General features: G+C 47.2%; 8 protein-coding genes across 15 annotated transcripts in view; 2 read left to right on the plus strand and 6 right to left on the minus strand.

Moving 5' to 3' along the window:
- TFAP2C (transcription factor AP-2 gamma) overlaps positions 1 to 2,594 on the minus strand; it is a 9,758-nt gene extending 7,164 nt beyond the window's left edge. Inside the window, exons 1-3 of the mRNA XM_021553552.2 lie at positions 2,361 to 2,594; positions 774 to 1,250; positions 506 to 557 (exon numbers count right to left, since the gene is read on the minus strand). Coding sequence (XP_021409227.1) covers positions 506 to 557; positions 774 to 1,250; positions 2,361 to 2,408 — 577 coding nt within the window. The 5' untranslated portion in view covers positions 2,409 to 2,594. The remainder of the gene's footprint in view (positions 1 to 505; positions 558 to 773; positions 1,251 to 2,360) is intronic.
- Positions 2,595 to 27,312: 24,718 nt separating this feature from the next.
- Positions 27,313 to 53,482, minus strand: RTF2 (replication termination factor 2). The gene is made up of 9 exons (XM_021553525.4): positions 53,391 to 53,482; positions 52,435 to 52,529; positions 51,874 to 51,967; positions 50,307 to 50,446; positions 49,118 to 49,196; positions 33,279 to 33,392; positions 30,062 to 30,116; positions 29,877 to 29,969; positions 27,313 to 28,502 (listed from the first exon to the last, which is right to left on the minus strand). Exons 1-9 carry the CDS (start codon positions 53,457 to 53,459, stop codon positions 28,318 to 28,320), a joined length of 924 nt encoding a protein of 307 aa, XP_021409200.1. The 5' UTR covers positions 53,460 to 53,482; the 3' UTR covers positions 27,313 to 28,317.
- LOC110483547 (putative beta-1,3-galactosyl-O-glycosyl-glycoprotein beta-1,6-N-acetylglucosaminyltransferase 7) lies at positions 36,884 to 44,062 on the plus strand. Of its 4 annotated transcripts, none has more exons than XM_021553522.4 (6): positions 36,884 to 37,108; positions 39,690 to 39,992; positions 40,484 to 40,585; positions 41,278 to 42,308; positions 42,718 to 42,813; positions 43,510 to 44,062. In XM_021553522.4, exons 4-6 carry the CDS (start codon positions 41,333 to 41,335, stop codon positions 43,734 to 43,736), a joined length of 1,299 nt encoding a protein of 432 aa, XP_021409197.1. In that variant the 5' UTR covers positions 36,884 to 37,108; positions 39,690 to 39,992; positions 40,484 to 40,585; positions 41,278 to 41,332; the 3' UTR covers positions 43,737 to 44,062. The 4 variants fall into 4 exon arrangements, with proteins under 4 accessions (XP_021409197.1, XP_021409198.1, XP_085414421.1 ...); XM_021553523.4 differs by having other exon boundaries at positions 36,896 to 37,108; positions 39,755 to 39,992; XM_085558295.1 differs by lacking the exon at positions 39,690 to 39,992 and having other exon boundaries at positions 36,974 to 37,108; positions 43,510 to 43,872.
- A 1,105-nt stretch (positions 53,483 to 54,587) lies between the features above and the next one.
- CASS4 (Cas scaffold protein family member 4) lies at positions 54,588 to 75,068 on the minus strand. 2 transcript variants are annotated; one of them, XM_085558290.1, is made up of 6 exons: positions 74,734 to 75,068; positions 64,239 to 64,640; positions 60,976 to 61,080; positions 59,844 to 59,990; positions 58,019 to 59,359; positions 54,588 to 56,595 (listed from the first exon to the last, which is right to left on the minus strand). In XM_085558290.1, exons 1-6 carry the CDS (start codon positions 74,776 to 74,778, stop codon positions 56,182 to 56,184), a joined length of 2,454 nt encoding a protein of 817 aa, XP_085414416.1. In that variant the 5' UTR covers positions 74,779 to 75,068; the 3' UTR covers positions 54,588 to 56,181. The 2 variants fall into 2 exon arrangements, with proteins under 2 accessions (XP_085414416.1, XP_085414417.1); XM_085558291.1 differs by lacking the exon at positions 74,734 to 75,068 and adding an exon at positions 71,043 to 71,189.
- Positions 75,069 to 76,186: 1,118 nt separating this feature from the next.
- Positions 76,187 to 85,266, minus strand: CSTF1 (cleavage stimulation factor subunit 1). Its single transcript, XM_021534043.4, has 7 exons — positions 84,783 to 85,266; positions 83,725 to 83,886; positions 82,701 to 82,896; positions 81,183 to 81,460; positions 79,915 to 80,112; positions 78,925 to 79,315; positions 76,187 to 77,654 (listed from the first exon to the last, which is right to left on the minus strand). Exons 1-7 carry the CDS (start codon positions 84,900 to 84,902, stop codon positions 77,395 to 77,397), a joined length of 1,605 nt encoding a protein of 534 aa, XP_021389718.1. The 5' UTR covers positions 84,903 to 85,266; the 3' UTR covers positions 76,187 to 77,394.
- Positions 85,267 to 85,799: 533 nt separating this feature from the next.
- On the plus strand, positions 85,800 to 90,958 carry AURKA (aurora kinase A). 4 transcript variants are annotated; one of them, XM_085558294.1, is made up of 9 exons: positions 85,800 to 86,053; positions 86,675 to 86,954; positions 87,490 to 87,565; positions 88,182 to 88,373; positions 88,605 to 88,743; positions 89,080 to 89,228; positions 89,795 to 89,969; positions 90,140 to 90,182; positions 90,265 to 90,958. In XM_085558294.1, the coding sequence occupies exons 1-9, from the start codon at positions 86,000 to 86,002 to the stop codon at positions 90,423 to 90,425; spliced, it is 1,269 nt and encodes a 422-aa protein (XP_085414420.1). In that variant the 5' UTR covers positions 85,800 to 85,999; the 3' UTR covers positions 90,426 to 90,958. The 4 variants fall into 4 exon arrangements, with proteins under 4 accessions (XP_085414420.1, XP_077643105.1, XP_085414418.1 ...); XM_085558292.1 differs by lacking the exon at positions 85,800 to 86,053 and adding an exon at positions 86,056 to 86,188; XM_077786979.2 differs by lacking the exon at positions 90,140 to 90,182.
- Positions 90,959 to 91,358: 400 nt separating this feature from the next.
- On the minus strand, positions 91,359 to 96,554 carry MIMS2 (mitochondrial inner membrane scaffold 2). The gene is made up of 3 exons (XM_021534042.4): positions 96,389 to 96,554; positions 94,450 to 94,622; positions 91,359 to 93,413 (listed from the first exon to the last, which is right to left on the minus strand). Exons 1-3 carry the CDS (start codon positions 96,530 to 96,532, stop codon positions 93,197 to 93,199), a joined length of 534 nt encoding a protein of 177 aa, XP_021389717.1. The 5' UTR covers positions 96,533 to 96,554; the 3' UTR covers positions 91,359 to 93,196.
- A 33,439-nt stretch (positions 96,555 to 129,993) lies between these two features.
- MC3R (melanocortin 3 receptor) lies at positions 129,994 to 133,609 on the minus strand. The gene has a single exon (XM_085558298.1). It carries the CDS (start codon positions 133,206 to 133,208, stop codon positions 132,231 to 132,233), a length of 978 nt encoding a protein of 325 aa, XP_085414424.1. The 5' UTR covers positions 133,209 to 133,609; the 3' UTR covers positions 129,994 to 132,230.
- Positions 133,610 to 135,091: the final 1,482 nt, after the last annotated feature.

The following is a 135,091-nucleotide window of genomic DNA, read 5'->3' on the forward strand; positions in this document are numbered from 1 at the left end:
TCAGCTACAAACCAATTTCGATTAAGATAGAGCCAAACAGTCTTCTGCAGAGAACTCAGTCTTTTCTCAAGTCTTGTAAAGAGGTTAAAAAAATTGGAAAAAATAAAGGAAAAAAAAAATATTTTCGAGTGCTAGCAGCAACAAAAAAAAACCCAAACAAAAGAAAAGTCCCGTGTCAATTTACACACACGTATTTCAGGAAAGATTAAAATCGGTTCAAGGTCCTGGTTCCGATTAAGGCCATAACACAAGAGCACAGGAGGAGGGAACAAGTTGTGTCCCCGGAGGAGTCTCACACCCCAGGGCAGAGTTTGTCCCCGCCGCCACCTTCCCTCGGACAGCATTAGAAAAATCCAGCGACAAAGAGTGGAACAAAAACTCCTCCGCCCTCCCGATCCCAAAGGATCGGTCTCGATAAAAATAATAGGGCGTCACTTCACCGGTGCGTCACGAAACTTTTAACTATTGACAAGGGAAAGTAAAACTGCGGTGCCACCTTACTGACCTTTTCTAATGACTGTCTGGTCATGCATTAGTAAGTGTTGATCTTCCACATTCTGGAAAGAGAAAGGGGGAGAAAGTTTCGCACCTGGAAGAGCCGAGAGGGGAAAAACCGGCGGCTTTTGGGAAACCCACCCCCCTTCCCCGCGCCGCCGCATCCTGAGGGGCGAAGGGGAGAAAATGAGGATTTCTCTGCACGGACGGGGATGGGATGCTTAGAAGGGGACGGGGCCTGTCCCGCCTGGCCGAGGGGGGGTCCGGGCGCTCCTTACCTGCACCTCCTCCATCTGATGGGCCATGTCGTGCAGGCCCAGGTTATCGGCCAGCGCCGAGGCGTCCAGCCCGTGCCCGTGGGGCAGCAGCAGCTCGGAGCGCCGGAAAGTCTCCCGGCGGCTGCCGGCGGAGCCGCTCTCCAGCGCCGAGAGGTGCGGCACCAGCCCGGGGCGGCCGTGCGGGGCCAGCCCCGCCGGCTCCTGGCTCTGCCGGCTCGGCCAAGCGCTCTGCTGCTGGCTGGGCGGCGGCGGCGGCGGCTGGTGCAGCGGGTTGATGGAGAAGGGGTCCCCGAGGTGCGAGTAGGGGTCGCTGGACTGGGAGTAAGGCAGCGGCTGGTACGGGGGAGGGAAGTAGGGCGGCTGGAAGTCGGAGGCGCCCGAGTGCGAGAGCGGCGGGGCCGGGCTGTACAGGTGCTGGCTGACGGCGGAGAGGTGCGGCAGCCGCGGGTTCCCGTTGCTGCTGCCATCGTGCCGGTCCTGGAAAGCACACAGGGGTGGGGAACAGCGGGGTGGCCGTCAGAGGGGTGGGGGGACACGGCTGGTGGGAGAGGAGAGCGAGAGCCGCCCCGCTCCTGCCCAGGGGGTTTGGCGTTTTTAAGGCGCTTCGCCGAAGAAGTCAGCCCCACTCCCAGGGAAGAGGTTACAAAGCGGTTCTCGCTGCTCTCCTCATCCAGCCCTTCTCCCGCTTGTGCAGAGGAATCATTAAAATCAGAAAAAATTCAAATCAGAGGCGCAGCCGCGTTTGCGCCGCGCTGCCTCGGCCGGGCGGGAGGCGGCGGGGCCGGGGGCTGGATGGAGCGATGGGGACCCCCGGCACTCCATCCTTCCCACCCCGAGGGGCGACGGGGAAGGGACCGCGCTGCTGCCTCCAGCCGTGCCATCGCTGCCTCTGTCCCGACTTCCAGTCTCAGCACTCAGAGCTGAAACGTCTACATTGAGCTGATCCAGGGATTTAGCAGCTTCTGGCTTCACGGTCATTAAAATAACAGGGCTAGTTAATAAGAGGTGAATGGGGTCCCAATGGAGCGTGAAGCGGGGACTGCAGCTAATCTGTAGGAGCCGAGCAGGCGGACCAGCGGAGCCGGGGGGGCACGGGGCACACAGACGAGTTCGGAGAGATCAAAACCCGGGAGCACCTCGCGGCGGGTGGGAGCTGCTCCCGGGGAGGAAAAACGTGGGAAGGAAGAGTTCGCCCTGCCCGGCTCACCCCGCCGCAGATGCTACCTGCCGGCCCCTCCGCATCCCGCCCGGTGCGGTGCGGTGCGCTCCGGGGTCCCCCCGCTCCCGCACGGCGCTGCTCCATGCGGGATGCGAGCCCGGTTCTCGCAGCTGGGGCCCGTTTCATTCGAGAGTTCAAAAGACTCGGTAAAGAAAAATAGAAAAATAGAAAAATACGAAAATAAAAATCCGCACCTCCAAAAGAAAAATTAAAAAAAAAAAAAAAAAAAAAGCCAAGCTCTTCGGGCAGGGCCCGCCGGCGCTCCCGGCCGGGCTGGCAGCGAGCGGGGCGCGCAGCGCGGCCCGGGGCCGGCGGAGCCCCGCGCACACCCCGAACCCCGGCGGCCAGCCCTCCCCGCCGCCTCTCACCTCGCAGTCCTCTTCGTACTTGACATTATCTGCTAGTTTCCACAACATGGCGTCCAGCGTCCGGACCAGGTGCGCGGTGCCGCGAACAGAACAGCTCGGCCCCCGCCACGGGCGGTAAATCCACGTCGGACCCGGGGAAGAGCGGCGGCCCCCGGACGGAGCTCAGTTGGCAGGCATGAAGGCAGCTGACGGACTAACCCTCCGCGCTTGTGGTCACTCGGGGTTTTTTTCCCTGCCCAGACGCCCTTAATGGCAATAGGATTATCCTAACTCCTCCCCAGGGATGGCTCGGGCGCCGCGGCCGCCAGCCACTCAGGAGGGAGCGCGCAGCCCCAAGCCACTCCTTCCGCGGCCGCGGAGGGCGGGCGGGCAGCGCGGAGCCGGAGCCCCCCTCGGCCGCCCCCTCGGGCCGCGGGGGTCGGCGCTGCCCCGCGGGGAAGGGGTCACGCGTGGGCATCCCCCGCTGCAGCCGGCCTTGCCGCAGCTCCGCCGCGCTCTGCGCGGTTTTTGGGCGGCGGTGCTCCCCGCTCCTCCGCGCCTGGAAGGGTTTTGCTGAACCCCACGGTGCCCCCCCTCCCCTGCGCCCGGCAGTTTTTGGGCGAAATAAACTCGGAAAAAGTCCTCGTAGCGAAAGCGAGAAAGTCCGAGCGCAGCCGGGGTTTCATTTGCATAATTGTCAAGAGTTTGAATTACTGATTACAACTTGTAAGCTACCAATGTTTAAGGTATAATTTACTTAATGATCCGACAAGATTATTGCAGTGGTGTCGAACCCCCCGTAGGTAAAGCAGCCCTGATTCACCGTCCCCGATCCGGGGCTCCGTGAATTGTGCGACCGGTTCCTCGCATCGCTTTCTTTTTATTTTAATTTTTTTCCTTTTTTAAAAACGAAAATCCCGTCTGTCTAATATTTTCGCGCAAACCCGGGGCTGGGGAAGCAGGTGGGAGGTGAGACAGGCATTTTCGGACGCCGTGAGCACACTTTCATCTAAGCTTAGAAAGTACTTCCCTGCCAAATTGCTACCTTTCTGCAGGCATTTGATCTATGCAGTTATGCGTGTCAGACAAAATGAACATCGTTTTCAAAAGCAACGACTTCTCCCAGTGTTTTAAGGTGCATCCGGATAGCTGCTCATTTACATGAGAGGAGCAAGTGTTTGTTTATTGTGGCAGAGACAAAAGCTGACCCTGGACAGTGCTGGCTGCGGAGATCTCGGCTATCAGTGCCCGGACGAGCCGCCTGAGAGCTGCTATTAAAGGCCCGAGATAGACCCACGTCTCCAGATTTAACAGATTTAACCAGCTCACACTTCACTCACTGTCCCCCCACTAAAGATCAGGGAAGAAAAATAACAAGAACGCTAATTAAAACTTAAAAAAATCCAAACACCGTAAACCCCTCCATCAGACTAAATTAATGATCTAAAAATAAACCCGAGGAGGACGGGGGTGCTGGAAGTAACTGTTGGAGGTGTTATCTGCCTTATCTACCATGCAGGTGCTGATTTGCAGCAGTTGCATTAAGCCCATCATCATCAGCGACTCCACATTATCATTTTTGGTGGAGTCTCTATTTTTTTTTTTTTTTTTTTTTAACGACGGTGTTTTTCTTCCAGGGATGTTTCTTTGAAATGCAGTTCGCGACGATTATTAGCGAGTGTGCTTGCGCTGCTCCTGGCGTCATTAAGACTAGGAATCTAAATAATAAAATACAGGGGGAGCTTGAAGTTCATTTGTGTTAAAGGGACAAGATGGATTTAGAAATAAACGAGGAAGGGAACCGTCGAGCCTCCCTGGTTTGGGATCAGCTCTTCTTCCTTCCAGAGGAGAATTGTAACAACGTTGGTTATTTTTATTACAACCTCAGAAGCCAGATTTTGTTTCTGCTCAGAAATGTCACACTGAGAAACGAACACGATTTTATCATTCTTTGGGATTGTCATTGCCTGAACACCTCCCTCTTGGTGGTCAAAATCACCAAGATGAATTAGCGTTCTTATTATTTATTGTATCTAGAAATAATATTCATAAATAGAAGCGTGGAAGAGGATGAAGGATGCGGAGGAAATTACCTAAACAAGGCGACAGAAATAAGCACTTGGCTTCCTAAAGAGCAAGCCAGGAGAGCAGAGACGAGGCTGAACGCGACCGAGTCTGAGACAAACTTTCCCGTACATCCACTTGCTCCCCGCTCTGTGCTCGCTGCCAGGGACCGGCGCGGGGCCCGGGGAGCACAGAGCGAGGAGGAGAAGCGAAGGGAAGGCAGGGAGCGAGGGGCAGGCAGGGCAGGGCGGGCACTGCCCATCCCCTCCGCGGGTGCCCGCAGGGAGGGATGCGGGCCCTGCTGCCCGGGGATGCTGCGCTGCGGCCGGGCACACTCAGCGCCTCTCCGCGGGCTCCGGGAGGGCACGGCGCTCCTTGGGCCGCCGCCTCTCCGCACCGCGGCGTTCCGCACCGCGAGAGGCGGCGGCGGGCGGGCCGCGGAGCCCCGCGGAGCCCCGCGGAGCCGGACGAGCGCTCCGCTTCCCGGGCACGCCGGGGATGCGCAGGCACCGGGGCTGCTGCAGGGACACCGAACCGCCCGGACACGCCTTTGAGACATGGGGCACAGCAGGGTCCCATCGCCTGCCGGGGAGGGACGCGGCTCCTGACAGGTGGCGGGTTTTATTTACTCATTAAAAAATAATAATAAATAAATATATTAAAATTGGTGCTTCGAGGATATCCCCTGATTCCAAGCAGAAGAGGTGCCTTGCTCCGTGGGGGCTGAGCTCCCTTTTTGACGAGGCTGCAGTTTCTCGTGGGGAGCACGAAGCACCCCCAGGCGTGAACACGCTTCGGGAGGGGAGCCAGAGCCCACTGCTGCGCCTCTGTCACACGCAGTAGTTTTCCTATTTGGCAGCAATTAAAAGAGAGCGTGGGGATGCTAATTAGTTACATCCTCCTTCCTCTAAAAAAAAAAAAAAAATATTTAAACACACACATATCTGTATTGTTAATGAGGCTGCAGCAACCTGTCCGGATTGTCGCCTCGGCTCCTGCGGAGCTCCACAAAGGCAGCTGCTGCCCCGCGGCCCCGGAGACTCCGCGGAGCGTCCCCAGCGCGGCCGCGGGGAGGGGCGGAGAGCGGAGGGGCAGGACCCCCGCCCGCAGCCCGGAGCCGGGGGGCAGAGCCGCGGGGCTCCCGGGGGGCTCCGGGGGTCCCCGGGACCGGTGCCGGGGCAGCCGCCCCTCGGCAGGGCGCGGAGGGGCGCGGAGGGGCGCGGAGCATCCCCAGCGCATCCCCTCCCCCTGTCCTCCCCCTCCCCAAGCCCGGCAGCGAGGCCCGGCCCGGCCCGGGCACAGCCGCCACCGTTTAAATCTTTTTATTTTCCCGCTGCTCCGCCGTTTCTCCTCCCTCCACGGCGGCCCGGGGGATGCGGGGGGCGGTGCGTGCCTGTGCGGGTTTCCCCGCGGCTGCCGGCACCGGGAGCATCCCTGGAGCCCCTGGCTGACCGGAGCCTTTCCCTGTGCCCCCCCGGCAGGGCAGCGGCCGCTCGGGAGCCGCGGGCTGAGCCGCGGAGCCCCGGGCAGGCAGCGGCTCCCCCGGGGCTCCGCAGCCCGGGGCTGGCAGCGGGGAACGCCGGGCACCCGCCCCGCTGCTCCGGGTGCCCAAGGCCAGGCTGGACCCGGCTCGGAGCGATCTGGGCTAGCGGGAGGTGTCCCTGCCCAGGGCAGGGGGGTGGAACTGGATCCTCTTTAAGGTCCCTCCCAGCCCAAACCATTCTGTGGTTCTACACCGGTACGGGAGGTGCAGTCTGTGGGCTGGGCCCCCAAAAGTGAGGGTGACGGGGAGTGCAGAGGGGTTACACTGACCAGATTCCAGTCCTCACCTCTGCAGGAAGTGAGAAGTGCCCACACTTTCTTCATTTTCCCCCAGCCTATTAATTTGCTTAATAAACACTTCCCCATCTATGTTTTCTTCCTGCTCCTTCCCTCCGGAGCTGGAGGAGCAGAGTCCCCTGGCCATGGTGTGCCGTGAGCCTGCAGCACAGAGGAAGTTTAGCAATTCCTGGGCAGAAGTGACAGGCTTTGGCACCAGGTACTTTTGGGCCCTGGGTCAGATGCTCCATGGCATGTGGCAGAGGTTCAGCAGCGGTGTGCAGCTGCCTGGGGCTCCTGCAGAGGAGTTTCTCTGGCTTCTGTACACGAGAAGTCCTGTCAGGCTGGATGGTTTGTGGCAGGAGATGGATACCTGGGAGAGAGAGAGTTCACAGGAGCCTGCCCGCAGCCACAGCATGGCACAGGGCACAGGAACACCCAGATTCCCAGCCCATCCCTGTCCTTGAGGCAGGGGATGGCCACAAATGTGACAGCAGCTGCATTTACCCTGGTCTGCTCATTCATAAAACGAGGATAATAATCCCAGCAGTGGCCAGAGCTGGATTCATTTCTGGTGGAAGCAGGAGAGAAGTGGGTGCTGTGGTCCCTGATCCCATCTCTGCCCAATGACCCCAAGGTGCCTCCTCAGGGCTCTGACATTTTGCCTGCGGTGGAACAATCCTTCCATTCTGGAAAGATGCCCTGATTTTTTAAAATTCCCTCCTTTTTATGTCCATCAGGAGCTGTTAGGCAGTGTTGCTGCAAAAGCTGCCATTGCTGGACTGTGTGCAATCAAATCCAGCTCCCTTTTGCAGGGAACAGGCTCAAAATGAAAGACCAAAACCCCCAAATAGTCAAAACACCACAATGCTAAAAGTGAATTCAGGATTCATATATTTAGTTAGGCTATTTCCTGTAAGTAAAAAGATAAACAGGCTCTTGGCTCAACAGACATAATTAATATTATAAAAAATAAAGGTTAGTGATGTTTTATAGAAACGACTGTTGGGGCACAATGCTGATGTTTGGGGAAGGTTCCTCTGTGGACAGGGATGGGCACCAGGTACAAAAGGTCTTTTCTATCCCTACCTTTGAGGGGTCCTGCAGCCCTCAAACCCCTTCAGTCAGACTATCAATCAAGTGTGTAAAATATCTTTTTTAAAACACTCACTTCTCCATGTACATCCACAGATACACACAGACATGAGAGGAAGATTGCCCAAACACCTTCCAAGATGGTTTTGGGCACAGTATAAAGCAGAGATGCAGACAGAGCCTGTGCAGGAGGGAAGGAATTTCCAAAGCAGCAGTCAGCTGCCTTATTTCTAGTTACCTTTCACTCTTCAGGGGTGATGAAATAAGTAAACTGACCTTGATGTCAGGACAATGGGTCATGTGAGTTGAAGCTGAGGATTTTCGCTGTAGGCACTTTAAGTAAGTAAAGAAAACATATTCAGTTACTCTCTTACTTCCATGGTCCAGTTTCTTGAAAACTCCTAATCCCTCTAAATAGCCAGTTATTCCTCGAGCTCTCCATCAAGCTGGGTGAAGTCCAAACTGCATCACAAATGGGGGAAAAGCTCTCTCAAGGATTTGATTTTGGTTTCTCTAGCAAACACACGCAGGGGCCGAGTGGTTTTTTAACAGATTTATTTCTTCCACGTAAAATTCTTTGTGACAATTCCTGTAGCACTCCGAGGTGAAAGAAATCACTCTGGTTTGAAGCCTCTTATCCACGTTCAGGCGATTTCCTGCAGGTGGGGTTGCAGAGGAACACAGGTTTGGGATGTCCAGGTGATTTTTCTTCTAATAAAACCCCACAAAACAGAGGCAGTATGACTCAGGGTGCTTCAGTTCAAATGTAAATTCAGGCAGCATTTCAGGCATCTGCATTTCTGGGCTTCCTGGGATTTAGGAGCCACAGTCCAGACACCACCAGGCAACATAGCGCAAGCAGCTTTAAATGTCTTCCTCCTCCTACAAAAATCCAGCACTGGAAAGCACTAAGTCAGTATAAATTCACTCTACCAATGCAAATGTATTGAAAATGAAGCTGGCATTAACTTGCAGCAGTTTTATGCTGTGTAAGATGTCTTTTGCCCACACCATTGCAGCCTGACCTGGTCCATCATCCTGTCCCCAAAACCAATCCACAGAAGCTCCAAAGCTGACCCTAACCCCGTGCTTTGAGTGCAGAAAGGCAGCCCTGGCTTCACCCCAATCCAAATTTGGCCTGTTAGGTGACCTGGCTGTCCAGAGAGCTGGGATTGACAATGCTGGGAGCGTGGCCTGGACAGCAGCTGAGGGAAGGAAGCCCTGGGGGATGTGAGAAGAGCTGCTCCCCTCTAGGACAGCAGGAGCTCTGCTTTGGAGACCTGTGGGACAAGGGTCTCTTGAGGAATGAATTTGGAGGGCAGGGAAGGCAGTTCTTACAGTGAGAATCACACTGGTGCAACATGGATGGTGCCTTCGAGAGCCAGCCCTGATGCTGAGGACAGGAACCAGGTCACCACTTCCTTGTGCCGGGCTGCATTAGGATGGAAAACAATCACAAAACCAGCTCAGCTCAACAGATGCAAATCCAGTGGCAGACACGGGCTCCAAGCAGGTCAGGAAAACCACAGCGATGGCTTCGCCCCGAGCACGGCCAGGTGGCCCGGGAGGCTCCGAGTGGGTGGGCACCGAGTGAGCCGAGCCCAGCCCGGGGTCCAGGGCACTGCTGGCCAGGGGAGCCTGGCACTGCTGGCCAGGAGAGCCTGGCACTGCTGGACAGGGGAGCCTGGCACTGCTGGACAGGAGAGCCTGGCACTGCTGGACAGGAGAGCCTGGCACTGCTGGCCAGGGAGAGCCTGGCACTGCTGGCCTGGGGAGCCTGGCACTGCTGGCCTGGGGAGCCTGGCACTGCTGGCCAGGGGAGCCTGGCACTGCTGGACAGGAGAGCCTGGCACTGCTGGACAGGAGAGCCTGGCACTGCTGGCCAGGGGAGCCTGGCACTGCTGGACAGGAGAGCCTGGCACTGCTGACCCCGGGGAGCCTGGCACTGCTGGACAGGAGAGCCTGGCACTGCTGGCCCGGGGAGCCTGGCACTGCTGGACAGGAGAGCCTGGCACTGCTGGACTGGGGAGCCTGGCACTGCTGGCCAGGGAGAGCCTGGCACTGCTGGCCAGGGGAGCCTGGCACTGCTGGCCAGGGAGAGCCTGGCACTGCTGGACTGGGGAGCCTGGCACTGCTGGCCAGGAGAGCCTGGCACTGCTGGCCTGGGGAGCCTGGCACTGCTGGCCAGGAGAGCCTGGCACTGCTGGCCAGGGGAGCCTGGCACTGCTGGCCAGGGAGAGCCTGGCACTGCTGGACTGGGGAGCCTGGCACTGCTGGCCTGGGGAGCCTGGCACTGCTGGACTGGGAGAGCCTGGCACTGCTGGACTGGGGAGCCTGGCACTGCTGGCCAGGGAGAGCCTGGCACTGCTGGACAGGGGAGCCTGGCACTGCTGGACAGGGGAGCCTGGCACTGCTGGACTGGGGAGCCTGGCACTGCTGGCCTGGGGAGCCTGCCACGCCGTCCCCAGCGCTCCGAGCTCGGGTTGGGCTGGATGCTGGACTGGATGCTGGGCTGGGTGCTGGGCTGGATGCTGGGCTGGATGATGGGCTGGATGCTGGGCTGGATGCTGGGCTGGATGCTGGGCTGGATGATGGGCTGGGTGCTGGGCTGGATGATGGGCTGGATGCTGGGCTGGATGCTGGGCTGGATGCTGGGCTGGATGCTGGGCTGGGTGCTGGGCTGGGTGCTGGGCTGGATGATGGGCTGGGTGCTGAGCTGGATGATGGGCTGGGTGCTGGTCTGGGTGCTGGTCTGGGTGCTGGGCTGGATGATGGGCTGGATGATGGGCTGGATGCTGAGCTGGCTGCTGGGCTGGGTGCTGGGCTGGCTGCTGGGCTGGGTGCTGGGCTGGGTGCTGGGCTGGGTGCTGGGCTGGATGCGTTTCCCGGTTTCCCCCAGCCCGTGCCCAGGCGGCCGCAGAGCCGGAGTAGCCCGAGGGGAGCTTTGGCAGCAGAGGCAGAGCGATGAAGCGCTGCTCTTGTGTAAACACGGAGCACAGCAGCTAAAGTGCTCTTCTGTCAGCGTAGCTTATCCCGGCAGCCTCCTGCCAAAGGGATCCTCGCTCCTTTCCGCCGGGCTGTGAGTCTGCCCCGCTGCGGCTGGGAGATGCTCACAGCGGCACCGAGCTGGGCACGGGGGCTGCTCCCCGTTCCCAAACCTCTGAGATGTTCCCTGGTGGGATCAGGTTCCAGGGGCTGCTCCCCGTTCCCAAACCTCTGAGATGTTCCCTGGTGGGGACAGGCTCCAGGGGCTGCTCCCTGCTCCCAAACCTCTGAGATGTTCCCTGGTGGGGACAGGGACCAGGGGCTGCTCCCCGTTCCCAAACCTCTGAGATGTTCCCTGGTGGGGACAGGGACCAGGAGCTGCTCCCCGTTCCCAAATCACTGCGGTGTTCCCTGGTGGAATCAGGTTCCAGGGGCTGCTCCCAGTTCCCAAACCTCTGCGGTGTTCTGCTGCAGACACGAACCAGGTGCTGTTCCCTGTTCCCAAATTTCTGCAGGGCTCCCTGCTGAGTACAGGGATCACCTGCTCTGCCCCAGACATCACCAAAGCCACCACAGTGGCCAGGGACATAGGGCCAGGATTGCCCAGGCTCCTTGTCCATGCCCAGGGCAGCGGCTGCCCCTGTGCCCGTGGCTCGTTCCAGCACAGCCAGCCGAGCCTCTCCGAGCCCTCAGTGCCTTCTGCAGCCCAAAGCTGGCCCTGCTTAATAACAGAGGGGTGTGGGTGGTCACAGGGAGGTTTCCCAGTGCATGGAGGGAGGGATGAGTTCACTCCTCTGCTGCCACAGCCTTTGCCCAGTGCTGGTTTGCTGGGACGCTGAGTAGAAGAGCCCCACGCTGTCGATTGTCTGTATAAAACTGCACTAACTGGGAGGGGAAGAGTTTGAGCACTCTCCTTCTTAAATCCTGAGCCCTCCCTCCCTAAAAAGCTCCCTCAGGTTCTCAGGAGACTGTGAGACTCAGGAGACTCAGGAGCTGTGCCCGTGGTGTGTGGTGAGGATCCTGTTTGCACACAAGCAGGGGAGGAGAATTTACATCCCCAGTAGCCCCAGACTGAAAACCTGCCAGGCCCTGCTTGCCTTCAGCAGCCCTGCACTCCCCACACGTCAGCAGCACCCTGTCCTCCTGCCCCAAAAGCTCTGGGCTGGGGTGTTTCCTTGTTTAGAGCAGGGCAGCAGGAAGCAGGGACATGTAAAGCATATCTACGAGCTACAAAACCTCCAGCTCACCCTGCCCCTGCCCCAAGCTGCCCAGAGGTGACCTGGGAGCTCCGGGAGCCCTCTCCATGCCTGGGACACCAATTGCCTCTGGAGCAGACATGGAGCAGTGGCTGGAGGCTTCCCAAACCCGTGAGACATCCAGGGACAGCCCTGCTCCCTGCAGATGTGCCCAAAGCACCTTGCCCAGCATGGGATGGCACCGAGGCAAGGCTGATTCTGTCCCTGGGACACCAATTGCCTCTGGAACAGACATGGAGCAGTGGCTGGAGGCTTCCCAAACCCGTGAGACATCCAGGGACAGCCCTGCTCCCTGCAGATGTGGCCAGAGCACCTTGCCCAGCGTGGGATGGCACCGAGGCAAGGCTGACTCTGAGCCTGGCCTCATCCCATCCCTGGGACATGGAAAAGCCCTGGGTGCAGGCTGTGCCCTGTGTGGGCTGAGCAGGAGGCTCTGGGCAGGCTCCCCACGCACGCCTCGAGGCTGCAGCCTCAGCACAGTCTCCACCTGCACCATGCAATTGCTGCTCCTTGTAATTTTCCCCCAGCTGGTGCCATTGCAAATGCCATCCTTATCTGCCTAAGTACAGCTCCTCTCCCCAGTCCTTTGCAGTGTCATACAGCAATTTGTTACATAAGCTCATTACGTTTTTTTTTTTTTTAATGTATCTATGTTAATAGGCGCATAAATATGGAAATCTTAATTTCAGACCTGTCTCTGAAAAGCATGAGCTGGGAAACTGGTCTGGGAAAAAGCAAACACGGCCCAGGAGTGCCCAGGGATTTATGCAGGGTTTGGTGATGGATGGAGCAGGAGTTGTGCTCCTCACTGATCATCACCTGTGACCCTTTAAAAGCTCCTTCTCAACTGAGAACCTTCAGTTGCTTTGCCCTGTTCTTCCCACCCTCAGCAATGCTGCTATTTTTATCTCTATTATTTTTCTCTCTTATCACAGGTGGACTATTAGCACAAATAAAAGGACTCTGGTTCTCCAAAGTAAACAGAGACGTTGGCTGCAGCCCAAGGATCTCCAGTGAACAACCTGCAAAGTGCATTTAAAATGGCCCAGCAGAATTCCATGCACATTCATTTTCTGCATCATTTATAACAGTAAATACTATTGCAGGTGTGTTCTTGTTTGGCTCCACACCTTTAATTTGGTGATTTAACACAGGACAACATTTCCACACCTCGTGACCCTTCCCTGCAAGGATCCTGAGAGGAAAGGAGCTCTCAGGCCAGGCTCCTCTGCTCCTTCCCTCCAGGACAGCTTCCCCAGGAGCAGCTCTGCACCCACTCCACAGGCACTGGGGCAGCTCTGTGCCCCACCAGACACTCAGGGCCTGCAGATGAAGCTCACTTTGATTAGTGCCATGGATTTGGCTGCCCCTGTGCTGCCAGGAGATGCCAAATCCTGTCTGGAGGCGTGCAGGGGCCAGATGAGCCCACACTGGAGCAAAGTGGCTCAGTGTCACGATGGTTTACAAGGGCTCAGCTGGCTGGGGTGGTGCTGGGGGTGTGCTAGAGCAGGGCAGAGCCCTGTGCTGGTGTCACAGCCTGTCCCCAGATCAGCAGGGATAAATCCCTGTGTCCCTGCACTCCCGGGGGGCTGGATGGGGCAGCAGTGCCCGGATCCACTGGCACTGCACGTGGCCTCAGGCTGCCCTTTCGTGGAGCACCAACAGCCCAGCCCTGCCAAAAAGGGACTGGGAGGCTTCTTCCCATCCTCCTTTCTTTGAGCTCTCTCAGCAGCAGCACTGTCAGAGCCCAGCACATCCCTGGGCTGCCCTGGCTGTCCCAGACCCTGCAGGGGCTCAGAGACCCTGGCACCGAGTCACAAACACCTGTGGATTCCATTTTAGCCCGTGGAAAAAACTGCCAACTTTGTATGAGGAATTATAAACCACAAGGGTTTGAGTAGTGTGGTAGTTGAATTAATATAGGGTGAAAAAGTAGAATTTTGGGGCTTTTTTAGACTAGGATTCAGGGGGTACAAGATGGAGGGATTTGGGTGTGTCCTGACCTTCTCCTTGTCCTCCATGTCTTGCTGTGATGGTGGCACTTTTCTGTTGTTTAAGGTACAGACACACTGTCCAACATGAATGATAGATATTGGCACGCTATTGTAAATGTACTACAGGTAGTTTTGGTATAAAATATAAACACTGTCCAAGAGGGCAGACAGAATGCCATGGAGGACTTGCTAGGCAGAGCTCAGCAGGTCAGAGAAAGAATGGTATAGATAAGGAAAATAAACCACCTTGAGAAGCTGATCCTGCACGTTCAGACTCTTTCTTTGGCTGCAGGGCTGGGAAATGAGGAGTTTCACACCCTTGGGGTCATCCCAACACCAAAGACCCCGAGACAGGACCCAGCTCCTGGTCACTCCATGCATTGCTTCTGCTGTGTGAATCTTCTGCTGGATCAGGGAATTAAAGTGGCCTCAGAGGACTCCCATGGGCACCAGCAGGGAGCTGAGCCTTCCAAGCCCCCTTGGCACTTTCAGCTTTGCTTTTCCAGGACATTAAAATACACTTCCCTCTGCCACCACTCTCCCTGCCAGGTAGAGGCCATTCCTGGGCACCGTGTTTGGGAAAAGCCTTCCTCCTCCTGGCACAGCTGGCACTGGAGGCTCCTCTCCTGGGCCATGTCCTCAGCTCTGCATTTCCCAGGAAAATGCTGCCAATGCTCCTCAGCCCCCACCCCTGCACAGGCGCCTGGTGCCATTGTCATGGTTGTGAAATATTGCAAGTTGCTAATTAGGCAATAATGACCAATGGGAAGGGCATGTCCCGCCTGTTAACTGGAGACTCCTGAGCTGGAAGGTCGCTATCAGCCACCCAGGAATTCCTAAAGGATGGAGGAGGAGACAAGCAGACCAAAAAGAGCAAACCCCTCACTTTTTAAAGCAGGGAGGGAGGGCAGGCACCCCAGCCCCAGCCCAGGGCTGCTCTGTTTCCTGCCCCTCTCTTCCAGTTACTCCCATTTCCCAATTCATCTCTGTGCCCATGAAGAAACAGGACATTAAATATTCAAGGATTAGCTCATATTTTTTAATATCTAGCTAAAAGGTGAAGCTGCAATTAGCAATAATGGGCTGCTGCTGGGCCTGTGTGTACTGATCCCTCCCCATTTCTAAGGGGAAGGTTTACACCTACTCCTCTGGCTTCAAACTGGGACATTTCTCCCATCTCACACCGGGTGCTGGCTCTGCTCTCCCTGCCAGGTGACTGCATTTCAGCGCAGTGGCTCCACAGGTTAATTAAACTGCTGTGAATTCCTGCCTTTCCTCAGGGCTGACCCTACAAAAGCCCGTGGTTGTGTTTCTGCAGAGGAGCACCCCTGCTTCGAGACACACACAGCTCCTGGAGCTCTCCAGCCTGGCCCCAGGGGCCAGAGCTCACAGGCCACCTCTGAGGGATGAGCAGCAACAAAAATTAACATCACTGTGCCCTAATTCCCCTCTCAGAACCTGGCAAGTGCTCCCTGCTCCAAATACCAGCAAAGGAGAGCCAGAAGCAGCAAAGGACCTCTCAAACACACATGGGATGGGATCCCCCCGTTTCCCTGGCAGGGAGGATGCTGGTGCTTGGATTTTCACCAAAATCCAATTTTTACCTGAGTCCCTAGCTCAGACAACAGCAAAGGGCCAGAAGGCTGACACTGAGGGGACCCTCCCTCAGTCTTCTAAATCATGGAATCACAGAAGGTTTGGTTGGAAGGGACTTAAAACTCATTTCATTCCACCTCTGCCATGGGCAGGGACACCTTCCACCAGAGCAGGCTGGCCTTGGACACTTCCAGGGATATCTATTATCTGTCTGTCTATCTATCTATCTATCTATCTATCTATCTATCTATCTATCTATTATATATCTAATTATATATTATCGATCTATCATCTATCTATATCTATCTATATATTATCTATTATCGATCTATCATCTATCTATATCTATCTATATATTATCTATTATCTGTATCTATCTATTTATCTATCAATCTATGTATCTATATTTATCTAATTATCTAATTATCTATTATCAATCTAATTATCTATTATCAATCTATCTATCTATCATGTATCTAATTATCTGTTATCTATCCATTATTTATCCATCTATTATTATGTATATATATATCTAACTAATTATCTATAATCTATCTATCTATTATCTATCCATCTATTATGTATCTGTATCTATCTATCTAATTATCTATTATCTATCTATCTAACCATCCATCCATCCATCCCTCTATCCATCCTTTCAATTCCTCATGGTTGTACCTTGGTAAAAACAGTAAAAATAAGAGAAATCAGAAAAGTAGAAGAGAAGGTGCAGAATTGTCAAAGGCAGATTTTGCTCACTAAGGAGGTGTCCAGAAATATTCACCAGTCCCTGAAGACCTCGAGGGTCACAGCTCTGAGGTGTCTCCAGGTGAGCAGGAGATCACACAGAAGAAGCAGATTTCATGTTCAAGATTAGCTTTAGGCTGAAGAAAAAGTGATAAAATTATAGAGGAAATGTCAGTGGCAAAGCTTTGAACATTCAGACTTTTTTTTTTTTTTAAACAAAAATTAGCTAAAAGCTCAGCCCACAGTTTGCAGGCTGTTCTTGTTGCCCTGTCCTTGGCAAACCTGCAGGCAGGAAGGATTGCTGCACCTTGCTGGCAGCTACAGGTAGAGCTGGGCAGCACAGGAATTCCACCCTCAGCAGCTCTGGGGAGATGACAGCAGCCAAAAGGAATATGGAAGAATGAACCATTCAAGCAAACAGATTTCTTTTTAATGTATTATTTCCTATTCCTTTGGCCCAAGGGATGCTCTGAACATCCCTGCCTAATCCTCAGTGTATCCAAATGGTGCCAGCTCACCTCACCTGGATGCAGGCACGGGGCAGGGTGTTCCTCTCCTTCCCTGTCCAGCTTCTTCTCCCATCCCACAGAGAGCAGGAAAGTCCTGTTATCCTGTCTGGTGAACCCTGATTATTTCCTGTGAACGTTCAAGCCAATCATGATACGTTGGGCCCACAAGTACCAGAACATGAGAGGCTTTTCTGGAACACTTCTTGGGGCTCAAACCCTGCTCACTTTTTTGCCCCAGGTGATATCCTTCCCTTGGTTGGGGTGTTAAACCAGCAGCACCAGTGGCAGAATGAAAGGACCTGTTATTCTCCAGTGCAAGGAGGTTTTCCCATTCTTCACAAGCAGCAGAAAGCCCTCAAAACTTATCAGGAATCACACAAAGCAGGATTTATATGCAGTCTAGATTGATGAGCCATGTTATGCTACCTTTTAAAAAATCCCAAAGCTGTCCACACCCAGCACAAATCAGGGGAATAAAGGCTTTTAACAGACAGTCCCTGAATTCTTTAAAAAATATTCCATCCTGCCTCTACAAAAGGTTGGTGAGGAATTTACAAACGTCCTAATCCCCCCCTAATCCTTTAAAACGCCGAGCTGTGATCACAGATGCTGCTTGGTGATTATGTGTCTTCAAGGGCTTGTTTGGATACTTATTTGAGAGACACCAACTCACTTTTGTCATAGAAATTCAGCGTGGCTCTGATATGTTTTTGTTGCACATTCTTCTGAAAAGAAACCCCTGGGAAAGGTGAGCCAGCCTCACCCCGTGCCACTGCCACAGATTTTGGGGACAACCAGAGCTCCTCTCCATGCGTGAGCTCAGGTAGCTCAAGGCCAGGGAGGCTGCAAGGGGAGGATGCTCCTCTCCTTCCTCCCACCCTCAGCTGCTTCTTCTTTGCAAGTGGGGAGAGCAATGGCTCATCTCATTCTAAAAAACATTTCAAGTTCTACCCAGAGGAAGCTGCAGAGAAGGCACAGTGTGTTATTACCCTGGTGGTGCCTTCAGCAAGCTCTTAATGGAGACTTTGGCTGTTTTGTGTGTGATATTTCTGCGTGCACAGATATCCAGGGCAGAGCCGACTTTTAACTCCTCATATGTGTTTAATTAGAGTTGCATTTTTAATCCTTTTAATTTGTATCTCTTTCTTAATAACCTCAGCTTGGCAAGGGTTGAAAAGGAAGAAGTGTCATTTGAATATTGGGTAAAACTTGGTAACAGCTGAGCAGATTGTTTAGCAAAAAGGTTTCAGAATGTTCTTTAAAGACTGTGGGTAGCAGTTGTAGCTAAGCCGAGGTTTGCATCCTTTGGGAATAATTTCAGAACAGCTTAATAAAAATACTCAGGAGCTCAATATATCATCTCAGGTATGGGGTGTTTAGCAAGTGTTATTTGCCTGTAATCTCCAGACAGGTAAGATCACAGCAACTTCGATTTTTGCAGCACAGTTCTGAAATCTCAGTGCAATCACATCATAAATTCATATTTAACTTTTGCACCAAAGGAGAAAAAGTCATTGCAGACTACTGCAATCCCTGCTGAGGAAAGGAAACATGCTCAGAGGTTAAAAATCCTATGGGAATGCTCCAAGGTGAATGAGTGAAAACAGCTTCAATAATCTTTAAGTCTTGAACCCAGCTCTGATGGGGAGGAATGAACCCATTTCACAAGGACTTGCTCCTTTGCTTCAGATAAATCTGAAATTTTATCTCAGAAAAAAAACCAAAACCAAAACAAACCTCTCATTAAATACAGGAGAACGTGAAAAGATGAACAGATAAAATCAGCAAATACAGTTGCAAATGCCACCACAAATTTTACCCAACACTGTGGATGGATCTCAAACCTCTGAGCCAGCCCAGACTCCTCAGGCAGGTGATTTCTGCTTTAGAAGAAACAAGACAAAGAGATCATGCAAAAAAATCAGATAAAACCCCCGTGACTTTCAGAGTGACACTTGGGTGTCTTACATGGCATAATCTCCTCTCGGCAGTTTTGCTGCACCATCAAAATCCAACATTCTGGTGTTAAAAATGAGCACTCTGGGCAGTGCCTGTGCCCTTCAAATGCAGGTTTGCTGTTTCTGACCAGCTGCTAATAGAGGCCAGCTCTCAGTGTGCTCCACTCTGGTGATTCCTCAGCCTCTTCCCAGTTTATTTTTCTTTGCTGTCCTGCACAGGCTGTTTGGAAAAGGCCCATGAAGCCCTGAGCTGCTCTAGCTGGCTGCAAAGTGGAGATTTCAAAAAAGGCCAAGTGTTAAAGCAAGAGCTTAATTTGTGCTCTGGCAAAACACAGCATCCTTATCCTCAGGACAACTCTCAGCCAGGCAGCAGCAGCACCAGCTCACCAACCACCTGATTTTCCATTTCTGAAGATGTCAGGAAATAGCCCAGCTCACAGCCAATCCCCAGCCTGTGGCAAGCACATTTCTCTCCCTCTCAGGATTTTTCATAGAGGTGCACAGAGAGAAATGAAAGAAAAAACAATTTCTATTTCTACTCCTTGTGTTTCCTATGTGGAATGTGTTTGGAGAATTGTTTCCCTAGGGTGAGTGCTGGGTTGGATTCTGGTGAGGATTGTTTGAGCCTGGTGGCCAACCCAACCCACCTGGGGCTGGACTCTCAGAGAGGGTCACGAGTTGTGGGAGTTAAAGCAGTATGTAGTTTTAGTATTCTCCTTTTATATAGTATATGAATGTATTTTAGCATAGTTATAATAAAGAAATCATTCAGCCTTCTGAACTGAGTCAGACATTGCCATTTCTTCCCATTGGGTTCGCCTGCATTTACAATACCAACCCAAGCTGCTGCCCCAGCCGTGCTCACCTCTCCCTCAGGAGCTCCAATTCAGCAGGAATTCTGCTGGCTGCAGCTGCAGCAGGCTCCCTGCTCCTTTCAGCAGCATTCCTTCCCTGCAGGAGCCCGTGCCCACACTCCAATTCAATGGAAAGGCAAGTCCCTGCACGAAACTCGGTGCAGCTGTTGCATATCTGCATGAAGTGATCTCCAGCAGTTGTGTGAGCAGCAGGTCTGCCCTGCTCTGCTCTGCTCTGCTCTGCCTGCTCCCATTCTGCCCCGGATTGTTGTGGCCATGCAGCTCTGGGATGTTTTGAAATCAAGAATGGTTTTGCTCTGGTCAAGCCTCTTGCTCAACGCCGCTCCGTGCCTGTGCTGTCCGTGGGGATGGCTCCTGCTGGGGGTGATGTGGTGCTTCCCAGAAGGCACCAGAGTTCTCAGACAAAATTTTCATCATTCCTTTTGTCCATGCCATCGCTCGGTTGTTTTCACACGGATCATTTTCTGACTGGGAAGCAGGAATAATCCCCGTGATGGTGAATTCACCTCAGCAGCGAGGGCTGAGTGGAAGCAGAGTTTTCTTCCACCCTGCCAGGAAAAACTCACTAATGTGACCCTGGGAATCCAGCTGTCGAGGAGAACCTCTGCTCAAAGAGGTGGATTTTCACATTTATTTGCACATTTTCACACCAGCCTGCTCCTGGGCTGGTGGATATCCTCCCTTGGGAGGTGGCGTGGTGCCATCTGATGCCCTTGTTGGGCATCGCCTCGTTGGGGTGCAAAGTAAAGCCTGACAGACACAAAATGCCCCCTTGGCACGTGCAGGGGGCTCAGAGGGGTGTCCTGCCTTTCTGTGGCTGGGTGGGGAGGGTTTGTTTGGTCCTGCTGGGGTGGAACAGCAGAGGATTCCATCTCTGTGGCTCTTTGGAGGGCAGCAGTTATCCCCAGGGCTATTCCCAAGGGAAGCATCCAGAGCAAGGGAAAACAGAGTGCAAGGATGCCCTGCAGCACCCTGGAGTCAGGACCTGTCCTTTCTGCTCCTCACCTTTCCCACTGCACCTCCAAAATGCTGCAGCTACCCACCCCTGTTGGCACACAAATTCTGGGAATGCCCACCTGCCTTGAACTCCTTTCCTCTCAATCCTTTTTGGAGTGATGGTGAAGCCAAGAGCATCAGCTGCCCCTCAGTGAGGTGTGGTGGCACCTGTGAGGGAGGAATCAGGAGGGGATGGCATTGATTAGCTCACCCAGCCAGCAGTGCCCAAACCCTGCCTTTTCTTAATGTTTCAGTAATTTTTTAAAACAAGGATGGTGCCACCTCTGTTTGCCCAGACCTCAAACACCAAGGGAAGGCTGAAGGAAAATTCAGCAGCCTGTACCAAGCCCAGTGGGCAACGCAAGGAACGTGACAAGAGCAGAGCAAATGCCACCCAAATTCATGGGCTGAGATTCTCCTCCAGTGCCAGCAGCTCCCCTGGGTGCCAGCCCCACAGCAGCCAGATCATTGTGCCATCTTCTCCCAAAATCCTGCCCTGCCTTTGATATGGTAATCCTGCATAAGGCAAATTCTCCCATTAGAATAAAGTCCATTCTGGTCTCCCTGCAATCTGCATGATCCAGTTCAAAGTTAAATTAAAAATCCCAACCTGTGTGAATGTTGCAATGGCATGATGAAATCTGTAAATCTATTTTTAATGTCTTAATGCTGCTCTAGTTGAACGAGGCAAGGTGACTGCTGCATGGCATTTGCTTTACACTTTTTTGGATTCTCATGCACTCATTAAATATTCACTCTGCAGCCTTTGCATTTCCAGTACTGCAGGACCCTAAAATAGAATACAAGTTTTTCTTTCCCTCTTTTGTTTCTGAAATTCCAACTTGACTCTGGGATCTCCCCAAATCAAATGTGAAGCACTAAACACTGCAAGGAGAAAATGTTTCAAATTAATAGAGATGCCAGGAAATAGGATTTAAATCCTAAACATGCAGCCATTTGCACTGTTTTTAGGAGGTGACAGAGCAAAATGTTTGATTTCATTTCAAATTAAAACATATGCAATGTTAATTCTCTGAGTAGCATGTTTTTATTAAGAAAATATTTGAACATCGCTGGAACAACTCTCCCAAATCATCATCTCACAGAACATTTCTTGAGGGAGTAGTTTGTGCTTTTCATTCTGATCTGGGATGGAAACAAGCTCTGAAAGACTGGAATTTTCTGTGTAACAAACTTTATTTTCTGACCCACTCGCTTTGAAAAATCAGTGTACGAAGCAGTGACATAAATCCTGCTGTTGTCACTTGGGTGTTGTGCCACGGAAAGCCGGGCTCTGCCTCTCCCTGCTTTAGCACATTAAAACTCCTCGGTGTGTCTGCAAACATCGATGATGGAGAGAGCAGGGAAGGGAGGCAGCGCCGAGGATTTCTCCCGAAAAACCCGATTTTCCCAGCAGAGGACACAGAGCGGCTCCTGGTGCCACATCACCGGCGCCGCGGGGAGGTGGCACAGGGGAGGTGGCACAGGGGAGGTGGCACAGGGGAGGTGGCACAGGGGAGGTGGCACAGAGGTGGCACAGAGGTGGCACAGGGGAGGTGGCACAGGGGAGGTGGCACAGAGGTGGCACAGAGGTGGCACAGGGGAGGTGGCACAGAGGTGGCACAGAGGTGGCACAGGGGAGGTGGCACAGGGGAGGTGGCACAGAGGTGGCACAGAGGTGGCACAGGGGAGGTGGCACAGGGGAGGTGGCACAGAGGTGGCACAGGGGAGGTGGCACAGAGGTGGCACAGGGGAGGTGGCACAGGGGAGGTGGCACAGAGGTGGCACAAGGGAGGTGGCACTGCCCAAGGTGTTCCCTTCCACAGCCCGGCCAGGCTGGAGCACTGCAGGCAGCCAAGGTTCCTTTGGAAGGGCTGGGCTTCGGAGGGGCCCGCTGGGGTGTGCTGGCTCTGTCCCCTCCCTGTTCCCCCCGTCCCCTCTGTCCCCCCAGCTCCTCCTGTCCCTCCTGTCCCCCCTCTATCCCCTCTCTGTCCCCCTGTCCCTTTCTGTCCCTGTTCCTCCATCCCCTCTCTGTCCCCCTGTCCCTCTCTGTCCCTCTGTCTCTCTGTCCCTCTATCCCTCTCTGTCCCTCTGTCCCTCTCTATCCCCTCTCTGTCCCCCGGTCCCTCTGTCAGTCCCTGTCCCCCTGTCCATCCCTGTCCCTCTGTCCCCCTGTCCCTCTGTCCATCCCTGTCCCTCTGTCCGTCCCTGTCCATCCCTGTCCCTCTGTCTCCCTCTCTGTCCGTCCCTGTCCCTCTGTCTCCCTCTCTGTCCGTCCCTGTCCATCCCTGTCCGTCCCTGTCCCCCTGTCCATCCCTGTCCGTCCCTGTCCCCCTGTCTCCCTGTCCCTCTGTCCGTCCCTGTCCCCCTGTCCGTCCCTGTCCCTTTGTCCGTCCCTGTCCATCCCTGTCCGTCCCTGTTCCCCTGTCCATCCCTGTCCCTCTGTCCGTCCCTGTCCCTCTGTCTCCCTCTCTGTCCGTCCCTGTCCATCCCTGTCCGTCCCTGTCCCCCTGTCTCCCTGTCCCTCTGTCCGTCCCTGTCCATCCCTGTCCGTCCCTGTCCCTCTCTGTCCCTCTGTCTCCCTCTCTGTCCCCCTGTCCGTCCCTGTCCCTCTGTCCGTCCCGGTCCCACCGCGGGGCGCTCCCGGCGCTGCCGTGCCCGCGCCGCTGCCGCCCCCTCGTGGCCGCCGGTGGAAGCGCAGCCCGGCCTCATCCCGCGCGCCGATTTTGGCTCCAAATTCTTTAAATAAAACAAAACAAAACCAACAACAACAAAAAAATCTACAAGATGCTCAATCCAGCCCCGCGGCCCGCGCCCCGGAGGCCCCGGCCCAGCCATTCCCTTCGGGATGGATGCATCCCGCTGCGGATCCCGCATTCCCCGGGATGCATCCCCAGCGGAATCCCGGGAACCTCCCTCATTCGCAGGTGCTCGTTCGCAGGAGCTGGGGGACAAGGCGTGTGCGGCACTGAAACTTGGTTTATTCAGTGAAATTCCAGCTTTTTTTTCGGATTTTGACCACTGGAGCGCCGGCTGGCAGTGTCCACGGAGCCTCCCCGCTGCATCCAGCGGGATGGAGCGCTGGGAAGGGTTTAATGATTCCTTAAGGAACGGGAACATGCAAACCAAATGAGCTGGGGGAGCTGAAATCTCAGCGGGGGAGGAAACGGCTGCAGCTGAAGAGATCCAAGCTGCTGACAGCAATTCAAATGCGAGATTGGGTGGCACGGAATTAAACAACAGCGCTTGTTCAAATATTAGGAAAGACAAGGAGGGAAAAAAAAGCTCTTGGGGAAACAAATCCTGCTGTGCTGGATGAACTCCACGGGCTGACTAATCCGGGGTTCTGTCCTAGGAGTCACCAGCACCAAATCCCTGAGATGTGGACACCTCACCTCCCCCAGGACACTGGCGTGGGAATGGTTAAGGGAACACGATAAATGTGTAAGAACTGGGTAGTCTGAAGCGAAAGATCAGAGCTCAACTTCCTCCAACTGAATAGAAAATGCAGTTTTAATGGGCGACTTCTCAATTTTGTTAGTATAATTTATTGGTCCCAGTCAGATCCCAGCAGTGCAGAGGAGCTGAGATGCAAAGTTCAGCTCTGGGCTCACTAAAAATCCAATTACTGCCATTGGGAATGCCGAGTTCAGACAGGGAGGGAGCAGGGAGGTGGCACACGGGGTGAGAGGAATATTTGCAGGTATTGTGGTTGGCCTGGCCAGAGCTAATAATCATTGCCATTCATAAGCATGAAAGAGTCAAGTATTCCCACCCCCCTGCTGCCATTTGAAAAGTATCTGACCTAATTATTACTATCCCTGTTGTGTAAATTCAGCACTTTGTCAGTCTGAATAAATGTACATTAGCCTTAACATGAGTGAAACAAGTTTAAACAATGAAGGCAGCTTTGTAAGGCTCCCTCGCTTTTTAACTTATTTGACACCACACTAAAGAGCCCATTTAGACTAAAGAGTTCAGCACATTTTGGGACCCATTAAATGCCCAGGTTGAGACTAGATATTCTCCTTATTCTTTTTTTAATTTGTCCTCCCTAGTTGCTAAAGTCAGCAGAATTAAGCAATAAGCTGCTTTGCATTTCTTTAGCTTTGTAGGCAAGTTGCAGAGAGCTACACCCACCCCTGCCAAGGCAGGGCAAACCTCACTTATCACCGAGACCAAGGCATTCCTTGGAATTAGTTTTAATTTTAAAAAATTACTCTTAATTAAAAAAAAAAAAAGGAAACTCATAGCACAAAAATGTGATATTCATGACTGTCAGGAAAACTTACACTGTCAAATTGTTTCTATTTTAGGCTAACAGCATAGAATTTAGAGTCAGGTCAGCCTTTCATAGAATTATGGAATGGGAAAGAGCTTCAGGATCATCCAGTCCTGTGACTGATCCCCACCTTGTTCTCAGCCCAGAGCTCTGAGTGCCACCTCCAGGAATTCCTGGGACACCTCCAGGGATGGGATCCAAACCTTCCCGGGCAGCTCCTGGGTCTGACCTCCCTTTCCAGGACAAAATTCCTGCTGATGGAGGAGTGACAAACTCCAGGTGTATCCTGACTCCAGCTGCTGTCACATTTAGGACATGACCTGGAAGGAGGAGAACATTTACCCTGGCCTGGCTGCAGGACAAATGCAGATCAGCTCCAAAAGAGCAAAAAGGGCTGAAAAACCAGAGCATCATCACCCTCACCATCCCCTGTTCCCAGCCCTCCTCCATCACTGAGGAAATTTCTGAAGGCAGCAGAAAGAAAGAGTCAAATGGGAGAAAATACGGGAAAAACTGGATGGAAAAGCAGCAGTGCAGCCAGAGCTGAACACTTCTGCAAGGGGAAGGGGGTGTTCTCCACCAGTGAGCCCCTGGCTTTTGAGCAAACCTCTGAGATCCCACACAAAGGTTGGGTTCTGCTGGATGTGTCACAAAGAGCTGGCAGGGAAACATTTTCCAAGGAGAAATTCGTTTTACTCAAAGCCATAACCAAACCAGTTCTTTCCCAAATGAGATCTGTGGTCAGTCTGTAAATTGAATTCTGTCACTGACCTGCAAGAGATCTTTGAATCCACAAGAAGTTCAGTGTTGGACAAAGCCACAGCTCTGACGTTGGCAGCAGCACCTCCCCAGGATCTGGGCTCTTGGATGAGTATTTAGATTAAAATCCTGCTTTATGGGCAGAGCTGCAGATGCATTTGGATTCCATCCCTCTTACTCATTTTGAAGCTTGGTTAAGCTTGAAGCACAGCAAAAAAACCCAACTCAATTATAATTTCTAGCTGTCAGGAAGGAATTCTATCAGCTCCATCCTCCAGAAGGAAATCCACACTGTCTAGCAGTAATCAGTTCCATTTGTGACCCTCCCAACAAAACCCTTTTTGTCTGTGATTTGTATTCAGCTTAGGACACGCTGATTTCAGACCCTCTGTGGATTGTAATGTCTAAACAGCCTTTTTATTTTTAAATGCAACCAAGAAACTATTTGGCAGGGTCTGAATCTGAAGCAAAATCTCCCAACTGCACTGGACACTCACAGACAACTCTGTTTGTTCAGCTCAGCTAAGAATAGGACATTAGTAAGAAATATTTTAATCTAACAGGCATCATGTTTTGAAGGGAATTTTCAGCTTTTTTGGCCAATTTGAGTGGCATGTGGTGATCTCATGGTGTGGCAGCTGGAGAACAAATGAAGCTGCAGCTCTGACCCCTGAGGATGGGCTGGGTGTGAATTCCCTCAGGTTTTGGGATTCAGAGGCACCAGTGTGGAAAGGACTGTCCTTTCCAGCCAGTCACTCCAGGATGGTGATTCAGGACACAGAACCTTCCACCACCAGTGTGGGAAGGAATTCGCTGCACTTCAATCCAATCCCCAAATTCCACACCAAAAAACAGCCCCCAATTATACAACTGGCACTAACTGGATCCTTTTCTGAGCTTTTCAGAAGAGAGGCCAAGGCTTGAGCAGCATGGGAACAAAACTGTCCTGTGAATTCCCCAGAAGAGCCCCATGGATGCAGCGCTGCCAGAGACTCGTGTGGCATCTCAAAAACCAGATTTCAGATTCTAAAGCTTCTGCAGCTTTCAACTTTCACCAGCATTCAAATTCACCTACATTAAAAGAAAATTAAATTGCCCTCTCCAACAAAAAGCAAACCACAACAAAGCAAACATCCTCTAGCAAACTATTCCCTTGAATCCATTAAAAACTGCCAAGTCAACGTTCCAGCGCCCACTGCCCATCCCGGGCTGCCAGCAGCACAAGTGGCACTTTGGGCTCCTGTGTGCCACCAGCTGTGGCAAGAACAGGCCAGAAATATTTCATATTCCAACCATATTTCATATTCCAGCCTTATTTCATATTCCAGCCATATTTCACATGCCAACAATACATCCCATTGCTTCCCAGGTGGAGTTCTGCAAAGGGAAGGAAAAGCCCCCACTGCAAACACTTCCATAAACCAAAAATGTTTGAAGAGCTCTGTCCCCCAGGTGGGGATGGTGGAATTTGGGACACAACCCTGGCAGAGAAGCAGAGCTGATGAACCCTGGGGTACAGGGAGATCAGGCAAGAATTTGTTTTAATAGATGAGCAGATCTGAATTAAAAAGGATTTAGGGCCCAATGGGCAGGAAAACCTGGGACCAACAGCTTGGACTCTGCCTGATTTATCACTAACAAAGAGAAGTAAATTGAATGTTGTGTTTCTCTGTGTATTTTTAGTAAAGTATTAACTAAATCAAAAGCATTAAATTAATTCCCTTTGGATTTATAACTGCTGGAAGTGGAAGAAAAGTGCAGTCTCATAAAACACCAATAGGATTTTATGATGCATTGTCAAACAGAATTAAACTGCAAATAAAAGCCCTAATATGGGACTCCTTTAGTACAGAAACTTCATTTTCTGTAAGCAACAAATAATAATGGATCATTATGAAAAGAATACAGAACAAGGAGAAGAAAGCTGATTTCTAGCCATGCATACAAAATGTGCCTGGATGCTTCCTGGAAGCTCCAGCAAACCTCAAACTGTTTGATGTGCTCCCATCTCTGGAAAACAAAAAATTCTTACCACCATATAAATTCTACAGCAAACCAATTTTTAATTACACCTATCAAAAGAATAATAAAATCCCAGCAGTTTCATTCAAGCTGTTCGAATCATGGAGACCACCTATGCAAATATCAACACAGCATTTGAATCTGCAGGTAAACTACTGCCAATTATAAATGGGGACACTTTTAATATTATATTACAAGGATAATAAATCATTTTCACACACAAAGGTAACAAGAAAACATCATGCAGTGGTTTTAAAAGCCTCCTACTTTCTGCATTTCTATTCTGGTTCATTTGTGTTAAGATTAGAAAAGCAGATTTCAATTTTAAAAGAGGGAGAGAGGAAAGTGAAAAACTTCCAGCCTTCCCTCTGGTCATTCCATGTGGATTTAAACATTAACAAGGGAATATTCTGCTGTTAGAAACAGGCTGCAACAATATGGACAGGGATGTTGCACAAACATTTTCATGGCTGTGCTCTCATCTACTCTGTCAAAAAGTAAATTATTTGAAAATACCTGCAGAACCTTTTAGAAATACACAGTGCTACTGAGGGCCCAGTTAGCTGGACAAAAAAAAAAAAAAGGCATTATTTCTATTTTTGCTCTCAGAAAGGGTTTACAGAGGGTTTGAATTCCGTAGTAATACACTGAAAACTGTAATTACACAATTATTTTGTGGCCCAAATCAACAGAGGAGGAGAGCAGGAACTTCTCCTCTCCTCCTTCTCCAGAGGACTTTGTGACTGAGGATGACAACATCCAACTGGGAGGAAAAAAAGAGAATTTTTGTGCAAAAATTCCAACATTTCAGAATGAAATCTGCTGCTACAACACTGATTCTGCTGGTCTGCTTCTTATTTAACAGAAGCTGCAGCTGACACAGGTTCTCCAGCTATCAACAGGTTTATAACCAACTTACAGAGGAATTCCAGGCAGGAGCAGATCAGCACAAAAGTTCTGCAGCAGAGCTGGACAGAGGGAGCCACAGGGGAGGAAAGGAGCCAGGGATGCTCCTGATAGTTTCAGAAATAGTAAGCTGTGTGAGTAACCCAGTTGGAACACTCCTCCTTGGAACGTTTGGCTGAGCTGTGAGTTGTAAAAATAGATTTGTAAGCCTCAGACTTGTCCTCGCTGTCTGCAATGGATCTCTTGGTGGTGCTGGAAGGAGCTTTATTGACTTTTCCTGGGACTGATGGGTTTCCATTCTCTGAGGGGAAAAAGGAAGAGAATGAAGCTTACAATGGACAAAGGTAGTTAAATAAAGATGAAAAACAGTGTTGGAAAATTAAAATATATGCATTTTTCTCATATATATATCCCATATGGATGCAACAACTTTTAGAAATCACACTCAAAATACATTTAGAAATCTTGAGAGAGGAATTCTGCAAATCTCTTGCACTGCAACTCAGCACTGACAACATTTACTCCTCCAAGTGAAAAATGGCTGAGCCCTGGTCTTTAGCAACATGAAAGTCCCCAGCAGCCTGCAGTTTTGTTTGGAAATCAGCTCCCAAATCCCAAAAACTGAACTTGTGCCACCACACCCTTCCCCAGGGAATCCCTCTGTCCCCTTTTTTCTTTGCAAAGTTATGACCAACAACGATGGTCTGCATCATTTTATCTCTGTAGTGGGGAAATGCCCATCCTCTGTTTCTGGTATCATTTTTCTCAGTGTATTTTATCCACTGCTACATAAAATTCCCTTTTCTTTTTTACTATTTAATCTCCCAAGTTGCAGGATGGTGTTTGAAAAAGCCAAGTCTCTGGTGAGAGAAATGGATGGAGAAACTCAACATCCTGAGTCAAGCTCAGGCACAGGGGTTCACAAAAATTGTGTGTGCAACCCCAACAGAAACAGTTTCAAAAGGCTTTTTTTTTCCTTTTACTCCCTCAGAAAATATAAAATTTATTAATATTATTTGAATTACGAGGTTGCTCAACATGCAGGAGCAATTCTCATCATCTGAGATTAAATATTTTTAAAAGTCTCTCCTGTATAAAAGCAGACAGCAGAGGGCAGGTCAGGCACTGCTGATGGAATTTCAGCTGCTCCCAGTTTATCTACAGATCATCATTTTCAGATTCTTCAAATTATTCTGATTTTTTAAGGTACAGGGTTTAATTCTTCCCACAGAAACCTCAGACTGACCTTAAAATGTACCATTCTGTTTGAAAATATCAGTCTGAGGACATTAAATAGCAGAATAAATATTAAATAAATAGAAGGCACCATTCTTTGGATTTAAGGGCTGCCAAGTTTACTCAAAGCTCAAGGCTGCTGTAGATTCATCAGCTCATCCTAAAGTTCTATTCCAGTGTTCCCAAGGACATACAGCAAATCAGCAGGTAAAACAGAGGATTAAAAGTTAAATTATCATGGTTTTTTAACAAAATTCATCCAAATAAAATGCCATAACATAGTTTTTGATCAACTGTACATCAACAGACACACCAAACCAAGGAGTGTGTAAATAAGAATCTCTAATCTCATTAAGTCAGGTTCCCAACTTAAAGCAATATTAGAATGACATAAACAAGCACATCTGGTCCCATTTTCACATCAGGATCAACCACCAACCTGAACTTTTGGTGAAGATAATCTGCCTGTTTTCCCCAGAGCTGGAATTGACACAATCCTTTCCACCCTTAGCTTTTGAAGGACCTGGAGAATCTAAATAAATAAATAAATTTTATAAAACAGAAAAACGAAATCCTGACAGCTTCAAGGCTCAGAAGGTGACCCAGAATTTGGAGCTGTGTTACCTGCAGAGGGCTCTTGCTGAGAAGCTGCTGCTGCTGTCTTGCCTTTCTTTGATTTCTGAAACAACACAAGCAGAAACCTGTAACTGACTGAAAGGAGATAAAACTCTCAACTTGTATTTGATAGACACACAGCTGAATTCAGTACCTTTTTAATTCTTACCCATTAGAACTCTTGCTTCCACATTTTTTGTATTATTTCTACATGGAAAAAATAATAATCTTGAGAACCCTGCAGTTACATTAAAGAAAAGTGTGCAGGACAAAATTGGATTTGTCTGGATTTAATATTTTGGTTTGCATGCTTTGAAAGTGGGGGTGTAATTCTCATTAACTGATAATCTGAACTCACTCAGCAGGACAGTAAAATGCACAACATTAATAAGATACAATTAATTGCAATAAGTAAAGATGTTTTTCAATAAAAATGTCAGAAGAATATGGAATCTTGTATCCACTAAATTTTGTTTAGTCCATAAAAAAAATCCCTCCTGGCTACCTGTCAATAACTGAACCCTCTGCTGCAGGATTGCTTGGGAAGAAAATATGCAAAGAGTTAATCTAACTTCTTAAAAAGCATCTGTGCAGCAGATTTTCCAAATTAATTTATGCTTGTACAGATTAAGAAACAGAAAAAAACAAGACTCCCATTTCTGGCTTTGATTACATAAAAAGAAAGATGTATTAGAACAGTCATTAGCATTATTCTCACCAGATACATTCTGAATTGTGAACATGTTCTAAGACAGCTGCACAAAGTTAAAGAAAATAAATATATTTAATTCTGTTCTAAAGCTCAGGAGAACCCCTGCTGTGAAGCAAAGGGAACAAAACCACAGCAAATGTTGCTGCAAAGCTGACCCAGGAGGGGGTGGCAGAGGATCAGGGCTCTGCTGGAGCCACATCCATGGAATGGTTTGGGGGGAAGGACCTTAAAGCTCATCCCATCCAAGGCACACCTTCCACAGACCAGGTCCTGTCCTTTCTGCCCTTCAGGCACCTGCAAAACCCCAGTGCAGGGCACTCCCACCTTTTGCTGCAGGTGGATTCCCAAAGAAAAGTCATTTCCCAGATGTTTGTGACTCTATGGATGCATAAATTCCCTGTGCAGAATATAGATTGGAAAGAGATTTCAGGATGGGCACAGGGACACCTGAGATTGAATAATTTTCTATCCTGGTCCCAGCTGCATCTTCCTGATGAAGGGAAGGGAAGGGAAGGGAAGGGAAGGGAAGGGAAGGGAAGGGAAGGGAAGGGAAGGGAAGGGAAGGGAAGGGAAGGGAAGGGAAGGGAAGGGAAGGGAAGGGAAGGGAAGGGAAGGGAAGGGAAGGGAAGGGAAGGGGAGGGAAGGGAAGGGAAGGGAAGGGAAGGGAAGGGAAGGGAAGGGAAGGGAAGGGAAGGGAAGGGAAGGGAAGGGAAGGGAAGGGAAGGGAAGGGAAGGGAAGGGAAGGGAAGGAAAGGAAAGGAAAGGAAAGGAAAGGAAAGGAAAGGAAAGGAAAGGAAAGGAAAGGAAAGGAAAGGAAAGGAAAGGAAAGGAAAGGAAAGGAAAGGAAAGGAAAGGAAAGGAAAGGAAAGGAAAGGAAAGGAAAGGAAAGGAAAGGAAAGGAAAGGAAAGGAAAGGAAAGGAAAGGAAAGGAAAGGAAAGGAAAGGAAAGGAAAGGAAAGGAAAGGAAAGGAAAGGAAAGGAAAGGAAAGGAAAGGAAAGGAAAGGAAAGGAAAGGAAAGGAAAGGAAAGGAAAGGAAAGGAAAGGAAAGGAAAGGAAAGGAAAGGCTGGTTCCAGCTGCAGGGACCAGCTGGGGCACCAAGGTCACCACTGGAGGCTGAGAGATTTGCAAATCCTGTCCTGTCATTCTCCACTAACCAAACAAATCCCATTTGCATCTTCCCCCAGGGCACACAGAGCCCCAGGAGCAGGGCACTGGTGTCCTTTTGTGCTGTCACCCAAAAAACCACAACAGCCCTGCAAACTCAGGTACTTTGCTGTACAGAAATTGTGGGCAGCATCACCTTCCAGATTATTCAAAATTATTTGCTCCAAAGCTACAGGTGTTTTGTTAGGGCCCTGTTTCTAAACAAAACCAATGCAACCAACCACTCACTCATCTGCTGAGATCTGCAACAGTCTAGTAACAAATTATGAATTTATTTTTTCCCCAAACTTCTAACTACCAAGTACTGAGGGGAAAAAAAAGAAAAAAACATCTGAACACACACCATGAGATTATCACTCTTGTGCCAGAAGCCATCAGATATGAGATGCAGAGACTATGAAAAACAGGAAACAGAACAGCAGGATTTTTATGGAAAAGCATTCTTTTGATGTATTGCCCATGCCCAGTGATGCTGCACTGGCACAGATGAATAAAGCCCCTGTGATGAGAAGGAATCATATTCTGCCCAGCAAGTAAACAAGCATTTGTTTTAAAACAAACCAGGGAAATATTTGCATGGCAAAATCAAGGGATGAAAGCTCCATCCCAAGTCTCAGAGGCTGAAAGCATCAGATTTATGATTTATGTTTCTGTGATCCAGCTAAGTCTGAGCACCCTGACCTGAGTCAACACTAAAGGTTTGCTTGTTTGGCATCCTCCAGGGAGTTCAGGGCAAAACAGCAAATGGAAAAGTGTCATTTGACAGCTCAGCAGCACAGAACAACTCCCAGCTCACAGGGCAGAGCTGCAAGGATTTCATTTCCACTGCATTGCACCTGGGCAGATATAAAAATGCAAAGGCCTCAACAGCATGGTGGGATGTAGGGGAGCAGTGATTGCTGAGGACTGTGAGAACCACAAAACATGATGAACTTCCACACTCCTACAGCAACAGCCCAGGAATGCACAAATCCCAACATCCTGTTTGTGACAGAGGCCAATAAAAGATCTTATTTTGTAAGATATGTTTTGATCTTATTTAGTAAGATCAAAAAAACTGATGCTATCATCAGGAAGTGCCACAAGAAATACAGGGATGATGTAGCTTGTTACTAGAACGAATTAATTTCAAGAAAACCCTGAAATATTGCTGCAAGAGTCTATTTTGAGTGCACACGGTCAGGAGAAAGTTTAGAATGTAAAACTTCACAATGTTATTGGCCAAATACACACAAAACCCCAATGCTTTCCAAAGTTCATCCATCTTTATAAAGATCAGCAAATCTAAGAGCAGATTCACTGCAGACAAGAATTCTTCCAGTTTTATAATAATGTATAAAAATCCTACCTTTTCTAATTTACTTTTAAGTCTTCTTTCCTCCATCCTTTTCTTCAGAATTTCCACATCTTCTTTATTACCATTAAGGACAATCACATCTTCCTCTTGAAAGGGAACACCACACTTCATGAAAGAAAAGAAAGGACAAAATTGCACTTTTATTTTGCTGTTTCCTATAAACAACACTCTGACTAATTCTTTTTTTTCATTTGTGCATTTTCTGTTCATGGGCTCCTTGTTTTACAAGGCACAAATGTACTTATAAGTATTCCTAATAAGAATCTACTCAATTTACTGAACCCCACAGCTAAAACCCAAAATAACTTTCTGATTTTTAGTTAGGAGTACATCTAATTAATACTTTTATGCCATTCTGCTCTAGAATTTGTCTTTCACCTTAGTGAGGTAAGAAACAATTGATGGGAGCAAAGGTGTTATTCCTCTACATGTGGAATAGACAGCAAATTTTTCTCTTCAGCTGGTAGACAGGAAAACATGAAGGGGTTTCTGGAGGCTCTTTTGGGTAGGTGTTTTTTTTTAATTTTTTTTTATTTTACTGTGGGAATAAAAAGGAGTCATGAAAGCAGAATAATTCATTACCCTTGCCTCGCTGCCTCACTGGATTGTATCACAGAGACCATACCCTTATCTGATTTATCAAACACTCCCAAGTTTCCAACTACTTTCATAAATTAATCTGGATAATGGCTGTAATGTGCTCTGTGTACCTCCACATTTGTTTCATGGTTGAAGGCACAGATGTTTTCCTGTGCACATTTGCAATCATTTGATGTACCAGCCCATTGACCATGATGTTTTCTTGTCTAAGATCTCAATTTGCTTTTTTGTTTTGTTTTGTTGTTTTTAGGGGGTTGTTTGTTTTTGTTTTGGGTTTTTGTTGGTTGGTTTCGGGAGTTTTTCAGGTTATTTTGTTAAATGCAGAAGCTTTCTATTAATCTGCAAGATTAATTTATAATCCTGCCTCTGCCATTACTCTTCTTTTTCTAAACGAAGGTCTAGAAAGGTTACTCCTGTATTTGCAGTAGGAATTAAACAAATGAAAGGACATATGGGCAGGACTCTGCTCAAGTGCTGAGCACAGCCTCAAAAATGAGCCTGAGATTGAGAGGAGAAACAGGGCTTAGAGAGAGGCACAGGACATCAGGCAGGAAGAGGAAAAGTCACACACAAGAAATGGGGGAGTGGCCCACATTTTTCCATTTCTACTCAATGACAAAGCCCAGCCTGGTGTGATCTCACACCTGGGAGTGAGAAGGCTCCAAAATGAAGAATTTCAGTCTTCATTCTGGGGCAGGAGCTGGCAGCTGACTTGATCCTAAATAAGCCCCACAAATTCATTTCTAAAAGCCCCACAATTTCTTTTCTAGGTGTGTTCCTAATGCAGCATTTTTCAAACATATTTTTTCAGCAGACTCTACTTAAACGCTGCATTTTAAAAGAGCAAGCGATTCCAGGTTCCCATCTGGAAAACAAAGGCAAAATTGTTCAAAACTGAAAAGTATTTACAAGAAACAAGGAAATGAAGATAGTGTTCTTTCCATTCCCTGAAAAAAATTTTTTGCCATGACAATATTGGATTATGTCAGAGACCATACCCTTCCAAACATCTTAATGAGATAAAAAGCAGAAAGAAGTTTCAGTTCTGCAAATTCAGATGTTTCTTCCTTCAGATTAATTAAGGTCTTGGGGCAGATGTTTGGTTTATGATATCACAGGGTCTCCTCTGCTGTTCCTTGTTTATCTTGGGCCTTTAAATACAGATGAAGGTACTTGCTGCAGTTTTTAGCACCTTGAATAGAGGACATTTCTAAATGACAGTTCTTATAATTCCTAAACTATAAAATACAGGATTTTTAAAGTAGTAATGAACTCTTAATTTAAGATGACTTCCAAATTGTAGAGCTTACAGTTTCAGCTGCCTAAGACAAGAGTTGTACATTATTTCTACATTGACACATTTATTTTTATAGCATCTAAAATGTAGTTCCATGCATGACTACTCTAGTCTTAATGTAATACAAATAAACAACAGACAAATATGTTTTCATGTCTAAATATTTAAACCAGTGTTACAGTCTGATGTCTTCAGAGAAACCTAAAGCTCTTTCTCACATTTTAACAGTGAATTTCTGCAGTTCTGAACATCACCATTGCTGGGAAATGCACAATTCCCACCAGGATATGGGACATGGATGGCCATAACCTGAATGTCCCTCTTTAAAAGGGACATTTAGGAGGAAGATTGATCATTCATGGAGCATCTCACTGTTCATCTCCTGGTCATACAAGCTCATGTATTAAAGATTATTCTTGCTTGCCACAGTTAACTAAAACTTGTTTTAAGAGAGAGAATTTTCCAGAGGTTTAGCCATTAAAAGTCCAGGAGTGTAAGATTTGCTGAACATGTTTCTTTTTTTTTACATTGTCACCCAACACAGACATGCAATAGGTCAGAGAGTAAAGGACAACTTGGGAGCAGTGGAAATTTCCCACCTAGTGATTCACAAAAATGTGAACTTCACTCAGAAGCCACAGCATCTACTTCAAAACAAGTTCAAGAAAAAGCCTCAGTTTACAGAGTTTCTCTTAAAATCAGTGATATTTTTGTACCTGTCATACCTGCAGCTATGCCTTAACTTACTTGAGGTTTTCTCTCCCTTTATTTCTGACCAACATGGTATTTTAATCAGGATCTTTCCTCCCAATCCCAGCACATTTAAGCTCAACTTTCCACTTCTTAAAGAACCTTTAAAAGGCTGTAACAGCAAACACTGGGTGTGTGCAGGAGGAGCCAAAGCAATGTGCTGCACAGCAGGTACACCTTTCTGGCACCAGAGAACACCTCCTTGTGCATTGCTGCCTGTGGTTCATTTCACACAGGCTTTTATAATTTTACAATTCTGGCATCTGCCCTTGTTTGTTTGCTTATCTAAAAGTTAGAGTTCTAAGGGCTGGGGTCTTATAGAACTTGTGGTTTCTTTATCTCAGGGTTACACACATGGCACGTGGTTCTACCAGACATCTTCATCACACACCTCACTTTACTGCTACATTACATTCTGCTTATAGCTGTGATTTATAATTATGATCTCCTTCTGTCTCTTATCCATTACCAATCTGTTTTTCTGGCCTTTTGCATCAGCTCTTTTTATTTTCCTGGTCCTTTGCTTACAGAAGTGTTCAGACATAGCAGTCACATTTAAACCTCTTCTTTATCTCCTTACCCACCAGGGCCAGACCCTATTTTTGCAGAAGTGCCAGCAGTTATATCCCAACCCTTCCTTTCTTATCTCCTCGGCTCACTCAGGGCTCCATCCTTGTTTTACAGAGGTGATTACATTTATAAGAGTCGCTCACATTTCATTCTTTCACTTTACACCTTCGTTCTTTCTAACTAAAACTAAGCTACAAGCTGCTTATCCCAAGCGAGGGCTGGGATAAGAGGGTTTCAAGACATTTTATTTATTGTGTTTTTAGCTCCCAGCCACTGGAAACACCCAACAGCAGCAATTCCCTGCTGGATAAAATTCTCAGCCGCCAGCTGGAAAGTTTCGGCAGGCGAACAGTTAAGGGCAGGGGGAGGAGGAGGAGGAGGAGGAGGAGGAGGAAGAAGAGGAGGAGGAGGCAGGCTGCTCGCAGTGCTCCAGCCCCAGCTCGGGGGCTCAGCTCTCCTGCAGCTCGGTGACATTGCGGGGACATGCCAGCATTCCCGGTTAATGGTTAATGTCGCGACAGGCGACACCGCCTCCCGCCGAAGGACAATGAGCCCCCGCATGCATCCTTACTATGCTGCCGTCTCCCGGCCGCCTCTGGACCAGGTAAGGCTGCATCACTCCCATCGCAACATGCAGTTCCTTGCTTTTTTTCCTTACGTAAAATGCTGATTTTACTTAGGAAACACGCAATTCTGCAGTTAGGTTAATATTTTTTTTTTCCCCCCTTCTCTACATTGTGACCCATGCACAGAAGGATGGAGGGCGTTACTACTAATTGTATTATAAAAATCACAGTATTTATGCAATTTGCAATTTTATTTTTTTTTTTTTAGCTCTGCAACTTAAGGGTTTTAATAGTTTTCACTGTATTTGTTTTAAATTACGACAAGGTCAAATATACAAGGAAAAACAAGTAACAGGACGAGGAAAAATAGCAAAGAATGCTAAAACTTCAGAAATTTGCTGTATGTGTATCAGTAAATTCTAACGCAGTGTTTTTAAATAATTATTTAATAGCAAAGATGAACGCTACAACTTCAGAAATTTGCTGTATATGTATCAGTAAATTCTAACGCAGTGTTTTTAAATAATTATTTAAATAACTGGGTTGGATGGAGAAATGTTTTTACTCAATGCATCTGAAAATCCAGAAGCAGACTCTGTATTCTGACCCCCTTTTAAACAAAAAAAAAAGCAATGGGAAAAGCATTTAAAATAACTGATTTTAACATTTTTAAGGATTGAATTAGTCTTCCCTTGTTTATAAAATGTCTACATTAATGCCTGCGTAAATACCTTTCAAACAAAAAGAAATCAGCTATGAAAAAGTTGAAATAAGTATTCAATGCTTTTCCAGCATTTTATTAGAAGATGAAGCATTCCCAAGTCATTTGTCTCACTAAATTACGAGGTCATACGAAGCAAACTTGATCTAAACTTTAATATTGGGCAAAAGCAAAGAGCACAGAGGAAACAGAACGTTTCGAGGTGCAGTGATGCAGTGCTAAATGCAAGGGCAGGAGAAGCAGCAAAAAGCAGAAGGATTGTTACTCCAAAACACAGTTTGTGCTAATGGGGACTCAATGAGCTGAGCTGACATTTCAGCTTTTTCCAGGCATCATCATAATTCCCCTTTCCTCTAGAGTTTACTTTGTTAATTGAGATGGAGTATCTTAGGCTTACAACAATTTTCTGTTAAGCAATATCCTTAAAAGCATCCACAAAAGTGCTTGAAAATCTCTGGTGTTTTTTATTTTATTTTTTTTTTTCCAAGAATGTCACACACTACTGGCAGGAGTTTTAAAAATTCATACAAATTCATCCTCCAGATTTAGAAAACCTGTGCATAATGTAAGAAATGCTGAGTTTTAGAGACATTCTGCTAACAGAAAATACCTGTCATGGCACTCTTACATAACAAGACTCAAGGGCAAGACAGTTCCAGACAGGGTCATTATGGACAGTGGACATTCCCAATGGGCAGCAGGAAATTTGGGATAATAATCCTTGCCAGCAGACAGGGCTGAGAGAATCCTGCTAAACAACAAATTTCCTATCCAGTGGCACTGACAGCTGCAATTCCAGCTCTAAATCTGGTACCAAAAAGCTTTCATTCCATAAAATCCTCCCGAGGATGAAATATAGCAAACTCTGTTTTGTAGTTCCCCATAAATATGTTAACACTGGAGTGGAATTGCTGCCTCTTACCTGATTATGGGGTGTTTGTGTACTTTTATGCTGCCATAAAAATACAGTTTCTAGATGTCACACAGTCCAGTAGGAAAAAATCCATGGCAAGCACTTAACAACCTGAAACAGCCCCAGAAGCTATTACTTGAAGGGTAATAAAAATTCAGGTGTATGAAACAAGCAGCTTACAGCTTGGCTCCCTAGAACTACACTTTGCAACCTGTCCAAAATGTATTTAAGGAAAAGAAATCTGCCAAGTACCCTCATTCTGGATAGGTTCAGAGAATATTCTGAGTTGGAAGGGACCCACAAGGATCATTGAGTTCAACCCCCGAGTAAATTATCTGTACAGGGACTGAACCCACAATCTTGGTGTTAAGATGTTTTGTATTTAATCAGGTATAAAATCCTAAATATTTTTGCAGCTGGCTGCTGTTGTGAGTGTAATTCTTATATTCAGAATGAACCTTCCCTGTGACATTCCAGAGATCTTGTGATGTTCACTAATTCAGAGGAATCTCAATGCTCCCCCTGCCAATTATTGCCTCAGAATAAAGAGTTTGTTCAAGTCCAGCTCTGTTAGAACCCTAGGTGCTAAGAATTTTAAACCTTCTGTACTATCAGACATTAAGCCCCAAGAGAACATTCCATTTAACCTGAAGCCATAAAGAAAGCTTCCAAAATTAAATAATAGAACTAAGATTCTAAGTATGTAGTTTGAATAGAAGTGTGGAATATCACATAGTAGAAAACTTCAAATTTAAAGTTTTAGAATATAGTTATATATATAAAGCAAAACAGAAGTTTTAGAGCAGAAGCTAGTCCCTCTTCTTCATAAGTTTAAGTAGTATTATTTAATTAGGGTAATTGGCTTTTTCCCAGTTCCAGCCTCTGGGTATGTACATCATGGTCCTTGCAGAAACCCCTCTAGGCTCTGGCACGGGATGGATTTAATTTCATTTTTCATGCAGAAATCCTGCTTTTCACCTTGCAGTGCCATCCCTGCTCTCCTGCTTTCTGCACAGCATCCAAAGGCTGACACGGATTTGATTTCTGCAGCTTTTTGCTCAGATGGATGGAGTGCTCCCATCAAGGTTGTTTACCCAGTGAATGCATCCCTGAGGAGCTGCAAGGCAAAAATCTTCTCCTGGGAGCTGATTTCCTCCTGTTTTTCTTTGAGCTGCCTAAAGAACATCCCAGGAAAATGGACGAGCCCTGCACCTAACACCCAGCTCTGCTTTCTGCAATGCTCAGTGGGAAGGAGGCACCATTCCAGCATGAAATCCAGTGCATAGCAGTAAGGAGCAAAAGAGAAATACATTATTTCCCAACAGCCTAATGAGATCTTAAAAAAGTGGGAATATGGAGGATCTCTTCTCTGGGTTCAGTGTGTGCTCTTAATGCTTTTTGAATTTTATGTCTCCTTGCTGCTTTAACTGCAATGCCCCCTTTATTTTAAGCTTTTAAGGGAGATACTGGTTTTTTTTAATTAAAAAAAAAGTATTTTTCACTTCTTTCTAATGAAAACCTCAAGCCTTCTAACTACAGCAGCATTCTTCTAATGAGACTATAAAAATCTATTTTTCTCTGTTTCTGTGTAAATATCTCATGATTTTGACAGCTGCAAAATGTAAACTATTTCAAGGTGAAATGCAAATTTTGTTCTAAAAAATCATTGAATGAAAGAAGCGAAAATGAATTACCTTTAAAGAAAATAAAAATGCTTTTAAAATTAACTGTTAAACTTAATGACAGTTGATGGACCTTCTCCTTGGTATTTTTTTCTAGGAGTTTTGATACCAAGTGCTTCAAGGGTAAAGACTTCATGTAATTGCTGTGGGATTCAGGACTGCTGCGCTCTCATTCTTCTGACTGTTCAACAAGGCAAAGGTAAGGAAAAAACCACAATGGAAAAACTCCTGTGCTAAGATACTGCTGTAAATTGGTTATCTCAGAATGCCAGTACTGGCAGTTGTGTCCTTATCTCAGGGTATGCACAAATACCAAAAGTAAGAAATGAGTGTTGTTCCCTCGTTCATCTTTCCAAAGCTCAGATACAAAGATGGCAGAGGGAAAAAAAAATAAAAATCTCCGAGTCAGAAACATTAGCTGACTTTATAAGGATAAAACCCAGTGTATTTTGTGGATTACGTTTTAGCCTCTTCCTTCTGTTTATTTAATAAATTTTCTGTTGATTTAATTTACTGAATTCTGATCCTCTGGCAGAACTTCAAGTTTCCCAGGCCTTGAGGAAATCTCAGCAGCAGCTGCTCCTGAGCACTCAGAGCTCACTTCTTCCCTGGGCTCACCTCCGAGCACAGGAGTCTCCACCTGAGGGGCTGAGCCCCCCTTGGTCAAGCAGTGAAGAATTCAAAGCCATTTTGGGTTCTTTTGTATCATTTTGAGATCATTTTGTCCTGGAAAGACAAAATTCCTGCCTCGTGGCTCTGCATTCCCAGGGCTGAGTGCATTCAAGTTCCTCCTGGTAGTAATCCCAACATTTATAACTGCAGCACTAACATGGCATCTCTTAAAAAAAAAACAAAACAGGTTCTTTCCCTCTATCTCACTTTTCATTTCAGATGATCTGAATGTTTAACTGGACTATGATAAGAAGACAGGATCTGGAAGTGAAAGATGAACCCACTTCATGCAAAGAAATCAAGATTTTTAGTGTGTGCTGCTGTCTGTATGTTCATCTACACCTTCATTTACCTAAAGGTTCCACTTTATGACGAGTCAAATGACCAAAAGTTCCATGTCAGAAGAGCAGAGTGTGGCTTTTACCCAGATGAACTTTGCTCAGCTCTTTTTGTGGGGAAACCTGCAGCCTTTAAAATTGGGAACTCTTGTCAGAAGTCCTACCAGCCCAAAGCACTCAGCTGCACTCAGACTTCCTGCAGCTGCTCCACAGTCCTGAAGACTCTGCATTTTATCACCAGACCACTGTCAGAGGAAGAGGGAAATTTCTCCTTGGCGTACATTATTACAATTCACAAGGAGCTGGAAATGTTTGTGAGGCTGCTAAGAGCTATTTATATGCCTCAGAATATTTACTGCATCCACATTGATGAAAAGTCACCCCGAGATTATAAAACTGCTGTAAAGAACATCGTTAACTGCTTCGAAAATATTTTTATTTCCTCAAAAACAGAACATGTTGTTTATGCAGGGTTTTCAAGATTACAAGCTGATATTAATTGCATGAGAGACCTCGTTAACTCCAAAGTTCAGTGGAATTATGTTATTAATCTGTGTGGTCAAGATTACCCCTTGAAAACAAATAAAGAAATTATACAATACATAAAAAGTAAGTGGAATGGTAAAAATATCACTCCTGGGATAGTGCAGCCCCTGCATGTGAAGCACAGGACAGAGGTCAGCTACAGGGAGTATGTGCACTCTGGGGTGCCATACGTGTACCCAGCAAAGGTCAGGAAGGCTCAGCCCCCACATAACCTGACCATCTATTTTGGCAGTGCCTATTACATCCTCACCAAGGACTTTGTGGAGTTCACACTGAGCGATGCCCGAGCTAAAGCTCTGCTGGAGTGGTCCAGGGACACCTACAGCCCTGACGAGCACTACTGGGTCACCCTCAATCGTTTACCTGGTAAGAGTTTGGTATTTCTGCACAAGGAACCAGGGCAGGGAGAGGCTGTGAGCTCGGAGCTGAACAGCTCTGAATTGCAGAAATAAAGGCATTTCTTCAGCTTTGCTGCTGCCCTTTTGAAAAGCCTCATCTGGAGGCTGAGAAATAAAGCTTGATTGCAGGAAATGGCTATTTCAGTGCAGGCCAGGAGTTGGAAAAATTCTGGTTAAAAAGAAGTTTTTTTGCTGCACGAAAGCTTTTGTTCTCAAGAAATTTTAAAAAAGCAATAATACTGAGAATGATATCTGTTCTTATGACATAAATATCTAAATAAATACTTAATGTGACTGCAGTTAAGAAGTGTCCAGCAGTGAAAAATTTTGCTGCAATAAGTAGAAAAGAATCTTAACAGAGCCTTTTGTTTTTAAAGATGCTCCAGGGGCTACACCCAATGCAGGCTGGCAAGGAGACTTAAGAGCCATCAAATGGAAAGATCAAGAAGGGCTCTCACACAAAGGCTGCAAAGGTAACGTGAATTTTGATCATGAGCTTAAATTTGATTCACTGGTGAGCATTAATTGGTGATTACATATTATTTAAACCATCTATTAAATCTGCCTCACTGGTCATATATAATTTATTTTGGATGTATTAAATGAAACAAGGCACCCTATAAATTACTGCACTATATCCAATTAAAGAGGTTTTGAGATGTATGTTACATTAATACATTAGTTACATATTTTATATATTTTGAGATGAGAACAGTATCCATACACTGACAAACTTTCTTTTGGCCCATAATTACCAATGCACTAATTTATCTGATCAGTTCAGTGGAGGGGCTTTACCTGACAAGGATGTTTGTCAGGAACTTCCATCAATATTGGTTTAAGTCCCTTCAATTTGAAGAATAGGAAAGCATGCAGAAATAATTAAAATCCCTAAGTGTGCAAGCTGAGCCCGGGTGTGATTGAGCAGGGAATCCCAGGAGCTCAGAACATCTGATGCCCAGCTACAAGATTTTATTAAGCAGAGCAACGCTGCAGGGAAGAGCAGCTGGAGGTAACAAACATCTACTTATGTAAAACATAAACCTTGTCTTTATAATATTGTGGCATCATCCTCCAGCTCGACTGCTATGCAGAAACCCGAAGGTGAAAAACTCATTTTTAAAAAACGCTTCCCGTCGCTGCTACACCTCTCTGATTTATCTCTGCAGGTCATTACGTCAGAGACATCTGCATTTATGGCCTGGGGGATCTGCAGTGGATCATTGAGTCCCCTCATCTGTTTGCCAACAAGTTTGAGGCTGGCAGGAACCCCCTGGCGCTGGAGTGCCTGGAGCGGCGGCTGCGGCTCAAGGCGCTGCGCCAGGCTCAGGTGCCCATCGAGCAGCACTGGCGCCTGCAGGAGCACAGCCACTTCAACATGCAGCTGGATGGCTGAGATCAGCCCCCTCCCCAGCAAACCTGCAGCACCTGGCAGCAAAAAAGGACATTTACAGCCACGGCTTCGCTCTGTGCATGGAGGGTAAAGCACAATCCTGCACTCTCTAAATAAATGGGGTTTATTTATTCCGGTAGCAACAGGTTCATTCCCAAAGAATGGCTGAAATCAAGGGGGGAAGTTCATAATGCAGTGACTTATTTAGCTGGAAAGTCAATATTCCTCGTGTTCACAGCCAAAGCATGAACATAATAAATAAATTGGAAGCAGTGACTGAACAAAGATTAAATACAGAGAAATAACAGATTAAAGTCATGGCCACTGAATGTCTCATGAAATGTTTTGAATAATGAAGTTGATGCTAAAATTTCAGAGCTTGTACATAAATGACAACTAGTTTGTGACACAGCTCATGCCCCTGGAGGGGTGTGGGGTTGTTTTTGTTTCCCATGGCCAGCCACATCCCTAATTTCATTTTGTAGCATGGCAACATCACTGCTGCCCTTCCCAGGCTTTGCTCCTAATAACAGAAGGATCCTGCAACACATGTTTATCTCCAAGTGTCTGTTCTGAGTCTCTGCAGGAGTTTAGGGCAAGGAGAGGGAAAATTTGAGGCCAGGGATTACAGTAAAACTGAGCAAAAAGCCATTTTTCAAACATTTTCCCATCCCAGTGTACCTCACTGAGAGAAGCAAATAGCCTGCAGCAAGTGCAGTAACACCTGGACAACTCACTCGATTAAAAACTGCAAATTATAAATACAAATTAAATAAAAATTCATTTTAAAAGGAGCAATTTCAATGCAATCTTCAATATGCACCCAAAACATCCCTGAGTTCTCACAAGAAAACTGGATACAGATTGAGCCTATTTCCAAAAAAATCAAATGTCCCAACAACAGGAGATGAAAGTTTCTTGCTACAAACTCATTCCCAGGTTGCTGGAACTTTATTCCTCATTTTCCCACAAAAGTTTATTGGAAACATCATTTCTTGCAAATGAACTTTAACCTAAAGAAAAGCCATCTGGTCCCTATTTATTTACAAACTCAACCCAAAGGCCTGTGCTCAGTTGCCTGGATAATCCAAGACTTATCCTGTGGCTAAATATTGCTGGAGATACTTTTTTTTTTCTAATGCAAGGAAATAATGCTAAAAAAGAAAAGGAAAACAAAAGCCAGGCATATGTTCATGCTGAGCTTGTTGAGAGTCTATCTCCAAACCATTACTGAAGCTAATGGGTCTCTGGCATGTGTTAATCATAGCAATATTCATAATTAATTTCTCTCCAGTCCACTGTAGGGCACTGCCAGGACTTATCCACTTCACGATGTCTTTTAAAACAGGAATGGAAGGTTCCTTATTGCCATCATTGCAGCCAATCCAGTCTGCAGCTTTCACCCCTGGCACCACCACAGACAACAACTGTACATCATTTCCAAATTGAATTAAAATTAAAAATTCAATAGCCAGGCACTGTATATCATGGGCTCCTTTTGCAGAAATTGAACCAGGCAAAACACCTGCACAAAAAGGCCTCTGAAAATACAATTTTGGTATGACTTGATCCATGTCAACCCAGGAATTGCAGCATATCTTTGCAGCATGACCTTTGCTTAAAGGATTTTGTGTTTGAAACAAAATTTTAGGAAAATCATCATTAAACCATTCTCAAGTAATAAGAAATAATTCAACTCATTATTGTGATGACCACGACCACATCACCTCCTTGAAACACACACAAAAAGCCTTCAGGAATTCTGTGTTATTATGTTAAGAGTTGATCAATCACAACTTTCAGAGCTCAGCAAATATTTGTTAATTGTGTGCCCTAAGAGCAGAAAGTGCCAAAGTGACCCTGGTTCCAGGAACCACTGCTGCACACCCAGCTCTGGATCTGACAGCCACAGGCATAAATTCTGTTTCAGAAAGCTTCATATCTAAATTAAACCTGGGGTTAAGTGTTTGAAATGGCACAGAGCTGAATAGTTAGGGCACTATTTCAAGTCTGTGTTTAGCTACTCTGAAAACAAGTCTAAAATAAACTTTGGAGCGATCCAAGAAAGTACATTTTAAATCTTGTCCTTAACTTTCAAAGTGACCCCCAGAAGGACTTTCAGCACCAATCCCATAACCTCTATCCTGTCCCTACACCACTTCTAGTCTATTTTATATCCATAGGAACTTCTTAGAGAGTCAGCGTCCAAATTAAAGTGTAATTTCTGTCAAATAGCAGACACCAAAAACTGCCCATGCAAGAATCTGCAAGCCAGTTGGAACAAAAATTCCAAAAAATTTGGGCACACCAATATCCACAGACCTACACAGATCACCACAGACTTGCTATCTCCAACATCCCAGCAGATGCACAAAGAGGGAGCAGAGAGAGTCTTGCTTGTTCCTTTAATTTTATGCTGCTGGAGAATTAAAAACCCTGCTCCAAATGTAATTTTTAAACTGACAGATTCCATCACAAATAATTCTTCCTGAGGAACAGGAGGCAGCAGAAATCCCAACCTGCAGAGCTGCTGCAACAGATTCCACATCTGGAAGCAAAGTTATTTCTCTTCTTGCTGACTGAAATGTGACTAAGTCACATTTTAGCATGTGACAGGGTTGAGAGTTTAAATTTTTCCTTCTTACTGATCAAAAGCTCAAAAACACAGCCCAAACCAAATCCACTGCTGTGTAAAAATGTATTACAAGATGTATTTGCACTCCTAAGTTGTTCTGTTTCAGACAAAAGCTCTTTTCCAACTATTTTAAGTCTAAGTAGAAGCTACAAAATTCGTCTCCAGCACTTCATCAGCCAAGTCTGCACTCCAACTTAAACCACAACTAAAAAGCTCTCACTGCTCTTTCAACAAATCTTTGAAAGCCAAGAAGTTTTATATTTTGGCAAGACAGTTCAGAGCATTACCCTGCAGGCAGTGAGAGACAATCTCTCTTTCTCTCAACACTGCTCCAGTGTCTGACTGTTCTGCTGGTTTTAAATTCCCACATTTGAATGTTATTCTTTAAGGTGAACCCTTCAAAATGCTACTTAAGATGTGAAGAACAGTTTATTTTCAAGGTAAAGAATGGCCTCACACATTAATTACAGTTGACCCCACCATGACAGTTTCCTCTCCCATTCCTGTGCCTTTCCCCAGTACCAAACCAGTCTAGCAGATAAATACATGTATTTTATACTGTCAGCTCTTCATGTCAAGTTTTTTTGAGGCAAAAGACAGGGACCTCTAAGGGAAAGTTTGGTTCCTCCTCCCTAGACCCCTTCAAATCCAGGACTATGGCAAGGGAAACCAAGGAATGCTCAATCCACCCTGGTGTTTCCCATCTCCCTGAATCAGAGAAAACCTGCACATGCATCCTGGTTTTTCTAAACACTTATCTGGTGCCCTGCACACCACTGGGCAAATGGATTTCTCTATTTTTGTTTACAGCAAAAACAACTCAGAACTGAGCAGTGAGAGGTCTGGAATTCCCTGGGGAATATTTCCAGTGCATCATTAGAGCATCTCTTCCCAAAGTGCTGTGGGAAATCCCTGCTGGTGGCAGGGAGCAGAGTGGGGGCTCACAGAAAAAGGGCACAGCCAGGAAAGAGCTCTTGGAGAGTTTGGGGAGCTCTCCTGAATCCCACACGTGTGGGATGGAATGGCCCAGAGCTCCAGCACTGACACTTCTCCACTTTCACACCCCCTGCCAACCTCTGGGATGAGGTTTGTGATGAGAATCTGTGAAAACACAGATTCTGCTGAACTTTCCTCACATCCCTCTCCAGTCTCACAGCACACACTGGGTGGGATGGCACAGGCCAAGGTGGCAAAGCCAGGACAAAGAAAATGGTGGCTCACGTGGGTCTCACAGACAGATTTTGCCTCAAAATCACTGCAATTCCTAAAATGCAATAATTAGCACCAGCAGAAACACGTATGAGGCAGCCCACAACATTCAAATATTCTGCACTTCAATTTTTTTTGTATTAACATCATCAGAAGAGGATTCTATTCATTAACATTCCAATCTGAGCATATACAATGCACCATACTTAATTTTCCTTCTTCATTAGCTCCTTTTCCTGCACGCCCCATTGCTGCAGAAATGTGGATGTGCTGCTAATTAAACAAACTCTGATATACCACAAAGGACAGCAACCACTTCCCTCTGCTCCTTTCAGAAAAGTTCTACTCCCCTTCTTGATTAAGCAGAACAGCATCAGAATACACCCAAAAATCTGCTAAATTCTTTGACCCTACTCAGTGTGTTCTCTCAGCTGCAAAATCCAATCATGAGAGGATGAGAGACTAAATATTATATCCATTTAATTAATTTAATTATTTCTAGAAGAATCTTTCTTAATATTGTGAAAAATTTCCAGCTGCATGCTAAATACTCATTACTGAAAAAAACAGCCAGGGAAAAATATGTGAGATTCATTTGGTTTTTATAAATTATCAGACTGGCCAAACCATGGACAAAACATCTCATTCCTGCATTCTATGCTCTGGTTACACCCATCCATCAACAAAAATTTAAATGCAAACAAAAAAACCTCATTAAAAATAAATTAATATCTGCCAGGAGGAAACAAAGCCATTAGGACAGAACAAAATGAGCACTGAAAGCAGCAATAGGAGATTAAACCCTACAATATTCTACAATTTACCAAGACAAAAGGTCTTGTTTAATATAAATATACTCCATGTTTTATACAATATCAGGGTGTTCACAGAAATTAAATAACTGCCCAAGTGAGGCAACCCTCACCACAAATCTTGCTGATAATGAAAGTAGTGATAGGAAAAAAGGGTATTTGCTCATTTTATCATTGTCCTTAGCTACAAAAAATGTACAGTGAGATCAAGCTATGTGAAACTAGGTCAGTATTTTCTACAATAATTTATAGAACTGCTGAGAATTCTACAAAGTTGGCCCCATCCAAAAATAAAAAAAATCAACACCCAATGTCCTTCAAAAATACAAAATGTAACCTGAAAATACAACCAGTTTAACCAGAGAACAGATACTGATAAAACACAAGCCATGTGCATTCAGGAAGAAAAAATTACCAATCAACAAAATCCCCAAAAGCAAACCAATCACCCTTTTAAAAACTGAAATTAGTATCAAATATTGGGAAAAAAACCAGTAGTTACTGCAAAATCAAACTCTGAGAACAAAAATATTCATTTTATAATTATTTAGAATCAGTCTTTAATTAAAAAGGCAGTGAAGAAATACTTGAGGCCATCACAGTTCAGAACTTTCCCAAGTTCCATTTCAATTTGCATACTGAGATTAAAAACTCCCTTTTTAGAGCAGTGCATGCAATTATATAAATACACACATGGCCCAACTGCTTCTGCAGCTGGCCAAACTCACCTTGTGACAAACTTCTGCTTTAATTTCCTTGAGGGCACGCTCAGAGAACACACAGCCACAGTTTCTCAGGAAGCAAAACCTTCAAAGAAAACACAACATAATAATTTTAAGAGAACTAAGAGAGATCTGTGCAGTGCTGGCAGGTCACAGCCCACCTTCTTTACAAGTTTTTGCACCTAATCAAACTATCAGCATAGTTAAGTGGGTAATTAATTTATTATTAATTTGCACAATGTAAAAAATGAGTGAAAAATATTGGCTACATTCAACACAATAGGCATTTTGGTTTATTTATCTTGAGGATCTCGTGGCTAATCCCTCTCTGGAGGAAGAAATTCTTTGCAACCATTAAGCTGTGAACTCCTCCTCTTCTCATCCCTCAGGTGACAAAGAAGTTGCTGATCTGCCCAAACCCAGCAGTGAGGAAATTCCCTGCCCCAGAGCAATAAAACACAGATATAGTGCAGGGCTGGAACTGAGAATCCATCTCCAGTCTGATTCTAACACAGGGAGAGACAGAATGTGAGGAAAGGCTGGCACAGCTGGGATTGTTCACCTGGACAGGAGAAGCTTTGGGTGAGCTCAGGGTGGCCTTGCAGGGCCTGAAGGGGCTGCAGGAAAGATGGATAGAGAGTTTGGACAGGGATGGAGGGGCAGGACACAGGGAATGGCTTCAAACTGCCAGAGGGAAGGGCTGGATACTGGGAAGGAATTCCTGGCTGTGAGGGAGGGACACCCTGGTTGCCCCTGGATCCCTGGCAGTGCCCAAGGCCAGGCTGGACGGGGCTTGGAGACCCCTGGGACAGTGGAAGGTGTCCCTGCCCATGGATGGGGTGGCACTGGAGGAGTTTTAAGGCCCCTCCCAACCCAAATCAATCCATGATTCCAACTGCTTGATGTGACTCCAAGAGAGGTCACATCCCATCTCCTGTGCTTTAGCCTTCAGTCAGCCTTTAAGCACTTTTTCCTCTGCCAACATTGCTCCTACCCCTTCAGGAAAAGGTTAAATTTTATCTTTCTTCCTGAATATACCATGAAAGGACACCCAGAAGCCTCTTGAAATCTGAAAGTTCAAGCTTGAAAGCTAAAAGCCAGCCAGATATTCCCCCTCAAGCTGTGGGTTAGCACATGATTTCCATTTCCCAGGCAGGATTCCCAGTCCAGCCCAGTTTGCAGGCTGAGCCCTGACCTGTGCCTGCCGTTCATCTCCAGCCCCACCACGGGGCAGATGAAGCGTGCAGCCTGCAGGTCATCGTACTTGTCCCCCTTGATGCTCTCCTTGTCCCCACACCAGGCTGGGTTATCCACCAGCTGCAGCTCTGTCACGTTCTGGAAAAGAAAAACATAAATTTGGATCAGGAACAGTGTGGCCAGCAGGAGCAGGGAGGTCACTGTTCTCCTCTGCTGGGCACTGGGGAGGGCACACATCGAGTGCTGTGCCCAGTTCTGGCTCCCCAAATTTAGGAATGACATGGAGGGGCTGGAGCGTGTCCAGAGGAGGCAACGAGGCTGGGGAGCGGTGGGAACACAAATCCTGTGAGGATCTGGGAACACAAACCCTGTGAGGATCTGGGGCTGGGAACACAAACCCTGTGAGGATCTGGGGCTGGGGACACAAATCCTGTGAGGATCTGGGGCTGGGATCACAAACCCTGTGAGGATCTGGGAACACAAACCCTGTGAGGATCTGGGGCTGGGGACACAAATCCTGTGAGGATCTGGGGCTGGGATCACAAACCCTGTGAGGATCTGGGAACACAAACCCTGTGAGGATCTGGGGCTGGGGACACAAATCCTGTGAGGATCTGGGGCTGGGATCACAAACCCTGTGAGGATCTGGGAACACAAAGCTTGTGAGGATCTGGGGCTGGGAACACAAACCCTGTGAGGATCTGGGGCTGGGAACACAAACCCTGAGAGGATCTGGGGCTGGGAACACAAACCCTGTGAGGATCTGGGGCTGGGGACACAAATCCTGTGAGGATCTGGGAACACAAACCCTGTGAGGATCTGGGGCTGGGAACACAAACCCTGTGAGGATCTGGGGCTGGGAACACAAACCCTGTGAGGATCTGGGAACACAAACCCTGTGAGGATCTGGGGCTGGAAACACAAACCCTGTGAGGATCTGGGAACACAAACCCTGTGAGGATCTGGGAACACAAACCCTGTGAGGATCTGGGGCTGGGAACACAAACCCTTCCAGCTGAGGGAGCTGGGGGTGCTCAGCTGGAGAAAACGAGACTCAGGGGTGGCCTCATCACTCCACAGCTCCTGAAAGGTGGCTGTGGCCAGCTGGGGCTGGGCTCTTTCTTTAGGAACTGACTGAACCAGAGCACACAGGCTCAACTTCCTCAAGGGAAATTGAGGTTGGGCATCAAGGGAAATTGAGGCTGGATATCAGGAAGAAGTTTTTTCACAGAAAGGTGATAAAGTTCTGCAGTGGCTGCCTGGGGAGGTGGTGGAGCCACCAGCCCTGATGTGTTGACCAGCCTGGGTGTGGCACTGGGTGCCAGGAGTGGACTTGTGGTCTTTAAGGTCTCCTCAACCCGGTCATGCTGTGATTCTGTGAAACCTTCAGCTTTCCCCCCATGATTTCTGAGCCACGATAACAATCCTTAATATTTTTGCTATTGTGTTTTGTTGTTTAAACACTTTAATCCATAGTGGGAGCACAAGCAAATGGAGATTTTACAGCCTGACTCGTGAATTTAAGGTTTTATTTTAACTTCTCACATTAAACACAACCTGTTTACCTTAATGCTCTTGATATGGGATGCAGATTCCATGGGGGTTTTATCAGGGGATTTGTCCAACAAATATTCAATGACGGCATCTTTGTTGTACAACCTGTAACATAAAAATTCCACTGGTTATATTGGGCTGCCATAATGGTTTGTATTTATAATTTTATGTTTATAATTTCAATATATATGGTACAATATAACGCATTATGTAATTAATATTTAATATAACACATTAAATTGGATTTTAATATATTATAATTATTTAATATCATTTTTGTATTTACAATTTTATATTAATAATTTAAATTTTATATTTAATTATTTTGAAAAATCAATATAGTATATGTTGAAATTACTATATTAAATTTAATTTAAGAAAACTTAATACATTTTATATTATTTAATTTTGTATTTATTATTTTATATTTAGACTTCTAATTTATTTCATATTTTTATATTTAATTAACTTTAATAATGTAAATTATTTTTATATTATTTAAGTTTGCATTTATAGTTTATATTTATAATTTGGTTTTTTAACTCCTGAGGTGTCCAGGGGAACATTCCCACCTGCCCAGCTCACAGGCCACGATGGGCCGACGCAGTTTCTCCTGGCTCAGGGCACAGTAGAACCACCTTGCCACCAATTCAGCAACTTTGTCAACCTGGGGGAGGAAAAAACATTGATTATTTAAAAATATTTATAAATTATTTAAGCATAAAATCAGCTTATACGTGAAACATTCATCAAACCCCCAGGTTTGTTACCAAACCTGCTCTGTGCACTTGGAGTGAGTTAATAAAATAACTTCAGCCAAAGATTTTGCCAAAATTCCTGATGAGCTCTCCACCATTCCATGGGCAGTTCCAATTCCTGATCCCCTTTCCATGGGGAAATTCCTGCTGGTCCCACCCTGAGCTCCCCTGGCCCAGCCTGAGCCATTCCCTCTGCTCCTGTCCCTGTTCCCTGGGATGATCCCAAATCCCCCCGGCTGTCCCCTCCTGGCAGGAGCTGTGCAGAGCCACAAGGTCCCCCTGAGCTCCTTTGCTCCAGGCTCAGCCCCCTCAGGGATTCTCCATTCCCTTCCCGGGTCCCTCAGCAATTCCCCAGCCCCTTCCCAGCTCCCTCAGGAATTCTGTAGCCCTTTCCCAGCTCCCTCAGGAATTCTGTAGCCCTTTCCCAGCTCCCTCAGGAATTCTCCAGCACCTTCCCGGGTCCCTCAGGAATTCTCCAGCCCGTTCCCAGCTCCTCCAGGTCTCTCTGCCGGACACAGCATCCATCCCCCCCAGCAGTGCCGGCACAGGGGACAATCGCCAATGGCCTCCTGTCCCCTGGGCTCTGTCCAGCCGCTATCACCGCCAGCCCAGCCCTGCTCCCATCCCGTTCCCGTTCTCAGCCCGCGGGCGGCCCGCAGCGCTGCCCCGACGCCAAGAGCGCCATGCCCCGCTCGCAGCATGGAGGGCCGGGCCGGGCCGGGCCTGCCCCTCCCCGCAGCCCCGCAGCCATCGCGGAGCACTGCCCAGACCTTCTCGGCTTTGCGGGGCCCCTTGACCAGCTCATGCCGCTTGGGGATGGTGCCGCCATCGCACCCCATGGCGCTTCCGGGTTCTCCTGCGCACTTCCGGGAACGCCGAGCCGCTTCCGGCTCTCTTAAATGACGTTTTGCTTAGCAACGCTCGCCGAGCGGCGATCACTGTTGCGTAGCAACGGGCGGCTGGGGGCGTGGCCACGGGGCGGGGCGGGCGAGCTCATCGCGGCGGGACGGGGGAGCGCGGATCGCACCAACTCAGCGCGGGGGGGATGCTCCCAGCGCCCCTTTCCCGAGGGTTTATCCCTCGTTTCCATGAGGAAATTCCCGGGACGCCCATTTTGGGAGGATTTACCCCAAACCTGGCGCTCCCGAGGCGGCTGGGGTTGGCGGGGGCGCTGGGGAGGCGCGCCCCGCCCTCAGCGCTGTCAGGGGCGGTGCAGGCGGGGTTTAATCCGCGGCAATTCCCGGCGGGATGCGAGCGATGCTCGCAGTGCCATGTGGCGATAATCGTGCCATGTGGCGATAACCGTGCCATGTGGCGATAATCGTGCCATGTGGCGATAATCGTGCCCCGTGTCGGCGATAAATCACCCCGGGAACACGGGGGGACAAGGAGAGCTCGGCCAGAGGATGCTGAGGGGGAGCGGTCCCCGTGGCTGCTCCTGTCCCTTATGAGGGGGACACCCAGCAAGGGTGAAATAAAGCCGTGAAATAAATCAATCAGCAGAGCCGCAATTAGCGCGGGTGTAGCTAATTGTCACACCCGGAAATGTTCACGTGCAGAGAACTGGGGGATAAAGTGGAAAAGCTCCGCGGGCGGGGCTCTGAGGCTGGGATGGAGCCCTGGGGTTCCAGCAGGGAACAACAACATCACCTTTGCAGCTCTGGGAAGGGCTTGTCTAAAGCCTCTGCGCTGAAATAATTTATTTTTTCCCCAGCTGGAGAAATGCTCTGAGAGCTCCAGTCTGTGATAGAGGATAATGTGCTCCCTGTGGGTTTATCAGCAGTCAGGACTTCTCTCAAAGTTTTCCTCTGTGCTCAGGTACCAGCCTGGTACGTTTCCTATTGACCAGATTTTGTGCCGTGCTGCATTTGTTAAAACCAAAAATTAGCTTTGCAGCTGTTTAAAAAGACCCAAAACAACCCCTGTAATTACAAATGTTGAATAAAGTCCTCAGAAAACAACCAATATTGGGATATCATAAGTTACAGAACATTGTGCGGCTACATTTAAAGAGAGACCTTACAGGAATAGAAAAAACAAAAAGGAAAATACATTTATCAGACATACATAGAGAATAAAAAATAAGAAACCAGTCCTAAAATCAACAACTTTTGCTCCCATACACAGCAAACATTCCCACCCGGCCACTGTGATGATGACATTTCCAGGCAGGATGTGGACAGTGGAGAAGAAAGTGGAGATTTAATTCTTCTGCATCAGCTGCTCTGGGGATCTTTCCCTGCTACCAGTGCGCCCAGGGAATTCCTGCTGGGAATTCTGAGTGGGGGGAACTTTACCTGAACCAGCACCCAGGGTATTCCTCATGGGAATTCTGAATGGGGATCCTCACTGCTACCAGTGCACCCAGGGAATTCCTGCTGGGAATTGAGAGTGGGGGAAACTTCACCTGCACAGGAAATTCTGGGAATTCTGAATGGGGGGATTTTCACCTTCAGGGGCACCCAGGGAATTCTTGCTGGGAATTCTGAGTGGGGGGAACTTCACCTACTTGGGCAGCCAGGGAATTTCTGAAGGGAATTCTTAGTGGGGATCTTCACCCACACTGGCACCCAAGGAATTCCTAGTGGGAGTTCTGGGCGTGGAAATCTTCATCTACACGGGCACCCATGGAATTCCTGCTGGGGATGCTGAATGTGGGGGTCTTCACCTGCACTGGCACCCAGGGAATTTCTGCTGGGAATTCTGAGTGGGATCTTCACCTGCAACGGCACCCAGGGAATTCCTGATGGGAATTCTGAGTGGGGGGATCTTCACCTGCTGCCAGTGCACCCAGGGAATTCCTGGTGAGAGTTCTGGGTGTGGGAATTTCATCTACACGGGCATCCATGGAATTCCTGCTGGGGATGCTGACTGTCGGGATCTTCAACTGAACCAGCACCCAGGGAATTCCCGGTGGGAATTCTGAGTGGGATCTTCACCCACACGAGCACCCAGGGAATTCCCAGTGGGAATTCTGAGTGGGGAACTTCACCTGCACTGGCACCCAGAGAATTCCCGGTGGGAGCTCTGGGAGTGGAGGATCTTCACCCTCACCAACACCCAGGGAATTCCCGGTGGGAATTCTGAGTGGGGATCTTCACCTGCATGAGCACCCAGGGAATTCCCGTGGGATGTCTGGGCATGGAGGATCTTCACCCGCACCAGCACCCAGAGAATTCCTGCTGGGAGCTCTGGGTGTGGGGGATCTTTACCCACACCAACACCCAGGGAATTCCCATGGGATGTCTGGGCGTGGGGGGATCTTCACCCGCACCAGCACCCAGGGAATTCCCGTGGGATGTCTGGGCGTGGGGGGATCTTCACCCACACCAACACCCAGGGAATTCCCATGGGATGTCTGGGCGTGGGGGGATCTTCACCCGCACCAGCACCCAGGGAATTCCCGTGGGATGTCTGGGCGTGGGGGGATCTTCACCCACACCAACACCCAGGGAATTCCCATGGGATGTCTGGGCGTGGGGGGATCTTCACCCACACCAGCACCCAGGGAATTCCCGTGGGATGTCTGGGCGTGCCCCAGGAGCAGCAGAGTGCCGTCCCTCAGTCCATCGTGGCCCGGAACTGCTGGGTGTACTGGGCCAGCTGCTCGGCCTGCTCCCGCAGCTCCCGGCTGGCCTCGGCGTCGGGGAACCGGAGCGCCGCGCTCTTGGTGGCCAGCGCCAGGTTCTTGAGGAGGCTGCAGAAGCGGCTGCTGCTCTGCAGGACGTCGCTCCGAGCCTCCCTGTCCTGGCTCTCCTGGCACAGGGAATCCACCAGCCTCTGCCCCACCATGATGATGAGCTTGCTGTGGGAGATGAAGATTTCGGGGGGCTGCTGGCTGCTGAGGCTGGCGGTGAACACGCCGATGGCCTTGTGCAGGGCGGCGAAGCACAGCCTGCAGTGCTCTGGCAGGGGGAATTTCCTGGCAGGCTGCTGCCTGCTGGGATTTTCAGTCTTTTTTGCACGTGGCAAAACCTGGAGAAAGGGTTAAAATAAAAATAGATTCAGCCTGGTGTCACTCGCCCCGGTTGTTTCTTTGGTTGCTCTACCCTGAATTTTTGTGGTCTCCAAATCGCCACGCCTTGGAGCCTTTACAGTAATTTCTCTTTCCAGAAAGCGTTGGAAGTTCTCCTCGTTGCTTCTTTCCCCCTAAATACAGTTTTAATATTGGATAGCACACAAAGTGCTGCAGCTGAACATCAATCCTTTACACAGTCTGGCCTTGAAGCTTTCAAATAACACAAAACACTGATCTTTAATGGACTTAATCAGGGTTATGAATGATTAAAATGCACAATACAAGAGTCAGTTTTGTGCCAGTGCAAGACACTGACACTTTGAAATACTGAAACAGACTTATCTCAAATGATGCTGAAAGGCAATAAAATAAACTTTATGACTTTAAACTGGAGTTGTTTGATTGAGGGAAATAAGTGTTCGTCACAGGTTTTCAGCAACAGTTCTGGGAAAATGATCTCTGAGAAGCAAATAGGTCTCTATGCATAGAGATATGTGTCTGAATGCAAATTACTCTGAGTTTTAGCAAGCACAGAAATCGGGGACTAAAAACCCTCTTAAATATTTTCAAAGTCAGAAGTACCTTTGGGTTTGACTCTTGTTTGTTACTTCTTTACCTGAAATGACTTTCTGTGCCTGTTACAAATTAAAATTAAAGCAGAGTTGAAACAACTACATAAAGTATTTAAATATAAATGTGGTTTACTTTTATTTCATAAAAGAAACAGCTACTTGTTCTGTAGCCTTCATGTTACAAATAGAAATGGGGGATTTATTAGAAGGAGCTGTAGGTTTTTTCCTCCTAAAAATGTGGTATGTGATCCTGCAAGATCTGAGACTGAAACCAACATCAACAAAACATTTCAATGTGACATTCCCTAAATTTTATGGACAAGCATTTCTTTGGAAAACTAAGGGGAATATTCTTAGTAGATATTCTAGTGATTCTAAAGAGATTCTTAAAATCATCAAGAATTATTCCAACAAATAAATGTGATAATTAACAGAGCTTAATTTCTGTGCAAACACAATTTCCATGACACTTCAAGAAGGAAGGAACATCTCTTGTTATGCCAAACACAATGTAGTGGCAGGAAGAGAATTGTGAGGGAAAAGAGAAGTAAGAAATTGCCAGCTCCCAAAGAAATCCTGCTTCCCAAATGAATTTAAGACAAGAATGATAAAAATGTTTTCTTTTCTCTGTTGATTTAAATTACTGCTCATTGTACATGTGCCATCCAGCACTGTCACAAAATCCTGGATTTGCATAAAGCCTGGAAAGTGGGATGTAGTGCAAACTGCATGTGGCACTGCAAAGGTAAAACAGCCTAACATCTGCAAAGGGTGAGGAGTACAGAGAATAAACCCCGGTGTCACTGACCTGTAACTGGACATAATCACAATCCTCAGTGCAATTTTCTTCTGCTTTCTCCACAGGGACCCGGCTTTGGCTGGATTTCTCAGGCGCATTTCTCTGGATTTCTCTGGATTTCTCAATATCTACTCTTCTCGGCACTGGGATTTGTTTTGCCATTTTGCATTCCAGGTTCACTTTTGTTTGCTTCTTTTCTTGCTCCTTCTCGTTCTTCCTGAAAAGCAGCTTCCCGTTGGCGATGATGATGGACACAAACCTCTTGATATCATCTGGAATTGTCCTGGCCACCATAACGAAGCGATCCAGGTCGTCAGGGTTGTTCTGGGGCTTCCTGAGCACCAAAGCCTCCAGGGACCAGCTGCAGCTGTTGAGAGCTTCCCTGGTTTCTGTCAATATTTTGTAGGAGTTCATGAGGATTTCCAGCTGTTTTTTAATTCTGGCCTGCAGGTTGTTATCCGTGAGGTTGGAGGCGTTTCCCTTCAGGGCTTGAGCAAAGGCCAGGAACTCTCCCAGTGACACCTTTATGTGGTCCACTGCTCTGTGGATCTCCTCCAGGCTTTTCTCCAGGTGCTCCTGCAGTCTCCACTTGCTGCTCACAAAGATCATTAAGCTGGCGACGGAGCTGGACACGCCGTGCTGCAGCCGAGTCAGGGCCTCAATGGCTGCTTCCAGCTCCAGTTTGATTTCTTGGACAAGCTCTGGTGATGGTGACAGCGTTGAAGACGACTCAGCAGAAGAGCTGGAGGATGAGGAGAGAGTGCTGCTTCTGCTGTCCACACTGGAGACACACAAACTCTCATTTTCTGACTTGGCATCCATAGAGAGCTGTGGAGAAGCACCGTGTGCTTGGTCTCTGGAGCCATCGCTGTTCTTTTCCATCTTGGAGTGCCCAGCACTGGGCAAACCTTTGGGAATATCATAAACATTCTCCTCAGAGATCTGATTCTCAGCCTTGGCAGCCAGGAGCCTCGGGGGCAGCTCAGAGCTGCCGTTCTGTGGCGGGAGGAGCACGTCCCGTGAGGGTGGAACGTCGTAAAGGGGAATTTCTGGAAGCGGTAATTTCCGCTGGGGCGGTGGAATGTCGTACAGCTGTGGATTTCCAGCCTTGGCTTCGCTGGTTGGGCCTTGGACCTTGTACCTGGCTGGAGGAATGTCATACAGCACCTGCTTCTCCACAGACTGGCCAGCAGGCTTGGGTTTGAACCCGGAGTTTTCAGGGGATACTGGAATATCGTAAATCCATTCGGACTTCCGAGGGTTTGGCAAAGTGTTGTAATGGCCCCAGCATTTCTTCTGAGATTTATTTTCTGAGTCGTCGCCTTCTCTTTTAGGAGGGACATCATATAACTGCAACAGAGCACAGAGGGTTCATAAACCACCTTTTTAAATGAGAGTGAAGAACAGAACTGAATTCTCAGAGCACACAAATGTGTCCAACCCCACCGATGTTGATGGAACGGCACCACGGAAAGGCTGTCTGTGTTTTTTATTTTCTAACATGCACAAGCTGCTTGTATAAAAGGTAAAATATTTGGAGCAAAGGTGATTAGATCCTCCAGCAGTGAAATCTGCAGGCACTTGATTTTTTTCCCACTCACATGCAATAAATCACCAACAGACTCCGCTGACTCTGCTCAAGCATCTTCAGTGAATTTAAATTTTGCTTGATACAGATATGTGTGTGTGCAGCTGGAGTCTAAGCTGGGAAAGGGGCATTCAGGACTGTTTGTTGTGTAAGAAACAATGGGGAAGAGATGGGAAACCTGTCCCTGCTCCAAGCCAGGCATGTCAGGAGTGACAAATTATTCTGTGCCCACCAAGCCTTACTTACATTGCCTGCTGGTGAGTCCTGGCTGCCAGCTCCTCCTTTTTCTGGCTTGGATGGGATGTTGTAAAGCTGCTTCTGCTCTGCCTGGAAGCTCTCAGTGGATCTGCCCAGCACGGAGCCCTTCCGTGTGCTGGGGGGAGTGGCACCACTCTGCTCAAAGGGAAAAATAAATTATTTCTTTTGATCCTTTTTAGAGCCCACTGGGGCCTTGAGTGGCACCTGAGCATGTTTGGGTCTGAGCAGGGATCACCCAGGAAATCTGTGGATAATAATGGCTTGGGCTCAAGGCTGCAGTGCCAGGGAGCAGCAGGGGATGGGGAGGTCCCTGGGGTGCTCCAGTGCCACCCACACCTTGGTGTGGGAGGTGACAGGACGGGGCTGGGGCTGCTGCCTGTCCCATCCTCAGAGGTGGAGGACATGTGGCATTCACAGACCCCAGGCCAGTGGGACAGCACCAAGGACAGGATTGTGCAACAGGACACGTCACGGTGATGTGACCAGACCCAGGGTGTGTTTTTCCCAGGAGCAGGGTGGTGGGGGTGATTTAATTTCTTGCTGGACATGCGCTTGTGACTCTTCTCTGAACATCCCCAAGTCACCCCCACCAAATGACACCACACATTTCCTCACGGATTCCGAGGCAGAGAGGGTGACAGGTCAATTCTACTGTCACCCTGCTTGCTTTTTGTAAAATTGGGAAGAAAATCATCTATTTTTAGCTCAAAGCCTCAGTTCTCCTGAGTTTCTTAGAAATTTAGAGCAATGAGTCTGAAATCTGGTGCATTTCTAATAAACACTTCTATTTTTTCTGTCAGTAAGGCATTTCCCCATGGATTCTGAGGCAGAGAGGTTGCACTGATACAGAGAATTCAGTAAGACATCAGTAGTGTCACCCTCTCTGCCCCTCATTTCCCACAGAAGAAAAGATGGAAGCGCTTATGAGAAGCACACCAGATTTAAGACACGTTGCTTCAAATCTCTCATAAACTCTGGAGAACTGAGGATTTGAGCTAAAACCAGATGATTTTCTTCCCAATTTTACAAAAAGCAAGCGGGGTGACAGCAGAACTGAGCTGCAGATCAGCTCAGAGGTGCTTCAGGGTGGCAGCTGCAGGGAGGGAGGGGCAGCACTCACCTGTGGGAGCAGGGACCCGCGGTGCTGCGAGGAGGGGACATCGTACACCTCAGCCCTGATGTTTGGGGCTGAGGCCCGGCAGGCTCTGGGGAGGGTGAACAGGTGCTTGGAGGGGAGAAATAATAATAATAATAATAATAATAATAATAATAATAATAATAATAACAACAACAACAACAACCCGCATCGGCAGGAAGCTTTGAAAAGTCATTTAGCTGAAAAATCCACTGTCATAATAATAGCTCTTAAATGATAAAAACCTTCAGCTCTTCACTGAAAATGGGAGACAGGAACTGACCTTATGAGCAACAGCATGTTTATTCACAAATAATTCTTCTTTGCTGGCATTTCTGGTACATTTTAGATAAGATCTGAACTCTGGCACAAAGACAATCTGCCTTACTAACCACAGGACAGAAAAGATTTGGAGAAAATCCAGCTGCAGTTATCACTTAAACCTTTAAACTGCCCAAAAGTAGAACCACTTAAAAAAGGAAGTGGGGAAATTTCAACTTCTCCAAGCCCACAGCCATTGGGTCAAGCCAGTTTAGTGTCAGAGCAGCAGAAAATTGCAGGCTGAGCATTATTCTGTAGTTCTCAAAGACTGGCTTATTTGGAAGTATTAAACCTTGATGTCCTGTCCAGCGCTATAAAAGGGAAGTCCAATATGGGAGTTATATCTTTGCAGTCAGGTTCTCCTGTTTGATTAAAACATAATATGAGCAGCCATAACCAGATCTGTGGGACAATTAATGTCACAAAATATGAATGCTGGGTTAGGACTTTTCTTTTTTAGAATCAACCACCAAAACATGGAATTTTCTTCATCCAGCCTGCCTTTAGCCTGGCTGCCCTCAGCTAATTTATAAATGGGCCATTGCAAACCACTGACCTCCAGAAACACTGCTGGGGTGAGGTATCACAGTAAATTTTAAACTGGTTTTAAACTGGAGGGAATGATTTCCATCATGCAAGTCCTGCAGCAGCTAAACGTAGGAGAAATATGGTAGAGGAAGAAGAGTGCAGCTTCTCTCTGCCTGGTTCAGCTCTCATCTGGAAACAGGGAGTGAGGAGTGAAGAAAATTCTCCTTAGTGCTGTGATAGAGAATCACAGAATCACAAAATGGTTTGGGAGGCATCTAAAAGACAATCTCATCCACCCCCTGCAAAGGGCAGGGACACCTTCCACGAAACCCCCTCCAGTGTGGCCTGGAACTCCTCCAGGGATGGGGATTCCTGGTGCCTGAATAGGAGCATCTTCCTTTACAGCTTCCCCCAGCGAAAGGGTAAAAGATAAAAGCCATCCTCAGCCCAGGTCTGCTTCCAGATGGACAAATCTGAGAGTCCAGCAGAAAGAAAACTCTCTGGATATCACATCTTGGTAGGTTTTAAAGTCCTACCAGTGGCAACACAACCAGAAGGTGCCCTGGGTGTGAGGGCAGAAGCAAGGAGGTTTCTCTGTGGGGGGAAAACACCCAGGCTGTGAGGGATTTATTGTTCCACTGCTTTCAGTCAGCTCCCTCAAGGACTCGCCGTGGCTTTTCCCAGCTGCTCAGAGGACAGCTGAGTATGGCAGGAGCTTTGCCAGCTGTGCCACAGGATCTCTGTGGGATGGTCTGGATGGTTCTGTGCTCCCTGAGCTCCCCTGCCTTGGGGACAGCTTGTCACCACCAGGGTGCAGCTGGTGTGGGGACAGCTGGGACACTGTGCCACAGGCAGCCCCACTCTCAACTTCTGGGTAATCATCAGAGGCTGGGACATTTTCATTCTTCATTCTGTTTCATTCTTAGACTAGGCACTGCTTGGGTGGATAAATTTATGAAATGAGACGGGGAGAGCCAAGGAGCTCTTCTGCCAGACCATCCATCCACATGATGAATAGATGACATTTTCCACCTGATTTGCTGGCACAACATGGAAAATTGATGCCAGCCTCTGATTCAGTTTGCAAATGGCTCCTTTAGGGCCAGGAATGTGGAGAAATCAATGACAGCAAGTGCAGAAGAGTCTCTTGTAGCTGCACTCGCTTTGAGTTATGGTTGTGCACTGCAGCTGCAGAGCTGAAAATGGGGTTTTGGTCACCAGGGATGCCCCGAGTTTGTTGTTTTCCAGCACCCACCTGCCACCCAGCAGGAAGCAGCAAGGAGGTTTCCATGACAGGCCTTCCACACAGCAGGAGGAAAGGAGGCTGAATGAGCCCCATAAATCAAACTATCATTAAATCAGCCTAAAACACTATATAGCTGAATATTCTTCCTTTTCATTTTAAAATTAGACTTTCAAATGTGATTTCCATACACAGAATAAAGAGCCACCCAGGGCTGGAGAGCTCATGGAGCTGAACAAAACCTCGCGCTTGAACTGCATCCCCACCTGCTCTATTTCCCTTTCATTATGAAACATTCCCCACTCATTTTTTTCCTGAAGAAAGCACAAGGTTTTGATGCTAAAAACCGGTGAGATGTAATCAAATTGCATGTTCCATGTATGTTTGATGTCAAACACAAGGAACTGGGAGGAAGAAGAGCCAGGCCAGGGAGCTGTAATGAAACCCTGGAAAACCAGTTTGTTCTTCTCTATAACTCGGGGAACTGGTGGCAGCTCTCCTTCTGTAAACCTTGGTCAACGTCTCAGCAGCAGCAAAAACGGGCTGGGAGAGAAACTGGTTGGGGGTACACAGCAAAACTTTGTGTCCTTCTGCATGTCTAGCAGGGGCTGCTGCTTGGTGCAAGCCTAGTGACAGCACAAGAGAGAGGCAGCAGCATGCTGAGCTTGCTGAGCTGCTGGAGACAGCAAAAACCAGACCAAACCCAGCAATCACACACCAAAGGGTGATTTTTAGAAAATTATTAATCATGTTCCTGTGCAGATGGATGAAAAGGCTTCCATTTTTCTGCATGTGCTCCAGCCCTGCATGGCTGCTGGAGAAAGTTCTGTGTCTTGTTATTTTAACTTTGTAAATAATTTATAGATTCTCCCAAACAAATGGTATAGTCTTTACTTCTTGTGCTGTTTTACAGCTGTTTTAAACTGTCAGAAAGGCGAGGGAATACCGAATATAGAGAATATAGAGTACACAATATAGACACTCTCATCTGTAGCCCGGAACAGCATTTCTCACACTATGCTATAAATTGATGCGACTTTCCTAAACACCATCATTCTTCTGCTACAAACCCCACTGAAAAAAAATCTCAGGCTTCCTCATTCCCCTACTCCCAGCCATTATTTTAACAATAACATCTGTTTTTTTCAGTGCTCACCTGGTGCGTGGAGCGCTTGGTCCTCTCGCTGAGCAGCTGCGCCGCCAGGGCCGGCACCTGGTACACGGCCTGGGCAGGGAGCGCCTGGGGCTGGACCCAGCCCTCCATCTTCTCGTAGGTGTTGGACAGCGCCGTGGCCTTGGGCACGGAGGGCACGGAGGGCACGGAGGGCACGGAGGGCACCTGGTAGATGCCGTGTGCGGCTGGCGGCTGGGCGGAGGGCGGCAGGAGCTGCAGGCGGTTGGCGGGGGCCAGGCCGTGGTGGCCGTGCAGGGAGCACCGCCACCAGCCCTCGCTGCCCGGCACGTGCTGCTCCAGCACCGTCACGATGTCCCCTCGGCGGAACGCCAGCTCGTCCGAGCACTCGGCCTTGTTGTCGTAGAGCGCCTTGGCCAGGCTGTGCTGGGGACACGGAGACACCCGCGTTGTCACACTGTCACTGTCACACTGCCGTGTTGTCAAACTGTCACACTGTCACACTGTCACATTGTCACGCTGTCACGCTGTCACATTGTCACATTGTCACATTGTCAAACTGTCACACTGTCACGTTGTCAGCGTTGTCATGCTGTCACACTGTCACACTGTCGCATTGTCATGCTGTCACACTGTCACTGTCACACTGTCACACTGTCACACTGTCACACTGTCACTCTGTCACTGTCACACTGTCACACTGTCATGTTGTCACGCTGTCACGTTGTCACGTTGTCACATTGTCACGCTGTCACGCTGTCACACTGTCACATTGTCAAACTGTCACACTGTCACGTTGTCACGCTGTCACACTGTCACACTGTCACATTGTCAGCGTTGTCATGCTGTCACACTGTCACACTGTCGCATTGTCATGCTGTCACACTGTCACTGTCACACTGTCACACTGTCACACTGTCACACTGTCACACTGTCACTCTGTCACTGTCACACTGTCACATTGTCATGCTGTCACACTGTCACTGTCACACAGTCACACTGTTACAATGTTACACTGTCACACTGTCACTCTGTCACTGTCACACTGTCACACTGTCACACTGTCATGTTGTCACGCTGTCACGCTGTCACGTTGTCACATTGTCACGCTGTCACACTGTCACACTGTCATGTTGTCAAACTGTCATGCTGTCACACTGTCACTGTCACACAGTCACACTGTTACAATGTTACACTGTCACACTGTCACTCTGTCACTGTCACACTGTCACACTGTCACACTGTCATGTTGTCACGCTGTCACGCTGTCACGTTGTCACATTGTCACGCTGTCACACTGTCACACTGTCATGTTGTCAAACTGTCACACTGTCACACTGTCACTGTCCCACTGTCACACTGTCACTGTCACACTGTCACTGTCACACTGTCACACCGTCACTGTGTACTTGTACACAGTGCAAGAGAGATTTTGCTTTCAGCTTCACAACGGCACTGCTCCGCAGCCAGCGGGACACTGGCTGTGCCTCAGCACGCATTTCTTATCAGCAAGTGCAAGTAATGTCCAGAGAGATAGCACCCAAATAGGAAACGTGACGCCTTGCGTTTCTGTCCAGAGCATTTGCTGCGAGGCAGCAGCTGGCCTGAAGCTGCAGCACAGAACTCGAATTTGTCAGCTCAGCTGAGGGCCGCTGCTGGCTGCAGGCGTTCTGTGAACAATGGCTTTTTGTGGGACAGGGGCAGCTGCCAGGGCTGCCCTGCAGCCCCCTTGGCCTCCTGGTCCAGCCTGGCTTTTGCCTCGAACATGGGAGTCCATTTTTGACTGAGACAATGCCAAATGTTGGAGCCAGGCCCCCAGGAATCCCCACCCTGGGCTCTACACTTCAAAAAAAAGAGAAAAAAAAGGAGAACAGCCAACTTTTCTTGTGATTCATCAGCGCTGCTGGGTCCTTGGGCTGAGTGCTGCACAGACACACTTCTGAAGGACAGACCGTCTTCTTCAGCCCTGAGGAGGGTGGGCAGAGGAAAACTCTCCCCCTTTTCCAACGTGAAAACCTTATCCAGGCACACGCAGGAAATGGGTGAAGGGCCAGGAAGGCTGGGCTCAGGATCTGAGCCTGGCTGGGGCACACACAGCAAGGCTGGGCTGCCCTTCCTTCTTGCACCCACACAGCTCAGAGGAACCTTTGGTTCACACTGTGGTTTTAAAAGGCATCAAAATATTGACATTTCCCTTTTCCTGTGGAAACAGCACACTCAAGATGCTGCTAAACCTAATTTTATAACCAGAGACACAAACCTTTCCATCAGAGGGGTCCCTGCTCGAGGCACAGCACACATTCCTTGGGTTTGGCCAGTGAAGGTGTGCAAATATCCCAGGGCCAGCAGCCCCAGCCAGAGGCCAGCCTGAGGCAGAACCCAGTGGCTCAGATTTTGCATTTCTGGGGTGTATGGGCTCACATCTGTAATCAACACAAACCCAGAAACCTCTAGAACCATCCCAAATCAAGCCAAGCAGGAGATTAATTAATGGAGATCTGTTCATGGATCCTCTCCTATCCCACCTAGAGAGCTGGAAAGGAAAAATGAAGACTTTGACCAGAGAAGTGATGGAGACAAGCCCTAAACTCCAGCCTGTAGAACATGGCTGAACTGACAGACCTTGCACAAGCAGGGTCAGTGAAGCTCTTAAAAAGAAAATATTAAAAAGGAAAAAAGAAACAAAAAAACAACGACCAAAAAACCAAAAAAACAAACCCTAAAGGTTTTCCAGCTAAGGCAGGGCTTAATTAAATTCCAAGTTTCAGGACAAACCCTCAATACTGTGGAGTTGGAGAGCACATCTTTGGCATCCCCTGTCGGTATTTTGGTATTTATTTCAGCAAAGTGCCGAGTCTTTCAGCAAGGTTCAGAGTACTTGAGCACCACAGCAGAGGCTGCAGGAGGGGCGTGCTGGCTGCCCCTCTGCCTGCAGGGCCATGCACGGGGTAATCTGCAGGGCAGGCTGGGGCTGCCTGTGGCAGGCACATTCTTCTCTCTCTCAGGATTTTTTCATAGAGGAGCACAGAGAGAAGAAAGAGAAAACAATTTCTATTTCTGCTTGTTTTTCCCATGTGGAATGTGTCTGGAGAATTGTTTACCTGGGGTGAGTGCTGGGTTGGATTCTGGTGAGGATTGTTTGAGCTGGTGGCCAATCCAACCCACCTGGGGCTGGGCTGTCAGAGAGGGTCATGAGTTGGGAGTTAGAAAAAGTGGGTTTGTAGTTTTAGTATCTCCTCTAAATAGTGTATTAATGAATTATAGCAAAGTTATAATAAAGAAACCATTCATCCTTTTGAAGTGCAGCCAGACACCAGCATTTCTTCACCTGCCTTTGCAATAGCTGCGTGCCAGAGCCCAGCCCTGCCTGCTCCCCCAGCTCCCCGGACGTGTGTGAGGCATCGCCGTGGCAGCGCCTTCCCCTCCTGGAGCAGCATCCCGGCCCTGCAGTGACCCTAAACGAGCTCTGCATCCCAGCACCCCGGGCCCTCAGGATGCTCTGCTGGGAGATGCTGGTCCCTGCCTATCCTGTGTGCTCCCCAGCCACGGCTCTCTGGGGTTTTCTGTGTTGTGTTCTTAAATAACCAACGTGGAAGAAGCACTAAAGCATCACAGGGAGCCCAAGTGATTTTCCTTCTTTGCTTGCTGCCTCATCCCCATCAGCAGCCTTGTAAAACCTCTCCTGAGACAAAGAGCATCCTGAAAGCCCCACAAAAAGCACCTTGAGAGGCAGTGCTGGGGCTCTGCTCTCACCGAGTGGGTTTAAACAAGGGCACAGACCTGGAAAAGAGGAAAAAGGTGTTCCCTGCATCTCCTCCCGAGGCACTGGGACCCCCAGAGCCCACGGCCGAGGGCAAAGCAGGTGGGGCACACACTGGAGGGATTGGCAGTGCAGGTCTCTGGAACAGCTTCACCCCAACAGTTCTCATCTAGCTGGAAGTGCATCACCTTTATTGGAGTGTGGCTCAGATGTGGAGAGAGTAATTCCCCTCCCAAACTGGACCTCTCACATCTTTGTTGTTTGCAGATCCTAATCCAGCCTTGGTCCCTCTACAAAGCCTTGGCAGCCCTTGGGAGTCATAGGAATGAAAGCTGCTACCTCATGTTTATTAATGGAGTAATTGTAATTAGGGGCAGTAAAGCTGATCAATGCCCAGTTCTATAACGTAAAATTTTATACCCTCAGAGTGACATCTGTGCTCTGTGCACACAATAGATATTTATGCTAAGGAAGAAACATCCCACTGTTACTAAAAATCTCCTGATGCCTCTCCTGTCTCAAGTCTTATCTTCAGTATCTAGGATAATGCAACAGAAAAAAAATATCATTATAAAATAGATACAAACATTGCTAGAAAAATCCAAGTGCACACAGTGGTGTACAGCTCGTGATAATTTGAGCATCTTGCCCACAAGCCTCACAAAATAATGTCCCTGCCCCACTCAGTTTGTATTTGAAAAATCTCAATTTGCTGCCCTGTATTATTTCATGAGCACTGCACTATTTCACAGCATTTCAGATAAAAAAGTAATTTTGCATTTATTATCTTCAATTTGCTTCTTAAAAACCCCTATTGAGATCATGTAAGTAAAGAGAGCATTTAATCCTGGGAGTTTTTGTGGATTGAGAGAAATAATTCTCACGTTGCACATCGATATATGAGTGAGCTCTTTTACTGCAGGAAAGTGGGACTTAAAATATTTGAGGGGGAAGAGATACAGGGTTGTGTTTGCTAAACATTTCTGCTCATACATCAGAGACACCTCTGACATGTTTACAGAGCAGCTCCCAGTTAATCTCCCAACAAAGCTGCAGAAATAAACATTCTCCATCATCCATTAGCTGGGAACAGGCTTCCCTGAGAATTCCCCTTTAAACCCCAGACCAGGCGAGTCACTTACATTTTGCTCAGCTAATTGTGGAGAGTTCACACCAACATCCACAGGAAAAGAGAATTTACCTTAAAAGCTCAGATCATTCTCCACCTGCGTGTGCAGCATTTCCTGTGACCTGCAGAAGGACCTTCTGCATTTTTTTTGTGCTGTTTGCCTATTTTGGAAAAGAAATGTTCAGCTCATACAGAAGTTTTGTGTGAGCTTCAAGGAGGAATGAACATCAGGACATGCTTTTATTGCTTTAATTGATTTTGTGGGGATGGAAGCAGGTGCTGATCAGCAGGTTTTGAATTCTAAATCTGAGGAAATACAGGGAAAAAATACACTTAAAAAAAAATCAGGCTTACAAATCCTGCAGCTTCACACCGGGCAGTGCTGCAGAGGTGGGAATTACAAACTGGAGTTCTGTTAATTTTCCCCAAACTCTCTTTTCTCCACAGATGAAGCCAGTCAAATCTTAGCTCTGTTAAAATCACCAGAAGGGGAAGTGCAGCCAGGATTTCACCCCACTCGGAGCATTTTTAGGGGAGTGCTCTCATGCCCAAGTTCAAGGGAAAATCAACTGCCACTTCCTGCTGCTCCCAACACTCCCTGTGGGAGCATTCCTGGGCTTTGGGTCCTCAAACCTTTCTTTTTCCCACATGCACCCAATCACTTTAGGGTTTTTTTTTTACTTTTTAAAAACTTTTTGTGGTTTAATTACACCTGACTACATTTATTTCTAAATGTGGCTTTACAGCTCGAGGAAGTCCTGGTGAGTACAAGCTGGGCACTCCTCAGAGCAGGATCCTCACCCTCTGTGAATGAGGGAAAACATCCCCAGGGAAGCTCTGGGGGAGCAAATGGCACATTTTTCATTGAAAAATGGAAATTTTCAGGAATTCCGTGGCAGCAGTGGCGAGGCTGAGGCCAGGCTGGGGGTTTCTGATCCACCAAGAATCAGCAGCAGCACGACTCCCCCAGCTGCAGCTTGCTGGGGCTCTGTGGCTGCCCTGCTCATCCCCCAAAACCTTGTCCTCACGCTGCCCTCCGCACAGGCGGTGCTTGGGAGCAAATGAACGAAACGCATTGAATAAACGAGGGATGGATGGTTTCTGAGTGAGCAGCACTGCAGTCGTGGTGTTTCTGTGGGTTTCCAGCTGGGCTCATCCCTGCTGCGAGTGCCCAGGCAGCAGCTGGGCTCTGCTCCGTGCCTGCCATCAGCCCAGGACACGCGGTGACAGCACAGCCCTGCCCTGATCTGTCCCTTGGCACAGCCCAAACCCTGCTCAGCACAAAGCCCAGCCCGGGGCTGGCGCAGAAATGGGGACAAACGGCTGCAAAATGGGTTTGATCCATCACTCAATCCCCCCCAATCCAGGAGAAAAGAGCGTTTCCTAAAAATGAGCACTGCTGTCCTCCTCTGAGCCCTTGTGATGCAGGCAGCTCTGCAGGATGTGGCCAGTCCGTGCCCTCCAGTGCAAAGGCTTTCCCAGGCTCAGACTGAAATCGCTCGGCATTTTCCTCACCCCACACTGACCTCACTTCTCCAGACATTTCCATGACCCATTTTCTAGGAATCAATGCAAAAGCATCATCTCTTTTGAGGTAATACACCGCTCAACTCTTAACCTCGTTTTTTTTTCCAAGAGAATGTGGAAGTGACCAGTCTGAGTCACTCATGATCATTTTTAATAAACTTGTTGTTACTCAATGCACACAGAACGAACCCTCACCCTCCTCAGCCACACTGCTGTTCTTGAGAAAGGGTTAATTTGGATTATATTTTTTAAATTAAGACCGCGTGCTCTCTTAGTGATGTGCAAATCAGCTGAACACACACACATTGCAAAGAGACCCTGCCAGATGCAGATTTTTTACCCTCTACCTACTACAAATGAAATCAGGAAAGTCATTAAATCAAAAAGAAAAGAACCCAGGACTTACACTGACCTTCATTTTGCTGTGTTTCCCTGTTAGTCCATCACCTGGGGAGGAGGAGGAGGAGGAGGATGTCCCCAGCCCTGTCAGTGGCTCAGGCAGCTCTGGAGGCTCTGGCTGGAAGCCTGCAGAGGGAAAGCTCAGCCCCTGCCACCTCCTGCTCGCTGGGAGCCCCAGGAAAGCAGCTCTGGGAACGGGGGGAGCTCATTACGTGGCAGAATTCTCTCCAGGGAGCCACGGGGCTGCAGCTGGTGATGTGCAGCACACACAGAGTCCCCTGCAGGGAATGCCTGCCCTGCTCTGAACAGAAAACCCAGGGCAGCAGGGCTGCACCATGAAAGGGATTGGATTTGGAAGCATTTTTGCAGCAGCATTTTTTACTCCTGGTTTGTTGTGTGTGAGGATTTGTTTGTTTGTTTTGGTTGTTGTTGTTTTTAAAAATTTCTTTTCAACTTCAAAGTGGTGTGAGGTTTGCTACATTTTTAATCTGTCTCTGGAAAACTGAACAGATCCCCTTTGTGGTTTTAAATCCCCTGCAAAACAACCTCACCCTGCAGAGGCAGAAAACGCAAGGAGGAAAGTTAAACGTGAACTGCAGCTGAAGGGTTTTGTTTCTTGGATTATTTAAAAAATCCTTGAATATTATTAAGGTATAATGTTATTTTAAGTTATTAACGGCTGTTATTTGCTTGGCAACAGCTGAGTCCAGGTCATGCTGATGCACAGGTTTTGCCACTTTGGACTCAGGATATCTTTTTGTTGGCAAATTTTTACTGGTTTTGCCTTTGTACACGCTGGTTTTTCTCTGGTAAAAGCCTCTTCCTTCCTCTTTCCACAGTAGCTTCAAGATTAAATTAGACTCTGGCTCCCAAAGCCACAATCCTGTAGTTAGAAAATACTTTAATCTCTTGAATAGAAAATGCTGAATTGAAAAGCTTCATCAACAAAATCTACACCTCTGGGCTGGGAGCAAACCAGCTGCTGTCCAGAGGAGAAAGAATTTCTGGCACAGAGGAGCCCATTTCAATGCCTTTGTGGTTTTTCTCTCCTTCCTTTTTTATTTTTTAAGTATCAGGAGCAGTAGTTTGACCCCTTCAGACACTTCATGCAGGTGATCAGGAGCCATTCATTTGCTACCCCGGAGTTTTTCAGGTGCTCCAGCATTTGGAGTAACCTCAGCTACAAACCCACAGCTTGTGGCCACAGAACTACTTTCAAATACAATTAAATGTTCCCATGAATGAGCCCCGAGGGAATCCCTGCCATGGCAGGGACACCTCCCACTGTCCCAGGGTGTTCCAGCCTGGCCCTGGGCACTGCCAGGGATCCAGAACAGCCCCAGCTGCTCTGGGCACCTGTGCCAGGGCTGCCCACCCTCACAAGGAAGGATTTTTTCCTAATATCAGCAAAATAAATATGCATTAACCTATTATGAAATTCTATGCATATAGAAATTAGTAAGGGTAATAAAAAAAGATCAAGAGTTCTCAGAGGTACCCATGTCCATTAAAGGGCAAAGAGCCCCGACATGCGTCCACAGCACTGTAAATAAACATACCTATTCCCTGCAAATCTTTAGAATTAGAATTGTGAGTTTAATTTTTCATCTGTGTTTCAGCTCAGCCGAAGCTGTCGTGGAGGGGTTTGAAATTGCAGCAAGGGCTGCAAGGCTTCCTGTGGCACCCCTGGATACGCAACAACAAACAAACATCAACTTGGCTGGGCTCAGCTTGAAATGGTTTTCAACAAACATCAACAAAAAACATCAACAAAAACATCAATAAACAAGCATCAACCTGGCTGAGCTCAGCCTGAAATGGTTTTCAACAAACAAACATCAACAAAAAACATCAACAAAAACATCAATAAACAAGCATCAACCTGGCTGAGCTCAGCCTGAGATGGTTTTCAGAGGGGTTTTCCCCGTGCAGGTGCAATAGTTGGGCACAGGGATAATTGCAGAGCATTTCCTGCCACAGCAATGCTGCTGAGGGTTGGTGCTTCGAGGAGTTCAGAGAGCAGAAAAAAAACCCCTTTGTATTTTTATATCATTCAAGTATCATCATAAACTGTACTGCCAAGGTGGTAGGGGACTTATGGACAATTCATAAGTGATGTTGCAGAAATAATTTTGGGTTTTATTACTCAGCTGAAGTGGATTGGGTGGGCTCTGACATGTCTAAAATGCTCACAGCAGAACAGGTAATCTGTTTGCTACCATTACATTGATTTATTGACAATCCGCTCAAGAGAACTGGAAATATATGTAGAAATAGGAAATTCTTCAGTATAGAGATGACAAATGTCCTGCCTCAGTTACTATGACTCAATGTGAAAAGTAGCCCCCTAATCTTTACAAGCATTGATGGAAAATTTGGAGTGTAAAAAAATGACTCACTGAGCTTTTCCTTCCCACTACATTTTCTATGAAATTTCCAGGAGGCAGTTTATGTACAGTAAACACTGAGATCATAATCCACGATGAAAACCCTAATTCCAGTACACTTATTAGGCTTGCAGAGAGCAGGACAGCAAGGCATTGACTTTGAATCAAGATTTCAGCATTCTCCAACCCTCACAGCTGCAGCAGGGCCTCTAACCTATAGAAAATTAATCTCGATTGAATGTGGATACAGAAATAAATGTAACAAACCTTATACACTGGGTCCAGTCTTTCAAAATAGGAACACAGAGTGTTTCAAAATGTTTTCTGGTTTGCATGTAACATAAAGAAATCATGTCATGCAAGAGGGCACCAGGGCTGTCACTGAAAGTCTCTGGCAAAGAAAGGATCTGTGTCTCTAATGTCACTGCAGCACAGCAGTAAGGTGGAACCCTGAATTCTATATTTATAATTTCACAAACGTGCTTACTTCCAGGTATTTTTTGTTGTTGTTGTTTTCACTCTGCTTTATCCAGGATCCTTGCTATCCCTCCCAGTCACTGGTGTTGTCATCATGAGAAGCACAGGGGGACATCAGGCACAGGAGCCTTCTGTCCCCCCGAGGTGAGGAACCCAAACTTCCCAGAACCACAGGAGCACTGAGGTTGGCAGAGACCTCTGAGACCACCAAGTCCAAGCTGTGCCTGATGCCCACCTTGTCCCCAGCCCAGAGCTCTGAGTGGCACCTCCTTGGGCACCCCCAGGGATGGGGATCCAAACCTCCCTGGGCAGCTCCAATTCCTGACCCCCTTTCCATGGGGAAATTCCTGCTGGTCCCACCCTGAGCTCCCCTAGCCCAGCCTGAGCCATTCCCTCTGCTCCTGTCCCTGTTCCCTGGGATGATCCCAAATCCCCCCGGCTGTCCCCTCCTGGCAGGAGCTGTGCAGAGCCACAAGGTCCCCCTGAGCTCCTTTGCTCCAGGCTGAGCCTCCTCAGCTCCCTCAGGGATTCTCCATTCCCTTCCCGGCTCCCTCAGGGATTCTCCATTCCCTTCCCAGCTCCCTCAGGAATTCTCCATTCCCTTCCCAGCTCCCTCAGGAATTCTCCATTCCCTTCCCAGCTCCCTCAGGGATTCTCCATTCCCTTCCCAGCTCCCTCAGGGATTCTCCATCCCCTTCCCAGCTCCATCCCCTGCCCTGGACACACTCCAGCCATGAAGGACAAGACCCGGATGGGTCTCATCACTGCTACTTCCAACATCACCAAGAATCCCACTGAATTCAACCACCGAACCCTTCCCTACCCCAAATTCAGCCCTACCTTTGCAGCTGTGTTGCTCCTTGGGCTTGCATCCATTGTTGTCATCCTGCACTTGGAGCAGCAGAGCCACGGTGGGATGGGGACGCTTCAGCCCTGCCCAGGCGCCGCGCGTGGGGAACTCCCCTCAGCCAAGTCCATCTGACAGCTCTGCCCCTAGCAGCCCTTGCAACCTGGAGACATCCTGGTGTAAGATACCATCTGAGACAACAGGACACAAAAGGAGGGCAGAATAAACCCCCCCAAAAAAAGCCCTTTTGGCCACTCCAGTGAGAAAATGAAGCGTCAAGTGGGATTTTCCTTGGTCTTCCTGCACCAAGTTGTCGCAGTTGAGCAGTGGGAAGCGGAGCCCTCTGCCCGTGCTCCTGTTTCCTCTTTTGCAGCAGTGAGAGCAGGGCTGGGGCACAGCGAGGAGCTGCCGAGGCTCGATAAGAGAGCCCTGCCCCAGTGCCAGCACTGCAGGATGGCACTGCCAGCCTCTCCCGGCTTTCCAGGCGGTCCCGGCTCTCACAGCAGCAGCAGGAGCCAGGAATTCAAAGCACCTCCAGGGAAAAGTGTTTCCAGAGCCAGGGAATGGTTTGGCTTGGAAGGGGCTTAAGGAGCACCTCACTCCATGGGCAGGGACACCTTCCAGCAGAGCAGGTTGTTCCAAGCCCATCCAACCTGGCTTTGCACACTGTGTTTTGCATTTTCTCCCTCACTAGGATGAGGTCAGTTTTTCTCAGCCCTTCTTTTTCCAACAGAAGTCCACCAACCTCGTGGCCTCAGGATGTCCAGAACATGGAAAGGCAGCAGGGTGCCAATGGCAGGATGGTTTTGTGTTAAAAAAGGAACTTTTTGCTCTTGCACTCTGAGTTCAAGCCCCCAGAACTGCAGAAGCTTGAGGTGAGAGCTCCCACTGTTCACAACCACAGCGGTGCTTTAACACATCAACCACAAACAGAGGGTTTAAAAGCAGATTCCAAACACCAACGAGTGCATGAATTACAGACAGGTGCTTCAGCAGAATTAAAAAAAAAAAGGTGGCACTCCAAAAATAAAAAAGCCACGGCTGTCACCCATCGCACATCACGCCTCAGTGACTGTGTCAGGACTTCCCTTTTCCCTGCCCCCAGCTCTGCTCCTCCTGGTTTCTCCACCAAAAAGGCCACCAGCACCAGTATCCCTCAGCACCACTGCTTCTGAAGGGTCACAAACTCAGAGGCAGAGGAGGAGCAATGAGGATTAAGCCTCAGAAATGTTTTGCATAAAGGGAGCTTTTCAAGAGAAAAATGAATTTCATTATTTAAATAAAAATCTCCCACATTCTACATTTTGAGTATGTAATTGTACCTGATTCAGGTGGAACACATCAACTGCATCATTCCAAAGTCCCCAAGCCCCAGCCTCCAATATTTGACCATTTCTCCTTTGTTATACAGAAAATAAATACAATTCCTTCTTTATGTATCAAAGAGCTTTTTAAAAGGCAATCTTTATTTAAATACAGACAAAACCTGTACCCTCACCAGCCCTTGACAATTCCTCAGTGTAATGGAAATTAATCCAGGAGCAAGAACCACCTCACATTTAAAAACCCTCACAAAGGCAAGTGCTGAGCTCTGACCAGAGGAACCTCCCAGCTGTGATGCCCAAGAGCTCTGCAGGAGGAGGCCTCAAAAAACAAGTTTAAGGCTCTGCTCAGGCAGATCTCTGGGAGAGTAAGTAGTGAATCTTCCAACTTAGAGAAGTTGTAAGCACAGTTTCTCAACGATGGGCACTGGGTTTGTGACTAGTTGAAAAAGAATGTAATTCAAGTGCTGTGTAACAGACATAGATGAAGATTTCTCAGTGACATTTCTGAGGTACACATACAAAAATTCAGATGCACAAGTTTCTTTCTTTGAGAGGATATTAAAGTCTCTAAGGCAAAATTATTCTTGTTTTCACCTGCAGCAGCACTGTCACATTTTAATTGCAATGTGGATATTCCTTAAAATTATTAGGAATTCGCTTTGAGGTCCCACTTGTTAAGGTAAATTCAAAAGAGGATGAGATGAAGTCTGACTTTAACACAAGAACTAGAAGACCATTTCTTAAATTCATCTAAACAATTAAAAATCCTGTTTGGATTCTTATGGCACAACTGAGAACTGCAGGCCTACTTGGCCAATAAACAAAAACCACAAAAAAGAATTCACCAAAACCCCAGACTGAAAGATACAAACCAGAGCTTTACAAATAATGAATTGTGGCTGAAGGCAGCTTAAGGCTTCGTTCAAGTTTCTACACCAAGTTCTGCTGCTCTTTGTGTGATCTATTCTCTACCAGAGTTCAGTGGGATTGCACAGACACAACACAGAGCAGAACTGGCTCCTTCTAAGAGGACACAGTCCCATTACCTTGTGTTTCACAGGCAGGGGGAACAAGCTTAGCCCTTTCTGCCAGGACCATTTTATTCTCCACCCCCTCCCTTCAGTACAATTAGAGATGACTTACAAAAATTAAACCACGCACACTAATAAAAAAAATTAGTGTGGGGTGAAGAGTCTCATTGTATTTGTTACATTCCTGCCACGTCTGACAGAATCCAAACGGGCCCAGCACGGCTTCCCCGGAGGCAGCTGCTGGCAGCACCATCACACAGGGGGCAGGAGCTGGGAATTGCTGCTTGGAGAGCTCCCCTCAGTCTGTGGTGGACCTCCTGTACCAGAACCTGGCCCTGTAGTCGTCGCTGCAGGTCATGAAGCCGGGGTTGGTGGGGGAGTGCACGATGCAGCGCACGATGCTGTTGTGGCCCAGGGACAGGAGGTTCCTGCGCTCCGCAGTCCGCGAGTCCCAGCAGCACAGGCTGATGGTCCTTTCGTCTGGCAGCAGCACGTAATCCTCTGTGTGGTTGAACACAGCCTGAGTCCTGTGCACCTGGCGCCCACTCAAACCTGCACCTAAACACAGGCAGAATTGGGACTTTTACAAGTTTTCATACCTAAGAATCATTTTCCGTAACTATCAATTTTCCACAAGCAACAGGTGGTGCAGTAACAAATATTCCTTTGTAGCTGAATCACGGGACCAGAAAGATTTGAGTCCAGCCTCTGCCCCATCCCCACCTTGTCACCAGCCCAGAGCACTGAGCGCCACCTCCAGGTGTTCCTTGGACACCTCCAAACCTCCCTGGGCAGCCCCTGCCACGGCCTGTCCACCCTTTCCATGGGGAAATTCCTTCTGCTGTCCATATATATATTCTAAAATTCCTCAGGGAACAGAAGGAATACCTACTCCAGCTGTGCCATGTCCAATCCTTCACCTAAGAGTATTTCTGCCTGATATTTTTGCAAGAGGCTTTCAGCTGCGAGCAAGGAGAAAGAACACAGAGAGGAGACACAGAGTCTGCTGATCCCTGAGGACTTTTCGGAGTATTTCTCACACAGCACATGCTGTATGAGCTCCCTCGGCCATACCTTCAGGTAGGATGTGTTTCCCACAGAACCAGGGCACTGCACGGATCCTCCCCGGGATCCTGCCGCGTTTCCCGGGAAGCTGCTGCTCCCTGCTGGCTGGCAGCAGGAGAGCTGGACTGCAGAAAGGGACCTACAAACCCCAAAAGCTGACACACACCATTTCCGGAATCTTTTGTGCTCCTACTGCTTAAGCACATCAGTGCCTGATCCCACAGCTGATCTCACACACAGCTGTTGTCACATGCAAAGCTCCCACAGCCTTCATTATTCCCTAATTCCTGCTGAGATCCAAGCATGGCACTGTCAGCACGCTCCAAGGATGATACCTTGCACATAACTGCATCCTTGGGAAAAAAAAATACACAAAAAAGGTAAAAAAGCAGCTGCAGGTACATTTCAGAGTATTGCCATGGCTATAGAGCCACAGAGTTAATGGTTAAATCAACTGCCCTAAAGTAGCTCCAGTGTTTCTTCTTAGTTTCCCTCAGTTCAGTGATAATTTCCCTCCAGAACAATGAAGCGAGTAATGATGTCAGAAAATTCTTCAAAATCTACTCAGACTAAACTATGCTTACACTGACACACAGAATCATAGCTTCTCTTCTGGAATTGGTCTAATGGAAATGTTTTCAAAAATTTGGGGCAATTTATCCTCACAGCAGCAGTTTCTCCATTGCCTTTAGGAATTCTTATTTTCTGACAGCATTTCCAGCCCTGCCACAGCTCAGCACCTGGAAAAGAAGGTGTCACATACCTGTGTATTTCACCAGCGTCCGACCAGTGGATATCTCCCAGAGTTTAGCCACAGAGTCTTTCCCACTGGACAAAATATACTTGGAATTTTTGGAGAAAATAGCAGAACAGACTTCAGCTCCATCGTGTGCCTTCTCAAAGGTGGTGATGCAGCGGTTGGAGACGCCGTCCCAGAGTTTGATGCAGCCATCCTTGCTGCCCGTCACGTACATGTTGGCGCTGGCGTTGTAGTTGACGGAGCAGATGGCGTCGGTGTGCTGGTCCTGGGGGTTGCAGGACACGAAGCACTGGAAGGTGTTGATGTCGTACAAACGAAGGGTTGGGTGCTGGGTCCCCACCAGGATGAAATCCCCAGAAGGGTGGAAAGAAATGGAGCGTAACATCTCTGCTTCCTGTTGGGAGTCAAAACACACGGCGGGTGAGGAAGGAAGAAAGCTGAACTGCAAGGGTCGGTGCTGGTGGTGGTAAAGTGCTAAAAACCTACTGGAATTATCAGCATATGGAAGATGTTTCCATATTGTTATTATCAGCATATGGAAGATGTTTCCATATTATTACTATCAGCATATGGAAGATGTTTCCATATTATTACTATCTGCAAATGGAAAATGTTTCCTATGGGATTGAAATGATAGGCTGCCTGTGGCTGCACTGTAGTTTTTGTCCTAGAGCAGCCTGCAGTGCCCCCTTATTTTAGGATATCACACCCCCCCAAGCCTACCAGATAATCCCAAATGCTCCTCCAAATCAAAGATAACAGAATTTACTTCCAAGTTAATTCAGGTAAGAGTTGGTCTAATGAATAAAAAGCTGAATAAAAGGTTCTAGACTTAACTACAAGTGTCCATGATGCACAGAATTAAGACACAATCTCTGTAATGTCTGCAAATGCTGTAGCTGCGTGCTCCTGCACCCCCCTGAGGCACAGCTCAGCTCACACCACCTCAGCACTCAGACATCTGAGCTTTGGCTGCCCTGAGCAGTATCTCACCTGGATGTATTTGAAGGCTCTTTTGGCAGAAGGTTTTGAATAATCAAACAATTTAAGTGTGTAGTCCCTTGAGCCAGATGCCAGGATCTGTTCTGTTGGGTGGAAAGCTAAACACGTCACTTCATCCACGTGATCGTACAGAGTCCGGATCACAGGGTGGTTCTCCATGTTCTGCTGCGCTGTCTCATTCATCATGACCTACAAAGAACATTCAACATGTTGCTGCTCTTGGAAAATAAAGCAGGTTTTTGACAGGAAAAGTAGGTTTTAGGCTTGCCAGAGTGGCTGAACTGCAGCTCCTCTCTAACACAACCAGGCACACAATCTGTTCCCTTGGTTATCTGAAGGCCCTCTGCAGGTCAACAAATAAGATCCCTGTGTCTTTATGAAGGTCAAAATAACTTGGCTCAAGGACAAACTACTTCAGTAGCAAGAAAACACCACCTTCATAAACAGCCCAAAGCAAAACACTGACTGCTGGAATAATCATGAGAAGCTGCACCAAAACTGCAGCTCTCTGCTGAGAACTTGGTGTGCGCTCTGTGCAAAAATATCCCACTTTTCATTGCCACCTGATAACTGCCTTGGAGAAAGACAAAGCACATCAATGTGTAAAACAGTTTTGAAATAACCAGTGAAAACACTGGTGGCCATGGGGGCTGCAGAGGCCCCATGGGTTTAACATGTACTGTGCTCAGACATTACAGCCACGATCAGCACCCAGAAGAAGCCACTTCTGGCTCAGCTCTCTCCCTGCTGCCAAGGGTGACACAGTGTCCTTGCCCTGGCTCTTCTTCCTTCTAAGGGACGTTATGAGCAGCTGCTGGAGTAGGCAATATGTTGAGACAGGTACTTAGTCCAACCCACTGAGGCAGCCACAAGGTACAGATATGACATGGAGAGAACGCCCAGAGTGGTTATAATCCACTATCCCAATGGGAATGGCATGGACAGGATACTCCCAGAGTGATTACAATTCATTATCCTAATGGGCATGGAATGGACAGGATATTCCCAGAGTGATTACAATCCATTATCCCAATGGGCATGGCAAGGACAGGATTCCCAGCATGGTTACAATCCCTTACCTTGATGGGCATGAACACAATTCCCAGAGTATTTACAATTCATTATCCCAATGGGAATGGCATGGACAGGATTCCCAGAGTGATATAGGCATGGCATGAACACAATTCCCAGAGTATTTACAATTCATTATCCCAACGGGCATGGCATGGACAGGATTCCCAGTGCTCACAATCCCTTACCTCGATGGGCATGGCGCTCTTGGCCAGCATCCTCTCGGTGTCCAGGATTTTGATGGAGGCATCGGCCGAGCCCGTGGCGATCAGCTGCCCGTCCCTGCTGTAGGTGGCCACGCGGCAGGGCCCCTTGTGGGAGGTGACGTAGCAGGTCTCGTACTCGGAGGCCTCGGGGGACATGGTCTGCACGTCGGCGTCGAACTCCAGGTCGATGCCGGTGCCCGGCGCCACCGTGTCCGAGCGGCCGATGGCGTACTGGACAGCGCTGTCGTCGTTCTCCATGCCTGGGGACAGCAGGGTGGCACTCAGGGCTGGCAGCCTTCCCCTCAGCCTGCCACGGCTCCAGGGAAGGTTTGGGAAAGGCAGTCCTGGGGGAGAGCTGAGCTGGCAGAGCAGGTTGGGTCACACAGCACTGGGGAGGAGTGAGGGAGAGATGGGCTGCACTGGAGCAGGCTCAGCTCCTCAGGAGCTCTGGGAATACCCCCAGTGAAGATTGGGAAATCAGTCACTGACCATGCACAGGCCTCCGGTCAGCTTTTCACAGAAGAGCAATAAGCTCCAACACTATTACGTGAGTTTTAAAGTAAAAACCCAAAGTATTTACTGATTCTTTTCCTATTTGTTTGCTCTGACGCCAAACTGTCCCAGCACTGCAAGAGAAAAAACTCGCTGGTCTTCAAGCCCACTTCCCAGACTTTTATCTTTATTTTCAAGATCCAGTTACAGACTAGGGTTCAGCCTGGAGGTGGCAACAGAGCAGACACAAGAGTTTTCAGCCCAGTGGTGATCTTTTTGCTGCTTTCATCTGCTCATTTCAAGTCTAGAATTTGCATTTCAAACAGACACAAAGCTTCACAGACTTATACCCTCAGAACTCAGCTAGTTCAGGCAGCAGAACCAGTTGGGTTACACATGGTGTCATGGCCAGAGCTCCTCCAGGACTTGGTCAGCTTGTTCCAAGAGCAGGTCAGGGGTTTTCCCCGTTTTCCCCACAATGTGGCACTTCCAGAGGGAAGTACAGGGAGGGAACAGGTGACAGCCCTGCTGAGACCCCAGAGTGTGCAGCTGTTTCCTGGGGACTGATCTATAAAAGCCAGCAAAGATTGCCAAGGGAAGGACCTGCTCCCTCTCCAACACTGCCAGGAACAGCCAGACAGGAATTATTTCTTTCTCAAGTCAGCAGAACTATAAGGCTGAGATTTTCCCTCAGATCTGGGGGTTCAGTGACCCCATTCACTGGGGTGTTTTGAGAAGGCTGCCACCCACCCAGAACCCTGAGTGTCTTTAGAGGAGTTCAAACAGATTTGGGCCACACTCAGGGATCTGGTTTGCTGTTAATCACACAGGGATGCCCTTCATAACCCCACAGAGGCAAAGGCTGTACCCAGATGTACAAGTGCTGTGCTATTACCAGACACCACCTTTGCATCAGAGGTGTCTTTCCAGTGACACCAACCTCTTACTTCAGTGGGGAATTAGAAACTAGACTTTTATGTCAGCTTTTGATTCCAGATTCCAGCTTACCTAACTTAATTAAGTGCAGCAGTTGTTCAGAGGGTGCACACACAGACTGTGGTTTGATCTCATTTATCAAGCCATTGGCAATGTTGATGTATCCATCATAGAGCAGCTGGCTAATTATCAGTTTGTAAAGTTGCTGACGATCTTTCAAACTGACTTTTGTCCTATACATTGTGAGCAGGGACTGCCTTGGGGGGGCCTGGAATGAAGAACAGAAATCACATACGAGACAGTTGCACGAAACCACCAGAACCTTGGAACAAATCTCAGGGCAGGCACCAAATATTGCTTTGGTTTTGGTGAAAAGCAGAGATGGGGAGAGGAAGGTGGGGGAGGAAGAGGAGTAAAAAGGGAGAGAAAGAAGAGGAAAGGGGGAAGAAAAGGTGGTAGAAAGGGAAGGAAAAGATGGGAGAAAGGGATGGAAAAGACAGGAGAAAAGAACAGAAAAGAAGGGATGGAAAGGAAGGAAATGACGGGAGAAAAGGAAAGAAAAGGGAAGGAAAAGACTCGGGAAAGGGGAGGAAAAGACTTGGGAAAAAGGGATGGAAAGATGGGGAAAAGGGATGGAAAAGACGAGAGAAGGGGAGGGAAAAGGGAAGGAAAAGACGAGAGAAGGGGAGGGAAAGGGAAGGAAAAGACTTGAGGAAAGGAAGGAAGACAGGGGAGAAAGGGGAGGCAAACGGGAGGAAAAGGGGGAGGTAACAGGGAGGAAAAAGGGGGAAAGGGAAGGAAAAGGGGAGGAAAAACCTGTTGCGCTGCCTTTCTGTGTGACTGCAAACCTCGGCCGCAGAGCGGCCCGCACTCGCTACGCGGCAGCGGAGCCGGCGGCAGGAGCCGAGCGCGCCGGCCGGTGCTGCCGGCGGGCCCGGGGATGGATGGATGGATGGGTGGGTGGATGGGTGCGCGGGGCGCGCACGACAGCCCCGCCGCCCGCCCCGCGGGGAGCCCCGCGCCCTCCCCGCCCCGCCGGCGGCCCGGGCCCGCGCGGGGCGGGCCGAGCCGCGGTGCGGGCGGTGCCGGTACGTACCGAGCCTTCCTTCTGCCGCCCGCGCTCTGCCCCTAAGATGGCGGCGGGCGCGCGGAGCGCATCGAGCGGCGGCGGCGGCAGCGGCGGGGGCGGCCGGGCCCGCAGGACGCTCCTCCGCGAAGGCTGCTGCATCGAGCGCCCGCACATCGATGGGAGGCGGCTCTTGGGGGGGGGACACGACACAACGGGGCGGCGTCACGGCAGCGCCACGCCCCCCGCGTCACGGGGAGGGACCCCCGGGTAGGGGGGACAGACCCCCGGTACCGTTCTGGGGGTCCCGGTCCCGCTTTGGGCTTCCCACCCCCGATCCCGCTCCGGGAGTCCCGATCCTGCTACGGGGGTCCCGATCCCGCTTTGGGGTTCCCATCCTCGATCCCGCTCCGAGGGTCCCGGTCCCCGATCCTGCTTGGGAGCTCCGATCCCGCTTCGGGGGTCCCGATCCCGCTCCTGCTTGGGAGCCCCGATCCCGCTTCGGGGGTCCCCGGAGCCCCGATCCCGCTTCGGGGGTCCCCATCCCGGATCGCGCTCCGGGGGTCCCGATCCCAAATCCCCACTCCCCCCCGGGGAATCCCGGGGTCCTTCTCCCCGTTCCCCCTCCCGGGGGTCCTGGGCGACCCCCCTCCCCATTTCTCCCCTTCCAGGGGTCCCTTCTCTCCACCCCGCCCCTTCCGGGGGTCCCGCTGCCCATTCTCCCTTTCAGGGATCCCGGGGGTCCCGCTGCCCATTCCCCCTCCCCATCCCTCCCTCCCGGGGACGCCGAGGGTCCATCCCCCCGTTCCCCTTCGGGGCCAGCGGGGCGCTGGGAAGGCCGCGGAGCCGCTCTCGGGGCGGGGGAGCGGCGCGGGCCCGGCCCCCGGCGGGCGCGGGGGGGAGCCCGGGGCTTCTTTTGTGTCGCAGCCGCAAAGCTCCGGAGCGCCGCTTCCGCCAGCGCCCGGATCCCAAACACGGCGACGTGAACGGGCTGGGAATGAAGCGGCTGGCGCGGCTGCCCAGCAGCGCTGCGGGCGGGCCCGGCCCCGGCCCCGGCGCAAACCGTCCCCGCCCCGAGCGCTACTCACGTCAGCCTCGAGGAAGGGCAGGCGGAGCGGGCGCGGGTCGAGCAGCGGGGCTGCCATGCCCCCCATGCCCCGGGGCAGCTGTCGTCTGTCACACGCTGCAGCGACACGGCGACCCGACATCTTCTTTTTACCTATCCTGAACCACTTGTAAACACCGACACACACAACCAGGCTCTCCTTCGCTCTTGTTTTCAGCACCGCGGAGACAGTGAACTTTTCAGTGCCTTGCCTCGCAGTTCTTCACCAGCTCCGAGCGCCGAGCGGAGTTTCCCTGGCGGGGACCCGCGGGGCAGCAGCGCCTGACGCCGCGCTCGCTGCGCTGCTCGCGGGCCGCGCTCGCTGAGCGGCCGCGCTGCCGCTGTCCCGGCGCCTGCGAGGGGTGCGCGGTCGCTCGGGCCGGGCCGGGCGGGGCCTTGGCGCTCGGCGCTCGCCCTGAAGCGCTGCCGGCACGTGGCGCTGCCCGGGGCCGCACCGGGGAGGCTCCGGCCCTGCTCGGCCCGTCCGGGGGGGGCACGCACACAATGGCCCCGCTGGCGCTCGGCCCCACGCGCGCTGGCAGCGGCGCCGCTGCCCGGCCTCGCCCGGGGGTGGGCGGGGGTGTGTTGGGGGGGAGTCCGGCGGGAGCGGGACTGACCTGGCGGCGCTCCCGGGGCGCGGAGCGGAGCGGAGGCGGCGGCGGCCACAGGTGGGAGCGCGGCGCGTTACGCGATTTGCGTAGCGGAAGCGGCGGCTCGGCCCGGCGGGAAGTGCGCGGGCGGCGCGCGCCGGGGTGGGGGGGGCGGCGCGGCGCTACGCAAAGTGCGTAACGCGCCGCACGGCGACAACGCCGGTGGAGGGGCGCGGCGCGGCGAGGCGCGTGCGCCCCTCGCGGCCCGGCGGAGCGCGCCTGGTAACCAATAGGCGAGCGGGCCGCCCGCGGGAGGAGCCAATCAGCGTGCGCGGGCCGCGGGAGGGCGGCCAATGGCGGGCGGCGGGGGTTTAAAGGGGTATTTAAGGCGCGGCGGTTTGAATTCAAACAGCTCCGGCGGCCCTGAGGCGGCGGCTCCGCGCTGAGCGCCGGGCCTGAGGGCGGGCGGGGGGGATTGGTGATGGATCTCTGCCGATAAACAGTGGGGATCGATAAGGGACCCGCCATTTCCTGTGCTCCGCTCGCTGAGCCCCGCTGGCTCCCTCTCGCCCTCAGCCAGAGCCGCTCGGGCCGCTCCCGCTCTGGCGCTATGGACAGGAACATGAAGGAGAACCACGCTGCCTGCCCCGGCCGCGCCGCCAAGGTAGACCGCGTATTTCACACCCTTATGTTCCTCTTCCTGAGCAATTTCTTCTGCTGCATCCTTGGACTCGATGCCTGGGAGTTTGCCATTAAAGTTCTGCTAGGTTCTGGAGTGGTGGTTTTTAGTTTTTGCTTGGTGGGTTTGTTTCTCCCCATCGCATATTAACTAGAAATTTGTCTTTCAGTGCCTTTCTCCTAGAGAAAACAGAGCCCCGAGCAGTTTTTAAAAATTATTGTTAATATTAGCCTATCTTATTAAATGGGGAAATCTTCCTTCTATTGCAAGTATTTAAGAGCTCTTAAAGAGAAAGTGAGTGTGTATTATCAAATTATTTTAGATACAGTTTTTAAAAGCAAGTGCTGTGTACATGTGCAGCAGTGCTCAAGATCACCCTTATTATTGTGTTTCTTCTATTTAGAAATACAGGCACTTTGTCAGTATTTTATATAAAGCCAAATAGACCTGATAAGTTTTTGGAACAGCATAAGCAAAATTTTCTTTTAATCAACTAAATACGTGATTCTGTTAAAGTGCTTTTGTGTGGCCGTGCCATCCTGAATGGGGCCGTGAGGGCTGTGCTGTGCTGTTGCACAATTAACGCCTTCTCCTTTCTCTTTGAAGGTCTCCAATCCCATCGGGGATGCCCCCAGACGTGTCCCCGTGTCGCAGCACTCAGCCCCGAGCCGCTCACTGACCACTGGAGCTCCAGCCCGAGTTCTGTGTCCCGCAAACTTTGCCCAGCGAGTCCCCGCGCAACCCCAAAAACCTGTTCTGTCCACCCAAAAACAACCCAGCAACCAACCAGCTCAGCAGCTCCAACCCAAAGTGCCCCAGCAGGCTGCTGTGAGACCTCAGGCTGCAAGCAAGGGCAGTGAGAAACCTCCCCAGGCTGCAGCACCTGGTAATTCTGAGGATGATTTTGTGTGATTGCAGCTGTGACACTCGGGATGCTCCTAAAGCTGCTGCTGATCCAGGGACAGTCCTGCAGGGAAGTTCTTGGTTGTGCCCCCAAACAGAAGAGCAGTACGTGGTTCACCTCGGGTGTTACTGCACCATCCTTATGAATTTACCTCTAAATTAACAGAGATAAATTAGATAAATTAGGGACATTATGGTGTTAAAAACTTGTAGGTGCTCAGCAGACAGCTCGGAGTTAATGTCATTTGCATTCAGACTTCACAGGTTTTCCAAGTGTCCAGGGATACTTTTGTCTGGGGAGGGGGAAAGAATTCATGGAGTTTTATGCTCCATAAGCTTTTAAAATTGCATTTTGCCAGCACTGTTTCTTCCCTAGCAGTCAGCCATGCTAGTTTAATTAAAATGTCACTGAATGGGTTCTAAAAACTGCTTCAGATGATGCACAGGGGTTAGATTTGTTCATGTGTGTGTGTGCCCATGAGTCTGGTTCATTAACTGATTTCCTTCTCTGTACACAGCACAAAACCCTGAAGCAGAAAGCACCTCTAAACAGAAAACTGAAGAGACCAAGAAGAAAAGTGAAGAGACTAAAAAGTAAGTTTATGCCTGAATTCTGGATAACTGAGCCCTGCTGGAGCTCCTTTGGCTGTGGAGCCTGGTGACCCCCTTGCTTTGCAGACACCTCACAAGGAAAAGCAGCCTTTGACCTGATAATTGTCAGGAACAAGGACTTGTTGGAATCTAAAGAAAACTTCGGGCTAAATGCAGAGTGGCTCTTCCCATGGGAGAGCACTGATAGCTGCTGCCTCAGTCACTAGATGTACTCCTGAAAACAAAGCCTCCTTCATCTGGGCAGGAGGCTGGAGTCTATTTTGATATGAAACTGGATTTGTTTATGGCAACTTTAAATTGTTTTGCCATGCCCTGGTGATGTGTCTGGGTTAGGAGTATCTGAAGGAGCCCAGCTTGGTAAACAGACTTCATTTTGTAGTAGTGTGGTTGGTGTAGTGTCTGCAGAAGCTTCAGGAGGAAAGAAAATAGTTTTCACAACTTCCTTTTGAAAAATCTCAATGCTTTTATTCTCTAGGTATTTTCTTAAAGACTAAAATCTAGTTTAGAGCACTAAGCATCTCTTGAACAGCAATGTTATAAACTGTAAATTTGAGTCAAATCCAACACAACTATCCAGCTTTTAACTTTCCTCTTGCAGAAGGCAATGGTCCCTCGACGATTTTGAAATTGGTCGTCCTCTGGGGAAAGGAAAATTTGGGAATGTGTACCTGGCACGTGAAAAACAGAGCAAATTTATTCTCGCACTGAAAGTGCTCTTTAAAACACAGCTTGAGGAAGCTGGTGTAGAACATCAACTACGAAGAGAAGTGGAAATACAGTCTCATCTTAGGTAAAGTTCAGTGACTATTTACTCTGCTTTGTTTGCACCCAAATAAACAAGGTGACCTTGGTTATGATGAGGCTTCTTTATGATAAGGGGTTTGTGTGTTGTGAGCTGAAGGAACACGGATGAGCTGAAATTCCTGTGCTTCCCTTGAAAGCGGAAGGGAACAGGAAAAGGTGGGAAATTGAAGGTTTTGGCAAACACCTGATTCAGAAGAACATTGAAATCTCTTTGCAGGCACCCCAACATTCTCAGATTATATGGCTACTTCCATGATGTGACAAGAGTCTACCTGATCCTGGAGCACGCACCTCGTGGGGAGGTCTACAGGGAGCTTCAGAGGCTCAGCAAGTTCGATGAGCAAAGAACTGCTACTGTAGGTTGTTCCAGCTTCCTCTCCATTCCTGTATCTGGGATATCTGCAGGACAGAGCCAACCCTTCAGATCAAGTTCTGTATTCTGCTGGGGGACACTGAGATTCCTTAGCTGCTAGTTGGCATCTGGGCAGGGAATAATTGGGAAGGGTTAGGGCTGTGCAGGAATTTATGTTCAGAATTGCTTAATATTGCAAGTCACAGCCTGTATTGCCAGGCTTCGAGTGTAAAGGAATAATTGCTTTAATTTAAAATTATAATTATGGCTCCAAAAGGCTGTGCTGCAGCCAGATAAACTCAGGTGACAATATCTTAAAGATTATTCTTTCTGCACCCAGTACATCACAGAACTTGCAGATGCCCTCTCGTACTGTCACTCCAAGCGTGTGATCCACAGAGACATCAAGCCAGAGAATTTGCTGCTAGGATCCAATGGAGAGTTAAAAATTGCTGACTTTGGGTGGTCTGTGCATGCTCCATCTTCTAGGTGAGAATTCAATCTCTTGTGCACTGGAATCCTTCTGTAGTGTCAGTTTTTATCACACAGTTGTGGAAGGGAGGTACGTGGGAACTTCCTGAAATACTGGGGAAAAATGCTGCTATAACAAAGGGCCTAACAGGCAACTGGTGTGACAGAGGAGGGTTGTTAGCCTGGTTTTTAGTTCAAACCTTGCTGGCCCTCAGAGGAAGGCTGGTGTAGGGTTACTGTGCTCCCTGAGATGACAAACCTGCACTTGGACTCGGACATTACACTGGCAATTTGGTTATTTCTGAGAGAGTGGGAAATGGCACCTGAGAAGGGAGGAACAGGTTTGTTCTAGCATGTGGGGTGAAGAAAGGAGCTAAGACTGACTGATTGCAGGGAATGAAATACTTTCAGTAGAAGTAGAAAATGTCCTGCTGGCTTTTCTTTCCCAGCTGTTCTGATGGTGCCGAGTCCATTCAGGTGGACTGCACTGAGGTACAGATGATTGCCAGCATTAGTTCTTATCTGACTCTTGAAATAGATCCTCTAATTATCTTAATCAATGATTAACTTGGACTTTTCTTCAGGAGAACAACTCTCTGTGGGACACTTGACTACCTGCCTCCTGAAATGATTGAGGGAAGAACACATGATGAAAAGGTGGATATTTGGAGTCTGGGAGTTCTGTGCTATGAGTTCCTTGTAGGAAAACCACCTTTTGAAACAGAAACCTATCAAGAAACCTACAGAGCTATTTCCAGGGTAAGTGCCAGTGCTTATCTGGATTAGCTGGGTCGTGCTTTTAGTTCTAGAAAGGTTTCAGCAAACTTAAGTTTGAAACGTAATGAAAACAAAAACAAGAATATACAAATACTTTCACAAGCAACGAGAAGCCTGTTCAGGGTTACAATTAAATTATTTTACCTCCATAGGCAGAAGGTGCAGAGCCTGCAAGGCTGGCACAGCTTTCAGAAGGTAACTTGGAGGTTGAGTGCTTCTATCACTTGGTTATTGCTAAAGAACTTTTGCGTAATTTTAAATGTCTTTTTTTCCTTAGGTGGAATTCAAGTTTCCTCCATTTGTAACAGAAGGTGCAAGGGATTTAATTTCCAGGCTCCTGAAGCACAACCCCTTCCATCGCCTGCCCCTGAAAGATGTGCTTCTCCATCCCTGGATCACAGCAAACTCTACCAAGATTCCCACCAGCAGGAAGAGTGATGCTGCTGCCCCATCCAAAACATAGTTTTAGGAGGGTGACTTGTGGGATGGACAAGAGGAGCCTTGTACTGTGACTACTGTAATGCTTACAAAAGGAAAAGCAGGTCTTGGAATCTAGTGGCAATTGGGATGCAAATCCTTGGGTTGGCTGGTGTCTTAAACTTGAATTGCAGCATAAAATTATTTGACTTCTAGCTGCAGTTTGTGGAATATTTAATGTACTTGAAATCAGTTCCATGTGGGCCAAGTTTGCTGGTGCAAGTATGAAGCTGTTGGAGCCTCTTGTGCCGAAAATGGTTTGTTGTTCCACCACAAGGAAGTTGTTCTGGTTTATGGAACAGTGCAATATCCTGGAGATGCCTGCTCCTCCCTCCCTGGGCTGCTCAGGGTGCCTTACCTGTGGTGTAACCTGAAACTGAGCGAGGGGAATGAATGCCTTTTTCAAATGTTCTAAAAATGATGTGGCAGTTGGTTTTGTCTCTAGTTTTAAATGTGAGCACTCAATTTGTAAAATAAAGAATTGTTACACTGCACCCAGCAGGGTGAGGTTCCTTGTGGCACTGCTTGGCTCAGCACCAGCACAGCTGGATTCCAGTCCCAGAGGGGAATTCCCAAAGTGTAATGCCCACCTCTGTCAAAAAGGCAGCTCCAAGTGCTGGTACCACACAGTCATTCACTGTCCCATAAGCTCAGTTTAGGATTACAAGGTAAGTACCAAATGTGTATTTAAGATGCTTGGTTTATTAACAGTTTGGCCTGCTCTGTTTACAATCAATTTATTCAGAGATCTCCCATCTGATAATATCTTCCAGCCCTTTTTCTCAATTACTTTCAGATGTTTACAAGACATTCCTTAAAATGGTCCAAGGGTCAGGCCCCTTGCCACCAAAATCAAGGCCAACCCTTTTCCAGGAAAACACTTAAAGCAAGCTAAGAGAAAGCAATTTATTGTCTTTTCAGAACAAGACTTTGCTATTTTACAAACAGTTTTTAAAAATGAACCTTCTACAAGCAAGGATTCAAGAATTCAAAATATATTCTCAATTTAAAATACACTTTGCAAAAATCTTCATCTAAACAAATTGCTAGTAGTTTATACAACCACATAAGTAATCAGAATTCTGGCTACACCTTCTATGAAGCGGTTTCTTTACAGCAATAAAACTAGTGCTGGTGCCTTCTACTGAATTTGAATGATTTCATGATTTTGAAAAAGAAACTTTGACTATTCCTTCTTTACCATATTTAAGACAAAACATTTTTCTCAGAAATTATTCTAACTAAAGTAAACAAGACTGCCTCAGAGTAATTTTAGAATTCTTATCCTTGGTCCATGTGAAACTTGGGACTTCCTGTGGGGGAAAGGAATTAAGGTGCAATTTAATGTTCTGGCTGAAGGGAGGCAAGAGGCTGCTCATAAGTTATTTGCTCCTCCTTTCCTCCCTCAGCCAACTCTCATCAAAACTCCACCGTTTCCTCCTCTCCATTCACTAAATTTTAGCAAAAGTAAAAAGCTATTTCAGGGTATTTTCCTACTATGTTACTTAAAGCAGAGATCTGTATAATCAGATCTGTCAGAGCCACCTTGGGGTAAGTGCAAGCACAAAGAGAATTCAGAAAAGAGCAGCCAGCAATCCTAAACAGCCCCAGCTCTCATTCAGGCCTGAGCCCAAAACCCAGGCTAACCCCAGTGTGACACCCATTTATCTGTTTTAGGATTAATCTTCAGGTTTGGTGGAATGTGGATATCCACATCTGTAACTACATTTTAACACCACACTCCCTATAAGCAAAGGCAAAACCCCCTCATTGCTACATTCAGCAGTCTCAGCCTAAAGCACAGGAATTCTTCCTGGGAAGCTGGGAATATTGGAATGTTTCCACTTCAGGTGCAAAAACTCGGAAGATTTGAGTTTCACCCACAAGAGCAGAAAGGTGCTGGGGGTTAGTTTTAAGATACGAAAAACCATGTTTCCAGCACAAAGCCAAATCTCAAAATATTAAAATCCCCCAGCTTCTCTCTGCCTTGATGCTGTTTGGAGTATGTTCACATAGGTAATTCTGGTTTCACTGATTTCAGAAGGCTCAGGATTTCTTCTGAGTCTATAGACATTTAAAAACAAAAGGACTTTAGTAAGGCTGGCTCCCAGCCAGCACATTATCAAACAACAGAATCTTGGACTATGTTAGCAATACACATAGTTTCAGAACAGTGCTTCACCTAGTGTGACTAAACCAATTATAACAGCAATAATTCATCCTGGGGTACTTCTACTGAAGTGAGTTCAGTGCTTGTGTTGTACTGTAAGAAAGGCTATAATAAAAGCCTCTTCTAACAACAGAAACACCCACCTGCCACTTGAGATTCCAATACATACTCTTATCAAGAGAACTGTCCGTGTAGTGAGATATTGTTTATTCTGCTGGAAAGAGAATCTCACAGTTTCTCAGCTCCACAGTAATAAATGAAAGCTATGACTCTGTTTTGAATAGAAAAAAAAAAGGCTCAAAAGCTGGCTTATAAAGACCCAGAACTGTGCTCATTGTCAAGCATTTATATTCCCACTCGAAGCGCTAACCAGATCCCATTTGAACAGGTTTCTCCTACAACAAGCGGCAAAAGTGAAAGGAGACAAGGACAGCACTTTTCACAGCGCCATTGACCTGAAAGAACAAGTAAGAAACGTGGGATGAGATCGACCTGAACCCAGCCAAGTCTTTGAGAGCAGCTTTTCACCTGAGGAGCTGCGTGGCAGCGAGGCGGGCAGGGCTCAGGGGCCGGGCGCGGGCGGTTTGAAGAAGCCGGCCTTGCGGCAGTAGCGCACCACGAAGGGCACGGACACCACGGTGATGCTGATGCGCACGGGGGCGAAGAGCTTGTGCACAGCATAGGCCAGCACGAAGGTGCTGGTGCCAGCTGCCATCCTGGACTGCAGAGAGGCCTCGCTGAAACCCAGCTTCGGCAGGACCGCGCTCATGTCCACGCCGCTGCGCAAAGAGGAGACGCTGCTTTAGGTTCAAAGTATAAAGCGCAAAATATGGATTTTGTTCACAAAGTGTCACGGTTCCTACTCAGACTTTAGAGATGAAGTTTCTCTGCAAAGTGATTCTTAAAGAGTTACTGTGAATTTGTGTTGGAGTTTCAGCTTCCCAAATTTGACATTAAACTCTGTTCTGTGTCTTGGGGAAATTTGTCACCTAAGCACAAACCAATGGAGACCAAATGAGGTACCTGCTGCTAGGCTTAGTGCTCTGATACAGGCGTACAAAATGACAAACTATCTAAAATCCAGCAAGTGAAGGAAGTATTGAGAATATCAAATGGGCATTATCCACCAAATTCATTAATACAGACAGCAGGGATTCAACCACACCTGAAGGAAAAAAAATGTTGTCACCCTGTGCCACAATGTAGTAAACAGAAGAAATCAGGCTTTCACATATTCCCACTGGAGTCAGGAATAAGCAGTAGGGAATGTTTGGAGTAACACGTTCCCCTGTGTCCTCAGCTGGAATACCTCATGTAATTGATGCATTCCCACAAAGCCACACACACAATTCCCCACCTGACTCCTGTACAGTTCTCTCACATTTTCACTCTAATCCTGTTCTAGTGGCTGTTATTTTCTGCAGTTCAACTGCACAAACTGTGTTCGACACCCAGAAAAATGCCTTTATCTCTAAGCCCCAGAGCACTTCTGCATGACTCTATCTCTCCAGACCAAGCAAGAACAAAAGATATCTGCAAAACAAATACATTTTCTGCCTGGTCAGTTATGTTGGTGCTGTGTGTGCTGTTTTCCCTGCTGATGAGCCTCTGCAAAATGACCATGTACAACTCTCCTGTGTCATGCCTGATGGGAGATCAGGTCCATTTATGGACCCATCCATACTCGAAATTCAGGAGGTAGCTATAGGTTCAATAGGCATAAAGTGCCTGTCTCCTGTCAGAGATAAACACAATGGTAAATGTATTTTACTTTTACTACTACCTACAGGTGACAGACAGCTGTACAAACCTCACCTTGACACAGCCAGGTAGAAGATTCCCAGAGATACTAAGGAAATTCCAACATGGAAGGAAACCCCTACAGCACCATATTCTTTAAAAACTTGTTTCAGCTGCTGGGATTTGTTGAGTTTAATGTTTTCAGCACTGGGATCAGTGGCTGCCTTTTTGAGGGGTTCAGCTGCATCCTAAAAAGAAAACAATTAAAAGTATTTGTTAGCATTAAGCACAAGATCATATTTCAGTTAGCTGAAATTATGAAAGAAGTGTCTTGCACACAGAGTGATTTAGGAAGACAGAAACTCACTTCTGCTTCTCTACATCAGCACAGCAGATGCTGTGGCAGAGCCCAGTCAAGCTCCCTTCTCCCAGCTATTCCTGTCAAAGGAATGCACCGATCTTGGTGTAAATTCTTACACAATTCAGGTTTCATAAATAAAACCAGGTTATTTGATCCAAATGTGTGCCAAGGCACACCCACACAGCTGCTGGAGCCATGAGACTGAGGTGTGGGAGCTATTTCCTTCCACCCCCTGCTCAGCTTTACCCAGTCACTCCTCGGAGCAGGGCTTTTTATTCCAGGGCTAAGCAGCCAGTGGCACTGGAAGTCCCTGGTACCACTTAACAACAGCTCCCTGATGGAAGAAATCCAAAGTTTAAGCTCCTATCAATCACCCTAAATGGATGAGCTGATCAAGGAAGAATTTCAAGTGCTGACAGCAACAAGCAACTCTGTTGCTCCGGTGTAGACAACAACTGCAGGGACATGCCAGGGCTGGTGTCAAGAGCCCAACTGCAGTGAAAATCTTTGTCACAGCAGAAGTCATAGATATATTTTTATTTGGGTACATTTCAAGTGAAGAAGTTCATACCAAACCATATCCCAAAGCAATCTGAAAAGAAATCAAAGGAGGGCAGCTGCGTTGGCAGCCCTTGGAAACTCCCCATGCTTGCCAGAGAAGAAATACTGACAGGAAGAAAACATTTCCACAAAAACCTCAGGATTTGTCTCTAATTAGTCAGCAATTGCAAGGAAAGATTAGAGGCGTCCTCTCCTTCCAGCTGAGCTCAGCAGCAGTTGTGACAATGTGACAGCCACCACAGGACAGGTAGAGCCACCAAGTGCCTGCCACCACCGTCCCACTCTGGTTTCAAGGCATACAAATTAGTAGAAAAATATTCTTGACTAATGGACTTGCTAAGATTGTAAATTAGCATACAAGACAGTCCTACAATCCTCAAGGTAGGCACGCCACCCCCCAAAACACCACATTTATTGGCTGTTTTTCTCTTTTATAATTATTTCTGTTGCTTTGTATTTCATTTTGACAGGAAGTCAAATACAGAAACAGGAAATTGTGTAGCGCAGCTCATCCTGATTCTTGTAGGTTTAAAACTTTAGATTTTTGTTTTGTGGCTCATGAGCTCTGGGTCTTAGGGATGGATCATAAGGACTGAAAAACTGCTTGTTCTGATCTTCCAAGTCCATTCCAATTCCCTTGTATTCACAGGCTCACACCCTAGGAATTGTATCGAAGCAAAATGTTAAAAAAGAACCACTAAAACAGGGCAGTCATGTACAGAATAATGTCCAGCTTAGCAAGTAAAGCTGCTGCCTATTTCCATGTCACTCTGCCACAACATTTCAGCTAAAAAGCCGAATTTATTCGCATAACTCACGGGCTTTAAAGCACGAAAACACATCTCAAACGAGGCACATTCGCACCGCGGCAGCAGAAACCACGCTGCGAATGACGCTGTGGGCATTAAACCGCAGAAAGCTCACACCGCCGATGTCCCCACCAGCAGGTGCAAAGGGCTCCCACGGAACCCCGCCATAAACACGACTGATTGCTCCCACGGGGGATGGGAGAGGGGGGATGGAAAAAGAACCGAAAGGCAGCGCAAGAAGCGGAGGGGCTGCGGTCGGGGCGGCCCCGCTGCCCTCACGTACCTTGGCGCGGGCGCGGCGCGGCCCCGGCGGGAGCGCGGCCTGGGCGCGGAGCGGGGACGGCGGCTCGGGGGACGGCACCGGGGACAGCGGCAATGGGCACAGCGGCACCGGGGACAGCCGGGACAGCCGGCACAGGCGGTACATGGCGGCACCGCCGGCACACGGCAGCGGCCCGGCCCCCCGAGCGGCATGACGGGCCGGGCACACGCCCCGACCGCCTCCTTAAAGCCGCAGCGGTCGCGTTCGTGAGGCGCGGGTGGCGCCTCGGGGATTCTCTCTGCACCCTCTGCCACAGCCTCCCCGCCAAGCATTTCCTCCTAATATCCCTCTAATAGCCTCCCTAGTCCCTCCCTCTTTCATTTTGAATAGTTTCCCCTCATCATGTCACTCCAGGCGCTTATAAAGAGTCACAGAGCTACAGAGTATCCCGAGTTGGACTGGACCCGCCAGGATGGTCCAGCCCAGCTCTGTGCTCTGCTCGGGGCACCCCAGCAGTCCTCAACAAACGAGAGGGATTGCTCCCAGCGACAGGGTGAGGGGAAATGGCTGCAAATGCGGAGAGGGGAAATTCACAGCCCAACAATCCCACCTTGGCATCCCTGGGAGCTCCTGGAGCGCTCAGCCTCGGGCTGTGCCCATGCCCTGGGCAGCCTGGGCAGTGCCAGCACCCTCTGGGGAAGAACCTTTCCCTAAACCTTTCCCTAAACCCAGCCTACACTTGCCTGGTACAGCTCCAGCTGTTCCCTTGCATGTGGCCTTGCTGAACTTCACCAGGTTCGCACAGTCCCACCTCTGAAGCTTGTCCAGGTCCCTCTGGATGCCATCCCATTCCTCCAGTGCATGACTCCAGAGCTGTCAGCAAGCTCGCACAGTTATGAGGGTGCCCTCATAACTGTGATCATAAGGGTTTGGTTTCATCCCTGCATTTTCCTAAAATGGCTCTGTGCCACTGCAGACACAGCTGCTCATGGCAGGGTGAATATCCACGCAACTGCTTCCCGAGGCTGATCCCAGCAATAAAATCCTGCTCTGTCACAACTGCAAAGCCTTTCCTCTTCAGGCACGCAGTTTTTCAGTCCTTATGATCCATGTGAGCACACAGGCCTGGGGACAATGGAGAGCTGTTCTGGATGAATAGGACGGGTTCCCTCTGGAAGAACTTTCTGTTCAGGAGCCCGGAGTGGAGCTGCACAGGCCAGCACGGCGTGGGGCAGTGCTGGTGGGCGGCTGCTGTCGAGTGCAAGGCACCACAGAACAGATGGGTTTCAGGGAGCATCTCAGGGGAAGAGAAGCTGAGAGCTTTGCTTGTAGTGAAACGATCTGTTCTGTCTCAACAGCACTGCCCGTTCCAGGGCGTTACACTGCCTGTAGTTCTTGCTTCAGAAATCCAGCCTCCCTCTGAATGCTTTGGAGACGAGTAGTTTCTCAGAACACAATTTCAATGTTTATTATTGCTCCAAAGCAGTTTGCTATGTGTTTTCTGTGACTGTTCACACACCAACACCACCAGAGAAGACAGGTGATATTGGCATGGCCAGGCTCTGAGCAGAGCACACTACAACTTTGTCCGTTTTCTTTTTGAATAATATAAAAATCCCAGGAGTTAATTCTGGTCTCAGCAAAGGAGATGTCAGTGGCAGCTCTGGGCTCTGCACAGGGACACTGTGTCTGTCTGGCAGATCCATCAGAGCCACTGTGGGACAGAGACCACGGAGCTGCTCTCCTGTGACAGATGTGTTGCTGCCGCTGGACATCCAAAAATCCTGGGCAAGTACAGAAAAGAGCAGGAGGTCACTTAATGAGGCATGAAAGCATTAGGGCTGGCAGTTGTATATGCACAGCCTGGCTGTCTGCTGCCTCCAAAACTCAGTGGGAGGTTTTGTTTGGAAGCAGGAAGGAGCAATATGATAAACACCCAGTGATACATGCTCAGTGAAAAAGGAGCGAACAGCCAGGCTGGAGACACCTTAATGTGAAGATTGTTTATAAGAAAAAGACATTAGCTCTGTGCTGCTCATTGTAACTAAAACAAAAGGGAGAAGTACAGCTTTCAGAAACAGCTCAAGGAAAGGCTTCTTCACTGACACACATATTTACAAATACATCTCAAAATGTTTTGGTGTCTACACTAAATATAAGATATATCAAAAAAAAGGGGTGCTGCAAAATGCTAAAAAATGCACAGATCTCAACAGTGTGTTTCTGAAGTCTCAAAACAGGAGTGTGGGGTGTGGAGATGTGAACCCAAATTGCAGATGGCTCAAGGATGTGTTATTTAAAAATAAACCTAAATTACTGACACACTTTATCTACTACATTCGTGCTCTGTCTGAACCCTTGTTCTAGCTCTCAGCCTGTCTCTACATAGATAAACTCTTATTTTCCAGTTGCAATTTTCCAACAGCCAGAGAGTGCTGCTCTGGTTTTGTGTTATTTGTGTTATTGCAGCCACTGTTTATCATCAGTAAAAGGAAAGCTGGGAACTGAGCTGAGAGCTATTGAAGAGGCAGTAGGTATAATGTCACCAGGAGATGCATTTGAATTCCTGTGAGGCAAAGACCACAATGACCATTCTCTGTAATTTGTCAGAAAGGTTTGTCATGTTTTTATCAGAATGTGTATAATGTAGTAACATAGGGGGTACTCTTTATCAAGGTGTCTGTTATAAACCTCTTAGATAACAATTCCCTTTCCATAATTTGACTTTCTGATGTGAAAATCTCTCTTGGTTTGACAGTGCTGTAGGAACAGTGACAGAACTGAAGTGTGCTCTAATGTGCAATTTCTGTAACCAGAAATCCAGGATGCAGAGTTGTTCAGTCTGTGTTTTGCTGAGAGTCCAAGCTAAATAAAACCACTGCTGCCTGTGGGACTCTGCAGTGAGCTGCTTTAGGAGTTAAATCCATTTGCAGGGATAAATGTGATCAGTAATTCAGTAACAGCTTGGGAGAATGTCTTAGCCAACCTACAAGGATGTTTTGATGATGAAGAAATCTTAGAAGTCCACTAAGTTTTCTAAATTGCATGAGAGCAGATTCATTACATGTTTTTAGAATTATTTAATCTACAAATAATTTAGGGATTGTGAATGTGCTGGTACCAAAATTTAATGCCTTCTAATGGACAAGTAGGAAGTGGTTCCTGTGTGAGAGTGGGAGGCAATTTCTTCTTCGTGCTGGAAGCTGTGTCATTTAGCATTATTACAAATGTAGTAATGTCATGCATATAAATGTAATGAGATGAGCTGCAAACTGATCATGAACCTCATTTAGAACAGAAGGTAAGGTAAATTTTTTTCATATTATAGTAAATTAAGGGCATGGCATGTGAACTAGTTTTAAGTGGCCCTGTTCTTTAGTACATTGGCTCTTTCACATCATGTTCCAAGAGTGTTTGAATCATGAAGATGAGATAATGGGTCTAGTTGATAAGTTGAATAAGAATAAAAATGATCCCAGGAAAGGAATATCCATATGCAGTTGATAAACATATTTATTAGTGAAGTTCTGGATCATGGATCCTCAAGTACAATCAGCTTTCAGGGACATCTTTCTTCTCATGCAAAACCAGTAGAAAGTCATTAATTCTTGGTATCTCCTGTTCAAATGGGGGAAGACTCCAGTGCTAGGATTGCTAAATCCAACAAAAGCCAGCCCAGGTATTTATTTTCATCTTCAAGAGGACTTCAGGGCAAGAAAAAATTCTCAACAGGACAGCAAAGTAGGACTTACTTGTTTAATTTACCTGGAAATCCTTGAAGAATGGGGCTGTGTGGGCCCAAGCAAGGGGAACTGTGGGTTCAACTCAAATCCTCCTTAATCGGGCAATTTATGAGATGACTTGTGGGATCTCTGCACGAGGGGGGATTTCCCCTACCCAGCAGGTCTTGCTCTTTAACCCCTTAGTCTGGCTGGGCAAAAAGAGGTGTGAAGTCAGAGCAGAAGAGAACAGAAGTGAGAATATCCATATTGCTCGTGTGGATGGGTTTTGTTGCTGATTCCCTGGTGAGGGAGCAGACGGGTGCTGCTGAGCACTGAGGCTCACTCCCTCTCTGGGGAGGGAGCAGAATTCTTTCAGCATCTTTGTCCCTCTGTCACCAAAGCTGCGGGAAAAAGTGAAACCCTTCAACAATATTTTTAGTGTTAAAGATTCAAGGCATTACTTAATTTCTGGCCAAGATGTTGTTCTGGCGAGGATGTATCACAGAAATAATTTCATCTACACACAGCCCGGGTATGCTGAGAAAATCAGTCCATGACACACGGATTTTACTGGATTTTTCACCAATTTTATGCAGCAAAACCTACAGAAATTCATTGGTTCGATGTTCATTGGTTGCAAGTCCTGTAGTTCGTAGTGTTTGGTTTCCTGTTGGTTACAGATGGTTTCTGATGCTAATTTGGTCCTCATTCTTATCTCTTCTTCCCCAGACCAGGAGTCTCAGACCACCCCGGGGCTGTTGTTTGGAACTGATGGTTCATTAATAGCCATTGATGGATGTTAATCCTTTGAGTATCTTCTGTGCAACTCTCAGTCTGTTGACACAATGCCCATGGAAAGAAACTCTAATTCCCTTCCACCGGGGCAAAAGCGAACAGAAGTTGGATTTGATGATATCGAAAGTCTTTTCCAACCTGGTTCATTCTGTGATTCTGTGAAAAAATGACTAAAATTATAAAATAAAATAAAAGTAAAGTTGGTATATTTCCCAACCTTGGCTGACACACGGCAGCAGCATTAATTCTCCTCTCCACAAGATCCTCCCCAGTGATCCTCTGATGAGATATTTTTCCATTTGGCTGGTGTGATGTGCAGCCTTTTGGATCTGTGTGAGTGCAAATCACATCCTGCTGGGTGTGGGATTGATGGCCTGGCAGAGCAGGGAGGTTATTTCCTCACTGAGCAGCTGAACTACAGGAGAGACAGCAGAAACCCCTTCCTTGGCACCCACTGTGTGCCACCCTAACGGGGTGGCTCAGCTCTGTGCCCACCCAACTCCCTCTGCCCTGGCTCTGAGGGTGCACAAAACTCCCTTCACAGAAGCACTGGCAGCTCTCACCTTGCTGAAACCATTCACCTGGGCTACCTTGGAGGAGCAATAACTGCTGGAGGAGCAACAATTGCTGTACCCATTGCTGGTTCCTTGAGATGTGTTTGTCATGGAGCCATTCCCCATTGGAACACGGGTTTTAACATAAGCTCATCTCTCTTGGTACCCAGCAAAGTTTACATAACTCATGTCTGTGAAGAATTTATCATCTTCTACCCTTAGATTGATATTTATGTTGCACTGCAGTGCAAACAGTCACTCCTGTACCTGGGCTTTGGCATTTGGGGAAGATTTTGGATGGTTATTTATTTGTCATTCAGTGCAGCCCACTCTATTTGTCATTCAGTGCAGCCCACTCTGAGGTTTTTGCTCCAGACCTGCACCTCTAGAAAAGAGCTTTAAAACTTTGAGTAGCCCAGCAAAAGTGCAGAGTCTTGTGCTCATTACTAAACACAGAGAGGCTACAAATGATGCTGTTTGCTGTTAACATCTGCTGCCACTAACAGGGGCAAAGTGGCATTTTGTGAAGTGAAAAATGATGGGGCCAAATTTGGAAGCTGAGTGTTTAAACTGCTTTGCCTCCTCAAGGTGTTTCACATCTCATCTGATTCCCACGGACTTTCAAATTTGCACTGAGATTCTTCTTTAAATTTAAAAGCTTATTATTTAGATTTAAGTTTTGATTCCTCTCACTACTGATGATAATTTAGCTTAATGAGAACTGAAGAAAAATTAGGCAAGAAATGTTCCAGGCAATTAGGGAAGAGATTGTCCAAGGCCAGGTTGGATGGGGCTTGGGGCAACCTGGGATAGTGGGAGGTGTCCCTGCCCATGGTGGGACTGGATGATCTTGAAAGTCCCCCCCAACCCAAACCATTCTATGTGGCTTGCATTTGTTTTTCTAAATGTTCAGCAATTTAAAATTGTTTTCACAGTATAAGAGCCAGTTGTCCTCTTTCCCTTCAGTCTGGAAAGCTGTGTAAATACTTGATAACATCCTCTTGTAGCAGCCCATAACTTACATTCCCAAGGGCAGATTTTGCTGCCCTTTGCTCCTCACCAATTTTGCTGTAAAGCCAATTGTCAGTCCATTTACATGGAACAAGTAACAGCCAAGGCCACATTCCCTCTTTTCCACCTCTCACTGCAAAATGCCATAATGAGATTCTGGTCAAACGGTTCAGTGCAATGCAATATTCAATCTGTACTCAGAAAAGGCTGCTGTGATTGCTGGGCACAGTGATTAGCCCCTGTTTGTCCGAGGTGACTGGAAATCGTTGTCACATCTTGCAGGTGGCTGTGCCTTGGGGAGGAGTGACATGCTCTGTGCTCCAAGGAACAGTGCCTGGAGCTCTGGAACAGACACCTTTGCTTTGCACAGCAGGTCCTGGTGGGACTGGCCTTAAGGAAAAACCCACCTGTGAACTGCCCTAAAGCAGGAGAAAGGGACCAAGGGGTCCTCAAGTCCTACCAGCCCTACGCTCAGCAGGAGAACACTGAGAGTGTTCTGCACAAGGGGAGAGCTCCATGCTTGCACCTTATCTCTGTTCTTGCATCTGACAGAGGGTTAGATGGGATATATAGATATCTATAGATAGAAAAGGTTTCTTGCCTGTGAGGGAGGTGAGACCCTGGCACAGGTGCCCAGAGCAGCTCTGGCTGCCCTGGATCCCTGGCAGTGCCCCAGGCCAGGCTGGACATTGGGCTGGGAGCAGCCTGGGACAGTGGGAGGTGTCCCTGCCTTGGCAGGGGGTGGTCTTTAAGTTCCAACTCAAATTATTCCATGTTTCTCTAAGTGTCCTGACATCAGCAGGACAGGTGCTTTCTTTCGGTGTCTTCTTCTGCTCTTCTTTTCAGACAGAATTTGAGATACATCAAAAATTGTAGCTACTTGAATGACCAAACTTTAAATAGTGACAATATTGCATCTATACAGGTATTTCACAGATGTGAGTAGCTTATAATGAGCCCTTAGCTAGGGAACAATGTCAATTACAGCCACAGCTAGAAGCAGCTTTTTGGTCTGCTGATCTTTCTCATTTGACAATGGGGAATATTCAGTTAAAGCATCTAACCTATAATTTATAAAATATTTGTGCCATATTTTCAAGTGTGAATGGGTGAAGTAGAACCACTATAAATAGAGTCATTGTGTGTGAAGTTGTCAACTTTGAGATCTTACAAAATAAGGAACCTTTTCTGGGGCTCTGGGCACGTGGTGCCCTGTTCCCAGCTGTGTTACGGTGCCAGGAGTGCCTGCTTCTGATCTTGCTTTATGGTGGTGCTTATTGTATGATCTCAGGGGGAGGAGAGAGCCTGGTCTGTGGCTCTGGGAGTGTGCCACCCTGTGACTTGCTGTGTTCTCTGTGACACTGGCACAGGCACACCCTCACGATGGGTGTGAACAGAGATGTTCTGTGTGCTTCAGTGAAATCCTTTAACATATCTGACAGCTTGAGAGCAGGCACTGCAGGAACTGCTTGGAGACCAGACTCCAGTCAGGGAGGCTTTACCAAATTCCTTGCAGCAGCAGGGAGGATGAGTGGGGGGATGTTGCCAGCCTGCTGATGGTATTTCTGCCCTGCCAGGCACATGCCTTACATCCTTCAGTCAATGGATGGCACTGCTGGCTTTTCACAGCTCGTTTGGGGAGCTGCCTTCTGAAGTGCATTTATGACTCACTGCTCGCCTTCAAACCTCTGGTGGAAAGGGGCTCCTTCAGTGTGGGAGCCCAGAGCTTCCCTCTGGCTGCCCTGGCAGGTCTGGCACCCTGGCAGGGGTCAGGAACCCCCTGGACAGAGCCCCAGAGACACTGGCTGTGATCTCTGTCCATAGAAAAGAGTTTTCAATCTCACAGGATCAATTACCAGCTCTGAGTGTTTGATATCAGTAATAATTAAGTGTGGCACGGGTGCAAAAGTAAAATTTTAGGATTCTAGATGAGGGGTCCAAAGGGGACAAGATGGAGGAAATTGGTTGTGCCTTGTCCTTTTTCTCCTTCTTCATGCCCTCCATGTCTCACTGTGGTGTTGGCATTTTTCTGTTGGTTCAGGCTGGGGACACACTGTCCAACGTAGGTGACAGATATTGGCACGTTCTTGTAAATGCAGCCCAGGGAGTTTCTGGTATTGAATGTTTGTCACATCCCACTGAGGGCAGAGCCCCACACGCTGCCCTGCAGGACAGAGCTGGGCAGGGCAGCAGAACATGTGAGAGATAAACAGAATAAACAACCTGGAAACCAGCACAGACCAATTATGGCTTCTGCTTTGGCAGCGGGGCTGACAGACAGAGACTTTCTACAATCTCAGAATCATCAATAGCTCCGATTCTGACACTTCAGCAGCCGTGGAGCAGCCAGCTCCTGGAGCAGGGATGGGGCACAGGCCTTGGGGGGCTGCTGGGGTGAAAGTGGCCCCAGGCAGCCCTCACCCCTCACTCCCTGTCCTGTGGGGAGCAGGGATTACTGTGCCTCAGCTGGGTGTGCACAGGCAAGAGGGGGATTTTCTTGCTGAGAAGGTCTAAAGCACATTTTGCTGATGGCAGCTCAGCCTGGAGCCACTGCCAAGTATGAGCAGATCTGCCAGGAGTATCATGGAGTCACAGCCGAGAATCGTGGAATGGTTTGGGTTGGAAGGGATCTTAAAAACCATCCCATCCCACCCCTGCCATGGCAGGGACACCTCCCACTGTCCCAGGCTGCTCCAAGCCCTGCCCAGCCTGGCCTTGGGCACCACCAGGGATCCAGAACAGCCCCAGCTTCTCTGGGCACCCTGTGCCAGGGCCTCACCTCCCTCACAGCCAGGAATCTCTTCCCAATATCCCATTATTCATTATTTCTCATTAATAATGAGTAACACATTCTTCCTTATTGTTATCCTATGGGATAGTGCATGAGAATTCACTTTTTATTCATGGATTTAGCAAATTTATTGGTTTGTCTCTGACTGCTCGCTTGAGCTTGCTGAGGCAAATTCTTAATTACATTGTTGTGATCCCAGAGTTGGTAAAATGGGAAAGAAGAGCAAGGAGAAAGAGTAATGTGAATTTAAAAGGAGAATCAGAAAGGAGAGCTGAAAAATGGAAAGCTATAAGGACCTTGAATGTTGTACAAATGTTATTAAGCATTCAAAGCAAAGAAGAAACAGAAGAAGTGGAAGGGGAAAGAAGAAAAGTTCTCTGTGAATACATCTTTTTCCAGAAGCCTGTATAAGTCCTACAAATAACCCAATTCCAAAAGCTCCTAAAGAAACTCAAGCTGAAAACACCCTTAGTTTTGCTGGGTGCAGCTCAGTGACGTGAGCAGTGTTGCAATTATAAAATGGATGTAAATCAGAGTGATCTGTGCTTTAATTACCAGTCTGACAGAACAGCAGATCCAGTCAAGTGCCTTCTGTGGTGTCTCACCCCACAGGCTAATTGGTCACTTGCTTTCTAGAAATGCTCTCAAGATAATTAAGAAAAATAATAAATTGGGAGAATATTTTACTTCTAATAGGGTGTCAGATGTATTAAACCCTTGAAAAACCGAAGGGTTTGCTAATAACCAGAAACCCTCAGCTTTCTCTGGTGCTGCCTGCGTTGCTCTGAGTTGTATGTGGAATAATCAGGTTTTAATGGATGTGACATTCACCACAGCTAGAGGCTTTGGTTTGGGACAAGTTCTGCTGCTGCCAATGTGGGGATGAATTCTGCTGGCCTAAAAAGAAAGAATTCCTCATTTTCGGTGTAACAAAACCCAATTTTGCCTGTTATTTAAAGGTTTTCACCTGCTTCTGACAGTACTGCAGGAAAAGTAATTGTGCTGGAGAAAAAGGCCTAAAATAAACATTGTCTGCTTTAAACATCTCTGGGCTAAGCAGCTCTGTTTTCTGCTGGTTTGTGAAGTAAATAAACATCAGTGTGTATCAATTGGTGGGAATAGACCTTGGGAATTCAGCTTATTGATGCAGCCTTTGGGCTTTGGAGTTCCTGGATGATGCTTGAACCCACAAATATCAGGCATGTGCTTGTAAGTGGTTTCCATGGAAATGACATTAAAAGCTATTTAAAGAATGGAATAAAAATTTACACATCTTTTATAGATTTTTTTACACCAAAATAATTGATTCTAAAAGCTGCTGTGAAGCGGTTCACACTATGATGCAATGAGGCCCAGAGCTGTTTAATTCTGGTTTTGTGAGGGTTGAAGTGTTTCTAAATGCTTGTGACAGGAAAATACTGTGCAGACAGAAGTTACATGAGCATTTATAATTCTGTTTTATCTTCACTTTACTTGCAGAGTAATGCTCCTGATGAACATGGCAGTCTTTTGTAAGCCAGTATTTAATATCAGTATTTAATTCTCAGCGAGCAGAAAGGGCTTGGGCTTAGTTCAGGTTTTTTTTCTTTTTTGTCTTCAGCATAAACTCAAGAATTTAGGGGGAAATTATGAACTCTCTGGTCCATTTTGAAGTTGAGGAGATGGCACTGAAGTGACAAACCAGAGCATGAAGTGACAAACCAGAGCATTCAGCACCCACAGAATAATAACCTGGTATTATGCTTTCATTAGGCAATGAAAAAAAAGGAGGAAAGCAGCCTGGAAAAAACCTCTGCTGAGCACCTCTGCTTTTCCTGCTACCTGCAAGGACAGGGAAGGGAAAGAACAGGGTGGGAATGGGGGCAGAAGTGATTTGAGAAGCAGCTGCCAGGGAATAGTGACTACAGAAAATGTCCATTATTAATGGAGCTGGGTCACTGTTGCTCCAGTGTGACATCACCACCAGGGCTGGAGATGATAAAATTAATAGAAACTGGGAATGTCAATTAAAGCCAGGTCAGCTGTCCTCAACTCTGAGTGGCAGTGTCATCCAGCTGTGACAGCTGAGTAGATTTTCTCACCCACCAGTGGCAGACAGGAATTTTTAGCAGCTGATAGACCCCAGATCAATGACTTACATAAAGCAGCTCCTGAGTCACCTCCAGCACGTGTTCACATGTGACATTGGGAAGAAATAGTCTGGAGCTTGTGCTGCTCTGCTGTCACAGAGTGGGGGAGGTTCAGAGGGCCCACAGGGGCTCCTCTGGTGCACTTCTTTTCTCCGTTCTCTCACAGTTTCTCCTGGAACCAGATGTTCTCCCCACGTGTTTCCCAGAGTTTCTCCTGGAACAGGATTTCTCCCCAGGTGTTTCCCACAGTTTCTCTTGGAGCAGGACTTCTCCCCAGATGTCTCCACAGCTGTTTCTCCTGGAACAGGATTTTCTTCCCATGTGCCTCCCACAGCTTCTCTTGGAGCAGGATTTTTACCCAGGTGTCTCCACAGCTGTTTTTCTTAGAACCAGATGTTGTCCCCAGGTGTTTCCCACAGTTTCTCCTGGAACAGGATTTTCTCACCAGGTGCCTCTCACAGTTTCTCTTGGAACAGGATTTCTCCTCAGATGTCTTCACAGCTGTTTCTCCTGGAACCAGATGTTCTCCCCAGGTGTCTCCCACAGTTTCTCCTGGAACCAGATGTTCTCCCCAGGTGTCTCCCAGAGTTTCTCCTGGAACCAGATGTTCTCCCCACGTGTTTCCCACAGTTTCTCCTGGAACAGGATTTCTCCCCAGGTGTTTTCCACAGTTTCTCTTGGAGCTGGATTTCTCCCCAGGTGTCTCCACAGCTCTTTCTCCTGGAACCAGATGTTGTCCCCAGATGCAGAGGGGCAGCCCTGGCTCCCCTGTGCTGCTCCTCTGAGCTGTTCTGCAGCACCAGCAGCCTGGAACTGGACTTTTTCCCTCCTTGCAGGAAGTTTCCCTTTTAGGCTGGAACAGATAGAAAATGTGACCCTGGAAGCACATGGCAACATCTGCCTCTGCCCACAGCACCAAACACAGCCTGACCACGGTGTAAGCAAGAAATGCTTAAAAAACCTGGGGAATTTTCAGAGTTTTACTTGAAGGAATGAAGAGATAATTAATTCACTGGAAATACTTCAGTGGACAATGCCAATCCAATTGAAATTTTAAGCTGTATATTCATGCTCAGCAGTAGATTTATTTTTTTTTTTAAATGATGTAAAATGCCAGCTAGAAAAGTGTTTTCCATCTAGGTTAACAATAGGGGTTCTTGAATAAGCCACTGGAGCTTTCAAAAAATGCTTAAAAATAATTTCCTGCAAACTTTAAATGGAGTGGACTGAAGATAAAATCTGGAATAATTTCCATGGGGACCTACATTATATTTAACATGTTGGAATCAACATCTGAATTGAATTTCTGAGGCAGCAGCCATAGGTGCTCACAAATTAGGGTCTATATTACATGCTTTTATTTTAGTTGTTACAAATGCTCCAAATGAATGGAGGGATCTTTATGTTTAGAAAAACAAAAATTCCTAATGTTAACTTAAAAACCTCACCTCACCCAGCTTTTTATTTCCTGCTGTAGAATACCAGGGGCCAACTTTACATTTTTCTTCTGTAGCCGGAGCTTTTGTGTATTAGAAAGGTCAAGAATGTTCAATATTCAACTTTCTGGACATTTTTTGAAGATCATGGAACATTACCAACTCTCTCTCAACATTTTCTCTCCTAAATATACAGTTTTCTTCTAAACATGCAGTTGTACATTTAATAAAGGTTACAGAGTTTGTGACATTCCCATTCTCATATCTTTGTTGATAGGAAAGGACCTGAAGGTTGCACGTTTGAATGCTCAAAGGTTGGCAACTAGAAAACAAACCCAGATGAATCACCTGTAATAAATACTGCCTCTACTTGGGTTTTTTTAGGGTTTCTTGGGGTGTATAAGCACAGGAAAAAGTCTGATTAACAGATTTGTCTCTGGTTTGCAAACAATTCTGATTTCTTCTTCACTTTCTTTCTTAAACCACAGTGTAAGACTACTGTGAGCTCTCGGGCTCAGGTTTAATTGTACCTCAGGAGAATTTGGTGTCTGTTTTGAACATTTCTTGAAGCACATAAGATAAAAAGAATTGTGATGCTGAGCAAGTACTTTAAAGCCGTAAAAACCCAAACAATGCTTGTCCTCTGTTGCAGAAAAGTTTGAACATAGCTGCTTCCTCATTGACATGAAATGTTATAAATCCTTTTATAATGTGCTTTATAATGAGCACTGTGGGCTGGTGTGCTGCTGACTTTGTCACCTGCTGGCTGCTCAGGGGGTGTGGGACAGCTCCTTGCTGGCCAGCTGCTTCCGAGCATTCATCCAATATGCAGATCCTGAACCTTAATGAAGGACTAATTAACGAATGTGGCAGAGCCTCGGCAGCCTGGCTGCACCTTCAGGCTGCCACTGTCACACTGGGTTTATCTCCTGAGCTCCTGCTCAGTCCCACTCTGGTACCACCACCCCAGAAGGTGAAGCAGAAAAACATCCAATTCCTTAAAATTGCCCTTGGAGCTCAGTGCCAGCTTCAGGAGGTGCAGTTGCTAATGACCTAGAGGTGATTCATCCATTATCAGGTAATCTGAATTTAGCTGAAGACAAAAATCTCATCTCCTTTAACACAGAACTGCCCATAGAAATGAGTGAAGAATTTGAAGCTAGCAGAATGCTTTCAAAATTGAAAAAGTCTGGCTGCTTTGGCCTGCTCAGTGGAAGCAAAGCTGAAGGAAAAGTGATTTCCTGTGGCTTTCTGGGATTCTGGGGTTCTGGGTAAGGCAAAGAAGAGGCCCACACATGGATATTCTGTGCATCTGAAATATCCCGAGCGAGGGAACTGGCTGAGTGCCCCATCCTGCAACATTGCTGACAGCAAAGCTCATATTAAATCCTGGCTTTTCCATAGAGAAGTCATAGAATTGGAGAGTATTAACCAGTAAATAAGTCATCTCTTGGTTTTACAAAGCTGAGCAGTTCCATGTCTTATTTTATGTACCTGGATGAGAATGGAGCCTGGAAAGTGCCCTTAAAAATGGCTTTACTGTCCAGTAGAATACTTAAATTTTAGTTCCTTTTGTATTTACAAAAGAGTACATGGATGGCACAAGCTTTTGGAACAACCAGTGAATATTTTAAATTTTGTTTTGTTTTTCCATGACTTGATATCTCTCTTTTATATATCCTGGCTCTGAGTCACCCTCAGTCTGAAGTTTGTTACTGATTAATTCTCTCCTGTATCACTCATAGGTCATTTGCTTCTTTGTCTGTTGTGTTTGATTTTCATCTCACAGTGATGAAACCTTGCACGAGCTCTCCAGGGTGGCTAACCCTGTTAGCTTCCAAACTAACACAAGATTTTTCTCCCTTCACATATTTTTGCCACATTTTTTTAATTTAAGCAGTGTCACACACAGAGCTGGGATTGAACTGCCCTGTGATAACTCCCTGCCTCCTCCACATCCATTCTTTGTTCTCTTCTTCCATTTTCTGTGCTCCTGTGGTTTTGTACCCTGGGCTGACAGAACTGACCTCTGCAAGTTGCCACTTCTGGAAGAGTCCTTAAAAATCCTTTATGTGACTAAAGAGAATTTCCTGCCACTGAGTCCTTGATTATTTTTTTGTCTGCACAGAGCAGCAGCCTCTGAGTGCTGGGACCTGAGGCTGAGTGCCCTGGATGTGCAGGAGAGAGTGAGAGGAGGTTTTGAAGAGGGATCCTTCCCATGGAGAGAGAATATTCCATGCCAGAGGGCAGGAAGGAATTTCACTCGACTTGAAAGAGTGGCTGTTTCTTTGAATCAAGTTGTGAAGTTACCCTAAGACAGGAGGAGGAGGAAAGAAGGAAGAAACAATCTGTGGGTTTCTTCCACCCACCTTGACCCCACCACAGACACTTTTTCAAAGCATGTGGAAAAAAATGGGGTTAAAAAAACCCAAACAACAACCAAACAAACAGCCCACAACAAAACAGCATGAAAAAGCTCTCAACCACCCCCCTGTAATAAAAAAAAAGTTCCTTTCTTGGCTGTTATGCCATTCTAGGGCTGATTTACCATGGAGCTGCTCCCTGTGGGTTTGGGAGTGTGGAGGGATGAATTGCAGAAGAGCTGGGACTGGAATCTGCACTCAGGGACCCAAAGCACATCCAGCTGTGCCCAGGCCACAGCTGGGCTGCTTGTCACAGCCAGGGGTTATCCAGAGAGGGCTCTGGGGGGTGACAACTGAGCAACAACATTTCAAAGGCAAAATCACCATTTCACACCTTAGAGCAGTCATAATTAAAGGATTAAGTGAAAGGTTAAGTGATACACAAAGCCACAGATGATCCAGAACGATTCCTTCTTTTGAATTCTTAATAATTCTTCTGAAATCTTGCCTTTTGACATAAGTTGGCTCAAACTTTGAATCCCTGGCTCTGGGAAACTGGACCTCAGCCCTGCTCTGAGACTCCCTGAGTGTGTCCTGCTGGAGCTCGGAATGCCCTCAGCATCCAGCAGGATTCCTCTTGCCTCAGTCTTGCCTCCACTCTCAGCAGCTGAGAACAGACAGTTAGGCCATGATAGTTTCAGGTTGTATCGAGATGAACTCTGTACTTTCAATCTAATCTAATATTTGATCTTTCCGACCCCAAATCAAAGCTATTTTCTGAAGCATTGCCATGGTGATGCACAACACAGAGTGTTGTCATTGCCAGGGCTTTTAGAGCTTTATTGAAATGCTTTTGAGCTGCAGAAAAAGATCTATGGGAAATAATGGTACATTATGTCAGGGATTGATTTACAATGGGCTGCTCTATAAAATATTTAATAGAATCTCTAAAATTATATCAAGACAAGTTACCAGAAAATTAAAAATACCGAAGTATATAGAGCTGCAAACATCAAACATGGACATTAGTGTGTGAGTACAACCAGGCCTCTCCTTCCAGAGCTCAGAAGGAAAATATGTTTGCTGGCAAATTGAGTAATTGTTTCTGAAAATTGGCAGCTCCCTCGTTTCTGGGTAAGCCTCCAGCATTACCTATTCCTAAGAAACTTCTTTGTATTCAGAGTGCTTACTATTGTGAGGTTAATAGATATGTTTTTGATGAACACATTTTTCCATTTGAGCTGTGAGAGGAGTAACCTTTAGTCATCCACAGACAAGATCATTTAAATTCTAGGCTCAGTGCAGCAAATTTGCTCAATTCAGAATCTGATATGCACATTGGTTTAATTATTCTTGGGTTTTGGCTGTTTTTTTTTCATTGTGATGAATGTTATGTGATGATCAGATAGTGAAGTTTATTTTATCTGTGTGGCAAATTCATTTGTGGTCTGATGAATTAATTTCTTCCCTATTCAACCCTGCTCTTAAAAAATACACAGGATTGCTTTTATTGCTTTTTCAGAGCACTCTTTGTAAACATCAGACTCTGTACATCTAATTCCATCTCTCCCAAGAACCAGCAAGGGGTGTTGGAAGTGAAATCCTGACCCTGTGGAGGATTCAGCAGAATCTTTAACCTTTACCAGGTGGCTCAGACTCCACTCAGTGGAAATGAGGGCCAAACCTCATCCAAAGCCCAGGTCAGGCAGGGTCCTGCAGCTGCCCCGAGATGTGGGAGTGGATGAATCTGGGATCCAGGCTGCCAAAACAGCACTCGGTGCTCTGCCTTTCCCCTTGCAGAGCATTAATGCAAACATATTCTGTCATCTCCTCTCAAACTTCTCTTTGCCATTGATGGCAATAGCAACATTAAATTTGCATGCACCAATTACTAAGCAGTTATGTTAACCAGATTGTTAGGTTCATTAATACTGCTTGAAAGTAGGGCTAATGATATCCTGCTTCCCATTTGGGGTGATGCTTCTATCTCAGTTGTAATGTGACTAAACTATTATTTTGATTATGCTGATGAGTTAGTTCATTCTCATTTATCTCCTGATTCTTTTCATTCAGAAACCTTTGAAATCTGCACAGATGCTGCAGTCTGAGAAGCCTCCCACTGAAATTCAAGAAAGACAGTTTTGTTCTTCCCAGGACAGAGTTATTGAAAACTGGGAGGGGGAAGACAATGGGACATTCTCCATCCATAAGGATATATTAGGTCATCATATGGATTTTCTGAGTGAGTTTGGGCAAGTTATTACAAATCAGTGCAAATTAGCTCAGCTTTGCATCCAAACAGCCCAATAAATTGATTGAAGCAGCAGATTTGAACTTGCTTGTGCTAACAGTCACCCTGATCAGCTCCTTTTTTTTCCAGGATGCCCTTACTAGGTCTGGAAAAATCCTTTTCCAAGGATCTTTGTTTTCCATTCCATGTGAAAAATCCTTTCCCAAAGATCTTTGTTTTCCACTGCTGTGCCATTTCCCGAGCCTGCTGCTCTGCCAGTCTGTAAAATGCTGTCTCTCCTGAAGGAGGCACCTGCCACATTCACGGGGCCATTTCCTAAATAATGGCAAAGATTGTACAAGTCCTTTGATGATCAACAAGAGCTCTCAGTGGTGAGGCTGACACCACTCCTGCCTGCTCTTATTCTCTCCATGCTGTGTCAGTGGAGCTCCAGGGAATCAGGAGGGAGCAAAGAACGATGCTGAGTGCCAGGAGAGTCTCCAGTCCAACACACACTAAAGAAGTGACACAGCTTTTCCTTTCCTCATCCATTCACAAGGCTCATTAGCTTGCTTTACCATGTAAAAATAAAATAAAATGGAAGCAGAGCAATTAAGGAACAAATTGGGAATTAGAGGATTGTGTCAGAGCACTGGAGCTCATTTGGTCACTTGAGGGCCGTGGATTTACGTGTGTGGGGTTGGTGCCACTCTGCTTTTCCCACCCCTGCAGGTGTCCAAGGAACACCTGGACATGGCACTCCGTGCTCTGGGCTGGGTGACAAGGTGGGATCAGGCACAGTTTGGATTCTTGGAGGTCTTTTTCCATCCTCAGTGATTCTGTGATTCTGTAACAACAACAACATTCTTCAGCTATTGCTGTGTGGGAGCCCAGCACACCCCTCTGGCTGCCCTGGCTGGCTCAGACCCTGGCAGGGGGCTCAGAGACCCTGGCACAAAGTCTAAAACATCTCTGGCTTTGATTTTAGCCTGTTTGAAAAACTGCCAACTCTGTATGAGGAATTACAAACCACAAGGGTTTGAGTAGTGTGATATTTGAATTAACACAAGGTGGTGGAAAAGTAGAATTTTGGGGTTTTTAGAGTGGGGTTCAGGGGGTCAAGATGGAGGGATTTGGGCTGTCCTGACCTTCTTCTTCTTGCCCTCCATGTCTTGCTGTGCTGGTGACACTTTTCTGTTGGTTTAAGGTAGAGACACACTGTCCAACATAAATGACAGATATTGGCACGTTATTGTAAACATAGCACAGGTAATTTTGAGTATAAAATGTAAACACTCCCTGAGAGGGCAGGCAGATTGCCATGGAGGACTTGCTAGGCAAAGCTCAGCAGGTCAGAAAAGGAATGTTCTAGATAAGGAAAAATAAACAACCTTGAGATTGCTGAGCTTTGCCAAGCTCTCTTCTTCCTGGCTGTGACATCCAGAGTGGCCAGAGTGCCACAGAAAGGTGACCACACTGTCCCCCCACACCCTGCCATTTGTGCCATTGACTTCTCCATTCTCAGTGAACCATAAGCACAAAGAACCAAGCCACAATAACTTGTTAATTAAACCAATAAATGGATTAAACACTGCACTTCTTTAGATGAAAAAAAAAAAAAGAAGCTTCAGATTACCAAAGCGTTTTTTGGGTTTTGGATATCTTGAGCCCAGTCCTGCTGCCTGAGTAGCTGTAGCCAGGCATTCTGTGTTTGCAGGCTGTCTCCTCCCACAGGAACACCCGTCCCTGTTCCCTTCCCATTCCCATTCCCATTCCCATTCCCATTCCCATTCCCATTCCCATTCCCATTCCTGTCTTTGTTTCTGCCTCTCTCCAAGCTCGAATGCAAGCTGTGCACTATTCCTGTGTCCCTTGGCAGGCTGGCTACAATGCAGAGTAACTTAATTAAGGATACTCTGGGGGGAAAAGCAGAGTCTGCAGCAGCCAGATGAGAGCACAAAAGAAGCAGAGCATCCTCAGCAGCTAAATGATCAGTTATATTGCAAAAGGAATAACAGATCCAGCTGGAAAAAAGGCACTATGGATAAACTCAGGGATCCCACATTATGCTCAGATTTAGGACCCAGCCCATTATAAAAAAGCAGTACAAGTGTTGTGCCTTTGTTCTGCTTCATCCTGCTAACTGGGCAGTGGCATTTAATGAAACTGTGCTTTTTTTTTCCTCATTAATAATATAAAATATTTAAACAGCGTGTAGCAGTGCTTTGAGAGGCTTTGCTGATAACTTGTGTTGCTCGAAGCAGGACTGGTTGCTCTCAGTGAGAGAAAAAGCTTGGTCTGGTCATGTCATGCAGTCTAGAAGCTGCAGGGCTCCTGCAGGAGAATCTCCAGGTCTCTTTTGAGGACCCAATTTCCCCAGGCTCTACAAAAAGCTCTGCTGCCCTGCCAGCAGGGTCCAGCACCCTGAGTGTGGGGCCAGCCTTGAGGACAGCTCGGCTGGGAGCGCCCAGACATGTGGGCATCTCTTCCCCCTTGGCATGGATTAACTTATTTTCTTTTTGAGACTTTTATCTCTGTGTGTGGCACAGGATGGTGGGTCAGAGATTGAACAAGTCTCCATTTTGTTACTTTACTTCTCTCATAAAACTTCCTGATTACCTGAGGCTTTTAGAGGGAGAAATGGCCTCTAACTTGTTCTTGGGCAGAAAATAAAATGCCCACATGCTCTCCACTCTGCTTGGGGCATCATTAAGGTAGCTATAATTGCACTAATTTTAGTGGAAAGGTGCCTACTTCAGTTCCCTCAATGCAGCAGGAGTTTTGAGATTGTTGTGTTGCTGAAATTATTTTAAAAGTTACGCACTGCAGCTGTTTCAGAAGCTGGCTTAAAAAAACTATAAATTCAAACTCATTTTGATGTTAATTGCACTGAACTAATTGAAAGCTTTTAGCTGTTTTAGTTGTCCATGCACTCCTCACTTCCTTGTCCAGAAGTCCCAAATTACATATAATGAAAAAAATGAAAGCATTAAATGGTTGCTGCAAGTGCTTGGAGTGCAGTGTGCCACAGCATCCACGTCACCAGCACAGGAAACAGAAAATGTTCTTGTCTGGAACATTTCCATTCACAGGATGATTTGTTTTGAGAGGGAGCTTAAAGAAATCTCCACCCCCTGCCATGGCAGGGACACCTCCCACTGTCCCAGGCTGCTCCCAGCCCTGTCCAGCCTGGCCCTGGGCACTGCCAGGGACCCAGGGGACCCTGTGCCAGGGCCTGCCCACCCTCTGAGTAAATAAAGAATTTTTTCCTTGTAATTAATCACAGTCTGCCCTCTGTCAGCTCAAAGCCATTCCCCTGTCACTCCTCGTCCTTGTAAAAGTCCTTCTCCAGCTCTCTTGAAGCCCCTTTAGGTACTGCAAAATAGAATAAGGTTCACCTACAAACCATGGGGAAGGATTAACACTTGACTTCTACATGAAGAATTCTTTTTTCTTTAGATAGCATCAAACAACAACAACAAAAGTTTTCCTAGCACGTATTTGTGATTCTGGAAGGTTTCTGAAAGCTGTAAATTTACAATTAAGGATTGTAGATTCGACAGGAAAAAGCCTGAGCAAGATAACAGAAATTCCTCAGTTTTGGTGGTTAATATTGAAGCACCGTGTCTGCATAGAGAAAAGGGATACAGCACATTGTCACTGCCATTGTCACTGCAATTATCACTGCAATTGTCACTACACAGTGTCACTGACATTGTCACTGCCATTGTCACTGCAATTGTCACTACACAGTGTCACTGACATTGTCACTGACATTGTCACTGCAATTGTCACTACACATTGTCACTGCCATTATCACTGCCATTGTCACTGCAATTGTCACTGCAATTGTCACTACACAGTGTCACTGACATTGTCACTGACATTGTCACTGCCATTGTCACTGCAATTGTCACTACACAGTGTCACTGACATTGTCACTGACATTGTCACTGACATTGTCACTGCAATTGTCACTACACAGTGTCACTGCCATTGTCACTGCCATTGTCCCAGCACACTGTCCCTGCACAGTGTCACTGCAATTGTCACTACACATTGTCACAGCCATTGTCACTGCCATTGTCCCAGCCCATTGTCCCAGCACACTGTCCCTGCATGCTGGGGTGCCTGTCACCGTAGCACACAAGGACAAGGACTCTCTGTTCCCTCTCCAGGAACAGTGGCAAGGCCACCAAGCTGTTCCTGTCTTGAGAGGAGCTGGAGGATTTTCAGGCAGGCAGAGGCACGGATCCAGCCCTGCTTTCCCTGGGGAGGGCTGACTCACGGGCTGCCATCACCCAGCCTGCACAAAGGCCTGGATATACCCCAGAGATATCCAAAATCCACCAGAACTGAGCTCCTGCCCAACTGCTCAGGCTGCAACTCATTTTACCCACGCTTGGCACTGCAAGGAACCACCTGGTTTTCTTGTTTGGGAGGTGAATTTCTTGTGTTGGGCTGCAGGAATGAACGGCTGCAAAGATTTCCCCAGCTTTAATTTTTCCGTGATTATCCAAGCAGTGCTTGGTTTGAAGCTTCCATTTTCACCATAATGAAAAACAATCCACAGGAATTATTTATCTTTGTTCTGTTTCCTGCACGCTGGTCTTAGACTGTGTAACCAACACCAGGTGGACACTGAGAAGTTTTTCTGTGATAAACCAGAAATATTAGCTCGTGATTTAGATATTCAGGGATGATAAAAGCAGCCCCAGCTCCTGCCAGTGAGCAGAACTCTGCTGGAGGGCTGTGCCTGCCTGGCTGTGTCTGCACAACCATGATTAATGTACTGGTGGTGCTTGGCAGCTACCTGAAAACAATTCCCCTTGAAAACAGTGCTGTGTTATGGCCTCCAGTTACCTCCTCCTGCTGAAACTGCTGTGAGGAAGATCTTTGCTATTGATAGTAGAGGTGAGAAGATGAAAAAAAAAAAAAAAAAACCCACAACATAATTTTGTGTCAATAGGTCCTAGGAAAGAATAGAACTGAGTGTCTGTGGTTCTTTGAAGTTTTGGTGTGTCCTGTTTTACTCTGCAGTTACACCCTTATTCCTGCACCACAAAAATACCTTCATAAAACATGAATTTTATGGAGGAGAAGGGAACTGAGTGAGAAGAGAGGGAAGAATTAAGTCTATACATTAAATCAGGAACTGTATTACAGCTCTTCCCAGTCCTGCCATGGAGCTGCTGGTCTTTGGCTTGAGCTGCACCATGGGGGTGGATGGGGAACAGCTGTGTTTTCCAAAGAGGATGGAGCCCATGGGAAAAGCTGCCAGGGTGGAGTTTGCAGAGCCACGGAATCACTGAGGTTGGACCAATAATGGTCAGGGTGCTTTAAGCTCATCGGGTCTACTTGTGAACCCAATGATGCCTCTAAACATCAAAGACAATCAAAGCCCACCTCTAAACATCAAAGACAATCAAAAGCCTTGGGAAGGGGCAGGGAAATATTTGATTCTTCAGTTTCTGAAGAGGCTGGAGAAGCCTCTTGCTTTGGGCCTCCCCACTTGCTCTGCCAACAGGAATTCTGCAGCCCCTCTTGAGGTGAGTTACCTCAAACCTGTATGGAAAACTGGCAGCTGGAGCAAGGCATTGAGGAAAAGAGGTCTCTTAGATAAATTCAGCATAAAATATTTACCATGTGTGGCACAAGCCTGCCTCCTTTAACTATTTAGCACTGTTCTCATAGTTCTTGCAGCAGTAATCACAAAATCCTGTGTTGTTCAATTTGAAACGTGTAATGAAGTTTGCTAGAAAGTGCACGAAGTCTGCTTTTGATTGCAGATGTAGCAGGATCTTTCCAGTCTTCCTTCCTTTTGTTATGTGGAGGAAGAAAAAAGGAATCTGCATTATGGCAAACTTTTAAGTGTCAGCATGGCTGAGGTGAAAATGTGATCAGGTTGGCACAGCCAGAACAAATCAGAGTGAGATTTTGGGATGATCTCTTCCCACTGTTCAGAAACACCACTGCAACCTCACAGCTGGATCTTTTGTCTTTGCAGGAGCCCCCCAGAGAGAGAACAAACATCTATTGTCCAAAAGTCCTCTATTTTCTAACAGGAACAGGAGGATGAGAGGCACGGATCTGGAATTGTGGCAGCGTGTCACAAGCCAGAGCAGCCAGGGGACAACCAATGCACAAATCTGCCTCCTGAGGGAGCACAGGGAAGGTGCCACTGGCACCATCCGAGGCAATAACAGCAGCATGAAAAGCATCACTGATGTGATTATCACTGCTATAAAATCACTGATAAAAAGAATCACTGATATATAAAGTGATGATGCATTGGAAATGTCTTTCCTCTCATTCATTTTCCACGGACACTCCAATGTCCATGGTCAGCAGCTGCTGGGAGTTTAATTTTATTTGGAGAATGCAAATGGAGAATTTGGAGTTGTAAATATTTGCATTTCAGCAGCCACACCACACAGTGACCAATGGGCTGCTTGTATTGCTGTTATTTTTTTATTGTGGCTGCTCCCTGTCCCACTGCTCAGTGGTTTTTCTCCCTGAGCACCCTGAGCCCTCTGACAGATTTTGGGAGCAGTTTTTGGACATTCTCAACAATTTTTGTTACTGAAGTGGGCCAGTGTAACAAGTCAGAGCTTGCAGCATTTTTCAGCCTAGAAAACCCCTGCCAGTCTCTCACAGTGTGGCATCAAGAGAGCTTTAATTATCATGTGCTTGACAGTAAGAGGTAATTGATTTGTAATTTGTCTTGGGTTTGTGGTTTGGTTTGGGTTTGCCTTTTAATAAGGAATTGCTCTAATTGCCATTTAATGTGCACTGTTCCTTCCAATACTTATATTTTTCCACTTGAGTGACTCTTCCCATCGTGGTGTCTGTTTAAAAGGAAGTTTTTTGTCAAAGCAAGATTTGTGATGGGCCATAATCTTCCTCCCTCGAAAGAAAGCAATTATTCAGCCAAAATATGTACACTCTGGTATTATGTCGATGTGTCACTTCCTGCTGGGTATTAAACTGCATTATTTCTGGAGTCTGAACTTGGAATATGATTAATAACAGCTTCTGATACAACAGATAGCAAACGAAGGCCGAGTAATAGTAATTTTTCATTTGAATCACAGCCAAATTGGCTGTTTTGCAGTACTGGTCTGTGGCAATTATTTGTTGTTCTGCTTCTTAATGCTGATTTCCTTGCAGAATTGATCAGCATGAGTCTCAGGGAAACACTGGCACATTGCTTGAGAACATGAACACTGGTGGCCAGGTGGAGAAGGCAGACCTGCTGCGTGGAGCTGCTTGAATCCAGGCCCTCCTGCAGGACAGGGCTTTTGTGGCGTGCCTGGTCCTGGTTCTGGTGCTGGTCCTGGTCATGGTCCTGGTTCTGGGTCTGGTTGTGGTCCTGGTCCTGGTTCTGGTTCTGGTTCTGGGTCTGGTTCTGGGTCTGGTTCTGGCTGGCCTTTGCAGTCTTGATTCTGGTTCTGGTTCTGGTGCTGGTGCTGGTCCTGGTTCTGGGTGTGGTTGTGGTCCTGGTCCTGGTTGTGGTCCTGGTCAGGGTCCTGGTTCTGATTCTGGTCCTGGTCCTGTTGCAGTCTTGATTCTGGTTCTGGTCCTGGTCCTGGTTCTGGTTCTGGTTCTGGTCCTGGTCCTGGTTCTGGTTCTGGTCCTGGTCCTGGTTCTGGTTCTGGTCCTGGTCCTGGTTTCAGTTCTGGTTCTGGTTGTGGTCCTGGTCCTGGTTCTGGTTCTAGTCCTGGTTTCAGTCCTGGTTCTGGTTCTGGTCCTGGTTGTTTTCCTGGTCTGGGTCCTGGTCCTGGTCCTGATTCTAGTTGTGGTTCTTCTCCTGGTTCTTTTCCTGTTCTTGGTTCTGTTCCTGCTCCTGCTCCTTCTCCTGCTCCTGGGGTGGCAGAGCAGTGCCCACACTGTCCTCCTGCCCACACTGTCCTCCAGCCACAAACAGCCTCACTGTGGTGATTTTTGGCCAAGATGTGCAAACCCTGTGCTGGAGTGAGGTCTCCAAGCCCCAGCATCTTCTGGCCACCAAAATGTGCTTTGTTTCATTTGAGCTGCAGGTTTGGGGCTCTGCTGGGGAGCTGTGCTGAGCTCCTCAAAGGGATTCTCACTTATTTGTTACTCCAGAAGAGGATCTGGCTGGGAAATTTTGGGAGTGCTGCCCTGCTGAGATAGATTTGGAGTCCAGCTTTGGATGGATTTTCATGAGGTGTGCTCAGCACTTCACAGTTGGTGGTGCTTGTGGTCAAGATCCTGCTCTCTTCCAGAACTCAATGTTCGCATTCTCTGAATAAACTTAATAAAATCACAGAATTCTTTGGGTTGGGAGGAATTTAAAGCTCCTCTCATTCCATTCCATGGCCAGGGACACCTCCCACTGTCCCAGGCTGCTCCAGCCTGGCCTGGGCACTGCCAGGGATCCAGGGGCAGCCCAGCTGCTCTGGGCACCTGTGCCAGGGGCTGCCCACCCTCACAGGGAACAATTCCTCCTCAATATCCAACCCAAACCTCCTCTCTGGCAGTTTGAAGCCATTCCCTGTGTCCTGTCCCTGCATCCCTTGGAAATCCTCTCTCCCCATCTTCCCTGCAGCTCCTTCAGGCTCTGGGAGGCCACACTGAGCTCACCCAAAGCTTTTCTTCCCCAGGCTGAAAAATTCCAATTCTTTTAGCCTTATCCCAGTTTTCTTAGCTTGAATTTTGGCCCCAGTATGTCTTTAAATACACAGAGAGAAATTAAAAGGGAGAAAATAAATTTTTTAAAAAGTCGCCTTCATTTTAGAATTTCTCCATCCAGGTTCTCCAGCTGTGTTTAGTAGTTCCACAAAATAAGATAAAAATCATAAGGTTGGATTAAGTTCATAGAATGTCTAGAAGAGAACCATTTGTTCATCTTTCTAAGTAAATTATAAATTGCTTTGTGCCAGTCTATCTTCAAATGACTCTTGTAAATGCGTGGATCTCGTTTGTTTTCCACATTTTAATTGAAACTAGCTGGGTGCAAGAAAGCAGAACCGAAGGTTCTTAAATTCTCATTAAAACAAAATGTGCAAAACCAACTTTCATATGTGCAAGGAACAAATGTGATTGCAAAGCCAAGATAACTTCTATGAATTGTCAGCCACTGATTCCAAGTGTGGCTTCAAAAGGAAAATGAAACATGGCTTGAATATACACAGGTATAAATGCATAGATATATATATATAAATATAAATGTGTGTAAATGCATCTATAACTCATGGTGACTGGAAGGTTCTTAACAAGCTGCTATTTTTTTACTGTGAGCTACCAATTGCAGGATGTGAAAATGCCCATTTTGGCTACTTAGACCCCATAAATACCCAGCCAAAGTGGGTGTGATTACTCAGCTTCCAGCACACTGGACAAGGCTCTGTTGGATTCACAAAGGAAACAAAATGATGTTTGAAATCTATTCATTACAGCATTAACGTGAGTGTGCCAAGCAATTTTTTTTTTTTTTCTGGGAACAATTGCAACTTTTCAATCAGAAAAAGCCTTTTTCCAGAATTTTCTCCCTTACAGAAATTACTTCTTGCTTTTAACACATGCTCACTGATTATGCAGATGGCTTAATGACCTTGTATTCATTGCTGCTTCAATGTGGGAGCTGTATTCTTAGTTAATTCCAGCTTTCCTTTTATTTAGAATATCAGATTGCTCCAAGTTCTTTGATGTGGTGGTTTTGATCATGGAGGGCTCTTGCTCACCATTTACAGAGCTGTCTCAATGTGCTTATCTCTTCAGAAAAAGTAATATTAAACCTTGTGTTGTCCTGATTTTTGAAAGTGTTTTCTTTTATAGTTATTTTGAAAGTTTTAAAGTTCTCATAAAACTTCTTTAGTCTTCTGATAACGTTTACATATTTGAGAGTCAGAGTTCCCACACAATTTTGTGTATAAATAAAATAGTTTATGTATTTCTCTGTGAGGAGGGAGAAATGATTGATGGATCTTTGGACCAGTGTGGTTGGAGAGGTGATAATTCCATCCTCCAATCCACGGTCACCTTTAGAATTCTATAAATACCAGATGTTTGAAAAAAACTGAGTTTTTTTCTCTTTTGAACTCACCAAGATTCTGTGTACTCATTTTGTATTCAATAACAACCTTGTGTTGCATGTCCTGCTCATTCCAGCTCCCAACAAAGCAAGCAAGGAGTCAGTCCAGCAGTGATTTAATTTTCCAAATAGCAATATTTGTGCATATGTCTCAGAAGTTATTTGCCTTTTCTACTCAGCAGTTAGACAACAAATTGGTAGTAATTATCACATTAAAAGGAAAGCATTACTTCAGGGCAGCTGAATAATTTTTCATTAAGGAGAACTTCCAAAGGGACAGCATTTAAGAAAACAAAGCACAAAGCTGTCACATAGCTCCAGCTCTCCCAGGGAATCCTGTTCCCTGAGCTGTCTGTTGAAAATTCTGTTCCCTGGGCTAAATATCCTCCCTGCCAACTTTTCTAGTTTCATTATTTGACTTTGATAAAGGCGTGGGGTCCCCTGCATATTCTCTGATCTCTCCCCTCCCAGGATGAGAGCTCCTGAGCAGCAGGTTTTGGTGGCTAAATAAGAAATCCTGTTCCTTTAGCAGGGGGCACCAGCAGGGAGGGATGCAAGAGAAGCTTCTGTCCATGGTACCATTAAATCCCATTTTGGTCAGCAAAGCATCAACCAGAGGAAAGCAAAGCCCTTTCTGCAGTTTTCCCAAAGAAAAGCAAACCTGAGGTGCCCAGTGGGAAATCCAACACCTCTTCACATATTGCTTTGCACATGATAATTGAGCTGGGCTTGAATATTTCTCCTGCCTTCAGCCTGCCAGTAATTTATCAGCTCGTAGATTCTGGTAAGGAGCTGCACGTAGGTCAAAAGATGATATTTAAAATCCACCCTGCCTGAGAGATAATGAGTTCCATTTTGAAGGAGAACATTGATTTTCACTGTGCTCGTGCTATCACACAGAATTGAGACATCTGTTAGAATATTTTTTTTTGTATTTGAAAAAAAAAAATTTGTTATTGAAATTTGTAATTTGGTCTTGCGTGCTTTAAATGTCTGTATTTTATGTTTTAAAGGATTCTTGGCTTATTTGTCATTTAACCCTTACAAGTACAATATGTTTTTAGCTAGTACAAATTAACAATACTAAATTAGAAAGGTCAATGCCACAGGGCAAAATTTCCTGGAATCTTTTGGAGGTTTTCCTTTTGGGAATGAGAAGTGGTTGGGACTAATTCCCACCAAACCAGCTGGAGGCTAGAGAAAATAATATAAAATCTTCTTGCTAAGGGAACAGGGTGGAGGCAAAGGTTCCCTTGCCCCATTTCTGTGTTTGCCTCTGGAAATAGCTGAGCTGAGCTGCTGTAGCTTTTTCTGTCAGCCAGCAAAGGAGGTATTTTAATACAAGAGAAAAACCCTTTACAAGGAGAACTCACAGTGATATGTCAGCTTCTGGTGAAGCTGCTAAATAAACAACCAGAGACGGCAGAAATCAAACCCAGACCAAGTTAGAGTAATATGATATGAGGAAAGAAAGCAATGAATTGAAACTTGGAGAACATCACATTTTTTCTGCTTGCTGAATTGGTTTTTAAGAAGAATATTTCGTCACTTATGTGCACCCTGTTTGATTCCATGTATGCCTGATTTTAATTTCAATAGATTTTGTACCTGTTTATTACCCACTCATAGAAATTATGAAAAAGAAAGAACACTCCTTTATCTCTTGATAAAAATGTACTGTTGTATGATAATTTGCTTCTTTACAATGTCATTCCCATTTTCCAGCATTTAAAACTTAGTATTTAGTAGTTATTACCTTTGTAACAGAATTTATGAATTGTCTGGTTCCTATTTTAAAGAGACTTGTGTTCTGAACAAAAGAATATATGGATTTTGGGCAATAACAATAGGACTTACCAAATGCCATCTCAGATCATCCCCAGTAAGGCTGAATTCCACGAATCAGTGATGGAAACAATGCTTGCACTGTTATTACACCCACAAGTCCATTTGTACACGTTCTCAGTTGGAAATAATTTCAGTTTCAGCTCCTCTTGCTTAGTTAAAAGCAAAACCCCTGTGTTTTTTGATCTAAATGCAAATAGCAGAAGAGAACGATTTCTCATTAGTAAAAGCTTTTTACCACTAAAAGATGCAACTGTCCCTTTGTCTACAAATACACACAATTCCTGATTTAACATTCTCTGTGCACATTTTTCTGCTGCTTCTCACTTTAATCGAAGGGAGCTTCTTTGATTTCATGAAGAATCCCCTGTGGGGTCATATTGGCTGATTGAATTTACCTGAGTTGATTTGAAATGCTTACTTCTGGCCTCTCCAAAGTGGATTTACCAAGAAGAAGTTGCTCAGAGCTCATCCTGGGCGCACATCTGCTTTTTTTTTGGGAACAGGAATGACATCCCAGCAGCTGGAGCCACACAGTTTTAGGTTTACTTATGGCATGGCAGGTTTGTGTCACGTGTACACATGGATTATTGTGTGTTTTTTTTTCCCAACATTAAACAGGGAAGCACTGTCAAATAATACCTAGGTGTGAAAAATGCATATTTTATGATTGGCTTTTCGCAAATGCTACAATGAATATTATATGTGCAGTGTTAGAAAGTTGTGCTGTATTAATTATCTTATATATTGTGTTAAATGTAGTTTTAGGTTCCAACATAATGTTAAAATAGAGATTGTGTATATGGGGGAAGTTTTTTTTTAGGAATGAGATACTCACTTTAAAGAACAACTAAATCTTCCAAAGGAGAGGAATTTATGGGTTCTTTCCAGAAGAAGCTGATTTCTTCAGGCCTTGCTCAGACTCAAAGACCCCAGGGGATTAAAGGAAAAAGTTGACACACAACAGACAGAGTTTCTTGTTTTAAATAGAATGTGTGCATAACCATGAAGGATAAATGAATATGCAACAAGTTTATTGTTTTAAGGGTGATTCCTTTGTTCACAAGTCATGCTTTCCATGACTTAGTGTCTGAGAGCATCCAGACTCTGTAATTCTTTGCTTTTTATTCTCTTGTAATTGTCCTAACTCTGAACTTTATTACTCTAATTGTATTATTATTTTTATAACCATTTTATTATTATTAAACTTTTAAAATTTTAAAAACCAAGTGATGGGCGTTTTTCACATAGGGAATGGGGGGAATTATTTATCTGTTGAGTTTCATTTGAGTGCCAACAGAGGGGTGCAGAGGAGAAGGGTGAGAGCAGAGAGAATGCCCAGAGCTCTAGGCTGGCAAGGGGGCACAGAGTGGCACCCAGAGACCCAAAGCAGCCTCTTCCAGCCCTGTTTTGTTGGTGTCCCTGTAAGCTTAAACAAACCTGAGAGGAAAATTGATTTTAGGCACTTGTAGCTGATTCTGCTTAAAAAAAAAGATCCGTTTTACCCTGCTGTGGTGTTCACTGATGGGCATTCTGTCCCTTTTTGCTGTTCCCTTCCCCTGGAGCTGAATGTTCAGGTCAGAGCATAATGCAGGGGTTTGTGTTCTCCCTTTAAATAGCTCCTGCTTCCCTGAGACACACAGCTGTCCTTCAGAGGAAATGGATGGTGTCTTACATGAACACCCAAGACAATGCAGCTCCCTTGTGATGACAGCAGTGAAGCGTTTGGTTTAAGTGTTGTGCACCAAGCTGGCTGTGCAAACACATTCATCACTTGCTTAAATTTGCTGCATGCCTCATATTTGCTCCTGCCTCCTTTCTGTTTTGTTTTGCCAAAAGTTTTGGATTCCCCAAGCCCACCTCAGTTGCTTTCATGAAGAGAAATTTGGAAATGAAAGATGACATTTATTTACTGTCCCTGTACCGTTTCAAAACCTGAAATTATGAGTCCTTGGTTTAGATTTAGACCTTTCCAAGTACATGCTGTACAGTTTTAAGATTACTAAAGGCAAATTTCTTTATAAGTAGCACATAATTGACTGTAAGTAGAGGCAGCAAAAGGCTGCCAGTGCAAGGTGTGGTGTTTTGCCCAAGTGAAGAATAAGCTCAGACTCACTTTGAGAGACAAGAGTTTTGTGAAGAGGCACTTTGGTCCTGAAGGCTGAAGACAGGAGTAACATGCAGGCTTTGTGAGATCAGACAGGAATGAGGATGGAGCCTGTCCTAATTAGCTGCAGACTCTTGATTTCACACTTGTGTCCTGATTGGCACCAAAGATATTTTCACCCTTAAGCCTGGCCCTCTCCCACACCTCAAACATCACCATGTGCACCCAGAGCTGTTTTACACCCCTGGTCAGACTCTGTCCCCACCCACCCTTCTCTTGCCTCTGTTTTTTTACCTGATCTTTCCTTAGAAATGTTCACCTGGAGTGAGGAAAAGCTGAATTGCTCTGCCAGAATGAGTTTGTTGTGTGTTAACATCCCTGGCCATGGGATCATGGAATGGTTTGGGTTGGGAGGGACCTCAAATCCCACCCAGTGCCACCCCTGCCATGGCAGGGACACCTCCCCCTGTCCCAGGTGCTCCCAGCCCTGGCCTTGGGCACTGCCAGGGATCCAGGAGCAGCCCCAGCTGCCCTGGGAATTCCATCCCAGCCCCTGCCCACCCTCCCAGGGAACAATTCCTTCCCAATGTCCCATCTGACCCCCTCTGTTTCAGTCTGAAGACTTGAATCATCCCCTCGGAGTGGATTTTGCACTTGGATGTGGGGCCAGGAGCTGTGGAAGTGCTGCTGCGCCCTGCTGGGTCTCAGTGCCCAGCTCCCCTGGTGTCCCTCCTGCTGTCCCAGGGTCTGGAGCTGAGCCTGGGCTGCAAACAGCAAAGGGGTTTCCAGTGGCTCTTGTGACACCCCATTTGTGGGTTCCTCCCAGATCACCTCAGTGGTTTAGGTGAAGCCACCAAACAGCAAACCCTGGTCCCCACCTAGCCCTCAACAAATAGAAACTTCTTATTTCAGTGGCAATGTAATGTTTGTACCAATGGCCTGAATAATGACCTTGTCTGACTGCAGGGTTCTGTGCCTGACTTGGTTATTTGCTCATTAATACAAATCCTGTCAATTATAAAATATTTAGACACTCATTGATGAGGAAATTGCCTGCACAGTGCTGAATTTAATGTGCAAGAAACACATCCGTCTGTAATTTGCAGAGTATGCTGTGTTGAGTTGACTTACCAGGATAACTCATGCTCCTGTCAATTCAAATATTTGTCTTAAATATATGAGGATTTCCTAACATGTCTTTGAGCAAATGGTAATCCTACAGTGTTTGTGGTAATTCACAGTGTCTGTGGATGTCTTGATTTTCCTGCAGAAAAACTGACTCAATAATCCATAATAATGACACCTTTAGATGCCAAAGATATCATTTAGCTTGCCATTTCTTAGGCCATCTGGGGAAAACTGCCCATACCTTCTCCAGCCCAGCACTCTCCTCAAGGAACAAGCATTTCTTATTATGAGCAGATTATAAATTGATTTCCAAGTGACAATTCTGCAAGTGGTGGCATTTCACTGCAGTCCTGCTCAGGGGCAGAGTCCCAGCTGGAAATGTTGCTCTGGTTGCCAGCAGGGCCCTGCCCTGCCCTGCCCTGCCCTGTTGGGTGGGTTTGGCTGCTGTGTGCCCAGCCCAGGGTGCAGGGCTGGGGTGGGATGGGGTGGGCACTGCCCGTGGGTTTGTGTCTCTTGGATGGCTCCTGCTGCACTTCTGTCCCTGGGGTGGCTGAGCACCACTGCCAGGGCTGCCCTCTCACCAGAATGTTTGCATTTGTCCCACTGGCTGCAGTGCAGCCCTTTTCTTCCTTTTCCTTTTCCTTTTCCTTTTCCTTTTCCTTTTCCTTTTCCTTTTCCTTTTCCTTTTCCTTTTCCTTTTCCTTTTCCTTTTCCTTTTCCTTTTCCTTTTCCTTTTCCTTTTCCTTTTCCTTTTCCTTTTCCTTTTCCTTTTCCTTTCTTTCCCTTTCCCTTTCCCTTTCCCTTTCCCTTTCCCTTTCCCTTTCCCTTTCCCTTTCCCTTTCCCTTTCCCTTTCCCTTTCCCTTTCCCTTTCCCTTTCCCTTTCCCTTTCCCTTTCCCTTTCCCTTTCCCTTTCCCCTTTCCCTTTCCCTTTCCCCTGGCTCTGTAGCTGTCAGCATTCCCTCTCTAGCTGCTGTTCCTGGGGTCAGTCCCATGGACATTCCCTCTTTCCCTTCCCTCAAGGGAGGAGCAGCCTTGTTGTGACCCTGGATCCGTGCCCCAGATCCAATTCAGAATTCCAAAATCAGGGCTCAGAGCCGAGGGTGTGGACCTGGGGCTGGACAAACCCACCCCACCTCCTGGATAACCAGCTGCCAGAAGGGCTGAGGGATCTCTGGGGGATTGTATGGATTCTCTTTCTGTTGTATTTGCACATGGCACTGAAAATTTGGGTTTTCCCCCTCCTTTTTGTGGAGCTCTGTGGGCAGAGTGAACAATTCCAGACCAGGAGCAGCCTGGGACAGTGGGAGGTGGAGCTGGCTGACAAAAGTCCCTTCCAACCCAAACCATTCCATGATTCTCTGAATTAAGAGGCTTTTGCCCAGTGTTAGACTCTATTTTCAGTTCTGTGAGCCCCCAGACTGGTTTGATGTGATGTGGTGCTCTGACAGAAGCAAACACGATTCTCAGTGATCTCTCCAGATTTTATTCAGCAGACTATGTTTTGCTAAAAGGCAAAGCATTGTATGAATCAGTCCTGCTAAAATTGCTTTGAAAAGAGAAAGGAGTAGGACAGCAGAGAATTAAGTAGGACACCAGGTGCAACAAATACACAACAACCTGAGGCAGAATATGGTGGCAAACCATGCTCCAGAGTGTGGGGATACAGAACACTGGGAAAAAGCAGAGATTTTTTACAACAGGTAGGCACAGTCTTTGCACACCACGGAAGTTCTGTGGCTCCCCATGCTGGTTTCATCTCCGTGTGCTGCAAGGTGGGACAGGCTGGGCTGGCAGAGCCCAGCTTGGTGCTGCTGAGCTGGGCTTTGTGGCACTCACACAAAGCTGAAAGCATCTGGCTTGGCCAGTCACTGGGATTTTCTTTGGTCTCTTCTTGAAAAGGGGAGAATTTTAATTTGTGCCTGTTCTGCTCCAGTGAGGTTTTGATTTTTTTTTTTTTTTTTTTTTTTAATTTAGAACCCTTCATTCTAAAATGAAGGGTTATAGGATTAGGTAAGTGTTGGAACAGAGGAAGTGTTGGAAAGGGGGAAGTCTGGAGGATGTGATTATGAGAGGAAGTGAGAACTCAATTAGGGAATTTAGGGTGTGATCAGAGGAGAAATAGGGAAATAAGAGAAATAAGGAAAGTGAGGTTGGTTTGTGGTGGGCCAGAGTGTGGCTGGAGTATGGGGACAGGTGGTTCCTGGCCCCAGGAGGATTTTCCAGCCTGTAAGATTGGGAAATGGGGCTGTTCCCTGGGGGATGCTGAGGATCAACCACGGGCCAGGAGGTGCAGGGTGTGAAATGTGACTCCCCACAGGCAGCAGGGCTGGGTCTGGAGCCACTGGCACTGAAACAGCAGCACCAGCGTGGGGCAGAACTGGGGACACAGGAGCTGGGGAAGCTCTGGGGCATGAACAGATTCTCACCTGGCAGAGGGGAGACCCAGAAAAAAAAAATAAATAATAAAAACCCAGTAACTGCATCCAAAATAAGAAGGTGGGGGAATAAAAGAGAGAGTAGTTATATTATAATATCCTTAACCCAGCAACTGCACCCAAAATAAGAAGGTGGGGAAATAAAAGAGAGAGTTTTCATAACAATAACTGTCTGAGGGCCACCTGCAGGGTTTGTTCCTGCAGAAAGCAGAGGCAAAGACTGAACTGCTGCAGCTGCAGGTGCTTGCTTTGCATGCCACTGGCACCCAGGGGGTTGGGAGAGGATGGCAGAGCTGAAGGAAGGACATTTATTATTGTCCTGCCCCAAGAGATTTATTTCTCAATGGATAAATTCCTATCTGCCACACACATCTGATTTCTTCCAGCTGCTGAACTTAGAGGTGGATATTTCTAAGGACTCCCTGCAGCTTTTACACAAAGCTGCATTCAAAGTATTTTGCATTTTAGCTCTTTTCTGATGTTCAGATCCATGGATCTCATTAGTGAGGATTTATCAAAAGGAGGCTTCTGTGATTTTTTACAAACATAGCAATTACTACATTGATCAGGGCATTCCAGCTTTAAAAAAATAATTAAAAATTCAAGGGTATAATACTCTTATATCACAATAAATAATGCAAAAGCCTTCACATGAGTCTATTCTATCAGGCAGCTGTTGCAGCCACACTGTCACTGACACTGTGGTGATAACTGATTTCAGAGCAAGAGAAATGTTTGCTTTCATCCTTTGAAAATTTTCCTTGGGCTGCTTTATGGCAAGCAGCAAAACTGTCAATCTATTCTTTCATTAAAAGGTGGGTGTAGAACAATGCTGTTACCTGTTGGTGTTTGGAAAAACAGCTTTCCACAGAGGTTACTAATGAAATCTTTTGGAAAACACTGACTTGTTGGCAGTGGCATGGAGATAAAGCAACAGGCACAAACGAATGCTAGAGGGAATTTTATCTCAGTCTCTGGAAGGTGGCATTCCCTTTCAGGATTTATTTTCCCCAGCAAGGTTTTGAAGCTGTTTTGTAAGCCACTCTGGATTTCCTTCCATTATAACTATTTAAAAAACTTCAAATAATTCAGTTGAAACTGGTTTTCACTCTAAAAAGTAGGAAACAAGGCATCATGTAGGAGGCTTTTGTCTGTCCTGCACCCTTCCTTCAGGCACTGCATTTAAATGTATCTCAATGTATACATAAATATATTTATATTTATACACATATGGCGTGTTTTTTCCACCCAAAACCAGGTGCTTACAGCATGCACTGTCCCACACTCATGCCATAGCAGCAACACACGATTTCTTTGAAAGTCTTCCTCATCTCCAGGCTCCTGAAGGCGTAGATGAGCGGGTCAATGACCGAGTTGCACATGATCAGCACCAGGTAGGCGTTGAAGTGCGCGGTGTAGCAGATGCAGTGGGGGTTCATGGGGCAGGAGATGATGAGGATGAGGTGGAGGAAGAAAGGCGCCCAGCAGACGATGAAGACCCCCAGGAGGATGGTGATGGTGACGGCGCCCTTCATGCAGGTGCGCTGGGGGGGCGCGCCCTCGACGGGCAGCGCCGCGATGCGCTTGACGTGCAGGCGGGCGAAGAGGAACATGTGCACGTACAGCGAGGCCATCAGCAGCAGCATGGTGAAGAACATGGTGATGAGACACACAATGACAGTTTTGCTCTCCGAGTAGGCGATGAAAATGATGCCGCAGATGATGCAAGCCACCCAAATGAGCACAATGAGGGTCAGGGCTTTCTTCACCGTCATGATGCTGTGGTAACGGAGGGCATAGAAAATAGTGATGTACCTGTCGATGGCTATGACCAAGAGGTTGCAAATGGAGGCTACCAGAGAAATACAGATCATTGAGTCAAAAACATTGTCCATGTGCTGGATGAAGTGGTCGTCGATGATCAGGTAGCCGTTGCTGAGGATCGCGATCATGACGGTCTCCAGGGCGTTCGACATGCTCACCAACATATCTGCCACAGCCAGGCTGCAGAGGAAGAAATACATGGGAGAGTGCAGGTTCCCATTCTTCAGCACTGCCAGGATGACAAGGATGTTCTCCAGCAGGCTGATGATCCCCAAAGTCAGGAAGACCTCGGCTTTGATGAAGACCTGCTCGCAGAATCCGTCGCCGCTGCGGTTGGTCGGGACGGAGTCGTTGAAGTCTTCGGTGGCGTTAAGCAGCAGGGGCTGCAAGGAGAATGCAAAGCGTGTGGTGTTCATTGTCAGCAAAGCAGCTGAGCTCACCAGTGACTGTGGACCTAAGACAGCACAGGTTAAAAAGAGAAAAAAAAAAAAAAACAAGAAAAGGGAAAACAAGTCCTTCCAAGCTGCTGCTGTGCATATGGGGTGCAGTCAAGCAGGACTTTTAGTCACTTTTACAAGTGCAAGCATCAAACAATCTGCATCTATAGTGAATTTTATGTCAGGCTGCTCTTTCCTTCAGAAGAAAGTGAGCTCCAAAGCCTGCAGGCAGCAAGCAGCTTTCTCTGCAGGGAAGAATCGGCAGCAGGACATTGCTGGGCTCAGCTCTCCTGGCGATTAAAAGCCGGGAATTTCCCCGTCTGCCGGGGCAGCTGGGCTGCCAGCATGCTGCAGCTCCGCCGAGCATCTGTTGCTATTTCAGCGGGAAGAAAGGAGACGAGGACTAAGGGATTTATAGATGCAAGAAAGAAAAACCAACTCCTACTTCGCCCCGCGAGCCGAGCGCTGGCCACTGGAGAGCGAGCGGCTGTGTGAGTGACAGCCGCAGCACCTGGAGCGGCATCCCGGCGCATCCCAAACCGCCGGGCGCCCTCTGCAGCGCGGATTTCCCGTCAAAATCCTCTGCAAAACGGCCTTTTCATCCGGGAAAACTTTCTGCCTGCTCCCGGCAGCCGGCTCCTGCCCTGGGAGGGTTTGGGGCAGGCAGGATGCTCATGCACCCTCCGTGCATCTTTGAGTGGGCACCAGGACTGGTCTTAGCTGGGATTGTACCCATTTAAAGCTCTGCAGGACTGAGGAGATTTTCATTTATCACATATGAGCAGGCGAGCATAAAGTAGATTTTCCCTGTGTTTCATTCCTTCTATATTTCTGTGGTGCAATTGTCTCTAGTTTGATTTTTCGAAAGCACTTGCTTGGCATCTAAACTCTTCCCACCTTGTGTTTTTGCAGAAATCAAGTGCAATGTCACCTCTATTAATGTTTGGGGCTTCTGTTGCAGGTTTGTTAGCTTAAAAAAACACTCTCCAGGCACCGACAGCACCTTTGTTTGACACCCAGGGAGCAGAGTCCTCCTTCAGCTGTGTTCTTGCTCACTCCCTGCACCCAAACCTGCTGGTTTGCCATCCCCTCTCTGTTTCCCCCATTGAGAATATTGAATCTCCTTCCCACATTTCATTCTTTCAGCCTCCAGGCTGGAATCCCTGACCTGTTTTGTTCCCTGCAGATGGAGAAGAAATGTGTATTTCAAAAACCTGGCATGACTCAGTCTCTCATAGCTCTGGTGATCAAATAGGTGGGAAAGAAATCTCTGTGGGTTTGGCTGCCAGAATCACCCTCTTTGAGTATTTCTTAGAAGTTTTCACACGCCCAGAAGTTTATAGAGACAAGGGCTGATTTTTATGCTTGTTTTACTCAACCCCCAGACTGATTCTGACTGCAGAGGAGATTTTCAGCCTCCAGAGTGATTTACTGGAGGTGGGTTCTGGGGATGAGCGTCAGGCTCTGACTCAGCTGAGAAACAGGAACTTTTGGGATGCACCTCGAGCTCATCAGACCTGTGCTGGTTCTGTGTGCAAACCCCAGCACCTGGGTGGGCTGCTGCAGTTAAAACCTGGTCTCTAACTAGGACAGTTTTCACTGAGGAAAACACCCCCCTGTGCTTCCATAATGATTGCTTTAAACCCCATAAAAATGATGTTAAAACAGGTCCAGATTTGACAATATTTATCAGCAGCCCCATCCTTTTGGAGCGTGTTCAGAGGAAAATGCCTCTGTGCTGTTCTGGATTCGGGGCTACTGACCTGTGCCCCTGCCAGGGATTTTTCCTGTTCCTTTCTTGGCCAGAAAAGATGAGAGTTCCTGAGCTCAGAGCTGGATTTGTCAGCGTTCAGGAGCACACA

The sequence above is a fragment of the Lonchura striata genome, chromosome 20 (assembly GCF_050655825.1).
Source record: "Lonchura striata isolate lonStrDom1 chromosome 20, ASM5065582v1, whole genome shotgun sequence".
NCBI lineage: Eukaryota > Metazoa > Chordata > Aves > Passeriformes > Estrildidae > Lonchura > Lonchura striata.

Coding starts and splice junctions, on each gene's coding strand:
- LOC110483547 (XM_021553522.4), top strand. CDS start 41,333: ATGAACCCACTTCATGCAAAGAAATCAAGATTTTTAGTGTGTGCTGCT. Junction 42,309..42,717: donor CACCCTCAATCGTTTACCTG/GTAAGAGTTTGG, acceptor TTGTTTTTAAAG/ATGCTCCAGGGGCTACACCC. Junction 42,814..43,509: donor CTCACACAAAGGCTGCAAAG/GTAACGTGAATT, acceptor TTATCTCTGCAG/GTCATTACGTCAGAGACATC.
- RTF2 (XM_021553525.4), bottom strand. CDS start 53,459: ATGGGGTGCGATGGCGGCACCATCCCCAAGCGGCATGAGCTGGTCAAG. Junction 51,968..52,434: donor GTGGCCTGTGAGCTGGGCAG/GTGGGAATGTTC, acceptor TTTATGTTACAG/GTTGTACAACAAAGATGCCG. Junction 30,117..33,278: donor TTAAAAGTAAATTAGAAAAG/GTAGGATTTTTA, acceptor GTGTTGTTTCAG/AAATCAAAGAAAGGCAAGAC.
- CASS4 (XM_085558290.1), bottom strand. CDS start 74,778: ATGACAACAATGGATGCAAGCCCAAGGAGCAACACAGCTGCAAAG. Junction 64,641..74,733: donor GGAGCAACACAGCTGCAAAG/GTAGGGCTGAAT, acceptor CCGTGTCCCCAG/CACAGCCTGGCCAAGGCGCT. Junction 56,596..58,018: donor GTGATTATGTCCAGTTACAG/GTCAGTGACACC, acceptor CCCTTTCTCCAG/GTTTTGCCACGTGCAAAAAA.
- CSTF1 (XM_021534043.4), bottom strand. CDS start 84,902: ATGTCGGGTCGCCGTGTCGCTGCAGCGTGTGACAGACGACAGCTGCCC. Junction 82,897..83,724: donor GGCGGCAGAAGGAAGGCTCG/GTACGTACCGGC, acceptor TCTTCATTCCAG/GCCCCCCCAAGGCAGTCCCT. Junction 81,461..82,700: donor GCTGCACTTAATTAAGTTAG/GTAAGCTGGAAT, acceptor TGCTGTCCCCAG/GCATGGAGAACGACGACAGC.
- AURKA (XM_085558292.1), top strand. CDS start 86,078: ATGTTCCTCTTCCTGAGCAATTTCTTCTGCTGCATCCTTGGACTCGAT. Junction 86,955..87,489: donor TCCCCAGGCTGCAGCACCTG/GTAATTCTGAGG, acceptor CTCTGTACACAG/CACAAAACCCTGAAGCAGAA. Junction 90,183..90,264: donor GCTGGCACAGCTTTCAGAAG/GTAACTTGGAGG, acceptor TTTTTTCCTTAG/GTGGAATTCAAGTTTCCTCC.
- MIMS2 (XM_021534042.4), bottom strand. CDS start 96,532: ATGTACCGCCTGTGCCGGCTGTCCCGGCTGTCCCCGGTGCCGCTGTGC. Junction 94,623..96,388: donor CGCGCCGCGCCCGCGCCAAG/GTACGTGAGGGC, acceptor TTTTCTTTTTAG/GATGCAGCTGAACCCCTCAA. Junction 93,414..94,449: donor TTCTACCTGGCTGTGTCAAG/GTGAGGTTTGTA, acceptor CTCTTTGCGCAG/CGGCGTGGACATGAGCGCGG.
- MC3R (XM_085558298.1), bottom strand. CDS start 133,208: ATGAACACCACACGCTTTGCATTCTCCTTGCAGCCCCTGCTGCTTAAC.